Genomic DNA, 144,179 nt, shown 5'->3' with positions numbered 1-144,179 from the left:
TCGTGTATCGTCCTGCCAAGCTCCACATTGTGCAGTACCTGCCACTCCTCAACAACATTTATCCAGTCTTCCTCATCCTGTTGGGATTATTTGCAGCCAGCAGTCCCATCTTGATTTCCAGGTTGATTGCACAGATTGTAACCCAGGGCAAATTTGGCAGAGGGACTACTGGCAGTATGGCAAGGAGAGGCAGATGGGGGAAAACGTCATTGACCCAATTGCCTTGTCTGAACTAGATGGAAAATTATATCCTTGTCCCATCACTCCCCACATATCAAACAAATATAGGATTCCTAGGTGAATTCTGTGGCATCACTTCCACAGCCCAGGGATGAGTGTTAGTGAGGTGAATTTGTGCAGTAATTTGAAGCCAACCTCACTGTCACCACCTTTTCTTTTCCCTCTGAATACCCTCAGCCAAGCATCTTGCATGGCTCAGACTCTTGCTGTGGGCCAGCTGCACCAAAGGCCCAGCAATGGATTCCATGCTCTGCTGCATCATCTGATGTTGAGGTACTCCTTTCTTGTAGGGCATAATTCAGGACAGCAACCGAACTGGAATCTTTTTCCAGGATAAACATCACACATACCAGTACATTCCTAAAAAGTGGGAAACAGATCTAAACCAGGCTTTTTTTAAACACCCAGTTATTGTCAATAGTAGGACCATATTCCAGGTGATTAGCATTCTGCAGGCCGCTTAGTCTTAGCCAAGAGCCATGACAGAAAGGAGATTGAAAAGACAGAGAATTTTAGGTTTCCATGGCAGTGAATCAGGGACGGCATCACCAGTTTCAGTGCAGAAAATGTGGGAAGAGGAAAAATATGGTCCAAAGGATTATGGCTAGAGAAAGGAGAGAGGGTGGGCTGGAGACCCCGTTTGCCAGAAGACATGAGATAGCGCATTTTCCTTTTAAAGCAATAGTTTTCATGAGAAATACACTTCAGTGCTCAGAGATTTGTTCTCAGAAATGTAAATGTGCATTAGGAGTGTAGAGGCAGCATGTAAATGCAGAAAGCAAAGTTCTCCAAAGCAGAGAGAGATCAGTGGTGCCTTCTTGGCCAAGACACCTCTCTCTTGATTTCCATAAGATTTAATGGGCTACTGAATTGTCAGGGTACCCATAAATCAGGGTAGCGCTTTGTGATTGATTCTTTCTTTCTTTCATTTTTAGCAAATACCATTACAATAATTCACACTCAGAAGAACATTTTCCCCATTGCATCTAATGTAATTTCATCAAGATAGCACAGTCCAGATTAAAATGTGAACACGATCTGTGTTTAATGTATCAAAAGCAAATTAAGTCTGGATTTGAAAAGGTGTTAGAGCTTTTCCTTTCATAAAATAAAATTAGTTCTAATTTGTCTCTGAAGTTTAAACTGAAATGAATTTATTGTTGTAATATAAACCGATAGCTTAATCCAAACTTAATATATTTAACACTGGGAAAACTTCTTAAGGAATATTTTTATTATTCTTACAAGCTGAGGGACAAATCAGCAGCACTGCTGAAATTACTAGAGCTACAGTGGGTAACCCCTTTGAAGTTTATGCCCATGGAAGAGGCCAGGGACAGGGAAATAAATACGCAGTTATATTTTTAGTAAACTCACACAGAAATTTGTACAGGTGTTTAAAGTGGGACATGAATATTTTGAAGACATGTGAGGTCCAGTATTGGGTATAAATATGCCATGATGTTTTACTTGAGGGTTACAAGTTCTGTCATCTCTGTTTGCATGCTTTTGCTTCTGTTCTTCATACTGTGTAATGAATGACTTTACTAACCCTAATGTGCACACAGTTGGCAAACACAATATATAAGCATTTGTCTAAATGGATGAAAACCAATTTTGAGTTTGGAAATGTGACTATTTGTTCAAGGAGTAATTCAGTTTTAATGGAAAACCACAATAGGCCACGAAAGGCCGTCAAACTAAATAACAGAATCCAAACAGAAACCATCAGATAGCTAAACAAGAAGCCTGGGTTAGAAAATACTGGGATATGGTCATCAGGTGGCTGTTGATCACCTAATTCTGAATTTAGTCCTGAATTTTAGCCATCTGGTTTTTTGAAAGGTTTGCTCTCTCAGCCTTGGTTTTCTTTCAGTAGTGTTGGAGTAGTGATACGTCCTCTGCTTACAGAGGTGGTAACAGGATTGCTTCTCTTCACACTGCTTTGCCTATGGAAAGTCCTATTAAAGTGCTACCTGAATATTTTCAGAGGGCTCTGGTGTTATCCTATTACCCACTCACAAAGTCAAGTGGTGGATAATTGGGTTCCAGCTTACCTTCATGGGATAAGAGATTCCTCTTTTAACTCTAGCAATAGAAAGATTAAAAGTCCTTGTTATTCCAGGAGAATAAAGTTGTGTAGGACAGGAGAAGTGAATAATAGTGAGTATAAAGCCATGGTTGTAAACCAGTAGATCTATTGCAATAAAGAAGTTTCAGACAATGAAATATCCTCTCTAACTTTTATGGTCTTACTTACAATTCAGTACATGGAGACGCATTACTCTGGATCACGTGAAGCAGAATAAAATAGCCCATTAATTTAATCTGAAGTTTGCAAGCTGACTTCATGTATTCACACCTGTCATGGGAAGACAGATGGTGAGACTCCTGTGAGAGCAAAGCCAGTGGAAAGGCACTTGGAGCTCATCTGCACTCCCATAACCTCCCTGGGCTGATAGGCACTGCTTATTGTACCTGTGCAGGATTTGGTTGGGTTTGTACAGCACTGCTGTGTTTGCTGGCTGTACACAAGACTTCTTCTACTTTAAACTTCTGTTCCAATAGAACAGAAGTTTACAACTGGCAAAAGCCTTTTGAAAAAGTCTGGCCAGAGAGGAAGGATAAAAATTAAGTTTCATTTTGGGGACGTGCCAAGTTCACAGTAATGTCCAGGGAGGTCAGGTGCCCTTAACTCCTTTGGTTGTTGTGGCCTGTGACACAAATAAAGGGCTTTTCCCACTGGGAACCTAGGGATGTTGCTGGCAGCAGCTCCTACACCTAACTAATAATGTTTCCTGGGGTTCCAGAGACGGTTTGTGCTCTGTCTCTATCAGGCAGAATTTTGTTACAGGAGATCAGTTAGTTCTGCAACTCTCATTGCTTTCTTTGTCAGCTTTTATCTGGGAAGCACATGGAAAAGCACTTAGCCAGCTTCCACGCAAGGCTGGTGTCTTTTCAACTGTGCCATCTCTGTAGGAATCTGTGGCTGGTGGAGTGTAAGAATGTTTTTCCCACAGCTGCACAACATTTCTAAGCTTTTCTCTGTATTTATCTGCAGTGACCTTACAAAAAATTTCCCCCCCCCTTATGGCTACAAAGCTTAATGTTTGACTTTGACAGGGGTCTCTGTGCTCTAGAGTAGCATTTATCAGCACATTTGTTCCTTGGAATAAATGGATGTGTATGGGATACCATAGGGTGCTGTCTACTACAGATTGTCTGGCAGGCTGTAACTTGCACTGTTAATTTTTAAAACCTGTAAGAGAGAGGCAGTATTACATTGCAAGGCCACCTTTCTGCAGCACCTCCCTAAAAGCTCTTTTTGTTTTGATACTTCCCATATTTCTCAGGTTTCCACTGTCCTTTCTGTAGCAACCAGCTCCCTGTTGCTGCAGGGATGTTGAAAAAGTGAAATTTTTCTGGATGGTTCTGTCTGTTTTGAAATCACTGGAGGGAAAAATTTCGGGGCATCTCCCCATAGTACCAGCTGGACCTCCCTAAAGACCTGATTTTTATCTCCTCCTTTCTGGGTCTTTACTTTGCAGCTACTCTACTGCATTGTTTACCAATTTAAAAATAATCCATGTCAGTCTCTGAAGTGCAACCAAAATATGTTTTTTCATGGCATTGTAGCAAACCCTTAAATAACTGTGACATTGCATTGGTGATGAGAAAAGAAAGCATTTACATAAGGAGCAGCTTGCCAAACCTTAGCAATTTCTTCTACAGTCAAGAGGAAAATAAAGCCTCTCGATTCTCCTAGCATAGATTTAAGTGATTATTCTGTGCTATTGTTCAGTATGAATGTTTTCAGGAGGACTGTAGGAAAAACATTGCTTGTAATCATCTCCTAATGGAAAAACGTAGGTATGGGTCAGGCACTGTCAAGAGTGGGAATGTATCAGTGGGCTGCACAGGTCAGCTGTCCATGATTAGGGACAAGCAGTCAAATTTAGGTTTTACATTGTCATTGACGTGGGTGTCTGAGCCTTGCTAGGGAAAATTGAACTTATTTTATCCACCAGGTACAAGTGTGCACCACTTCCGGTTTTCCAGACTTCACAGTATTGAATTATAGTGCTATTTTTCAGTTGTAAACTTTTCAAATTTATGAACCAGACAAGTTTAAATGACTCTGTAAAGGAAATAAATGAGATATTTCTCCAATTAAACAAAACGACTTCTTTAAGTCATTGTTTTAAGAGATCTTGTTATTCTGTAGGCAAGGATGGGTAGGGAAAGATGCTTTATCATAAATACTAAAAAAAGCTGTATTTTGGAGAAGGGGAAAAAGAACATTAATAAAATTTGTAGGTGGTGCTGAGGTGACAGGTACTATAAACACTGCAGGAACAGAGACATAAAAGAGCAAAATAGTGCCTAGTGAGAAAAGTATATTGCACTGGAAATGCAAAATGAGAATCAACCTGAAAAAAAATGCAGAGAGATCTCCCCTGGGGAAATTATTCCTGAGCACACAGGCTCAATGAGCAGGAGAAAATTGGAAATGGTAGTGATTAAAGAGGCCCTGAGGTGAGGCTAGTCAAAGAATTAGACAGCGGCAAGAGTATGATATGGATATAGAGAGAGGGAATTTTAGGATACATTTTAGGATACATACAGGGTGTTCCAAATACAGTCATTCCCTGGCCAGGGAGCTGGTGCAGGGTTGAGATGTTGCAGCTCACTGATGGCAGCAGCAGGCTGATGTTGGCTTTCTCTGGTGCCTGGAAATCCATACTCTGGCTTTCTGCAGCCCTGAGTTTCCTCACTCCTGCTGGGTGAGGAAAATAGAGATTAATTGCTCATGATGTGAAACACAACAGCAACTTTCCTAATTACTATTTTCAATCAAATCATTGTGATTTTCCTATGAGAAGGGGAATAATTAGAAAAAGCAGAGGTCTGAACTACATTGCTTTAAATGTATCCAGTTAGTACTTCAATCTGTGAGGAAAGCAATCATTTCTCTTTGTCTTCTGATGGAAAACTTCCTCCTTCCTCCCCACTTCACATTTTGTAGTAAAAAACTTCTGTTATAAAGTAGAAGTAATCTCAATAGTAAAGAATTGCAATCACCAGCATTCTCCTGTAAGACTGAGGCAGACATGAACTCACCCAGTAGAAAGGGCTGAGTGTGCAAATCCCAGATCCCACCTTTCATAAACTCCCTCGTCCCTGGTGGAAAAAATATCAGGTCACAAATTGAGTTCAAGAACCACTCAAATATCATCCCAGCTCCTTATTTGCAACCTCTGTTGTTACTGGGAAGTGTGTCCTGAGCCAAAGGCTGTTGAAATACACCAGTTCAGGGGGCCCTTAGGCACGTGCTTAATGTTGGACTCTGGGGTGGTGCATTGAGTGCTCATTCATGGAATGGTCACCTGTGGTTTCACTGGGAAGTACCTTCACATCCAGGTAAAAACAGACATCAGCAACCTGCCCAAATAACTGCCACCCCCAAACACCAAATTGTGTTTCTTCTCTTCAAAGTAAAGGTTTGCTTACAAATCAGCAGTCTCTTTCAGATGAAGGAAGCATTTAAATTTCATCCATGACTTGTGGTTTCTTAAGTGTACAAAGTGCAGAATAAATTAATGTGTAAACACTTAATTTTTTTTTGTTTGTTTGTTTCTGTACCTGGGGCTGCCACAGCCCAAATTATTCCAGCAAGTGTGTTATGCTAAGCTTGGCAGAGATGTTCGTCCTCAGGAAGTTCAAGGTCAGTGCTCAGGCTTTGAAGGGCTGTGTGTCCTTATCTCTAACTTGTGCTCAGTTCTTATCCTGCAGTGAAAAAAGTCCTGTCTGCATCTCCAGTTTATGCTTTTTTTTGTTTGTTTGGGTTTTGTTTTTTTTTTTCACTGGGGAAAAAAAATGAAACCAAACCAAATATTGGTCCCAAGGACTTCAGTCTAAATCTCAGCCAAAATAAATGGAATCACACTGGAAGAATATTTTTCCACTGCATTGTGCTGTTAGAGATTTGTTCTTCCCAGCCACTCATATCCCTCAGCCCATCACATTTCTTGTGATGTCTGTCACTCACGTAAGAGAACAGCAGCTCCCTGTATATCCTGACTGAGCAACATGACAGTCAGTGGATTTTTAATGAGATAATACAGCTCATGGAAGAGCTGAGCCACAGCTGATAAGTGAATGTAAAATACAGCCCTTGCTCTTTTAATCCCTCCTGCTTACTTTACATGAGAACAGAGTCTTTGTAAGCACCATACTGGAAGCTCATTATACCAGAGGAATAAAATTCAGCTCCTTGTTTTTATGTTATTTTTGTTGGAGACATATCCCATGTAGGGATCTCAACTATAAAGAAGCCTTAATGTAAAATAAAGAAACAATGGGATCAGTGGCAAGCCTAATTGGCTTTTTCAAATGTTTAAAACATGAGGCCAGCACATTTATGTATGTGATGTACATGACATGAGTTTCTGGTAAGGAATTAAGAATCTTATAATGGCGGACTGAGTATTGTGGATTTCCAGGCTTTGGTTTGGGCTAAGACATTAAGCGAGGGTAAATAGTCCCCAGTAGTTATTATTTCCATTGGAACAAGGAGCATGATGTATCTGTAGTAGCAGTGCTAAATTTTGCTCAAGAAATCTGGCAGAAGTCTCCTTAGGTGAAGAGGAAAACCATTTGTTACCTGGGATTCTGGGAGCCTTTCAGGGAAAGGTACCCTTGTTCTGCAAAGCACAGGGCATGCATTTGTTTCTGTGGGATGCAGGAGGGGAGGAGCCCTGTCCCCTCAGGGGCAGTAACACACAGTCAGACCCTGCTCCTGTGCTGGTGTCAGTCAGCAGGGATGGTTCTCAGCCTGTCTGTCCCATGTCCTGCAGGGTGTTCATCAGCACCCCCAGGAGACACAGGAGAGGTGGGTGACAGTCCAGTGTTGTCCCTAATGGAATAATTCGTCTGGTATCCACTTGGTCTCCCAGCAGCTTCCACTATATCTCCATGTCACCAGAGAATCACAGTTGCATCACAACATTTCTCTTTTCTTGCTGTTAGTTTGTCTCCTGAGCACATTTCTGGAGCTTTGTTGTTCCCTGATGGCTTTGTGTGTGCTGCTTACCTTGAAGAAGGTTTGTGTACAGTTGCAGAGTAGCCTCTGAATTTAAGCCACCACAGCCCTGGCAAACTTTAATTTCACTTTCCAGTGTTTACTTTTAATTTTTCTTGCTTTTCTGTATCAGGTTCCCTTAGTATAACAGGATCAGAGCAGTGGGGAGTTTGACATTTGCTCACTGACATGCAAAAACTCCAATGAACTTGGGTGGATTTTAGATTACAGTTTCCATAGGGAAAAATTGGAAATTCAACAAAGGTGATTCAAATTGTAAGCAAAGTCAGTTATTCAAAAAGATCCCATTATTTATTCTCAAATGCAGCTTTTTTCACTGCAGTTTGGGTGCAGGAGCATAACATTTGTGAAAATACAACCATGTGCTGTTTGAAATCTTTTATTTTGAAGCAGGCACATAGTCTCATTCTTTTCTTCATCAGAACAGTTTAATTAGATTCAGGTGTCCTTTTTAAGGTTACTTGCTGCATAATTGGTTAACTCACTGCACCTGTGAGTTTGTTTGATTGATGGGGACAAAAACCTGGCTACTTAACCCAAGCTGTGTCCTGAGCAGTGCCCCAAGAGCTGAGTTGAAGCCAGCAGTACTGGGAAAGGTCAAAAGCCCATTTCCAGAGCCCTGGTCTGAAGACTGTTAGAAATTCTGCTGTGATCTGCTTTTATTGCACATTAGTTTTAACAGGATATTATTGGTTTGTGAATACCCTTTTCCCAGATGCTGCTACAATGTAGTTTTTATTGCATAGCAGTTTTAATGTGATTTTACTGCTTTATAAATACACTTTTCACCATTCTTGCCTTGCTACTGTGGCTGTACCAATATGTTTGCACATTATTGTTACTGCTGTCTTAAAATCAAGGTTAAAGCAATCACAGTAGGGCTGTGCAGAATGAATGATAATTGAAAATGCACCTAGCAGGATGCTCTTGATATTCTATAAACAAACAAAGCAGAATCTTTATTCATTATTTATCGCTTGTTCTTTGTGACATTTCTTTACAGGATGTATCTTTTTCCTTTCACAGAGCTGAGCCAAAACATATGTCAGGCCAGATGCATACATTTACCTCTCTCCTTTCTCCCACACTGAATCACAATCACTTTGATTTTTCCCAAATTGTGCTTTTTTTATGGGTTTACTCCATTTGCAGAAAGTACCATACAGAAAGTTTTAAATATTAGCACAAGATTTTGGTACCTAAGTGTTCTATCAGTGCCCTGGTATTCCAAGATATATAAAAAAATTTAAATCAGTAAAAATTGCTGACCCAAAATTTTAGGCTTCTGGGTAGAAATAATCTAGACTGCCTGACTAAAAAGCATGCATCCCCCATGGCTGTAGTTTAGCATCCTCTTTACAGCTGATAGGCTGGAGAGAACCTGTTTTCACAGGATACAGGTGCACTGTCCTGTTTTTTTCAGTTTCATGAATATTTATGAAGTAGTTCCAACTCTTCTCTATCTCTGTTAACAGCTGTAGGTATTTGCCTCTGGTCGTCATGGATTTGAGTCTTTATGTCTTTAGCAAGCCATATGAACTTCCTGTACTCTAACCTGTCATTTCTGCTGGTGTCTATCTCATTTATTCCATCCCTAGATTTAAAAGTAGGCTTTGTTTTTATTGTTGCCTTTATTTCTTTACCAAACCAAAAGTTGCCTGGAGTTCTCTTCCTTTTTCACAGGATGGCTTTGATTTTGAGCAAGTTTTAACCATGTTTTTCTGCATGAATTTTCTTCCCATTCTTTCTCTCTCATGTTTTCTTCAGCTTTGGAAAGTGCAACCCTCAGAACTACATATGGATGTGTGTTTTGGTTGGAATGTTTTTCTCTTCTCTCAGGCTGGACCTGTCAGGGTCAAGATCCCTGTTCCTCAGCCAACAGCCTGTGCCTAGTCCAGTGATTTATCCAACCTTCTGCATCACCCTCAAAGCACAGCTGACTTACTCTAGGTGGGCTCTGGTACCTTCTAGGTTTGAAAGGCCCTTGCTGAAGTCAGTGGAAAGATGCCAGCTTCCTTGAATGACCTCTGTATTGAAAACTGCCTTCTGGAACTTCAAGCTGTTTTATTTCTACCTTCCTTAAAATACCTTTAAAAAAAAAGATCCTTCAGAACACAATTGTTTTCATACTCTTTTTTGTCTTGCTTTGATTGCTTTTGATTTGGATATAGCTTTGCAATTCTGTGAGGAGTAATGTCTCCCTGTCCTTTGCTCTTTCTCACATGCTGGTATAAATCAATGAGGTTCTGCTATGCACATATCTTCTGATCTGTGAAGAAACTAATTTAATTCCAAATTAACTGCTCTCAAAAGTACTTTTTCCCTTCTTCATTTCAACACATTGCAAAGCTACAAGTAACTGTAGACCAATTTTAATCAGAACAGTGGAAGGAGATAAATGTCAGTATATGTCAGAGCATCTTAATTTCTGACTGGTTTAGTGAGCAAGGAGGGCATTACTGAGATCCCTTCCATATTCATAAATTCTGTCCAGCTTCTCACTGCTCTTCAGAAGCCCCCTGATCTTCACCTTAACTTCCTTAACCCAGAGTACTCCAGCTTCTCTGATCCTCCTATTTCATCCCCTTCAGTTATTTAGTTCTTAATTTTGCCTGCAGTGCCTGGGAACATTAGAATGACTTCAGACAGGTTTCTTTGCCTGCCCTTGCTGTGTCTGTATTTATGTCTTCCCTGATATTTGCATTCTTCAGCAGACACAGTCAGTTTTGTTCTCTGTCAAGCAGTTAAAGTGAAGAGGTTCAACGTCAAGGGCTTACAAGCAATAATTTTTACAAGCAATAAATATTAGGATAAAATGTTCAAACACTTCTACACCAAGATATTTTGTTAACTCCAACCTTGTTTTGAGTTTAAACACGAGCTGATTACTTGTAGAAGGTTTGCTGTCATATTCAGTAGGGGTAAGACAAAACAATTAAGGCATCCGCGCACAGCTTCATTTCAGTGGTCACATGTTCTGTTCTTCTGTTTCCTGCTAAGTGCCTGTGCCTTGTTCTTGCAGCCTGCAGGAGGTACATCCTACCTTAGAGGCAACCTTGACTATTTGCATAAATCACCAGCCTTCCACATCCATCATCGTAATAAAGTTTGGAGATGTTATTCCTCTCTCCTTTTCCCTCTGTACACATTCAGAGCAATTTAGACACCATCCCCACTTGCTCTTAGAGGGAAACCATCCCAACATGCTGCCAAGCTGGAAAAGTAGAATTTTGTGCAATAAAGGAAATATCACCATGCACATATGTACTATATGAATATAAGAAATTATTTAAATTCTACGCATGACATGAAAGTACATGAACATACAAAGATGGTATTTCCTAAAGCTTTCTATACTGACCTTAACTCTGAGTTGTCTGTCCCAGAGTTAAACCTGTCCTCTGGTTCATACCTTAATCAAGTGCACATCCCTCTTGCTATATTAAAAATAAACCCAATAGAAATAGCTATTTCTCCACCTAATTATCTCAAACTGGCTTAGAAAAAGCAGGAGTTGTTTCACAGCTGTATCCCTGTGTGTAGTGTTTCCACAGATACTCCCCAAAAACCATGACATGAAATAAATTATTTTTTAAGGAGATACATAGTTCATGAATATGAACAAAGACTCTCTTAAGTATTCATGGAAAAAAACACCATTTCCTTTTCTGTAGTGGACTCTTCTTGTGACTCCTCTTCTTGAGCATAAGTCAAATATCAAGCAGAAGAAAAGAGTGATCAGCTTTAAGTTAAATATTATTTTTATATTTATTTTTATGTATTTTAGAGATCAAGAGACAGTAAAAATGCTCTTCATTTTTTACTCTTTCCTTAAATTCCTCAAAGATAGGAGAAAATAGGATTTGGGGCTGGTTTTGGTTTTTTGGGTGTGGGTTATTTTTATGAGTGTGATTTAGTCTGATTGCTTCTGCATAGAGTGGATTGAAACTAAGGCAAAGCTCCACTAGCATCACGACATGTACTTTTGCTTATGTTTCATAATTCTTCCAGGTCTGACAATAGAAAATACATGCTTTTTGGTCACAGGGAGAGAAAACTAATTAAGTTTTCATTGAAAATGACATCAGGTATCTCTGAGAAGAGATTTATTTTTCCAGCTTTTGAATTATCTCCAGTTCTGGTATAGTTCAAAAGTTTCAGACCAAGAAGACTGAACTAAGCAGAGCAGAACATTCTTGTAAGAACATCTCCTATACCTCAGAGATTTGTTTGTATATCTGATGGTAACACATTTTGTACTTATTCTGGTCCCAGCATCACAGCCCGCTTTTAAAGCAAAGCAGCCTGTAAAACTCAGAGGCTGCCAAGGTTGGCTAGAGCTGTCAAGCTGGCACAGCAGAGGCCCCTCCAGTCGTACCTGAGAGCAGAGAGACTGGATGGCTGCTCACAAGGCACCGGGCTAAATTCAAGAATGAGTTTGGAACATCAGGGCTTGGGTTTCAATCATATCAGCTATCAGAAGGGTGAAGGGTTTGCAGCCAAAGAGCTGCAAGTTGTGTATTCCTGCACTCTGAAGCATAAATAAACTGCAGGAAGCACCACAGGTAATTTGCCTCTAAAATGGAAATTACAAAAAAAGAAGAGAAAAGTTTGATGGTTTTCTAGGGCACAGTCCTACAGTAACTATGGCAATATTGTCATTAAAATCACAGGGTTTTTGCCTCATTGAACAAGGTCTACCGGAGCAAGATAATAATGTAAGGAAAGGTAAAGCATATATGAGGAGAATCTAATTTGTCCTCAAGGAAGTCAAGCAAGTCAAACAATTATCTCACCAGTGACTTTTGAGAATATACAGAAGTTGAGTTTAAGGCATTTGTGACACAACACCCACACAGCACAGCAAGTGTAGAGTGGAATCCTTTGGTGTTGCAGAATCACTGAATGGCTGAGGCTGGAAGGGCCCTCTCAGGGTCATCTCATCCAGCCCCCCTGCTCCAGCTGTGTCACCCACAGCAGCAGCCCAGCAACAGCTCCAGGGATGGAGACTCCACAGCCTTACCTGTGCCTGTGCTCGGTCATTGCCACAGTGAAAAATGGGGGAACCTCTTCCCTTTCTTTCAGTGTGTGCCCATTGCCTCTGCTCCCTTGGACTCTGTTTATGTACAGGGGTGTCTCAGTTGAGGTCATTTGTGTGTCAGAGAATTGGAGGAGGCAGCAAAGATTCAGGTGTCCAACTGGTGTGACAGACTACGAGAGAACCATAGCAACAATTTCCTTCCGTCCAGCACGTTTTTTATCAATCTTCTTACAGCTCACAAGGCTCATTATGGATTCTTCTACTTTAGGTTGATCCATTTCAATCCCTTCACCCAGTCTGCTCCAGCAGTACCACCCAGTTTCACAGAACAGATCCAGTGTCACTGGATCCCTGCTATTCTGGACTGTGCTTACTCTTGTCAGTTTATGTCCCTTTCCATCTGTGTCCAAGCTTCATATCTTCAGTCTTAGTGCCTTCATTCTAAATAGGAATAGAAAAATAGAAAACTAATATATTCTACTATTTGCAGTTCCCAGAAAGGAAGACAGTTATTTCTCATAGAGGTAAATGAAATTCAGCAGCCACATGGACATAGGCTGTGCTTACTCTCAAAAGAAATCTCTTCCTGGATTTCTACTACGTGAGGAGATATTGAAAATGAGCCTTTAAGACTGGAACTTCAGTCTCATGGACTGACAGGAGAGGTTTCATTATGTAGGAATATTTGGATAAGGCTTAGAAGATGTTTTTCAGCCACTTGACAGACCACGTTGTCTTTTTTTGTGTGCCGTACTTTGTATGAAAAAAAAAAAGTCCTGGGAATATGAGGTAGGGGAGCTCATTACTTGTCAGGAAGTGTGGGTGACTGCAAAGTGCAAACTTTGTGAAAAACATGATACTGATGTTTTTATTCACTTTGATTAAGAGAGATGCCAGTAACTCTGATGAATGTAGGAGAAGTGCACATTATGAACATTTTTGAACAAAGACACTTTATCCCAGTAATGCTGCTGTCTTGTAATAGGATCAAAGAAAGGGTCATGTGGTTTTTTGACAAACAAAGTGTAGAAGTCCTTCATCTCATTCCTTAGAGGCTAATTGATGAGCCACAGAGACAGAATAGTTGAGGAAGGATCCAAGGATCCAAGGTTTTCCAGAAAATAGGACCAGTTCCTGAACAGCAGATTACATAACAGAAGGTTAGAAATGAACACATGCATTCAGTTTGCCATAGGGTTGGTTGTATATATAATTTGTTCTTAGCTCAACAAGAGTTTTTAAGGCTCTTGCCAATACTTGCAGTTTGGAAAGGACAAAATAGTATCAGATGCTGTGACTTCAAAAGCTTGTCATTGTAAGCACAGAGGCCTTTGTGATCTGTGTTCTTTTTTTGTGCTTTACATTTTCCATCTTGTCTGCACCTGTGAGACTATGCATACCAGCAGAGCTGGAAAAGGGAAGAGAATAAATCTGGGTTCCAGTACTGCCACTGAGCACTGGATGATCTCTGGACACCCACTGGAGATCCCACAAAAGGTTTGAGTATACCCAGACCTCCAGCTGATAGAGCTCTTCTCCCTCTTGTGCACAATAAAGTACAAATGGCTGTTCAGAAAATGTATAATTACAAGTAGCACAAGAGGAGAGGTAACTCCTGAAATCCTAGTGCTCCTGGTCAGCAGTGGAAGAAATCAGTTTACCTGAACAGGCACTATAATTTAAATACCTATTTGCCCACAGCCATCTGAGCATGAGACAATAGAAGGGTTCATGTCATTTAGCTTCTCCCAGTTCTCCTGTAACAATACTGCACAAGCTGGCATTCGGGGCAGGAATAACAGTGTTCAACATGGTGACAATTTCCCAGCTCCCCAGTAAGTCTCACATTTTTCCTTTCTTGGCTTCATAAAATAGTTTTAAACACAAAGCTCTTGGTAACAAACTGATTTCAAAACATAAACCTAATGTACTCTGTTAATGACCAGGGATATAAAAACATTTCATATTCTATCTACCCTATGAAAATTAACATTGCATTATACTGACTCTTGGCTTGATTTAACAATTTGAATTGCCAGTTATTATGTAAAGTTGGATTTCTGTTCTATTCTTTGACCTGGTAGAAGACGAATTGTAAATGGTACCTCTAATTAAAAAAAGAGAGAGAAAGAGAGAGAAATGAAAAGCTTATGTGGATAACAACAACATGTACAAGCAAATGCTACAAAATTCAATTAAGGCTGAAAGAGAAAACATTGCACTAGGGAATGTCTACTGCAGAACAGGGGGACATTTTCTGTGCAATAGTTCTTCAAAGCATACAGGAGTTGGCATCACTCTTGTTAGATCATGTTGGGAGTGCAGACTTACAATTATATGGAAAAGTATTATTCTTTTTATTTGAAGTCTGGGAAAAGGGATGTGATTCATTGTTTTTAAAGGAAAAACCTATACAGCTGTGTGTCTTAAGGGCATCATTACCCTCACAGAGCTTTTTGCTTCTAGAGCTGATGTTTGAAGCTGGCTCATGTCCGCACCAGTTAAAAATCACCACCATCTGAGGCCTGGTCCTATAAAGCAAAAAATTCTCTAAGGTCAGTTGTAGCTTTGTATGCAGGGGATATTCATAATGAACCTTTCCTGATTGCTGTTCTGTGGCTTTTGTGAAGTGAGAGTTCTCAGCTGAGAACCCAGTGGATGCCTGCAGCAAGGAAAGCACCTGGCTGCACCACAGCGGGTTTTGTCTGGTATCTTAGCTGGGATACAGGAGCTGAGCTGGAACCTGATAGCTGTGGCCCTGAAATCACAGGGTGTTGCCTCTTGCACGTGAAGCTGTACTGAGTAAAATAAGAACACAGACTGTAATGAAAACACTTCACAGAGAAATTAAACTGTTGAAAAGTATTTTAATATTCTGGTCTGAGACTAAGATGTAGGGACATTCTTCATTACACTGCTAGTTCTAGAAGAGGAGTTCTAGAAATGCTTTTGTAAAGACTGATTTATTAAAAACTGCAATGCAGCTTGTCTCACAAGAGTGCTGTCACTGTGTTACTTTCAGAAAAAGGAGCTTGAAAATGAATTTTATTCAGTGTTTGCATGGGTAGAGAGTCAGATACTGTAGGAGGAGACAAATTAAATTTGAGTGTGATCAGTTCATACTAAAAGCTAAAGAAAATGGAAGGAGAATGGGAAAAATTAGCTTATTTGTTGTTAATTTGCTGCTTTCTTGGTTTGAGCAATGGCTAACGTACCTGTCCAGTTAGGTAAGGACAAACTGTATTAGGCTTTTCCTGATAGCAGCTGAACATGTATCAACAATTCCTGGGTAATTAAAACAGATTTTTTCCCTAGAAGGAAGCATCAGTTCCATACCATAGCCATGCATAAAACTTCTCACAAGATGCAGACGCTCGGCTTTCTGTCCAGTATCAACAAAGTTAAATTCTTGCTCTGTACATAAATAGACAGGCTTGTCTCAGAAGTGGCTGTGAAGGCAGAGAGTGCAGTGTGTGCAATGGTATGATGGAAGGAAAGAGGGAGAGGATTCAGTCTTTTGCTTAAATAACGTTATCAGCATATGGCACAAGTTGGGAAATGACACCTGTCCTAGAACACGAGAGCTGAGTCATTTGGAAGTGATAGGCTGGAGCGGTAACTTGCAGCTATGGCAGTCTGCTAGCAAGGGAACCTCCCTCAGTGCTCTGCCAGGGCCACTCTGCTGTGTGTGGCATCAGCAAGTGGAAAATGGCAATAGCATGCTAAAATATATTTGCACAAAGTATGAGATTGAGCACCAGAATCTACAAAGATGGATTTTTCAGGAGAATGTGTCCCTGTCCAGCACAGTAATTCATCTTCATCTAATAAGATATAGAGTGCAGTCAAGCATGCATAAATCATTCCTTGTTTGCTCTGTTTGTACTGGGCATGGATGGGATTAGAGTGCTTTGGACACTGTTTATGTCAAAGAGGAGAAACATTGCAGTGTTAAGATAAAGAAGGAGAATGCTGCTGTGCTACAGGCAAAACATGCACTTCCATCAGTCTGCAGTCTGCTTCAAACAGCAAATAGTGTTTGAAAGAGCAAAATACTAATTCTAGAAAAGAATTAACTAACAATGTTCTGTGCAAATTGAGAAGTTCTGATAGTGCCTCTCAGTGAAAAACACCAGTCTCAAAAGTGGACTGAGGGAGGAGCTCCTCAGCAGAAATCCCAACTCCTTAGTTCTTTGCTGGCTGTGATGCTCACTTGTGGTGAACTTGGGCCTCCTCTCTGAACTCAGTGTGGCTTAGCCTTCCCAGAGCCTCCTGGGTCCAGCCCTCTGATCTCCTGTGTGTACAGTGGCACTTGAGTCGTTTGCAGAATCAACACTTCAAACACTACCGAGATAGTTACAAATCGTGTTGGAAGGCACAGTGAGTTGTTACAGCATCACAGTCGTGGTGGTGTGCCAGAGATATCGGCTGTGCTCCCCCTGCTGCACTGAAGGATGGCAGGAGCATCCCTTCCTGTTCACACATCCATATAATCACAGATGCCAGAGACACTTCAGAAGCAGGTAGTGGGCAGGGAGCTGCATCCAGATTTCAGATGAGTCCTCTGAGTTGTCCAGCTGCCTCTGTGCCGTGTCCTGTGGAATTCGTGGCACAGGAGTGGGCACGATGTGCAAGGGGGTGTGGCATGCAATGGGTAAATGAAATTAAGTGGTAAGGCTGACATGCCAAAGCAGCATTTTGTAGGCACAGCTCCTAGGAAACTTCACAGGCAATTACATACAAAATTTCTGGCATTATACATCATTATAATTCACCTCTATTATATGACCACCAGCTGCTAGCTTAAGCCTACTATAATTTCTGCTCTAGAACAACCAAGCTGAAAGGTAGAGTTATGATGGGAGTCACCTTTTTCATATATTTGCACAATATCTGGTGCAGTGGGGCACTAATAACAATAGGAAATTTTAGCTTTTAATTTTACTCTTTAGTCCATCTGGGTTAGCATTTGCCTTTAAGTTGACTTAACATTTTGCATGTAATTACAGTCTCTGGATCTTTGAAAATAACTGTTTCTCTTGAGTTTTCTGAGTGGAATAAAATACACTTATTAGCCTGTAACCTTTTTTAAATCCCTCTCCCATATGGTATTCATGTGGCATCACATATAACAATATAGGATAATACCCTGGATAATATGGGCTATCATGAATATTGATGAACAGGGTAATTAAGATCTCTGCACATAGTGCATGATTACATATGGGCAACCTATTGACGTAATTTCTTGTGATTAAATCAAAATAATATATGACAAATATAAGAGTTCTACCAGCTTATCTGATATTTCAATCCATTTCATGTTTGGGGAGAACTGAAATATTAATAAGCAGAAAGATCTGGTAGTCAAATTAATTCTAGCAGGAAAGAAAACAATTTTGCCTTTTTTTTCTTTACCTGTTGACTTGTGGGACAGATGACAAGCTGATGTGTTTCCCTGGAGGCTAACATCTTATGTTCCAGTATACAGGCTTTCATTAAAAAATGATGACTTGTGAGGAGATGTTCATATTCATGTGAACAGAATGCAGGTGCTCATCTTCTCTAGTGCCTACAGACAGCCTGAAACAACCAGTGTGACAAACAAACCACCACAGCTGAAACAGCTGATAGCAACTTCAACATCAGTGATGAGGATTTATTCGTGTTCTTGTTGGGTTTTATCTCCCAGCACTATAAAAACTCTGTGGTCACTGATTGATGGATGCTCTTAAGCCATCAAGGCCAGTCCAGCACTGTGATGAACAATGTCTGATTGTCACTCAAGCTCCATATCAAAGTTAACCACTCTTCTTGTCCTTACTACTCAGAACAGGTCTGCTTCACTCTGGTGATTTAAGAGCTTCTTCTAATTTCCATCCTCACTTTCTGCACCAGTTTTACCCAGTCATTATTATGCCAAAAATCTCTTTTCCGTAAATACTTGTGAGCAACCACTGCATATTGATGTCTCCCCATCAAGTGCTGCAGCTGTATCACCTCAACCTTCACCTCGACTATCATGGGACAGGCTGTGTATTCACCTGATCATGGGAACAGCTCTTCTCTCCACTTGGAATCGCTTTCTCCCAACTTTAACCAGCCTTCCAAGGGAGGGTGTACCTCAGCCATATGAAATAGCATCAACACTTCCATATATCCACCTCTTCTTTTCCTCTCTGAGCACTGCTTGCAGTATTTTCCAGACACATCACTTTGGCAGCTGACAGACACTCCCTAACTTTGACTGGTCCCCATGTCCTTTCTCACCTCAGTGATTCCCAGCTGATGAGCTCTCAGTCTGCAGCAGACAGTCATGTCATTGATCCTGCAGCGTTACCTTGCATGCTGAGTAACTTCCCACTCTTGTGCAAACTCCTCTGGTTATTGCTCTTTGTTTGTTGCCACAGGGAAGCAGAGGTGTGCTTTGGGTGTTCAGGAGCACAGAAGGCAGGAGGGACTTTTTTTATATAGAAGAAAGGGAAGGGTGTGAGGAAGTTGAAGGCAGTGCTAAAGGTTGCTGCTTTTCTCAAAAAAAAATCAGATAAATTACCTATTTTCCCCAGAGTTACTTCTGCTAAGGGAAAGGAAAGATGAAACTATGATGATTTTTCCAGCTGACTGTGAATGACATTCTGCTTTGGGAAGTGTTTGGATTATTACTCAACTGAAGTGCTGGGTATAGCAGTTTCATGTTTTGCCTCTCTGCAGATTACAAGACTATTTTAGAACTTTTCCTTTATTATTGGTGTGGAAAATGATTTGATTTTAGGGCAATAATACAAATTCTTCTTAGCCCTATTTTATTATATATTCTAAAATCAATTTTTAACCTAAGTTTGAATTGCATATTACTTTCTTTAAAAGGGCAAAGATGCTTCAGACTGTTGACTGTGCTTATAGAGACTTGGTTTCTTTTTAATTTTCTTCCATCCCCATTATCCTTTTCCTGTAACCAATTTCAATATTGCTAAGGAGCTTTCACTCAAATTGACATACATTCAAAACAACTCACTAAAATTAATACATTCTAAATCAGTGCTGCTATTTTTTTCGGTATATTTATTAACTTGGAACCTCTGAACCTGATATAATGGGAAGGAAGAGTCTTTTCTCTCTTTTCATAAGCAAATTTCCTGGTAAATTGCAACAGAAAATGCTCAGTGCTCCTCATTAATGGATCTGTCTTACACTTCACATGGCATGACTTGAGCGGTAAAGGGTGGGTTTGCAGCTTACCACAGACACACTTAATGAATTCCTGAGCTGCCCATTTGATCATTGTACAAAGATGACAATTGTCTCGATACCCTGATTAACATGGAACAGAACATATTTATAACAATAGTTTATTCTGAGCCTGGAGATAACACTGCCTTGCTGCTGCCAAGCAGTCAGCGCCCACGGCATGTAATTAGCAACTTCCTTCCACTGGTTTGAAAGGTATTACTGCAATGTATGCAGATAGTGGGATTTTTTAGGCTAAGGTATTGAAAATTAAATAGAAAGTTGTGAAAAGAAACAATAAGTGGGTTTTCCATCTAAAAGATAGTGGCTTTATAGGGAAAATCCTTAAGTGCGGCTGGCTTCCTGTATTGTTTGCTACAGAATAGTCATTACACACTTCACAAGTGAGGGGTATTGTAATAACAATACTGGAAAAATGTAGTTCAGTTATAAACTTGAACAGTGTTGGGGTTTTTTTTTCTTCTCTGAGATAGCCTCTTAGCTGATTACATTTTGGACCACACACATTTCTTAACTCTTATGCCACATTTTTCTCCTCATATTGATGAAACATGTAAGGAAAACCTTTCCCAGTTTAACAAGTTTCTGATTAATCCAAAGAGCATTTTAAATCTACAGTAAGTTTGCCTTTTGACTAGTAGCATTTGTAATAGCTTTAAAAAAGTAATCACGAAATTACTAATAATAGGCAATTGTCTTGATGCTCCTTGTTTTCAAATACCTATCTCAATTTAATGGCTTCCTGAAAGAAAATTCCAACAAAAATAATACAAATAAAAATGAGTGTTTGGTTAAAAGATATCTCTAAACTTGGAAATGGCAAGACTGGATATAATATTTCTGTATTAATGGAAAAGTGTTGCTGTTACAAGTTGCTGTTACAAGTGTTGCTGTTACAATGCTCCAAACAATTACCTTTGTGATGTGCAGTATAATCAATCTGTCCATTGTATGAGCAATTTGTGCTGGGAGTTGTAGTAATGATCACCATACCAACAATAACCAAATTTTGCACAGGTTTGAGTGAGACCAAGAGTTCATTTGCAGATACAGAACCATGCAATGGTTAGAGCTGTTTCTTGCAGTAATTGCCTGAAATTGGTGAGACCCTGAGACAAGGTGGGATTCAGTTCATTTGAGGAAGAGAGGTTGCTGATGATGCAGAAGGATATAGTTCAGGTGAAGACTTGAGTTGGAAGAAAAACATGACTGGTGAAGGGAGCATTCATGTGTAGAGGTCAGCAGTAAGAAAGGCAGAAAGCTGAGTCCTTACTTCATGGTGGAGAGTAGCAGTTGTCTAGATGTGTCTCTGTTTGCCTGCAGTTCAGTAGGTTTTCCTCTTCCCTAATTTCTTGTCTGGATTTACTACTCATTTTCCTGTTTTTTTTGTGAAGTACTGTGTGCCAGGCAGAAATTTTGGCCAGAAGCACAGTCAGCGGTGCCTTAAGATGTATTGCTCAAAGAATGGCTAAGACATGATTCCCAGTTCAGGCTGCACTGACAGCTCAAGAGCAAAAACCTGAAAAGTAGCACCAAGAAAGATGAAAGCTGTTAATATTCCTGCCAGAAGCACTCTGTGCTGCAGCAGCTGACGTGCAGTGCTGCAGCCCTCAGCTGTGCGGTGTCTAGCACATCTCTGTGAGCAACCAAGTGCTTCTGAGGACAGGGACTCTCCTTCACGTTTCTGACCAGGCTGGCCAGTGATAACCTAAAAACAGCTGCTCAGAGAGAAGGGTAGGAGAGAAACCATGAGTTTGAACTCACAGCTGAGAATTTTGGTCACTTGTGGCTGACTTCCAGCCCATGCTTCCTAGCCTGTTGTAGGAAAACTCTGTCATAATAGAGAGTCCCCAAAACAAGACTATTCAACAAGGATATTCACCAGTCAAGAAGCTTCATCTGGGAGAAAATCCCTTTCTGTAGACTACTGAGAGGGCAACAGGATTTCAGATGGACACTCTATTCCAGGGATTAATAATCTCACACATAGTAAACCTTTGTGACAAATTCTCTTTTCTACTCTAAATCTTGCTCATGGACCTTGCACTGTTTTGTAGCCCAGAAGGCAGTAAAATTTGGGGTATTTAGTGTGTAATGAGAATAAAAGGGAGAAAAAGAGGAGAAGGTAAATAACAGTATTCCTGAATTAAGAGCCGTGAATTTATGTTTGGAAAAGCAACATTCAGGTGACTGTAGCTTTTCTCCTTTAAGTTTTTGCCTTGAGTTAGTCACAGAAAGGAAGGTTTGGACAGACAAGCGCCAGTGATGGAGTTAATCCGATGTATTGAACTGTCAGCCATTAGGTGAGCTAACAATCATTGGGCAATTGCGAGGTAAATTAGCTAGATCAAGAGGGCACTTGTAAAATTTATTCATTTTATTTCCCATTTGTGAAAACTAATGCAGTTCACACAGGGAATCGTAACTCCCTCACCTGCAGTAATGGAGCAGCTCCATCTCCAGAGCAAGGGATGCAGGGTATCAGTGAAAAATACAGTGGGACTAACTGTGTTTAACATAGGGTTAGAAAATTCAATAAAGAAAAGCAGCAAGGCTGCAAACACATTAACTGTCATTCTCTCGAGATTTTAACCCTACGTTGTTTTGACAAAATGTAATTGACCTCACGGAATTTCCTTGTGTGCTACCTTTAGACCTTTAGACCGGCTCAGAAATCGGCCATACCTAAAGCTGCACCGACGGCGAGGGATTTGGCGGGAGGGTGCGAGTTAAACATCCCCTCAGCGCGTCTGCACCAGGGGCTTCCTAAATTGGTTTCGGAGGAGCGGGGGGGAAAAATCATACTTTATTTAAGACAGGGACTAAGAATCCCACAACCGAGGCAGCCGCAGGTGCCGTGAAGAGCGGACCCCGCGGGCCGCTGAGGGTGGGCGCAGCCTGAGGGCGGGCACAGCCTGAGGGCCTGGTGCCGGAGCCACCCCCGGCCCGGCCGAGCCTCCGAGGAGGGCGGGCGATGTGGGAGGTGGCGCAGCGGAGCCCCCGCCCGCCCCTCGCCGGCGAGAGCGGCTCCTCCTCCGGGAGGGCGCGGCGAGGCTGCCGGGCGGTGCTGCACCCCCGGCGGCAGCCCCGCCGCACCTCCGCGCCCCGGGCGGCTCCGCGCCCGCCGCGCCCCGGCTCCTCTCCCGGAGCAGCTCTGCGGAGGGCACAGACGGCGGCGGGATCTGAGGCACCTCGCGGGGACATGTCGGCGGAGCGCGCCTGGAGGTAACGAGCGGCGCGGGCGGTGCCCGCGGGCCCGGCGGGGCGAAGCCGCAGAGCTCCGCGCTCGCCGGCTCCGTGCCCCCGGCAAAGTTGTGCCTGAGGCTCCGGCAGGCTCCCGCTCCGCTGCGGCCACCGCCCGGGCCCGGAGCGCGGCGGGACGGGGCGGCTCCCACTGCGGAGGGAGCGTTTACGGGCTTGTTCTATGGGGTTTCTTGGGGTTTGGGTTTGTTTTTCCTGTTTCCCGGCGCACTGAGCATCTGCCTGGCGCGGTCCCCGCACCAGCCTTTCAGTGGCTGGGCTTCTCCCTTTCGCTCTGCTCGCGGAGTTATTCAGCGCGACGCTGTTGCCCTCTAGTGTTTGCTGGAATTGGTTATGGCTCTGTTAGGGGACAAAATTAGTCAGCCTAGTGCAGTAATTATTCATAACTTCAGGTGGTTGTAGCTGCTTGGATTCCCCAAGTCCTGTCAAAAATTGATGTGTGCTGCTGCTCGGTTCAGCTGTCATGTGCAACCCCCGGGAAATGGCAGAAAACTTGTATATTATTCAATTCGATGCCTGATATGCTGGATAATTGCTTCAGGTTTTGGTGTGGTGGGGTTGTCTCTTCCTAATAGAATGGGAAGTGAAAGAAATAGGATTTCTCTCACTGTCAGCATCCCCGGTCAGGTGTCTCGGAAGAAATGGTGCTGAACTCTGCTTTATTAACTCTTTTCACTTGGCAGCTGTGGGAGGAAAGAGAGGGGAAGTAGTGGTATGGGCATGGACCAGACAGTGTGCTGGACATTTATCTTAGAGACCTTGAGCAAATCATTTACTCTTTAGATAGTGATGCTTTTGCAATTGCTGAAAAATAACAGGGTTTATCTCAGAAAAATTGTGTGATGCCAAGAGCTTAAAGACCTTTCTGTAGAAGGTGTTGTATGAGAGTAAAGAGTAATTTGAAGACTAAACCAAACTTCTATGTTCTGTTGAAGTCTTTAAAACCTTCTTTTAAAGTGTTTTTAAACATTGTATATTTAATCTTTATAAATATTTTTTCTTGACAAACTGTAATGCTTGAATCCCTATCCTGTAAGGATCTCTAGTAGTGACTTAGGCAATGCAGCATGGAACTTAGGATATCACAGGTGCAGTAGAGACTAGGAACTGCTTGCTTCAAGGACTTGAAAAAAAATTTCTATCCACCAGAATTGCTGTGCTGTCTAAACCATTCCCTTTTTTCTAACAGCTATGAGGGAATGTAAGCCTTTCAATAATCACACATTCCAGGGTTTGTTATGTGATACTAAAGGGTCTCAAAGACTTCCCTTGACAGCTCATGTCTCATATCACCTTTTTACAAGTTGAAAATGTCTTTTTAATATGCAGTTGTAAGGTCTCTTTCTCAGCCTGGATTTACTCATATGGGCTGTTAATGCTTAAATATTTTAGTCAGTAAAATAATGTTGTAAGTAGGGCTACTCAGAGGTTACTTTGGTATTTTCATAACTGATTTAAAAATCTGAGCCCTGCTGTTCAACCCAGCTTTGCTTGTGTTCAGTTGTACTTTGCTGCTTCCTACCATGTCATTTGTGTATCCAAAGATTTCCATTTTAGTAACACTAAAATGACTTGAGAATACTTCTTTTCAAGTTGTATTTCATAGTGACTGGCCAGAGCAGACCTTGATGCTCAAAGCAGTTAAGCAGCATTCTAATCAGTGGAGATTTAAATGTCTATAGTAGTATGCTAAACAATATGTCTCCTTTTATTCTGCTCTTCATTTAAAACTCATCCTTCATGTAACACATCCCCAGCATGTCACCAGCACTGGGGTAGTGTCTGGGTTGGTAAAGAACAGAAAGAGAATATAGTGATGGGGATTATTAGAAGAAAGTTATTAAAAATATGTCCCCAGATAAATGTAGTATACCTCAATAATATTGCTGACTACTCAATCTAGAACTAGCACTTTTTAAGTAGTTCTTGATGAAAAGGATTTTTGTTACTCTTTAAGAGTAAGTTTTTTACCTGTATGTATGACCCAACCTTTCCAATCAAGGGTCACAGTAAACTGTTGCCCTAGCACAGGACTGGGGTAAGACTAAACCAGTTTTCCTACTGGGCTTTGATAAATTTGATTTGGGAACAATTTCTCACTTATTTATGGATATTTTAGTTGAACACATTGCTTTTGTCTTGATAGTAGGACAGCAGAAGAAAGTTTCTTGTCATTTAAAAAATTGTGTTGATACTCATGATTCAACTTGGATAGACATTTTTCTAAATTCTGTGCAATTTTATGTGCCTGTGCAGTGTCTTACTTGAGCATTTGTTTTTACTGGACTGAGAACCCCTGTGAAGAATTCAGTAGGCTGCTTTCCCAGCCTGTGTTGTCTCCTGGAAGAGTTTCCATTAGGGTTATCATGGGGAAATTATTTACAGAAGTCAAGAATTTGGTCATTTGTGCTTAGCAATGAAACAACAAACTAAAGAAAGCTGCAAGTGGTAGGACCTCCCTTGTGGTGTGCTTCGGGTCTTTGGGGTTCCTCACAGTATTTGTTCTGTCATCAGTGCTGCTTTGTTAGTGAATTTAAAACACCTGAAACAGAGCAAGCAGAACAAATTATAAACCCACCAAACCAATCCAAATTGAAGATCTCTATTCAAATGCATCTATTTCATGCAGGTTGCCTGCAGAGGCCTGTAATTGTGAGTGCCCAGCAGTGTGTTCAGAATGGTAAATCTTCTGCTTAATAGGGTGATGTTTCTTTCCTGTACCAGCAAGATTCTCACAAGAGCTGGTTCTGGGCTGCAGAAACCACTTCTGCAGTAGATGACAAGAACACTGAGCCTTGCTGTCTGTGTTCATAACAAAATGTAAAACTCGCTTCTGTGACTCAGCTTTCTCTCAGCAAGATCTTCTCCACAGTGAGTCTGTGAGTTAAAAATCAAATTCTGAATATTCAAAGATGCTAATTTTCACCTTAAGGGGAGCATTTTGATACCTCCTGCTTTGAGCAGCAGAGGTAAAAGGTTCTGGTCTGAATTTTAACACGGTAGCATGAAAATGCAAAATAGGAGATCAAATGCAGGTTCTTCTAAAGCAATAAAGTTCTAGATAAAAAAAACGACAGGTAAATTTTATTGCTTCAAACCACGAAAAAATACCATAGAAATTATTTTATAGGTAAAACTTATTGCAACATCAGCATTACAGAACTTTGGATTCGTATAATATCTGACTCCTGTTTTCAAGTACTTTGAGGTACAGGTGGAACCATATTCCTCTGTCACGGAATTCCACGTGACTGTAGAAATCAAGAAGAGCTGAAACTGCTGATGTTATCTATGGGTCTTTTTCATGTTTTTTCACCAAAACAATACCAACAAGCTTGAACTCTTGCAAAGGCTTTCTAGACTCTTTCTGGTTTTTTTTTCCTTTAAGCCTTTTTCTTATACTTGGATATTTTTTATTGTAACAAGCTTGAACTCTTGCAAAGACTTTCTAGACTCTTTCTGGGTTTTTTTCCTTTAAGCCTTTTTCTTATACTTGAATATTTTTTATTGATGTTGAAGCTATTATGACTTCTTTTTTTGGTAAAGTATTGTATTCTTTGGTCATGAAAGTAAGACTCCAAGTGTTGTCCTCTTCTGTAATGCTGCTTCTCACAGCTTACTCCCTGTAGGTACATTGAGAATTAGACTTTTTGTCTGGTTTTACTGTAGGAAATGACAGCAAGCAGGGACCATCTTCCCTGAAGCCATGTCTAGAGATGTGATGAAGGTCACTGTCACGATCTCCGTAGGTCCCACAGTGTGTGGTGTGGTGCATCCCAAGGATGTCACTGTCAAGGGGGTGCGTTGTGAGTTCTTTTAGCATGCTGCTCTAATACAGCACTAGAGTATCCAGCAAGTACTATTGCTCAGGGGAAATGCTGCTGTCCCTCGAGGAAAGCAACTGTACCTTGTCAAGGCTTTGAGACCGTTGATATTGTAAAACACATGTTCTCTTTGAAATTTTTGTTTTCTTCTTTCTGTGTTCTTTGGAACTCCTGCCATGCAAATCGGTCCTTAAGCAAGTGAAAATTTCCTAAGCCTCAAGCTGGTACAGGAGAGCGTGCATTTAAACCTTGTGCCTTGCTCTGTTCCATCCCACTTCCTGACTGTCTTCAGCAGGGAGTGTGCCAAGTCTGGCTGTGTCCTGCTGCCTCAGAGAATTCCTCATTCCTCACAGTCAAACCTCACATCTGTCTTGGCAGTTCCAGCCACTCCTCCTTACAGCTGCACTCTGTAGCCCCAGGGGGTACCTGCAATTAGGAGCCGAGGATACAATGACAGGGCTTTTCTTGAAGCACACACGGTTTTCTGGGCTGGCTCCAGATTTTTCTCTCTATGGAATGGCATTAGGAACCGTGTCCTTGCTGCAAATGTTTCTTGGGTTGCAACCCTTTTGTAATACCCAGTTCAAACAGCTCTGTCTCATCAGCCCTTCCTTACTATGAGCTTAGGTCAGTGTCAATTCTCATTTTTTTTCCATGTATAGACCAACCAGATCTGTGGTTATCAAAGAAAAATAGGTGTATGTACAGCTTTTCTACAGAATGTAGTCAGTGTTAATTTTAGGCACTAAAATTATGTGTTTCTTGGCATTCAGGCAGCTGAATTGGAAACGCAAAATGAAGAGAACCCTTCGTGTGTGTAATGAAAAATCATCTGTCTGGAAACCTCTCTGGTGTTAACTCATTCAGGATGGAACTTCTCTTTGTTACGTGACTTGTTGCCATGTTAAATATCTCTGTTAAGCTATCCAGACTGATATTCTTGAAGCTAGTGTGGCAAGGATTGGACATTTCGGTTATTAACCATGTTGAGTTCTTCTAAAGGTACTTCCATATCACTGTTTGGTCTTTATGCATTCTTTGGGGGTTTTTTCAGATAGAAACCAGGAAGCTGGGGTTATGTTATTTCAGTCTAACACTACATAGTGAGCCTGGGTGAAAGGCAGGTCTGCTACCCAAAAGCTTTGAGCAGGACTTTGTGCAGCTGCAGGTGAGGTTCAAGGCTGGGTTTAAGTCTTCCCAGAAGAGAAGGGGCTGATAAACAATTATCTGTGAGTAGTAGGTGAGGAGAGTAAAATCTATCCAGAGTAGAATCTACCCAGACAGGAGGAATCTTGCTATGAATCTTTACTATGAATGAGACAGCTCACATACATTTGCTCTTAATGCTGAATTTTGCAGTTTTGATGAATAGAATGACTTGGAGTTTCTTTTTCCCTTCATCTGATTTTTCTCATTTATTTTTACTTTATGTTCATCATGGCACTAGGAAGATCTGTCTTCAGGATATAATTAAATCTGTGAACATTACATAGGTACTGTTAAGTACATATTTTTTAGCTTTTTTGAAAATCTGGAGTGAAACATGAGTTTGCTTACAATGTAGGATTAAAAAAACCCCAACTAGGAATGGAATGATTAAGCTCTCACTTGGGAAATGAGCATGTTAATGCCACACCTTATCCTAATCTCGTTTCCAGATGGACCTGGGCGCACACTACACTGAAGTTACAGTGGCATGTTCTAGCTCTTGACACACTTAATATTCTTCAAAATCTGCTTTGAACCTTTGTTTATGACTTACGATCATTATTTTATGCTTGTCACACCATCCAGTTGTTTTACTAGGGAGTTTTGACAGCAGTTGTACTGCTGGCTTGAAAAATTACTCTTTCCTTAAGTACAAGATAGAACATAAGTATATCCTTAGGTGATCTGCCTGTTATGTTTAACTTTTGATTTATTACTTTCTCTTCTCAAATTTAAGAGCTTGATTATTCTGTGGGGTTTTTTGATGCAAAGAAATCCTTCTAACAAAAAAAAAAACAAAAAAAAAATGCTTCTAACAGTTTGCAAAACTCCACAGTCCAGAAAAATGCTTTGTTTTCCTCTAATGTTGCAGGAAGTTTTGCTTTAAAAAAAGTCCTATAATAGATATAATATAGAGTGTATCAGTATATGTTTGTACAACAGTTAAGATGTGCATGTTCTTGGTTCTTTGAAAAACTAATACGAGATAGAATTTGTTTAATCATGTTGCCCTAGCTTTTTAGGAGTAGAAGGTTATAAATTTTCTTCAATATTTTGGTTGTTAGCAATTGTCTACTTGGAGTAAACTTTTATCTTTAGGTAAAAAGAATTTCTAAAACACTGTAAATTCTTTGCTTTTATGTCTTGCTTTTCAGTGCCTCTGCCTGCTTTATTTGATCCTCTGAGCTGAGGAACTTGTGAGATTTAGAGACCTTAAAATGCACATGGCAAGCAGTGGGAGCAAGAAAAAATATATTTTGCAAAATTTTGAGCTGTTGGTCTCCAAACCTCTGGCTGGCAGTGATTTCTTTGCTCCCCGTTAGTTTAAGCAGATGATACCTCACAAGGTGATGCCTCAATTAAATCTCTGATTTTCTTTTCTTCTAGACTATACCTTCGGTAAAGCTCTGTGGAAGATAGATGTGTGTGCTGCAATGGTGACATAAATATTTCAGAGGACTGGAACAAGTTGTTGAGAATCTGTGTTTGTTTTTCGTGCTGCTGTTGAGAGCTATCTAAGGCAAGTAAACACCATGAGTTTTATCCTGAAACTTCACAGACATTTTCAAAGAACAGTAATTTTGCTGGCCACTTTTTGTATGGTGAGCATAGTTATTTCTGCCTACTACTTGTATAATGGCTACAAACAGGAAAATGAACTTCCTGAAACCTCTTCAGAAGTGGAATGTGGAGATCCTCAACTGTTGCCGTACAAGCTGATGGAGATGAAGACCACGAAGACTGTTGATCTCCTGAGGACAGACCTTGTAGTGCTGGTGTTTGTGGAAAGCCAGTACTCAACGTTAGGCCAAGATATAATAACCATTCTGGAATCTAGCAGGTTTCAGTTCCACATTGAGATTGCATCTGGGAAAGGTGACCTCCCAGTGCTTATAGACAAAAACAAAGGCAAATACGCTCTCATAGTGTATGAAAATATTCTTAAGTACGTGAATATGGACTCTTGGAACAGAGGCCTTCTAGATAAGTACTGTGTAGAATATGGTGTAGGTGTGATCGGATTTCACAAAGGCAATGAGAACAGCTTGCAGAGCTTTCAGTTGAAGGGTTTTCCTTTCCATGTCCACAGCAATCTGGGTATTAAGGACTGTTGCATTAACCCTCATTCCCCACTGCTCCATGTGACTAAACCTTCTAAGCTTGAGAAAGGGCCCTTGCTTGGAAATGACTGGGCCGTTTTCCAGATTAATCACACAACTTATCAACCAGTGGTATTTGCAAAAGTAAAGACACCAGAAAACCTTTCTCCACCTGCTGCTATAAGTGCTCTCTATGCCACGGTAATTCATGACTTGGGGCTCCACGATGGGATTCAACGAGTCCTTTTTGGCAATAACTTGAATTTTTGGCTGCACAAGCTTATTTTCATAGATGCCATCTCTTTCCTGTCTGGAAAGAAGCTCACACTATCCTTGGATAGGTACATTCTGGTTGACATAGATGATATCTTCGTTGGCAAGGATGGAACAAGGATGAACACCAACGATGTACAGGTAAAGTATGTGCACAAACCAATGGTCATTACAGCAAAGTGATTTCTTAATCTGGAAGTGAATAGTTGTTATAGTTGGAATGTCAGGGCTCCACCCTGGAGCTGTTCATATTTAATGCACATGTTGAGTCTTAGAAGCAGGAAGTAAATGTGGTGAGCAACAGTGAATGTCAGCATAAACTTTGAAGAGTGGACTGGGTTATTGGCTGTTTGAAATAGGTTTGGATGTCAGGAGTTGCTTGCTGCATTTCACCTCTCTCATCTCTGTTTTATGAAACTTGTTTGCAAGGAGGGTTTGTGATACTGTTGGTCTTAAAAGCTCATTCTGTCACTAAATGACTTGACAATTTCCATTTTTATGTTTAGAGTTGTACGTTCCTGCAGGTTCTTTTCCACTCTGTTGTGCTGTTCAAGTGAGATGATAGTTGTTGGTCAGTAGCACTAACATCTTAACATTATTTCTTCCTGTAAGTATTTCTTCTGTGCTTCTTGTGAGGAGTGTTGTCCCAAAGCAGGTAGTAGGAGGTCCCTTTTCTGAACTTGGTCTAGAAGCTAAAAATCTGTAACATACTGATTGTTGCCCTGTTTGTGCTAAAAATAAGTGAGAATGTTTTCTTAGAACTTGGTTAATGGGATGAGGAACTGCAAGAAGGAAAGACAAGGACAGCATCGCATGCAGTGGGTTATTTTTGTTTCATTTTTGACCATGTTTTTGGTTTTTTTCAGTGTTAATATACTTGTTAAGCTACAGCAGCAATTCCTTAAACAAAAGGCTTGACCCTGCAGTTAAACTTAAAATGTGCGTTAAAATTGCAGCATACATTCTTTTCTGGAACATCCTCTGTACATGCAATTACAAATGAGATTTGCCTCCTTGTTAAGTAGGTGTTTTCCTTAGGCAAACAAATCATGTGGGAGAGAGCAGAAATAAAGGTGAAGCTTCCTAAGTGGTTTTCCTGTGGAGAGCACGATGGCAGTGTTTGAGTTAGATAAGTGAGCATGCTTGGAGAATCTCCTAAATGCTAACTCAGATGGCAGGAAAAGAGTGAGATCTGATGAACATCACTGGCAGAACGTGTGCTGTTCTGCAGAAGCAACACTTTCTGGTAACAAAGTGGGTGAAATAAAGCCTGGATAAACCAATCCATCACTGTGTTGTGCAACAGCAGTCGGAGACAGCATGTTTTGTATTGTTTCTCTTTGCAAGTGACACCTTAGGATTGTCATTTTAAAATAAGTTAGGATGTTTAATTGCTAGAGTTATATACCAGAAACAGGAGACTATTGAGACAAATTTGATTACAGCAGATACAGAAGGATAAACCATATTGTTTGGGGAAAATAATTTGCAGTATGTCAGAAAGTAATCTTCCCAAAATAAAACTGTCAAATTAAATAGAAGTAATATCAAAGTGGAAATAACTTTTAACTAGGGTAATTTCATTTATACAGGACTGTGTTCTGAAACAATGGAATCTGAAAAAAATGTTCCCTTCTGATTCTTCATCTACTTGTAGTTAAAATGTTGTATTAAGCATGTTGTTATGGCTGTCAGATGCAATGCATCTTCATTACTATTAATACCAAAAGAGTTATCCTCAGTGGCACAATGACATGTGGAAGGAATGAAACAAAATCAATTTGCAGTAGTTGGAAATATGTTATTGTAAAGTGTATTTGCAGATGAATGGCATCTCATTAAACAGGAGTTTTACTGAGTTCTGCTGCAGTGACTGTGACGGAGAATTGGGTGCTGCAAGTGTGAGAAGAGGTTCCAAATGTAGACTTCATATAATTCCAGTACTCAAGATTAGCTCATTTTCACTAAGCTTACATTTTAACTACTGGCAATATAGAATTAAGGAGGATGCTCTTTTGTGATTTAATTTTGTTTGCTATATCTCCTTTTTCATATTTTCTGGATATACTCACAGCTGCTAGGGCTGTGAGCTGGAGGAGAGTAAGGTGAATGTTTCTACCAGTATTCTACTAATGCTAATCAATCTGAAACTAAAGGAATCTCCCAAGAGCCAGAGGACCTCTGTGGTTGGTTCTGGCTGCTCTGTGGATAGGATGGAGTTCAGAAACTGGAGGGTTAATGCAGAACCAGTAGCAAAACTCCGGTGGTCATCTGCTCTAAACCCCCTGCTCAACCTGGGCCATGGCCAGGTGCCTTTTGACTGTCTCCAAGGAGACAGTCTCTCTGAGGAGAGAGATCCTGACTGCATGTAAGATCGTGGTTTCAAAGGAATTTCTTCTTTCTTTGGAAACCTAAAATAGGTTTCCAAAGTGGCCAGAATAGTTAATATTTGGGGGCTTAACCCATTAAATCTTAACTTCCCTCTCCTTTAAAGTGTGTGAATTGGAGTTAAGCACATAGAAAAATTACTATTATAAGGTGTAGTGGTAATTTTTTATCAGTGTTATATAGTGACCTCAGAAGAGGTCAGATTAAAAGCAGGGCTTCCCAAATGAGTGTCTTCTGTACCTCTAAAGAGGAGTCAAAGTGGTGCCACTTCAGCTTGAGTACCTATAGTGTCGGGAACACAAGTGTAAAGAGCCCTTCTGAAAATGTTTTACATAGCTTATCAACCTAAATCCTGTTGTAAATGCTTTGTTTTGTTAAACAGCAGATTAAGTTGATTCTAGTTTCACCACATCATCTTCAATTGCAAAAAAAAAAGGTCCCCAACAACTTGAAGCAATGGTTCAGATTTTTAGAACAAGTACCTGTTAGAGATTTGCCTGTCTCTGTGTAACTTCTGTGCTGATGGAACAAGTTCTTCAATGTAAGAAACTGAGTAGCTGTCACTGTGCATCAACAATAACCATCCATCCTTATATTTATGTACTTTATCTTCCTCTGATAAAATAGAAATAATGGAAGAGAATGTTTCCGAGGTCTAATTGCCTCCCACTTTGAAAATAAGCTTGGTAATAATCAACTCAACATTCATCTTTCAGTCAGTTTTTTCCTTTCCTATTGTCTGTCAGGAAGGAGAGACCATTAGGCTGTGACAATGTTATATTTTATTTTCTTTGTTTCTTTTAGAAAAACTTAAGTGCCTGTGCAGTGCAAATAATTCATTTAAATGGACATAAAGAGAATAATCTATCTAGACATCCACAGAATAAGTTTATCTTAATAGACCATGATTGTCCTGGCTGACAGTCTACTAATTTAATATCTTCATTTGTTAGAGTTACTCTTTGTGAAATTTTTATTACTATAAAGCATTGAGATTTTTTCAAGGGAGAAGTAGATGATAAAAGAGGGGAAATTAAATGTGGGTTTTTTTCCTGATGACAGTTTGTTCCATGCTGGTGGTCTGGCCATCTACCTTTCCCTTCATTTCCCCAATATATGCACTTGCTGGGGTTCCTTGAGAGTTAATCACATTTTTCAAATGAAAAATTAGAACACTGCCAAATTATGTTTTCCTAATAATTAGCTGTGTGAGCTCCTCTTGACTGTCTGGTCCTTTGTGTGCCTTTCAAAAGAGACTGAATTGAAGTCAGGATGGAGATCTCTTCAGGTAAGCCTGACCTTTTTCTATACCTGCAGTTATTCTTTATAATTGCCAAGGAAAAATCTTCATATTAACCATACCCATTATTGAAAGGGGATGATAGATCCTTACCTGTCATTCTGGTTTGGGAGTGCTTGGGCAGTGCATCTGTTAGTGTATCTCTGCATTGCAGTGGGCAATACAAGATTCAGGCTGCAGTCTTCCAGCATTAATCACTGGAGAATTGGAGGAAAGAGCTGTGCCAAACATTGTTGTGATAATGGAGAGGGTTCAGCCAGAAGGAATCAATTCTTAGCCCTTCAGTCTCCTTACAGTCTCTCATCTTGCCAGGATGATGAGGTTTATAAGGCAGACACCTCTAATGGAGCTACTCCTCTAAATTCCCACAGTAGACATAAACACAGAAAAACAGCTCATCTTCAGGGAGGCCCTGGTTAAGTGAACTGCACCTTAAAAGTGACTTTGTTCATAAATTGTTTCCAGAGTGACTAACATCAAATATAAACATTTGTATTTGATCAGATCAGTCCTCTTCCATTTTCCATAGCCAGTGCTGTCGCTTCTTTGTTGCTTTCTTAGTAACATTGGTGGCCTAACCTTTTGTTTAATATAGTTCTGTTTAATAACAGATTTCCCCACTAAGAGCTAATTGCATATTCCCTGCATTAAATTCATCCACATTACTCAGCACTGCTTAAATTATTGCAGTTATTTAAAACCCATTAAGTATCTTTTCACCCTCTGCAGCATGCATGGAAAGAAACCACAACTTCCCAAGGCAAAGCAGACCACTTGGCTATAAATTTTAAAAATCCAGTCATGAGGCCGTTCAGTTTTTTGTGCACAGAAATGACCTAAATATTTGTCTTGGAAGAGAATTTTCCATATATATTGTGTTAAGGCAGAGGGGCTCAAAGGTTCAGGCAGAAAGCCTGAACTGTCAAGACAAAGGATGGTCCCTGTCACAGGAGGAAGTCTAATTCTCTAAGTTAATTGCTTCTTTATCTGTAGGATCACATAGAAGGTTATCAGAAGAGAAATGACAGATGTGTCATCAGATGTGTCAGCTGCAGAACCACAGAGCCATAATTCTTTCCTTCAGAGAGGTTCAAAGAATCTTTTTAATCACATCTTTAAATTACATAAGAAATTAATGATTATGAACTTCTGTTCTGCTAAATCATTCTGCATTCCCAGTTGATTAGCTGTAATACCTGTGTACCATTGTGGAATGTGTCTGCTCTGTGTGTACACACATTCTTACTTAATTTGACCTGAAGCTCCTAAGCTATTTCTTACTCACTTGTTGGAAATAGCAGGTAAAAAGTGCATTCAGTTCTTCAGAAGTGTCAAGAAGGGAAATTACTAATTGGGATGTTGCTGTAGCTGTCTGATGCCCTAGCAAGACTGCTTTGCTCGAGCATATTGTGTCAGCTGCAGTAGTGTGGAATATTGCACACTGTGAGACAGTAGAGTTAGAATTAGATTTCAGAACTAAAATACAACTTTAAAAAAAAGTTATAAAAATAGTCTTACATATTTTATGGGCTGCTACCAACATATAGTGCACTCTACCAGTCAGTCACTGTAACATCTAACTTCTAAATGCAGTTTGGATTATGTGCCAGCCTCTGTGAATTTTAATCTAGTAAGAAAGATACAACTGCTGCTCAGTAGAGCCTAGCTCTTTTTGTTAAAGTCATGCTGATGTTTGAAGTTGAAACCAGGATAAAAATCCTCTCCCAGAGCAAGGGGATGATAGAGGGGCCACGGGGATGCAGACAAGCTGGTTCTGCTTTGAGTATGACACTTCTGGGGCTGCCAGAGCAATTCTGATAATTCCTCGTGGGCCTCTTCCTCCTGTTCTGCACCTGTGTGAGCTGGACACAGCCAAAGCCATGGAATAAGCTTGGTGCTGAGTTTAATTTAGCAGTTTATCCATAGTGGATGATGACAAAAACTGTGCATGCAGTTTTGATATTGCAGTCTTCATTCCTGTAAATTCAGTGGTTTGCATTAGTTCTGCTTTTGATGAAATTCTTGTTTGTTTTATCAGTTATTTTGTATTTGGTTTTCTTTGAAAAATGCATTTCTGGGGTTTTTTTCCCCTCTGTTTAGTTTTGCAATACTGAAATAACTGAATCTTTTGTTTGGTTTGGTTTTGAATTGTAATGTTCTGATACTGTACATGAAAACCTAAAAATTTTTCATGCAGACCTGAGTCTTGAGACAGTGATACATCAAGGATTGCCCCATCTACTACCTTTACAAATTCAGTGGCAGGTAGCTAAGAGAGGAATAATGCATTTGAGTTGCAATTTTTTGTTGTCAGAGAGACTGCAGAAACTGTTTCTTAGCATGGTAAATCCCATGAGGTCTTTGAGGGCGAAGAGGCTGATTTGCTTCAAGCTCTTGTGCCCCAGCACCTGATCTGACTGTTGGTTGTACACTCCTTGATTTCTTCAGGATAGAACCAAACTAAGGAAATCATGGCTTCTGTGGATCTGCTGGTGCTTTCCCAAGTAAGATCATGTGCACTGTGAGTTCAGTCATTTGCATCTTACCAGAAAATCAGAGTGATTTGTTTTCATGTCTAAATTCCCCATATTTCCCTGTGGTGGTGAATACTTTGCTATCCTTAGGCTTAATGTGACAATGGTGTCTTCCTGTTCTCAATGGAGTTTTCTGATTCAAGAGCTGTTTTAAATTAAACTTAAGGAATGACACTCACCTGAGATCAAGTGATCTAACTCTGATTGCTTTCTGGCTTTTCCCTTGACTTAATATATTATGCAGAGATATCTTTACTCTTAAGCATAAGGCTTCCCATCCAAAGGGATCCATAAGAAATGCTTATGTCCAGCCAGTGTGCCAGCCTGCACTGAGATAATTCTTGGTTAACAGCCACATGGTTTGCAAGCTCTGTCTTCCTCTGTGTAATTGAAAGTACACACTTTAGGGAGGTAGGTGAGTATTTTCATGGGCATGATAAAAAGTGCATGTGATTCTGCACACTTTGAGTGTTGTCAGCGTGACCTAAACTCTGCAGTGGTTGGGACCCATCTGCCCATGGAAACACAAGCTGCTGTCCTGTCTTTCAGTGGATTTCAGTCAGTCCCTCTCTTTCCATGGATTGCAAGCTCTGTTGGTCAGAGGCTCTTTTTCTTCAGCAAGCACCTCAATAATACAAACAATAACAATGCATTACAGCTTCCCGCAGAGCTGCACAGATTCATCAGCAGCATACGAGTGGCTGCTGCAAGATTTATTCTGGGCTCTTTCAGTGACAAGTTAGCCATCCACTTCCTGCTGCTAACAGAAGGGAATAAAACTTTCACAGCCAACAAATAAAACCCAAACTGCAGACAGATCTAGAAATCAAAGCCATTACTGGAAAACATGATACCAAAAGTGAGCCTTCCTCCATCCTGCTCTTCAGTCACATCATGGGGCACAATCTGGTGAGAAGAGAAAAACGAGAGTGGAAGTGGGACTCCTAATTCATTAGTTTCCTTTACAGTACAGCAGCATGGGAAGTGGCCTTGCTTGTCCTGTTCAGCCTGGAAGGTCAGTGCAATGACATGACTGATTCTAGGTGGCCATGCTTACAAAACCATGTGAAGGAAAAGCATTTGGTTGCCAGTTTATGTGTAGCCCCTCATGGAATAACAATTCCCTGTCTATTTCCTATTCCAGTTGATTTTCTGTGCACAGACCATAAAAACCTTATGACCAATTTTTAGAAGTAGTTACTTTTTAGGAGATTCCTTCTTTCACTTCGCAGTCCTGGAGATGAATTACTGTTGCTCCTTAAAATGTAGCTTCATATCTGAGATAAGTAATAAATTAAATTTAAAACCGCTTTATATTGCAGAAATTATACTGCAATCCATTTGAAAATAGAAACAGTGGTGAGAACAAATAAAAAAGCCTGTGACTGTGGAAAAGAATGCTCCTCAAATCCATTCCAGCCCAGGTCAGTAAATCCACATGACAAAGTCTCTCCAGAGGAGACAGGTTTGATTTGGTTTGGGAACACTGGTTGCATTTTTGTGGAACAAATAAGCCACAGCCCTTCCTCAAGCTCCCATTTACTCACCTTTTAGTGTTAGCAATGCTAGAAATAAGCCGATAAGCCAAGTGTCTGTTCTCCATTTTAAAATGGTCTTGGACTAAAGATACCTCAGAGTTGTCTTTGATAGAATGCTAATGGCACTCAAAAGGAGGCTGAAAATAAATTTTGCATTTCTGTAAAAAATGTTATTTTATGCTGCAACATGTTCCTCTTATCCCTTGTCCTTTCCCACTGCCATTGTTAAAGGTAATAGAAATGTTGAAAATGGTAATCCTGAGACTCTCCTCAAAACAAGATGAATACTAACATGTATCTAAGTTTGTAATGTAAGCTGAATTTAAATTCAGACAGACCATGAAAAATATTTTACATCAGTGAAGTACTTCATCTTACTGACTGAGGAGATTTCTTGGTTGTGCTCAGTTCTTCACAACTGGATTAGAAATATTTGGAGAGTGCTTAGAGACACCAGAATAGTCAGGAAACATCTGAGCAAAAAAATGAAAAAATAAAGGCTAAAGAATGCAGTAAGTAACGACGACCAAAGCAGAAAGCAATAGGCTGCAGATGTCTGCAGGGTATAAACAGTGAGGATGGATAAAAATATTTAATGTAAGGCATAGTGATATTAAAGTGTAGACTGAGTAAAAGCAGCAGAATAGAGGCTAATATCCAAAAGGAAGTTGAAGGATTGTGTAAGTCTTTAAAAATTAGATTTGGCAAAAGAGTATGAAATATGCTATTGCAAGGAATATAATATTGGCAGGGATTTGTATTAAGATATGTTCTCAGTCTCGTGCAGTAAATCAAATGCAGAGCTCAGATGGATTCCTGTGTGTTGGTTTGAGGCTGCAAGTGTAGTCTTTGCCAGCTGGGACGTTTATCTAGGCACACCTAGCTTTTGTAATCTTGTCTTTTAGGAATGCAAGCACTCCTGAAAATAGGTAAGATGTGCATTAACACTTGTAACAAAACCATCCCCCTCCCCCGCCCCTTTTTCACAGAAGTCTTGGGATTTTCCACATTTACATCCTTTAGACTTGGTACTATGTGGGAGTCAATGAAATTGTCAGAGTTCTTATTAACTTGAAATAAGTTTTTATGTTATTTCTGTGTTGGCTGCATATAATCATGAAAGTATGACTTGAGAAAAGAGGTGTATTTGTTATTTTGTGGAAACTTCCTCTTGGGGTTTTTTTTGTAATTTCTTTGATACCAATGCTGATGTAGCTGGGGAATTTCATTCAACAGCTTTAGAACTACTCATAAAGAGAAGGACAAAACCATAAATTGTGACCCTTGGCTGGTGAGCAAGCTGAACATTGAATTCCCATCTGTATCTTACCTGGAGCTTTCAGACAGAGTGAGAAAATGAAAATTTTTTTGTTAAAGATTGTTTTTTCTGTCAGTAAAGATGAAACAGAAAAGGAGCTTTTGGTTTTTCTTAGCTCACCTGAAACATAGGGACAGAGGTAGAGAGCTATTTTTATTCAGAAAGAGTATTAGAAGCAGAGGAATCTTTTGGGCTCTATTAGGAATAAAAAGAACATCTAAGAAGCATTTGTGAATGAGCTATGACATCGATGCATTGCCCAGCACGTGCAGTAATCTTTATTTAATATGCCAGTAATGTAATTTTGTTGTGCTTTGCTAAGCAGGGAGAGCAACCAGATTATTTTTGTTTTTATCTAGATTACAGGGTTTGAGTCTTCATTCATTTGCACTCTTTGTTCTCCAGTATGTAGAACTCAGCATTAACACAAATATTGTGCTTTAGTCTTACCTGGGGGGAAAAGTATCAGCTGAGAGGCGAACAAACCCCAAGGTGTTTCTCTTTGCTTGGTGTCAGCATTTTAGACGTAGCTTGTCGTCTCCAATACTTCCAAGGTACCTAAACAGCAGCTTGTTATACCTTGGTCTGTGGAGTTGAGTTCTTCTGTAATCATGTAACAGGTTTGTATTGTAAGTGTGGCCATTTGTTACTCTGTGGGAAAACAGTGTCAAAATTTAAATACTTTGAATTTTGTGTGAATTGGAAAAATAGATTAATTTCACTCACTCGTGAGCTCTGATTGTTTAGATAATTATATAGACCAGACTTGAAATCTTATTTATTTAATATTGTGCTGAGCAGGAAGCACAGCCTGTAGGCCTTTTGGGGATAAGTGTGTCTTAGTTTGTCCAGGCTCAGGCTTTTATGTCCAGAGAATATTGGCACTGAAGATAAAAGTAAGGCTGAGGTTTTTCCAGAAGGCCATATTCACACTCTCTTGGATTTGATATATGTAACACTGGTACTACATTTTTACTTTCATTACCTAAATAAATGGGTCTTTATTTTTTTATTTCACAGTCTGCCTCTGTCAGTCCAGGAATTAAATTGAAAGACGGTGGATTTTTATTGGACATCAGGAAGGAGGGATTTTTGCAGTGAGGGTGGTGAGGCCCTGGCACAGGCTGTCCAGAGAGGCTGTGATGTCCCCTTGAAGTGTCCAAGGCCAGGTTGGATGGGGCTTGGAGCAACCTGATCTAGGGGAAGGTGTCCCTGCCCTTGGCAGGGGGTTGGAGTGAGGTTACCATTCCTTTCTTATCTGGGTAGGATGTGTGGGGCAGAGTGGGAAGGGAAGGAGGTGCTTTGGAGATCTGACATGGACAGCAGGTCATACACAGCAGCAAGAAAGGAGCTGCAGGCTATGGCACCTTGGGAATAGCAGTTTTGGAATCAAATTTGTGGTAAACTGTGTTTTACAGAATGTCACCTTTTGTACAGGAGCCATGGTGTATAGGTAGGCTTGAAACTGCACCTCTAAGGTTCGGTGCTTTGGGCAGAGGAACGTGGCCACAGACCAACTTGCCAGAGCAGAGCTGGTGCAGTGCCCCAGCTGCAGCTGCCTGCACATCTGCTGAGCCCCGAGCTCTCTGCTGCTCAGAGACTGGGCCTTGATCTTCTTCCAGAGCTGAGCCTCGCACGTGTTCCCAGCCACTCGCTGCCAGTGGCAGGGTGAGAGGGGCCAGTCAGGAATTGGGATGTGCTGCAGCCCCGGAGCTCGTGGGCAGCCCTCCTTGTCCTGCAGCCAGATCTGCCTGCTGGGCCTGCTGCCTGCAGTGGGAGCTGCAGCTGGAGCTGGCCTGTGAGGAAGCATTAAATAAGGAGCAAATGTGCTGTTGATAATGAATGTGGAGCTGGGAGCTCGGATCACAACCTCTGTCCTTTCTGAGCTGGGTGACTATAAAATACGTGTCCAGTTAGACGGAACAGCCATGGCACTGTTTGATCTGTGACAGAGCACTGTGCACCCTTGCAGACAGGATGTGAAGCTGCAGAAGTGTGGGTTGGCTAATGAGGGGTGCAGAGGTGTAATGCCTAACATTTCCTGGGAGCCAGACAAATGTCAACACGAATCAATGAACAACCCTTAGAATTTATCTGCTGCTGGTGGGATGCAATGGAGACAAGCCAGACTAAGCAGGCAGAGCAGAGTGGCCCAGAAGTGACCTGGAACAGCATCTGAGGGATGGCCTGTCATGCTCAGGGCTGAGGCAGCTCTGGGGCTGGGTGTGACTGCAGCTCAGGAGTGCTTCCACTGGGGGTAACAAACCTCACATTGCCTCTGTACCGACCATCACCAGATGACAAGAACTTAAAAATACCAGGATATTCTAAATGCACGTTAGAGCCACTGTGGTTTTACTCTGAGTTCTGTAATACTCTCAGAATTCACCTCTTAATACTTGGTGTTACATAAGCAGGTCAAGTATTAGGTAGAAATGCAACCAGCAAGATTTCTATTGAAAACTGACCAAAATCCAGGAGAAAATAGGTAGCAGTAGGGTGTTTTATTAGTTCTGTTTCAACCAACTTGGGATTTTTTTGACCTTTAATTAAAAGAAATGCAGGATTTTATTTCTGCTAACTGCAAAATAATGAGATCGTTTAGCTGTTTAGTAACAGTAACCTCTTTCATCTAAGTACAGTTTAATTAAGAGCTAATAAAGCTGAGGTTCAGACAGAACCCTGAAAACAGCATGCTAATTACTTTGCTTTATTAAATACTATTGGCACCAAGTATTTATAACCTTCAAGTTACCTTGCCGTAATTAGCTCAGTTCTCATTAGCTGGTACCTCAGACTCCAAGAAGTGAGAAGTTGGTGAAGGAAGTTAGAAATATTTCTTAAATCTCTTGGTTGTCCAAATGATTTACCTAGTTGAAAGAGCCTAATTACTTCAAAATATGTAATTGCAGTATCATCAAGATCATTATTGTATGGGATAAAAAAACAACTCTAAAGGAAGACCTGGTGGCATTTAAAACAGTGCATCCTGATGAAAAAACTTTTTATTGAAATCATTTGAGCAACATTTTCAGAAGTGGCTCTTTATATTTTAAGGATCCTTCACTAGACACATAAGTTTGAACCCTAAGGTGAAGTTGTGGCTCCTAAATTTTTTTCTTCTATTGGACACTAAAAAACTTAGGGTGTACATAATTGGGCACCAGCTGATACTTTATTGACACTTAGAGGGAAAATTGGGTTACCTGTTCTCTGCCAGCAAAACACTTTGCAGAAAAAGCCAAAAGTTTTCTTTGTTTTTTCTCTTGCCCTCTCTGTAGTGTCAGCTCTGCTAAGAGAGTGCACAAAGACAAGTGAAGCTTTCTTGTCCTTTTGTCTGAAGGCTAGATAAAATGTTTTTTCCAGGTACATCTCTATACCCAAAGCAATTATTCTTTCTCGCGCATAGATTAAATGTGTATGGTAATGGGTGTCAAACTGCTAATCTTGGAAATCCAGAAAGAGTAGTTAATTGCATTTTAATGATGTTCCAAAATACATAATTTATCATGAAGGAATCATTTTTCCTCAGAAGCAAAACAGTCAAATAAAATCCTGATTCCCAGACACTTGGGCTGGGCCTTCACTGAGGCTGTCTTCTGTTGCTGCTTATCGTGCTGCTTCCCAACACCCCAGGATCTGCAGGAGGAGGAGGTTGAGGGAGGCAGGTGGTGTGCCAGCACCTGAGCAGCAGCTTCTGCTGCAGCACTCTCAGAGCAGGAAAAGGCAAAGTGATGTCCCAAAAAGTGCAGAGTAAAAGGACATTGCATCTGTTACAGCTCATTGAACCTCTCTACACCAAGAGCTCCACTCAGATAATGGTTTTACTTCTGGTTCTTCCCTCTCTTGCAGGGGTTACAGAAGAAATACAATATGGAAAAATTAAAGTTGCTTCTGAAAAAGAGCTCCCCTAGAGGGGCTTGCTCTGCTTAACTCAGGTGCTTTCACATTGCACTTTCTATTAATTTGTCCTTCCTTTTCAGAAGGTCCTTGCCTTTATTGAAGAGCCAACAAAACATCAAAAATTTTACTCAAAAGCAAAATAACTCCTAATTTAATGGCCCCTTTGATAGTGTTTTCAGACAGTAAAACAAGCAAGCAAGTGTTGAGAGATAACATGAGATCTGTTCCCCAAAAAAAGGAGGAGAAAGACTCTGGAAAATGATGAAGCTGCCCTTGCATTTGTTGCTGACATGAAAACATGTACTGATGTGAAGTGTAAGATGTTAATGCTGCAGCACTGTGAGGCTCTGTCTGCTTGCCAATTTAGTTGAAATGTACGTGATTACAAATAGAATTACCAGCTTATTGAACTATTTCTCTTTTCAAGTGCCTGAGTTCTTTAGCAGCTTTTCAGCAAGAAAATAGTCATAAATATGTTGGTGTGACTGCACAAAGAAGGCGTCATTCCTCTTTGGTGAACCAGAGTTCAACAAGGCAATCTTGATTTATTCCTTTGATCAGTCAAGGCTTTTGAGTCTGAATATTTGTGTTGTTGTTGAAGAAATTACAACTGTCTCTTTGCTGAAGACAGGCTGACACTTGCAGCTTTTCTGTGGCAGGCTCTGAAGTGAAATCACATTGAGGTATTTGAGGGCAGGAGTCAAGATGGCTTCCTGGCTATGGAAGTGGGAAGCAGGTTTGAAGATGGGAATTTTATTCTTGGCTTTTCAGCTGATTTACTTCAAGAAAAGCTTTAGACAGTCCATGTCATCTGGCCATGCCTCTGTTCTCTGTTTGAGAGATGAGAAAGTCTGTTTTGCTGTCAGGATAACTTGTGTCTATCCCTTGATTTGTAACAGGGCCTTTTTCTGAGATTTTGATTTTTACTATTAGTAAGAAGATTTTTACTATTAGAAGAAAGGGGTCTTTCATCACATATTGAACACTTATATTTGATTTCTGGCACTAGGAATTTCCTAAACCTAGTCTGTGAGCTTAGGAAAACTTCAAAAGAAAGTACTCCATTGAAGCTGTGTACATGAAAGGGATTATACAGCCAAGGTGTTTTATTTTCCTTATAGTACCAGCAGAAATATAACATGTACTAAATAATTATTTATAAACATATGAAGACTTGACTAGATGATTCTAAAATATAATCTTCAGTACTGGTGTATTTATGTAACATCTCATGCAGATACCCAGAGGTGCTGTTCATAAACAGTTATAAAATATCCAGAAAATACCAGCAGTTTACCTTCAGCTTATAAACAGCATGTAAAAATGAAATTTCAGGCTTTTAGTCTCCCTACATTTCTCTCTTTCTGTCTTTCTGATGGAAACTCACAGTAATACACCCTGCCATCTGCTACTGTATATTTTTCATGAGTTTTAACATTTTGTTTTTAGAACCTGAAAGATGAGTAAAATGTCAAGTCGCCCAGAAAATAACCAATAGGCACGACAACTCAAATGTTAGCTCAGTTTGTCTACCCAGAGTGGTTCACAGCAGATCTGTGGCCTCCCTCTTTGCAGGCAGAGCAGGTACACCCTTGGAATTAGCTGATATGCTCCCAACACAAGACAAGAAGGTAGGAACCACACCGGCAAAATTAATTCCTAGGGAAGAAGTGAGCACTGTGTTGCATTGTTGCAGAAGTGTCTTGGGCCTTTTGCCACCTTTCTCCCTCCTCCCCTTTAAAAGCCTGTTTGTCATTCTAGTTTTCCATCCTGCTGGGTGGAGACCAGATTGGGGGTGACAAGCTGGGAAGGTGTTAGGTGTTAGAAAGGTACAGCATAAAACCTTCAGCTCAAAAAATGCTCCCAGCTCTTAATGTGGAGGGACAGAAGTGAGCAGCCCTTCATGCCACCTGGCTGTCAGCCTGTGTTCAGGGTCCCTTCCCCTCAACAATGTGTCCCCTTAGCACAGGAAGGGAATAGCTGGATTTTTTGCCTCCTACCTTTTTAACCACACAGAGATAAAGTTGTATCATTGAAGAGGTTCCAAGCAGCCCGGGGTTGGTTTTCATTTAATTCCTGTGCACATTTGCTGCCTTTCATTAGAATAAGAAGCCTCCTTGGAGATCTTTGCACTCTCAGCCTGTGCAAAAGCTCTCGTTACAGCATTGCAATATTTTTCTCTTAATATTCATCTTCGTAAGTCTGGAGCTTGGTTTCAATTATCTCCATTCTGTGCTTCATTGTGCTCATTCCTTTAGAATGTCTCTTGTTCACAGGACAGTTTGCAGGCTTTGCCATGAAAGATGATGATCTTTACCAGGTGAGCCCTGGGAAAGACCTGAAAAAGAGCTTGTATGCTCTAATAAGGTGGATATTGCCTCAATCTGTAAAATGGGTCATATTTTAAGGAATTGTAAGTTGAGTGTACTGTGCTTAATACCTCAACTGGTCTGGACTTTCTAGTATTTTGTTTTCATTGGCATATAATTGTAGGCAAATCACTTATGTAATGAAAATGTCCAGGGAATGTAATTAAAATTACTGGATCATATTTTTCAAGGCACTAAGTTGTCTTTGCCCTTCAAGAGGGCATTTTCTTCTTTGCCTGCTAGACCTTTCAACCTTTGAAAATCTCCAGTCATTTTAATCTTTTTTGTGCAGTTAAATGCATTTCCCATTCATAACACAGTTATGTTTCTCTGACAATAATAATGTTTTCAACCACTTTATTAAAATCATTGTGCTATACTATATGTTGACTTGGAAAACTTTTCTATGACCTTTGTTCATCTGTTTTGTTTTTGCTTTGCAAAGTTTGGAAGGCTGGATTTCTGTGTTCCACCTGGAAGACTGAACAAGAGAACAGCAGGGTGTAAGAGTCTGGGAGAGAACTCCTGAATGTGATATGTAAATTTTAGGAGTAACAAATCAAGAATAGCATATTGAAACCAATGAGTGAAGCTGTACCTGATGAATAATGCTTCCCCCTTCTTCCTACGTGCTGTTATTTTGTTTGTACTGCTTTAGTGCAAGTACACAGATGCTGACAGTCAGTATGCTCACTGTCTGAGAAATGAGTCAGAATTTGGGGGAATCTGCGATCCAGTTCTTTCATGTGGAGTAGGGTTGATTTAGCTTCTTGCTGTCTCTTTAGATTTTTCTTTTTGCCTTGCCCATGATTTTGAAACATGACTGAAATGCTGTGGATGTACTTGAGCTGATGCAGAGAAATGTAGCTCTGACAGTTGCTCTTCACCCTTGTGAATGGAGCAGTGCTGGGAGGCACAAGAGATCTGAAATGAATTCCTGGCTGTGGCCCAGGTTTGCTGAGTGACTGGTGGAAGGTTTTTTCTCTCTATGTGCCTTTGTTTTCCTATCTCATGATTCAGGGAGTAACCCGGCATTTAGTAGCTGGTTATCTTCATGAGGAAAATGATGGAGTTTTCATGCGGTCTTTAATCTTTATGTGCTAGTAAAAATATCTGTACTTCTCTGTCATACATAAAGAGCTGTTTTTAAACAGCAAAACCAATTGAAAAGGCACTGTAAAAATATTTGTATTGTTATATTAAGTTTGTGTGCCAGGTTGGGTTCTCTACAGATATGTTTATATGCTGGTTTGCTTCTTTTTCAGGCCCTGCTTGATACTCAGAATCTTTTGAGAGCCCAGATTACAAATTTTACTTTCAACCTGGGATTTTCAGGAAAATTTTATCACACAGGTAAGAATCAAACACTAAAATTACTTTGATTTTGATAGTGTTCTGCCTGGCATGAGGACAAGTAGGAATGCTGGAGTCTTAAGGGCTTTAGTGTGCTGTGTTCCTGCATTAGTTGCTGGTGTGGAACAGATTAAATGTCTCTCCCCTTTTATTAAAATTCAGCTCCTTTCAGTCTACTTTTGAGTGGTGAATTCCACCAATCACATAAAATTTTGTATTGATTTCACTGAGGGATCTGTTGAGCCTACCACAGTTCATCCTTGTGATTGTTTCATCTCTACTTTAGAAATACAGTAATATAGATATTATCCCTTAAAATAATTTTGGTTTAAAACCATATAGAAATAGGCGAGATAAAAGAAAGAATATTAAATAGGATGTGGGCCAGCCAAGTGGTCCTGACTGTCCCATTTTCTCACCAGTGCCTCAGCAGGAAGTATTTTAACTGGTCACAGTTTATTATGTTAATATCATTCTTACTGTTTCCAGTGTCTGTAAAAATATAATAAAAGTAGAAACTTTACTTCAGAAATGTATGAAGGGGTTTTTTTTGTTCTTTTTTTTTTTTTAATTTCCTCTGCAGGGACTGAGGAGGAGGATGAGGGCGATGACCTGCTGCTGAGATCTGTGGATGAGTTCTGGTGGTTTCCCCACATGTGGAGTCACATGCAGCCACACCTCTTCCACAATGAGTCCTCACTGGTGGAGCAGATGATCCTCAACAAAAAATTTGCCTTAGTGAGTTATATTTTTGCATTTTTAATTTAGGTACTCAGAAGCCATTATTCTATTTAGACTGGAGAAAAAAAACCCCACGTTTCTGAAAGAATAAATACTCCATTGAGAGGTAGCAAATGACTTTGTGAAACCCACTGGATGTTAGGGTTAGGTAAGTGTACCACATTTTCAAAGATGCAGTTCTGCAGTGATACCTAATAACATCTTATATATTCCCTTTGGATCATCTTTATGTACACTTGTTTTGAAAAGCATTGCCTTTACTAATTATTTATTCACAGCAAAGCTCTGAATCAAAATGTTTCAGCGAGAATATAAGAAAAAATCAAAACAGATTTTAGGTCTGAGGATATTGGAGAAACAGATCACAGATAAATTCATACAATAAACCAAAATTGCCATACATAAAACGTGTTATTTGTCTGAAGAGGGGGTCTGGTGTTAAGACCTAATTGTATCAAAATATCTCAGCAGACATAACTTTTTTGCTGAACTGCTTTTGCTCTTACAACAGCCTAATTTTACTTCTTCCTTTTCAAAATCCACTGGTTGCTCTTTAGCTGGCATGTGATGGCTTTGTTCCTGAAAGGAGCAGGGGGATTTGAAATACCAGAAGAACAAAGAATGCGCTTAATGGTCATGTGTCAGTGAGTGTAGGAGAACAGGATAGACCTGACTATCAGCCAATTAAAGTTAGTATTGGACATCTTGGCTTTTAAGTGAGACACATGCTTTCTTTCAAACAAAGACTTCACATAGCTTGCTGTAAATTGTAGTTGTACTGAGTACAGGACAGCTCTACTTTAATGTTTCCTTTCAAGAAAGCATTGCAGTAGGTGTTAGATTCCTGAAAATTTAAAAATCTTGTGTCCAAAATTGCACTTTTAATATGGTTCTGTGTACTGGTGCAAGCTCCACTGGAAATAAAATGAGTCCTTGTAGTTCAGTGTGACCTAAGACATCCTCTGGGATTAGCGTGCAGGATGTAATCGTTAGAGTGTTATAAGGACAATGCAGTTTCAACCCCGGTTTACGTAACTTCAGCAATTGCAATTTTCTTCACTACATTCAATGCTCTTAATGCTTACAGATACTTGCTATTAATTTTTTTCATGTTTAGGCAGACAGACATGAAGCTATTCACTGTGTTTCATCTGCTCAGAGGATTTAAATTAAAACAGAGAGAAGCAGCCACTTTTTTGAAAGAGGCCGAAATTGCCGAGGCCTCGTGCATTTTTCATTCAATGTGTGTGTTGTGTGGGAGATGCTCAACTGGGGAATAACAGTCAGTGAGGAATAATGGAGACATTAATTCATTGAAGATGATAGGCCCCTTATTAGAGTGAAAGATTTAGATTACATTCTTATTACTGTCTATTGTGAAACTTGAGGGGAGAAGCCTTAAAAATCAGGCTTTTGTTTATAGATAAATGAAGGAGATGCAGTGGGATGTTAGAGAATGCAATTTCGTACATGATCTGTGAATATTTTCCTTTCTGATGTTTATGCATGCTTAAGGGCAGTAAGAAAGATAAAAGGAAGAAGAATTGGATTATCTGTGATGGAATTAAATCGTGTAAAGCGGTGTAACTGACGGAGTATCTACTCTTTATCTGCTCGTGCAGTACTATCAGGAGGGCAGATGTTACTCATTCCTGGTTGGCATGGTGCCTTTTTTATGTGCCATAAATTCCTAAAGGGAAACAAGAATGTCACCATTCTTTAAACATAGAGAACTCAGGGTTCTCTACTGTGATTGAACCAGGCGTGTCTGTTACACACAATGAATGGTTTTACTAACATCACACACCCATTTTTCTGGAGATTTTCATGTTCCTTAGTACCTAGTTTATTCAAAGGAAGAGGTCCAGGTATCAGCCAATGCTTTGCACACACAGTATGATTAGGAGATATGGTGAAGGTGACTGTATCAATTGAAGCCGTATTAAAAACTCTAAGAATTCAAAGGCAGTGCAAGGGCAGTCCTCCTAAATCATGGCAAAATGCTATCTTATGGACTGTGCATTCCTCTGACCAGACTATGAAGGAATATCTGCTATATACTGTTCCTTTGAAAAGTAACCTGAAGGAAAATGCATTGGGTGTGAAGAGAATGTAATGGCACCAAGGTATGTGCACACCATAAATGCCAACAGTCTTCAAAAATAGGCAATGTACTACAGAAGGGTTTACTGTACAGCATCTGCCTGTACACTGTTACAAGGGGTTATCTTTCTTCCATTTTTAACATGACACTGAAATAGTTAAGCTGGATTTTGAAAATGGATTTGTCTTTTGCATGGACTAGAGGGAAAATGCAGTGACTCTGAAATTCAGCTCCTCGTCCAAGTAATTGGGAAGGGATATGTAGTGGAAATTGTGGTTTTGTGGTTGTAGCTGGCAAATGCTACGTGTTGTGTTCAGTATGTGCCAGACATTATCTCTCTGAAATCAAAGTTTGTGAACAAATTCCTTGCAAGAACTTGAGTGTGTGCAGCTTTCTGTTTCATGTAGATCGAATTAACCAATGTAAAATGCATTTATATCCTTCTTCCCTGCCTACTCACAAAAATATTTTCTAAAAAGGGTTTTGTCTTAAAATCCTTTCTTCTTCACCACGCTGCCCTCCATCTCCTTCCAGATCATCATATTTTGATGTTACTGTTATTTGCATTTCAGACCTGTTTCAGACAAACAAAGCATTTAAGAAATGCCAAAACAACAAGTTTCTTAAATTTTTGAGTGTAGCCATTGTTCTGTCATGTTTTAGGAACATGGTATTCCAACTGACTTGGGCTATGCAGTGGCTCCACACCACTCAGGAGTCTATCCAGTACACGTTCAACTTTATGACGCCTGGAAAAAGGTCTGGAACATCAGAGTAACCAGCACAGAAGAATACCCACATCTGAAGCCTGCAAGGTATAGACGAGGCTTCATCCACAAAAACATCATGGTGAGTTGTATTGCTGATGTTCATTTTGTTCATCTGCCATTTCATGAACCATTTCCTTTTAAGTGGAAAAGCAGGGTATCCTGAGAGTTCACACTGTGAGAAGCACGTATTGCTGTGCATAAGTAGCAAGGTGTATTTCACAGTGTCTTGTTAATTAGAATCAGTCTGTTGCTGGTGATGTTTCTGCTGATGAAGGTGGCATCCAGGCACCCTGCTGACAGCAGTTAACAGGCTGTTAACTGTTCTAGTCCTGTGGTTAACGCTGGTTCAGAGAGCTCAAGGAAAAAGTCAATTTTGCATCATTTAACACAATATGCTGGGTTAGATTTCTATCAGGTTTTTAATTTGCATGGTAGCATTAACTGCAGAAGAGTATTGCCGGGTTATGCCGGCAGAATCTGGATCCGGGTGGGTACGTATTTTTGTCTACCCTAGGAACTGTGCATGGTTGCCCTTGTTTGGCTTCCTGCCTTGCACAAATGCGGACTAGGCTTTGCAGCCTGGTTTAACCCAGAGCCTCAGGAGCTGCAGGGAAGGAAGACACCCCCCACACCACCTCCAGGCTACCAAAGTGCTCTCAAGCCCCACTGTTTTCCTGAATTACATAACTCCCGGCACTGTCCCTGACAGCCACGTGTGCCAAAGGAAGGGCTGGTACCCAAGTGACACGGAAGGCGTTGTGCTGTTGCCATCAGGGCACTGGGGTGGAGGCTATTTCAGGTTCACATCTCATCAGTATTACCTCAGAAGTATTTCAAAACAGCTTTCCAAAATACTTGGTGGCATGTTCCCAAGTAACTTTCTTTTGGAGCGTGTGGGAGAGCAGTGAATGGAGGCCCTGTTGTACCTCTGGCTGCAACAGGCACTTTTGGGAGGTCGAGAGCCTTGGCACAACACTTAGAACAGAATTCTGGTATTGTTCTTGGGTTGCCATGGATACCACTTTCCTGAGCTAAGTAGTAGTATTTTAACGTTTTGATCTATTTTTGGGTGAAGCAAATGAAAATGATCTCCAGAAATCTAGGAACAAAACTGACACCAATATAGGGCTGAGCTACAATTTGTTCTCCTCAAAGCAATCACTGCCTGTGAGAAAATGGGTTTGTGGATGTGCTTAGGGAGCACAAAGCATTTGGGGAAGACAGATTGACTCAGAATCTACAAAAATCCCTTCCATAAATATTTGTAAAAACACGTCATTTGAAGACACATAATGAGATTTAACACAGGGACACTGCAGCCAAAAATCTATTTCCAAAACCAGTCATATAAAACCACCTGTTCAGGGACTCTCAGGCTTTCAGTTCTCCAGGGCAAATGCATCAATATTTGACATCTGCAGGCTAATAGTAATGAGCACACTCAGTAGGAACATTGTTGTGTAAGATTTGTCAGAGCACCTCCCATCCAGTACAGCTTCATTCCCTGCCTCTGTGAAAAATTGTTCTCATATTTCCTCTATGAAATCCAAATGTTTTTTAAAAATTTAGGCAAGTCTATAGCAGATGTACAAATTCCATACATTTTCTGACAACACAATTTACAATCCGTGATCACAGTATTCTCTACGTCACAAGAAAAAAAATGTTGAGAAATTAAACTGCAAGAAATAAAGAGTATCTGCAAAACCACAGCCAGTGTTAAATAAGGCATTTGTATGCTTAAAAAGTTAATCTATCATAACAATCCCAGTGAAGCACTATACATGAACTTCCATACTCAGCTGTTGATTTTCCATAAGGAATAGACATAATTGAAATACTCTCCAGTAAATAATTTTCGGAATGCAGGAGAAAATATTTCGAGTTTCTGATGAAAAATATAACTGCATTTAGTAGTGCTTCATATTCAAAAGATTTGTTCTTGGAATGTTTTTAAAAATAATTTTGCTTGTACTACATATTTCAACCAGTCTTAAAAAAATAGCACAGTTGAATAAGAAGTTCATAAGAATTAATATTTCTTATAAGGTGAGCATTACTGGTAAATTTCCCCATGTGTCAGAGTAGAATTATTGGTGGTGATGCCTAAGCCAAAGAAAACCCAATTTGCCTTTCCAATTACGGTTTAAATTTACAACAAAGCCATCATTCAGATAAAAGTGGAACTGATTGATACGATATAGACTGATAATATTTTAGATTATCTTTCACATTATTTAAAAACTTTAGACTTCAAATACTTGGATTTAGGATGAGGTGTTAGGGACAGAATGAGTTGGAGGAGGCTCTGGAATGGTAATTTGGTGATAGAGATCAGTCTCCAATTTCAAACGAAATATAATGAATTTTTGAATGTTACAGTTTTAGTGATAATAATTAATCTAGATCAATATTGATTTCCAGTAAAGTTGAGAGGCCAAATATACCCGGCAATTATCTGTTATATGTTATTTCTCTGACTTTTATCATCTCATTAAAAGTATAAGCTCTTGAATTTTTTATGTATTTTTCATAAATTCAGGTGCTTCCTAGGCAAACCTGTGGCTTGTTCACCCACACCATTTTCTATAAAGAGTATCCTGGAGGTCCAAAGGAATTAGACAAAAGTATTCAAGGAGGAGAGTTGTTCTTCACAGTGGTTCTCAATCCAGTAAGTACAGTGGAATTTTTAAATGTTTTTTAAAAATTAATTGAAGAAAAAGTAACTGAATGTTCCAGAGCTGATCAGCTGGGTCTCCCAAACAGTAATGGTTACTGACAGTGAGTTCTTTTGCTTTTTCAATTATTTAAATTGAGATCTAATATTATATATGTTCTGTTAGTTGTACAAAGCAGTCTGCACCTTTTTCTGACATCTGTTTTGTTAGTAATGCAGCAGTGCCAGCCTCTCTTGTTCTTTACTTATTGCATGAAATAAGACCCCTGAGATTTAACATTTCAAAGAATTCCAATGTGAAGAACTGCTATGAGTATCTCAGGTCAAGTTCGTTTCTCTGCTGTGCCAAAGTCGTGATGCCAAATGTTGGGAGCACTTGTGGAGGTGAGAAGGCTGCAAGAAAGGAATGCTTGGGCTCCAGTCAGTTTGGAGAAATTTCAGTTGCTCTCTCATAGCAGCTTCAAAGAGATACAAGTAAAAGAACCACACAGTTGAAAGAAAAAGATCTGAGTAAATGAACCATATCTGCTTAACCTTTCATTTGTCTTTAATGGAAGATAAACAAGAAGTGAGGCGCTGAAACTACAGAACACTGACAGAAGAGAGCAGTGTAGTACTTCAAAATGGGTGGGATTAGGTCAGCTGCCTCAAAACTGACCTTTTAGACAAGGTTTTCATTTGGGATCCAAATAAAACATATAAATAAAATTCTGCTGTTTTATAGAAATGTAGGCACGGGCAGCACCAAAGGGAACAAAATATATTTCTACTCAAATCTTTTGGAATAACCTAAATATTTTTTGGAATAAGCCTGAATATTTTGTGCCCTTTTTTAATCTTTGCAATGTAATGAAAAAAAAAATTTATGAAAGCTATTTCAGCAATTTATATGCAGGTGTATTTTTCAAGCCCCAGATTCTTTCAGGTTATAGTTCTGGCTCTTTGAGAGCAGTTACTGTATTTTGTTCCCCTTTTTCATGTTCATATAGCAGAATTGGGAAATAATAACTTTACTTCCTCAGCACACGTGTGGTTTCCCTTCTAGAGGGTGGCAGTGGTTGCAGTCTTACCTTTGATGATGTGTATCATTTCAGGCACAGCATAGAATCACTCATAGAATGGCTTAGGGTGGAAGGGACCTTCAAAACCATCTGCTTCCAACCCCAGGTTAATAGAGCTGAGACCTGGAAAATTCAAATTAGAGGAAGGCACAGAACAATATATTCCACATTTAAATACAGCCACAACAACCAAAAACTATTTTACAATGTAGGGAAACATCAGCACTTCATACGAGTGCTTGAGGCATAAGACTTTTAAATAAAAAGAATGAAGAGAATGGAAGGGAAGACAAGCAGTGAAACATCCCTGATTTTTGATATTCATCATGGAGGTTTGATCATGTCTGCCTGACATCCTGGAATGTGAGTGCAGTAATGTCTTTTTACACATTACAATTAGGTCTTTGATTCATGCATTGCTGTCTAGACTGTGTGATCACCTACTTCTGAAAACTATGATATCCCAAATACAATACAGGCTAAAAGAACAGAAGCTAAATGCAGTGTTTTCTAAATATAACTGTAAATTAATATTATGCTGAAATCTGCCCAAGACTCCTTCTAAGGAATGCCTTTGAAAAGACAATGCATCTGGTTTCTAAATATCTGCCTATAAACAGTTTCTGAGGTTCTAAACATTAGCCTGGCACATAGTTAGTTTAAAGACTGAGGTTTTTATATTTGTGGGGTTTAGGTTTTGCATGTATTTATGTCATAGTTTGCAAGTCAAAGTGGGGCAAAAATTTAGGCATTAAAATGAAGACTAAGTAGCTTTAGGAGTCTGTCTAATTATGGAGCAGCATTTTGGATTTCATAAGCTTTCTTGTGTTTTCATTAAAATTGCTGGGATTTCTTTATGTGAAACACACAGCTGTTGAGAAGATGCAAAAATTCCATTATGAGGCATTTTCAAAATGTTATTTTTCACTGATACAAAGCTAAGAACAGAAAACATCACCCATGAATCATTACAATGTCAGCTAAACAATGTTCTCAGCAAGGAGTACATAAATAGTTAGTTTCCAAACCTGGGAAATGTGAGTGTGGATTAAATGTTAATCTTACCAAATTTATTCATTATATTTAATTTGGACGTGAATATAATTTTTGAAGTGTAAGGTACCAGGCTGAAATTTCAGAAACTGAGTACCCTACTCTGAAATAAGTGCCCCTAAGAATGAAGCCCAGAATTTCTCAGTGCTTTGGCTGTGCAGTGGTGTAAGTCTCTGCCTCCTTACGGTGTGCTCCATCAACCACCGTGTGCAGGATAAGCCACAGGAAACCACAGGACCATGTGTGCAGCTGTGAGTTTTTGTCATGAGAACCAGTGGGATGGCCCTGTTCCCAGAGCATTGCACAAGCAGACGTTCTGCAGGTATGGAAGGCCTCAGGAAATCCTGCTCTGCAGATGCTGCTTGTGGAACTGGGAACCAGCAGTTGGCTTGGTGGAGTAGCAAATCTCACGGCTGGCAGGGTGTGTTCTTGTGGTTTGCATTGGTACCCCTGTACTGGTGGCTGGGACTTGAGCCTGACCACTGTTCCTGTAAGCCATCCCAAATTCTGAAGTGCCACCAAGCTGAAAAAGAGCCCAAGCACTAAGAGAACACTGTTACCCACTCTTGAAGTAATATTTTGTGTGTCTATCTCCTGTTCAAGATCTTGCTGGCTGCAGCAGCCCTCGGGCGAGATCGTGCTATATCAGGATCTTGCACAAAATGTTTCACAGGAGAAGAAAAAGCAAGCTTCAGCAGCCTGTGTTATTGGCATACTGGCATTATTTCTCCCACATTATAAGCTGAATAATTGACTTACAGGGAGGTTGAGGGACTTGCACTGATTTAGCCAGGGATTTCTGGGGCAAAGCCACAAGGAAAACATGCCTTGTAGAAATGTGTAGTGATGAGTGTGTTATCCAGTCAGACACGTCTATGGTTTATTGTCTCACATTGTTGCTGGTTTTCATGCCACTGCTCTGTCATTAAAACATGTTAGCAAGTATTTTTCCTGATAAACTAGTTAGAATGTTCAGTGATTTCAGATTCATCTCTCTCTGCAATATGTGGCTAAGTTCTTGGATTAGTAAAACAAATTTCTGCTCAATGTTTCTTAGAATAAAATTGTAACAGATTCCTAAATCTGTCCCTTGTAGGAAGTGAGCCATTAGGTTTTGAGCTATGTGTAATGAAGGGGTCGGTGTAGACACTGCTGTCAACTGTACCATTGCTTCTCAGATCCTTTGAACTGCAGAAGATACAGATCTGGAGCTTTTCTATCCTATGAGATGAATGTTGAAGGGTAACCAACAGTTCATGAAATTTTTCTATACCTTTTCTACCCCTAAGAAGAAGAAAGAGAATGCAGTAATTGCATTAGGTGCACTTACATGCACTTCCTTGCAAAGTACTGTGTGTCTGCAGATGGAAAGAAAAGGGAAAATGCCCTGTGGAGAAGAATTTGGTGAAAGCCTTCAAATGGTTGACAGCCCAACAATGAAACTAATGTGTAGCCAGCTGTGTGCTCTTGACATCATTACAGCAGTGCTGATGAAGAGGAAAGGCTGTTAATGCTTTAGGCACTTCGACTGATCTTAAAATAATGGTAATCTTTATGTGCGTTCAGTTCTAAGTATTATTTTCTTCTAATTTTTACCTCTCCCCAGTTGCAGTGAGTAGAGCTGTTATTAAGCTAATTGACTTGCAGCAAGGGAGAAATTATCTCCTTTAGCACTGAAAATGAGAGGATTTGTATGAGCATCAGCAGAACTTGCTGTATCTTAATGTGACCCTGAACTGGCACTACAGAAGAAAATCCAAATCAAAGACATTCAGACTCAGATCTTCCCTTTCTGTCCATCTTGCTTGGCACAGCCTCATATCTAACTGTACTGAGTGTGAGAAGCAGGAAAGATGGTTCAGTTTGACAGGCTTCCTCCATTTCATAGGTGTCAAAGGCATCAATTTAATTTCTTTAATTTCATCCCTCTCCTCTCATGCCTGTAACTCCAGCAATAGTTGCCATCAGTCGGGGCAGGGGAGAAATCAGTTTAGCCAATCAATTTGGCTGACTGCAGAGCACAAGTATTCTTTGCCTTCCTGTTCTTTAAAATCCACTCATAAAAGCCAGACAGTGTCTGATATTTTGTGGGTGGAATAAGAAAAAAAAAATCCAAATTCCAAGTGAACAGGCAGCGTGGAGAAGCTGTAGAACAGACAGGAATAGCTGTCTCTTTACAGTTGATTCCTTCTAACAGTGGGCAGGAAATGCATTGAAACTGTGGCAATCAGAAATCTTTACTTTTCTGTGATCCTTAAAATTCTTGAATGGAAAGCTTTGTGCCAGTGGTTTAGAGTGAAGCAAGTCTTTTGAACAGTACTACCATTACTGAGTCAGAAGGGAAATGAGCAGCAGCAGAAAATAAGCTTGAGGTTCCTGACTGTCAGATCAACAATTCAGAACTACATCAAATACATGATTTTGTTTGAGCTCATAACTCTTCCCTGGCTCCATCATATTTATGGTGAAGAGACCACTATGTAAATGAAATTCCGCTCGCTGGCAGTCTGTGAGTGGACAGGTCCATGGCAGCTGTGAAAGCAGCAGGACAACCTCAGGGCTAAAAAAGGAAGTTGTAAGCTGGAATCTCTGTGGTGGAATTGAACACAGCTTTTCTGCAAGCATCCAGGTCTGAAAGGACTGTCTTTCAGCTATTAAAAATACTCATTCAATGTAGACCCGGCTCTGTTATTCCATCCCTTTGGCAGTCTGATGGAGCAAAACCTGCTGTTACTGAGTCTCTGAATACCCGAAACAAAACTGTTCGGAATAACTTGGAAACAATAGCAGAACTGCAAACAGTGTGCACAATGCCAAATTAATTTGAATATAGGTGTTCTGAGAGTTAGATGTGCTCTCATGGCCTGTAAACATGTGCTCAGTAGCTAAAATACCAGCAATATTCCGAACTGGTAATGCGTCTGCTGCGAGTGCCTAGCTGAGACCGCAGAATTAATTGTCAATCATAATTTAACTTCAATTTGAAGAGTTGTGCATAACTACATTGAGTTGGGAGGCCTCAATGCTACCTTGTAATGTTGTTGCACAGATGGGAGGGTGACATAGTACCTGTGACTAAAGTACCTTGATGACTGGATTATTAGCAAGAATTTATTCAAGCTGGAATTGCCTGCAACAGATCTATATATGGTAAAAAAATCAAGTGCCCAGTATGTAATAAGTATTCATTACCTGTTTTTTCTTATACCAACTCTGTTAGTTCTAGATTTGAAATGCCAAATAATTAAACTCTTCATCGGTGTCCTGCAAGTCTCAGACTTCACTTCCCTTGCTGCTGCAGTTGATGTCTGAAAAAAGAGCCTTCTCTCTGCTCTGGTGTCTGATCCTGGCAGCTTAAGAGAGACCCCTTGACTCCAGGGGAAGAAGCCAGGAGCCCTAGGAAGGGCTAGTCACTCTTGGGAGTGGTAATATCATTCCTTTGGGAGACAGGCACCTCTGTTGTGTCAGGAAACAGCAGTTGTTACCAGGACTCCAGAAGCTTGGTTTGAGTAGTGTACTTGTATAATTTCAATAGGTGCAGCACCCTAATAATCATGATTTTGTTGTGATCAGTGTTTTCTAAAATACCCAGCCAGTTAACATCCAGCACTAGAAGCTGGGTAAGTTGTTGCATTGTTTCATTCTGTGTAAGTTGTTTGTCAAACATCTCTCTGCTCTTGATACATAAATTAGATAATGCTGGTTCATCTTTTCCTGAGACATGATTTAATAGCAGCAGCTTCTTCTCGATCTCAGCTCTGGTTTGTTGACCTAAAAGCTATTGCCTCTAACTGGGAAATGTTGTAGTAAGGAAATACACTGTATAGAATGAGCAGTCAAAAAGATAAAAGCTCTTTATCCTGACTGCTTGCTCTCATTTCCCTACATTTCTGCAGTACCAGTCAGGATCCCAAATAAGATCAGGACTGGGGAAGGAGAGCAAATGTAACTTAGACCCTCTCACTCTGGGGAACAGAGGAAAATCCTGAGGAGAAGCTGGAAGGAGAAGGCAGAGCACAGGAAAGCACCTTTGCAGCTCTGATGTGAAAATGTGTGAGAGCAGCAAAGAAGCTGCTGCCCAGAGGCCAGATTTAGTCCCAAACCTTCATTTTAAAAGCTGTCTGCATTCCATTTCAGTTCCCTTGTGAAGGATATTAAATCCCGTGGAGAGTGTGCATTGAAGTGCAACCAAGATGATGGTTTGTTTATGAGGAACAGCTAAAAAAGGGTCATCCTTCTGCACTGAAATAAAGAAAATGCTGATGCCTGAAAGAAATTATTTGAGAAGAGTACTGGAAATAATAAAATCAAATCGCTTTTTTTTTCTGGAAGGGAGGTTAAAATGCTTGTTAGAGTAAATATAAATCTATTCACAGCTGCTTCCCTATTGAAGAAAGAATAAAGAAATATATGAAGTTCTATTTGTATTTTACAGCATTTCCCAGAGGTGGAAGATTATTAAACAAATAGTGTTATTTACTAGGTCTAGCCTTGGGATATGGTCACAAAGGATTCCTTTTAGAGCTCCTCAAGGAATCCTAAAAGGATGGTGGTTCCAAGAGAGTAAATCTTTAGAAACATAGCATGCTATTAGTTGCAGAAAAAGAATAATGATTCTTGTTAATTACAACTGGTTTGAAGGACTCAGGACGTGGTATGATAGAGCAAAGTATAGCATCATAAACCCAGTATGGAAGGGAAAAAACAATCATGATGTTTTGTCCTGGTGGGAAATGGCAGGTGGAAGGGGTTTGCTGTGTGTTCCCATCCTTCTGCACAGGGAAGTGGGGAGTGATCCACCATCCCTCTCAGCTGATCTGTGATATTTATGATGCCATCTAGAAGAGTCTTTTTCTACAATGTCAAGTCATGTATTAGGTCATGTATCAGCCTGGCTAAGTATGCATTTCTTCACAAGATTTGGCCATTTAAGTTTTCAACCAGCATTTGATCATCTTTGTGCTGTAAATAATTAACCGTAAAGTATTTGACTTAAAAAATATAACTAAAATGGGAGCTTAGGTCTCTGGTAATTTTTCCCATTCACTGACACAGTTTTATATGCTGGAAATTATTTATGATCATATGTCCAGTCAATTTCTCAGCCTGTACTGACATTCTTGAAATTACAGTGATATTCTCTTCAGGGAAAGAATAATTACATTTTCCCTGAACTAGCAATCTTTTCAACTTCTCTTGCTTTTTCTTTCACAGCAGTGCAGTAGCTGTTGGCAGGTAAGGAGCTGCCAGGAGGTGAATTGACATTAAAATGTCAGAGGTCAGCCCACATGGAGGAAAGAAAGAGGCTGTCAGGAAAGCAGGTTAACCTTTTTTATGGAAACCTGCTGATTGTGACTTTACTGAGAACAACGTAGTCCTGTGGCTGCTCTGTTCCTGCTTTGAGAACTGAAATGAAAAAGGAAACTTGAAAAGGTTACACATCTGGTGCCTAAAGGGAAGGGGTTTTCAATCTCAGTCCTACCCACAAAGAAAGATCATCTCCTAGGGATTTGGCAGAGTGTATCTTCTGATTTTACTGTAAATACCAGCTTTTCATTATTTTCTTTTTCTTTCAGCTGAGGACTGGAATTCCTTTGCCAAAGATTAACTTCAGTTCCTGAACTAATTTCAGCATTATGACCATGATAAGCTTTTCTATTGTTGAAGTGGCTTACTTCAAGTTTTACTTTAAATAGAAATTGCTCATTCATGGCATTAGCAGATTTATTTATAAAAAGAGTCATGTTTCTAATTTTTTAATGGGAATTAGTCTGGAGAATTTATCTTGGGTGAGTTCTACTTTAAAAAGAACTTCAAGAAAGAAATCATCAGTGGAGAGGCGAGGGTTTGCAGATTTCAGTGCAAGAGCAGACTGTTGCATCAGTAAAAAATTTCCTTGGAAAGGGATCCCTGTAGAAAACAGGGGGTTCTGTCTGCAGCCCTTCCTCAGTCCCTGAGAGCCCATCCTTGCAGTCTGTGCATTCCTGCTCTGTTCACCAGCTCGGTTTAGGTGTATCCAAAAATGCCCCTCCTGTGAGAAACCTTCATGGAAGCATTGCTTCCATTGGGAGTGCAGAAGTGCAGTTGGAGCAAGGGCTGGAATGGGCGGGTGTATCTGGGTGTCACCTTCATAGTAAGATACTGGGAGAGTAACATACCAGCAGCCTTAAAACTTTTGGTATTTTTTGTTTGGGAATATTCCATGCTGTTATTTGAAAGTACTCAGGTTTCAGATTTTTTTGGTCTGTTTTGCATATCACAGTAATAGAGCTCATCTCCTTCCCTGGTCTGTGGCTTCTTTACTCTTCCATGAAAACAGAAATTAACATGAAAACAGAATTTAACATTGCATTTGTATTCCTCTTGAAGTAAAGCAGTGGGCACTGTTTTTGCTGTATCCTATGAAGTAAGTGCACATAAAGGTGCTGTCAGTGTTGCCCAGCCCCAGGGTAGCATTGCACATCCTGCAGCTCACAGAGCTCATGGGACCTGTTCCAGCCTTTTCCTCATTGCTTGCATTGAGTTGACTGGAGCAGAAGGATGCAATTCAATGAGGGGCCAGGGTAGTAAGGGATGTGTGAATGTGATCCAAGGCTTGCTGCTCAAAGAGCAAAATGCAAATGACATTTACATCACCTGGGGCTGCACTGCCATCTAGTGATGAAGTACTCGAGGTGTGCTCTTCATTTTGTCTCCCACAGATCAGCATCTTCATGACACACTTGTCTAATTACGGGAACGACCGCCTGGGCTTGTACACCTTTGTGAATCTGGCCAACTTCGTGCACACCTGGACAAACCTGAAACTGCAAACCCTTCCCCCGGTCCAGCTGGCTCACAAGTATTTTGAGCTATTCCCTGAGCAGAAGGACCCTCTCTGGCAGGTGAAGGCTGAGCAAGGGATCAGAGAAAAATTGTCTTGGTGTTTTTTTTGTTTGTTTTTTTTTTTTAATCCATTGTTTCAGTTTCTTATAGAGAAAAGCAGTATATTTTTAAGTTGGTTCCATGAAACAGGCAACTGAAGCTTCAGGATGTGACTGTGGTCCCTGTCACTTGTAAAAGGCCATGAAATTAATATGCATTAGGATGTGTAATTAAAATTATCTTTAATTTGTTTTATTTGTGACACTACTTGCCTTTAAAATTGTGGGGAAAGGCAGGCAAGTGCGTGTTGTGTTATTTCTCTTCTCCTTTTGGAACTAACAGGAGTAAAGCATTTGACAGGCAGATTTACGTGCATCTTCTAGCAGTTAAAGAAATTTTTCTCCAAGTGTGTAAGGAGAAGAGGGCATCCAAAAAGAGAAAAGAGCATTAAGACCATGAATACCCTAATTAGGCAAGTGGAAGTAGATGAGATACATCAGAAGTTATTCACAATAGGCTGGGAGCTGCCCAAAGAAGAAGTTTGGCAAGAAGCTGTAAATACCGGCATCCTGACAGTGATAATATTGCTCCAAATAGCATCTTATTAAGGTGGCTTGGTGGAAATACTCTAAGGAGAAAAGTTTACTAAATCAAACATAAAAAGGTATTTAAGCTTGCTTACTAAAATGTTTTCCAGAGTTGAATATTGAATTGCCAGCTTAAGGTCTGAGATTGCAAATTTGTACTTAAATAATGCATCTTGAAATTCATTCTGGTTTTGAATAAAACATTGAACTAGAGGGGAAAATGTCAAGGATTTTGCATAATACTAGGACAGAATCATTTTAAAAATGGAAATTAGCCTGTAGCCAAATTACTTGAAAAATTATAATTACTTAGAAAAGACATTTTTAAGTTACAGCGACTAAGACATACTGTATGTGGTGTATTTAGTCCATAATTGATGTGATTTTGAATACAGGTATATATTCTTAAACCTCAGAGGGGTATGTGAAGATAATTCTCCTCATATCTCAGTGCAGTATTGCCAAACAACAGTGTCAAAAATGGTTTGTGAGTAGCATTTCCAGAACAAATTAAAACCAATTCATTGTGAAGCAGTAAAGATTAAAGATTAATATTAGGTAATGATTTGAAATGGAAGATCAGAATATGTATTGTGAATAGAAAGCCTTAAATCATAATCAGCTTACTCTTTTAGTTTTAGAATGCAGCATGTATAGTGTGGTAGCTGTTACAGGAATGGGCAAACTATGTATGTGTAGGATATATTTTTTCAACATGCTTCTCCTTAAAAAAAATTCCGACTCTTAAGCGAATCAGGTTCTGACCTGGTGACATTGGAAATACCATTGTGAATCACTGGAATAGTTCTGGAATGCTTTGGTTTTCAGTCTTAAGGCAAAATAATAATTTCTGGTAAGAATATTTATACATGGGCGAAAAATAGGTAATTTATATATGAACCATTTTAAATGTGATTACCAGTGAAATTCTGAATTTTCTTCTCTGTTTTAGAACCCCTGTGATGACAAACGGCACAAAGATATCTGGTCTAAGGAAAAAACCTGTGATCGCTTACCAAAATTCTTGGTTGTAGGACCCCAGAAAACTGGTGAGATTTTCTTTTATTCCAACAAGATAGGCTGTGTGTAAGTTCAAATGAGTAAAACAATTAATCACTGCTGACTCAGGCTGATCATCCAACAGCATTCTTTTATTTTTGGATTCCAAGCAAATATTGCTTAATCGTGTAAGTTACAACAGTACATAGTGAAATGCAGGGTTCAGGTGTGTGTCAGGTTTTTGGGCTTTATGTCAAAATGAGTAAACTTTGATAAAGAGGTGAACAAGACAGACAAGCTCTTGTCAAAGTGGAAGGAAAAGGACAGGACAGAGACATTTTTCAAAAAGGTTGGATTCTGAATCGCAAATTCTTGCATGTGTTTTGTTTATAGAATATTGTTATTTCTTGGCATTTTTTTTCAAGTCAAGAAGTTCCTAATGGGCAGTTTTAATTACAAGATTGCACTAGCTTATAAATTTACTCAATGGTTATTGTTCTTCTCTGTAATCAGAAAATTGCAAAATTCCTTTCATCATCACCAATCCCCAAAAGTTACTGAATGCAACATTTTAAAATCATTTTTGTGACAGTCTTATATACATAAATCATTATTTTTTAAAACACAACTATTTTAAGTTGGAAAAACAGATTTCAACACTGATACTCCAGTTGTCTGTGTTAACAGTTCTTTAAATGTCCTAATTCTAGAAGTTCAGAAAGTGCAGGATCTTGGGTTACATAAATCAACATCCCCTCAGTGAACTGAAATGGAAAAAACCTGATTTACTCCCAGCTGCAGCAATGATTCCCCCCAAAAATACGTGTGTATGTGTATTTTTATTTTAAATCTTGGACTTTTATCCTATTTGCAGGTACTACAGCCTTGTATTTGTTCCTGATCATGCATCCTTCCATCATTAGTAACTCCCCCAGCCCAAAAACCTTTGAGGAGGTACAGTTCTTTAATAGAAATAACTACCACAGGGGGATTGATTGGTAAGATGGGTTATTAGTATAAATATAAAAGTTTATATATTGTGAACAATAGAAAAATGACATTACTGTTGGTAATGGTAACTTTGCATATATAAAGTGAAATAAGAAATAATCTTCAGTGTCTTTCTAAAATGAGAAATAAATGCAAGTGAATAATGATCTTACTACAGAATATCTTAAATGCACTAACTTTTGTGAGGCTTTCTTGTAAATATCCACATATGAACATGTGCAGAGCAGTAACAAAATAATGTATTTCTGTTACACATGCCTTTGAAAGTGGGACAGTAATGGTTGGTAGGTGGATGTATGGACACAAAAGTTACGTTCCTGCTGGAAATCTTATTTCTTAAGAGAAAAAGAAAGGAAGAGGCATTTCTTCATTTAAATAGGATATAGCATTAGCAATCATGTAAATAATAAAAAATGGGGGCAGGGAAAGCCTCTCAAAGTGTTCTTTAAAGATCAGGTAATTAGGAGAATGTGTCTGTGTGGCTCAGTAAGTGTGCTGAGACAGAGCCTGTGTCCCTGCTGCCACATTCACTGTGGCTCCCTGGGAGTCACCAGGCACAGCTGCACCTGAAGGTCACTCCTGATTCCTCTGTTCTCCCAAAGTGCTGCACTGTAAAGCACTGCAGCATGACAGCTGGTGACATGCTGCAGCAGCTGGGGAGCAAAAGTGAAGGATTATTGATTTCTTGCCTTCTTTCTTTATTTTGCCCTCAGTTTAAGGGAGAATACTTTCATTGCCTTTGACTTTGTATTCATCCATAAAATGAACAGAGTGAATGCTGCTCTGTGGTCTCAGTGCAGACACATCAGATCCAATTTGTTTGCACGCCACTCGTTTTCCCAGAGTTGTAATTGCTGCAGCACATTGTCACTGGGAAGGGTGGTGAGTCAGCTGCTTGTGCCAGTGGAGAGGTGCTGGATGAATGGCTGGCACTGGGAAATTGCTGCTGAGGAGGACATGCAGGCGAGGCAGAGCAGCTCCATGTTGATGGAGCAGCCGGAGTACAGCAAGCCCATTCTTCCACAAAATCAATGTTTTCATGTTGCTGGAAAACTACTGTGCTGCTTCTCTCTTTCCTCCTGCCTTATCTGCTTCCTGAAGGTGCAATTGGCTGCCACACACATGTTAGATTACCTTCATCTTAACGTGGCACTGGTGTGTAAAGCTCACAGTGGTCAGCTTGTCTAAACCAGGCACATCCCTTTGACAGGTTCTCACCACAGCACTCACTCTGTGCCCCACTGTGGTCTCTGTGAGGGTCTCCAGGACCCAGGGAAGAGATGAATCTGACTCCATGTTCTCAGAAGGCTGATTTATTATATTATGATATTATATTAAAAGAATGCTATACTAAACTATAGAGAAAGGATATGAAGAATTAATAATAAAAACTCGTGACTGACTCAGAGTCTGACACAGCTGACTTTGATTGGTCATTAAGTAAAAACAGTTCACATGGAACCAATCAAACATGCACCTGTTGGTAAATGATCTCCAGACCACATTCCAAAGCAATCAGATAATGGTTGTTTTCATTCTTTTCTGAGCTTTCTCAGCTTCCCAGGAGAAGAAATCTTGGTGAAGAGATTTTTCAGAAAATATGACAGTGACACCTTACCACCCCTGCCAGGTTCCCTCATTTAAATCTCAGATCCTCATAACTCCCGGTTGGTGCAGTTGCCTAATTCTTAGATTTGCATTCTGTCAGAATCTCTCAGACCACCTAGTCTGACAGGATGTTTTAATGCTGGCGTGTAATGAGCTTGTCACTTTGTAATTAGATACAAGGGCTCTCCTCATTAGTCCATTAATTGGCTGGGATTCCTGCAAGAATCGCAAATAGCAATCAGTTCAATTTTGTTTACGGTTGTGGAGATAGGGCTTTATCCCTGAGCTGACTCTTAGTCTTTGTCCAAGGTTGGATTTAGAGCAGAGCCAACTACAGAAGCAGAAGAGGGTTCTTATAGTCCTCAGTATTGCTGTTTTGATTTGAAAGCAGTGTAGGTGTAAATTGTAGAACTTCAGTATTGCTGTTTTGATTTGAAAGCAGTGTAGGTGTAAATTGTAGGCTTCCAACAGACATGGCAGAACAGTAAGATAAGAACTGATCTTGCTGTTGTTAAAATGCAGAAGTCTAAACAGACCAGTCCTGCATTTCTTTATGTCAGCTTTGTTACAGGTTTCTTGGACAAGTCTCTCTAGAGCCTGCTCAGCTTCTGGGAAATAAAAGTCCATTGACTTCAGTGGTTACAATTTCAGAGCCAACAAGAGCACATCATTAGTATTGGAAGTAGCTCATTTGTATGAACAGAGCAAGTCTAAGCACTGGAGGAAATCTCGGTCCTTAAGCATGGTCTTCAGAAGAGGCTGTTTAAATAACATTTATTTTCTCCATACAGGTTAACTGAAAAGTCAAGAGGGCCAAAAATTTCCTATTTATTGTTTTCCCCAGCAATAACAGGTGATCTGAGGGCCAAGGATAGAGAAGTCCTTAGATAACAAAGCAATTGCAGGAATTTACCTACAGCTTCATAACGGATGAGGAAAGCTCACAAAAACCCCTAAAACAACTACAAACCAATTTTACCCTAAAATGTGACTCACAGAAAAAAAAGTGAATTCTGTCACTGCTCAGGAACCTTTTACCTGGTGGAGCTGTGGGGAATTGTTTCAGTGCATCTTCCCATATAAACAGCCTCTTCTCAGTGAAAGCAATTCTGATTGATACTAAGTAGCTTTTTCCTACAGTATTGCACTTCAGTTGGTGTCAGCAAAAGGCTAGATTTGGAAAACTCAATTTCTACTTCAGACTTGAGCAGTTTGTTCTTACTGAAAAGTGAGAACTCACTAATTTTAAAATACATAAATACTGTAACATCTTTATCCAGTTTAAAAAAAATAGCTGCAGTGTCTAGTTACATGTAGTGAGAAGCAAGCTAGTACCAAGTAAAATAGGATCAAAGATACAATGTAAGGTTTGGTTTGATTTCTTTTTTTTGCACTTAGACTTTTATTTTAATTGAGTGCTCCAGAATAAAGTATGCTTAACAGATGTATGAACCTTTGTGTGATTTCTAAGTAGTTCTGAGGATGATGTTGCTTTCCCAGGTACATGGATTTCTTTCCAACTCCTTCTAATGTCACCACTGACTTCCTCTTTGAGAAAAGTGCCAACTATTTTCATTCTGAGGAAGCTCCCAAGAGAGCTGCTTCCCTCATCCCCAAGGCCAAGATCATCACCATCCTCATCGACCCATCCGACCGTGCGTACTCCTGGTACCAGGTATGCACTTGGGAGAGCATGGACAGGCACCAGGCCAGGCTTCCACCCTGAATCCTCTCTGTATGTCCTCTCAGGATATATCCCTGTAGTCAGTGACCATCTGTGATCACCCATGGGCTGAGATATCTGTCATATTTTAAGGGTTAAAATACCAGTAACCACTTTTTCAAGTTATCTATGATGCAAGCATGTAAAAATGATTACTTGATTAATTAATGTAATCAGCACATACAGAAATTGATATGCAGACACAATTATGTAGTTAATGCTCAAAAAACAGGATAGGCTAAGAAATTTTTGTCAGTAAGAGCAGCCAGTTTTGCCTTGTTTCCCCAGCTTTTGTAGTCTGTCAAGTTCCAGCAATGTCACTTCTTTTACAGCATCAGCGATCCCACGAAGACCCCGCAGCTCTGAAATTCAGCTTCTATCAGGTGATCACAGCTGGCCCTCGAGCCCCCTCTGAGCTCAGAGCTCTCCAGAAAAGATGCCTGGCACCTGGATGGTATGCTACCCACATTGAAAGATGGCTCACTTACTTCCCACCTTACCAGGTGAACAAGAGACTCTTGACATCCTCATCCTATAGATATAGATATATATGTATATATATACTGTACTTAAAGTTTACCTTTGTAAAAGTCTTGCCTGCTGACTGCTGATCTTGGGGATAATCCTACAAATCATTACCCTCCTGCTGGCCCCGTGTAAGGTCAAGCTTCAAAAGATGCACATCCTAAGCCCTGAATGTCATGTGGTAACAGCAGACCAGGCAGACACTATCACATGATTGGTATCTCCTTGGGGATTTATTTCTGGAATGGAATTTTGTGACATTGGCAGCATGTCTGGCACTGCTCCCCACCCAACAGTTAGAGGGAGGTTGGCTGCAATCCCAACCTTCTGTTTATCCAGGGCTCTTGTAGCAGAGACAAGTTGGCTGGAGTCTGTACCTTCTGTTTCCCTGGAGTGTGCCAAGGAAGCTCCAATGCATCTAGCTGCTGTTATTCCCCACATACTCTCCTTTCAGCCAGCCTTGTATATCTCTTCATGAGATGCACAACGCTGTAATATCCTGACTCTTGAATGAAATTCTCCTCATTATGTTTTCATTAGCTTTTCTCCACAAGTAACCTGTGAATATTGAATAATATGCATTGTCATGCAGATTTTTGCCAGATTTTATGTCCCACAGTGATAGTGAAGAATCAGCCCTAATGGCCTTATGTTTTATCTGGAAAAGTAGTAGCCATTAATATAATTTTTTCTTGGCTGGGCCAGTCTCTCTCAATTTCCTGACAGTGTTTCTTATCTTTCTAGATCCTTCACTGCTATTTCTCTGTTGTCACAACAGCTTCCAATGCAGTATAATTTCAGATTTAATTAAGATGTTATTTACCCTGCTCCCAGGTCATTAATGATGATGACAATTAAGACTGGGCCCATAATTGCTTCGTGGGGCAGTACTCTCCATATGATGACAGAGTTTTACGGAGGTGGAAGTTCCAGTTGCAGGCCTGAAATAATGAATTTCAAATCAAACATCCATTTATGTTCTCTGTTGTAGTTGCTGATTATTGATGGACAGCAGCTGAGAACTGACCCATCTACCGTCATGGATGAAGTACAGAAGTTTTTGGGAGTCTCTCCTCATTATAATTACTCTGAAGCCCTAACGTGAGTTAATCAGTTTTTTAATTAGTTTTAAAATTAATCAGTTCATTTTCACATGTTCCTGCATTCCTAAAATACCAGCTAGCCTGTAAGTCAGCTCACTGCAGAATAAAGGCCTTTATGGTTCTTTGAGCTGTCGGTAGGGTGAATTGTTCAGAACACAATTCAGGGTTAAATTTTCCGTGCATCATTCACTGAGCCACTTGGCTGTTACAGAAGTAGAGCTCTCACAGCCACAGTGCTGCTTTGTGAGAATTGCATATGAATTTTAAATGGATCAAAATTAATTTTACTTTCATAAGTGGAACATGGAATGCTGATATGCAGAAGCAGAAAGCAAATATAATAATTTCTCTTTATTTTTGGCATTAGCTGAAAAGCAGATTCAGTTATATCAGTCAGGAATGTAACATCCACTCCTTTGGAATCTGACTCCTAGATTTGGTTACACACAAATTTTACACCACACAATGTTTGTTTCAGGTTCGATTCTCATAAAGGATTCTGGTGTCAGCTCTTGGAAGAAGGCAAAACCAAGTGTCTTGGAAAGAGCAAAGGCAGGAAATACCCTCCAATGGATTCTGAGGTAAAGCATGCTGTTCATTGGCCTTGTACAGGAATTCAGTTGACACATACAGGACATGACACAAGCAAAATCATGAGAAGGGAGAAAGACAAAATTAAGTAGGAGTTACTTATTTGGCTACCTTTCCCTACAAAGGAAATGTTTAAGATGGCTGTGGGCTGCATGGAGGTTCAGTTCTTTATTTCAATTGTGAAGATTAAGTAATTAAAAAACAACAGCAATGAAAACCCCCACAAATTCTAAAACTTGGCACCCCTTAGAAACTACATGTGCTGCTCCTGAAGTCCTGTCCCCTTTACCTTATGGACTTAAGCAGCAGAAGTTCCACAGTGCAGGTTTCTTCTCAGTCATCATCAGATAGGTGCAGTTGTATGGTTCCTTGTCTATGAGACTAGTTAGGCTGTGACAGGTAATGCAGGCACTCCTATAACCCAGTTTTAAGAGAGTTTCTGTTTCTATGAATTTTAAAAACACCTTCCCCAAACAATGCTCAAATGGGGAAATTTCAGTCGGATCAAATGCTGCAGCCTGTACCCAAGGGCAGTTCAGTCTCCTGTTCTAGCTGTAACTTCCATGTTGATTCTGTCTTGCATTGCCATTTCATTTAGCCTGGCTAAAATGCAAATAACATTGAACAGCAGTAAGAATTAATGTACCAGGGATTTTCTCCTCACAGTACTTAAATTATAAATAACTTCACATCAGTAGAGTCATACCGATACAAAACCATTGGGTGAGAAGGATTTTGTTCAGAGATAAGACTGTGTTTGTGCAAACTTTTGTCTTTTTCAATTCTAAATGAGTCTGAAAATGGAGGTTGCTAACTGATACAAGTCTACATACAAAGATATTTTAGAAGCTGTTACTTCAATCACACTGCAGTAAAAAGTATCTCCATACCTTCAGTATGATTCTAAATGTACAAGACTAAATGTAGAATTAAATTCTGCTTTGTCTTTGGTGTTCATTTTGGACTTTTGTTTCCCTTTGAAACCTTTGATTCCCTTGAAATCAACCTTTCAGAGTACAGTTCCTTGCATGCAGTAGATAGCATAAAACAATATAAATTGCTTAAAGGAAGTAAAGTTTTCAAACAGGTCAAACCAGCTTTGAAACCTCTTTGAAATTCACAGCACCTGCAGTACAGCATTTTATTAAATAAAAACCTCTCCTTTTGTATCCCTCAGTGTAGGGCCTTTCTGTCGAGCTACTACAGAGATCACAATGTGGAACTGTCAAAACTCCTCCACAAACTGGGACAACCCCTGCCATCGTGGCTGAGACAGGAGCTACAGAAAGTGAGATAGCATTGGAAAAGAGCTTTTTGAAATCTCCTTCCACACTTCAGTTGTCATACCTGAACTTTCCTGCAGCTACCAGAAGGTCTTGTAAAATATACCTCTTCAAAAAAGTGTAAAGGATAGAAATTATTTCCATGTGCTGGCATGTGGATTGTAAAAATACGTGTGTTCCTTAGAGCTCTGGTGGGCCAAATCTTTCTCATAAACATTTCTGGGCCTGTGGACTTGTGGACTACTGTGCACATATGTGGAAGTTATTTACAACTGGTATAAGCGTCAGAGATACATGACCTGTCCAATTCCACGGTAAATATTCCCATTTTTATATATCAGTTTTAAAGTATGGTGTCTCATGTAGGTTTTGTAGCCCTTCGTTGGACCACTGGCAGTTTTTCTTAGGATTTGATTATTGTGTTGCGTAGGATAAGATAATGAAATGTACCATAAAATGCCCAGAGTACTTCTGCCTCTGGAATCAGCTTGCTAATTGTGTGCAGACACTGGGGAGCAGTACAGTTAGCACATATCCTTTAGCTCTGCATGGCAACAAATGCACCCAGCAACATCTGCAATCCACAGGTGTATAAAGAAAACCACACAAAAGCCAAAACAGAACCTGTGATTATACCTGGTAACAACAAACCCTCACAGTGCAGGAAGGGCCTTTGCCTGTATTAATGTGTCTGATTCTGTACTGACTGAGATGTGAGTTATCTGAGCAGAAGTTTGGTTGGATATGTGAAACACACAAGTTGCAGTATTAGACTTAAACAGTTGTGACCCAAACTGGAGCAGTGCAAGGAAGAGGCTTTCACCCCTGGCTCTGTGAGCGGCCAGGTCCGAACACTGCACTCCAGGCTTACATTGCTCTGAGTCAGGAGTGACTCCACTGAAATGGACTAAAAACTCCTAAAAAGCAGCAACAGATCCTTACTTTTATTGCTTTATTTTGCACCACTATTTTTTCCTTAATTTATTTGCCTTTAACCTATGCTTTTTCCCCCTCAACCTCATAAAAATTGTAGCATCTTTCTGCAACCTTCAGATGACATCAGCTGCAAAAATTACCACATTTCCAGATGAAAATACCACTTCTGTTTCCAGACACATTAAACATGTTTGGTATTAAATATTAGGACTAAGCTTTAGAGGGGACAAAAATAAACACGGTGTGTAGTCATGGTAGAAAAATACACTCAAATCATGGGAAAACACAATACTGCCCTTGCAGGCAGATATTTATGATAGTTGTCACCAATGCCTCTCTCAATGCATCAGTTTAGATGTGAGATCAAGTCTAATCAATAGTGCTTAGCAGTTGAGGAAGATCATTGGAAACTTCAGCTAAGTGTGGCCTTAATGCTTCTCACAGAACTTTGGCTCTGAGTGTTTCTAAAGGCATGAAGGGTTAGTGAAAACAAAAAAGAACTACAGTACTAAATGCAAGGCTTTATACAGGAGCTCTGTAATGTTTTCATCGTTTCTTTCAGGGTGAATATTTAAAAACATGCATCAGATGGTGGAAAAACTTCCTATGTCTCAGTGCTGTTTTGCAACATTTATGTAATCATGCAATTTAACTTTCAAGGTAATGGAATGGAAACCAGTCTGTTATTCCCTAAATAGAAAACAGATGTTGAGATCCTTACTGTACCTCTAACTGGTAATCTTTATTATTTATTGATTTTGTCTATGTAATATGTGGTTTTGATAGGCCTGTAAAGAAAAAAATCTAGACGGATTTGCTGTATATAACAATATTCTTTACGCAGCACATTTTTGCTAAGGGAATATGCATGATTAAGGATGAGGACCTACTAGAGTAGACATTTTTTAAGATGAACATTTCTATTATTTATTAGAATGAGAATTTCATTTCACTTTAAATACTCAGTCATATGGATTTGTCTCAAAAGCTGACTTGTCTTAACGTACTTATTTGATAAAAGAAACACTCTGGATTCTGAACATCTGTAAAAGCAAATACTCTGCATGCTACAGACTGCTCATGCTTCCTGCAAGCATCCATATAGATTTGTTACAGTTAAATTGAATAACTGGAGAAAATACCTGGGGTTTTCATCCCGTCATGATTGATTTTACTCTTGATACAACCTCGTGTAACATCATTCAGTGTTTTAAAAATGCAGGGATTGCACAAAGCCCCTGTTGTGCAGTGCTGCCTCAGTTCTCCATGTTCTTCAGTGAAACAGCGTTATAAAATAGAGGAAAATGGGAAAAACCTTGGGCACTGTCAAGTGCCTGATGTTTTCAGGGTGAGAACACAGACTGAGTGCCTCCTACATGCAGGAGGAATGGCCTTCAGCATCATTCCTAGTTCATTCTTTGTTTTAAAGAATTCCCTCTCTGTCTTCTTGCCCTGGGAAAGCAAGGCCCTGACAGATTGAGAATGAGTGGGCAGTCAAGGACAGACTGGTGACATTGGTCACATTGTCCCCTGGGGAATTTTACAGCCCATCTGGGGTCACCATGAGGCACTGGGACAATAAATCCTCCACATGCACGGCCTCGGCCTTGGGTGGATTATTACTTTTTTGTAAAGGGATGGTATGAAGCCATGGGGGGTTTTATTCCAGAACTATTCTATTGAAATGTGTTCTTACATTGAACAGGAGCCTTTAAAAAGCACTTTTAACATGCAGCCAGCTTGGTGAAGGAGGAGGAGGCTGAGCACAGCATGCAGACAGCAGCTGGGTGTGTGTCAGGGGATGCACTGAGTACAGCTGAGTAACCAAGTCACACCCCACGAGTTACCTGACAAAGTGTGACCTCTTCTGTTCACAGCTCACCTGCAATCCGTGTTTGATTTCCAGAAGTACACTGTCAGTATTAATACTCTTTAAAAAACAGGTTTGTTACAACAAATCTGTTTGCTAGTCCAAGTCAGATGTTTTGTTGTGGCTGCTAACACAGCCTGTGGTTCCTGTTCCCCTGGTAGGTAACTGCACAAGCGATATCTCTAACAACTGCTCGATTTTGTGAGTTTCATCTTCATTTTCATAAACATGATTCTGAAATCTGCTTTACGTGGACATCAGTGCCATTAAAAAACAATGTGTGGTTCTGAGCAGATAATGACCATTTGGGGGTGTAAACACAGAGCCTGATCAGAAACCACCTAATTATTTGAGCTAACATTCCTGAGAATACTGTGACATTTTCCCAGTTCTACTTGTGCAGAAAGAATGAGTTTGGATGATTTGCAGACTATCTTGTACAGAATATCCTTTTTCATTGCTTAAAAATGTGAAACTTCCTCAGGAAGAAATTAAATAGATATTTCAATGTTTATAGATGTAATACTCTTGTCATTCACATTGAATGAAAATTGCTGGAAACATTTTTCTCAGAGTTTTTTTTAAATAAAAAAATAGATATTATTCTGATAGTGGCATGGTATTTGAAGTGCAACAATAAACTCTGATAAGAAAATGTAGTGCTGTGTGGAAGTGACTTTGATGTTCACAAAGTTGTCCTTTTCCAGGTTGGTTAGCAGCCATTGCAGCTTGATGCTGAGCTCTAACACAGTCCAGCAGCACAGGAGCAGCATGAAATGTTTTCAGAAATGAAAAATACTGCTTACTCTTGCTGTGAGTGAATATTGCTGCTTTATGCAGCTGCTTGTTTTACTGCTTTTGCTTCCTGCTTACTTTTTATTTCTTGTGCCAGCACTTGCTAATGCGCTGGAGAAACATCTCCAGAGTTTGCTATTTTTAAGATAACAAGGAAAATTTATTCAAATCATTTGCCTTGGGGATTCAATAGTTGTGCCAATGCATCAGCCTACACAGACATGAGAAAAGCTTTCTTTGGAGGAACCTCTGAAGATGGTGTGAATGTCCAAAGGAAAATTCACTGTTATCAACAAATTCAGAACAGAATACAAAATTGTACTTATCTGGCTAGGTAAAAGCTGCTTAGGAGTGTGGGAGATAGGAAACCTACGTTAACAAAATGTTGCATTCATTAAAGAGAAATGATGCAACTTAAGAAATCTAAGCTTCCTGTATAATACTCATCTCTATAAGCTTTTAAAAAACTGTAAAGTACTAACAGGTAATAAGAAAAGGGGAAAGATCTGTGCTATAAATAATAATAGCTTTTTGGCCTCTGCCTTTGATTTATCTACTTTAATATTTCTTTCCAGTTCTTCCAGTCCACCAATTCCTAGAGCTCAAAGGCAAAAGACACTTTTTTTTTTTTTTTTTGTCTCTCCTGATGACATGGATGGAGAAAGCACAACAGTCAGCAGAGGGCAAATCCCAGGAGCAGGAAAGTGATCAGCAGCTGAAAGCAAGGGCCAGGGAAACCTGAGTGGAGGAGGAATTCAGACCAAGTAAGGGTGATCATCTGAAAAACATACATTGAGCTTCTTGAGTCTTCCCTGGACTGAGGATGACTAATAATAGTTGAATAAGCTTCTGTGGTGTGAAAGTTACAGCAATTAGGGGAGATTTAGACTTGACATTAGGAAGCATTTCTTAATGAGAAGGTGTTCAGACACTGGAACAGGCTCCCTGGAGAGGTAGTTGATGCTGCAGGCCTGTCAGTGTTTAGAAATCATTTGGAAAATGCCTTTACAACTGGCTTTAACTTCTGGTCGGCCCTGAAGTGGTTGGCATTTGGACTGATGATCCTTGTAGGTGCCACCCAACTGGAATATTCTCTTCTGTTCGATCCTGTTCTAACTCCAAAGTGAGGTGTGGACATTTGGCCAGAGTGCAGTTGCTTACATGGACTGGAAAAGGAAAATAATCTGTGTTCACCTAGAGGGATGACTTCATTTTTCTAACACATCTTTCACGACCTCTGATTTTTATTTTACTCCACGGTGTTCAAGCAGCGAGCAGTAATATTGTAGCATTTAAGGCCATCTTAGGACTGGACCGAGCATACACACACGCGTATCTACACAGACAAAGCAGCATCGCTGCCTCAACCAGCTGAAGGTCTCTGCTTTGTTTTGGAGAATGCCTTAACCCGTTTCCCCCCGGGGATGCTGCTCGGTATCGTCGGGAAGGAGCGGGAATCAAAAGGCCAGAGGGCTCCACCCCATTTACCGTCCGCGCCTTCCCCGTGTGGCCGAGCTCAGTGCGCGTGCGCTCCGTGGCCTCGCCCAGCGTGGGAAGCCCCGCCCCCCGCCGGGGTCCCGGCAGCGCCCAGTTCCCGCCGCCGGCGCGTGAGGCTGGGTCGCGTGCTCGTGGGGCTCCGCGTGGGCGGGCGCGCTGCGCGGCCGTTGCTGCTGAGGGGGGCGCGCGGCGCGGCCGTTACTGCTGAGGGGCGGCTCTCGGCGCGGCCGTTGCTGCTGAGGGGGGCGCGCGGCGCGGCCGTTGCTGCTGAGGGGGGCGCGCGGCGCGGCCGTTGCTGCTGAGGGGGGCGCGCGGCGCGGCCGTTGGCGCTGAGGGGAGCGGCCGCGGGAAGCGGAGGGGAAGGGTGAGGGAGAAGGTGAAGTGGCGGCGGCGGTGCTCGCGGGTCGGGCGCCTTCTCTACAGCGGCAAAGGAGCGGAGCGTAACAGATAGAAGGTAGGCTCCATGAAGGCGTGGGCTGCGTAACAGGGAGGACGGGTGGGAGCTGGCCGCGCGGGGCCGGGGCCCACATGAGGGAGGGAGGGAGGAAAGGAAAATGGCGGCCGCCACGTGGTGGCGAGGGGGGTGGTGGGGGAAGCAGAGATCCATGACTCCATGGGAGCTGCCGTCTGTGGCTCACTCCCTTCCTAGACATGGAAGAGCAGGGCCTTGCTAATTGGCAAAACTTTTACCCTCTTGTGGGTATGAGTCGTTGACTGTGGCAAGTAACAAACCGATTCTGCTATGGGGTTAGCCGTATCCCCCTTTTTTGAGTGTTTTTTTGTTGTTTGTTTTTTTAGGTTTTTTTTTCCCTCCACTAAACTGTTACAGCCCAGTTTTTAACATGTATCCCCCTTTTTTGAGTGTTTTTTTGTTGTTTGTTTTTTTAGTTTTTTTTCCCTCCACTAAACTATTACAGCCCAGTTTTTAACAATTTTAATTCTTTTGTATTTCCGCAGGAGCGCAGAAGCTGAAAGCATGGAGACATAGTTGTTCAGGATCCTCTTCCCAAAAAGTATGTGTCTGGCTGTGCCTAATAAGCTCTTCAGAGGTGAGATTTGGGGCAGGAATAATACCGATTTGATAATTTATGTGTAATGTATACCCTACTGTGAGTTGTACTTTGAAATCAAGGTATCATGGTGTTTTATTTTGAGGCATGCTTCATTTTTATGTGTTTTCGGGACAGAAAAGTATAATCAAGTACATTAATGTGACCAGAAGGAATTGGGTTTGGATGTAGAGACATTAGAAAATATAATTCCACTATTCCTAGCATAAAAAACACACTGCCAGTACTTTGCCTGCCAGACTAGAAGGATCTAAGTGGAGATTGCTCAGGGATATCCTGGGCAAGAGGAGTGTGTTTTTATAAGCATGTGAGTACTAAGAGAAATCCGCAGCTGTAGGAACAAGGGAGATTGGAAGTTAATACCAACAGCTTTGTTTCAGAGCAGCTTTACAACTTCTGGGAGAGCGTCCTGCTGTTTGGTGATGATTGCTGTTTGTGTTTCCAGTAGCAATATTAAACTGCCTCAAACTTGTTTTTACAGGGGAAAAACCCTCTTGAAAGAAGATGGGGCTAAATTCTACATGTGAATTCTAGGAGTATCTGTGTCTAAACCTGTTAATTTTTGGTTAGGGTAGGGTGGATGTGTTTAATCATCTGGAATTGATGCCTTTTGGGAGCAGTAATATTTCTGGATGTCAAGCAGAGCTAATAAAAGCTAATTTTAGGCTAGGTCTTTACTTCGATTTTTAAACAAAGTTAAAATTTGAAGCTTTAATGAGAGCTTCTCTAGTCTATGTAATCTTGATGGAGAGGGGCTGGAACCCAGCTTTCTGTGCCTAAAATTAGCCTGGACTGCTTCTATAGAGGCAAATCCAGTTAGGATCTCATTATGTGCTGCTCCTCTCCTTGGGCTGTCAGTAAGCCTTGAGCTATTACGGCACTGGTTTTGGTAGTTGAGTGGCTGTGCTGCCCCGTCAGGGATGGCTCCTCTGCTCTCCAGGCGTTAGCAAGGTTTTTGCAATGAGTGTCCCTGTGCTGCAGAAGCTGTGGGTAAGTTTTTGAAGTCTGGAAAATGGAAGTGGAAACTCCAGCTGTAATTTTGGTGTCCGTGTGAATGTAAAGCATTTGAATGTATGAATAAGTCAATAAAGAGACATGACTGGCTGCAAGTGTGGTTCCTTTCTTGAAAAACTGCTGGTAACTAAGACCAGACCTAGACACGTTTGTCAGGATTACTTACACATGCCAAATCTACCTGTTCTGGGGACACGCCTTTTGGGCAGAATCTGTGGTTTCAGGAGGCTGATGCATTGTCTGGGAACCACTCCAGAAGTGCTGTGGCTTGAATCAGAGGTAAGTGCTGCAGGGCAGAAACAACTTTAAAGAGTTGATTTTTGCAGTTGCTGAGGGATCCATATGTAAGAAGATTGATAGCGATCCAGTAGATGGTGAATCATTGCATATTCAGACAAGATATTTTACTTAAATGTACTGTCTTAGTGAATACCAGTTATGTTGGCACAATCTCTTATAGAATATCTTTCGAATAATAATAGTGTATTTTTTGCAAATAGTTGGAAACTGAAAAGTTAGAGGGAAAGGAGGGAGGGTTTGAAAGGACTGGGAAACAAAATCTGTCGAGCCAGAACTGAGATGATCAGCATGCAGTCTGATTGCTGCTGAGTGTTCAGCAGCTGAGGTCAGGATTCCTGCTTGAAGTGAATGGAGAACTGTGGTCTCTAATTACAGCATGGACTGGATCTGAGGAAATGACTTCTGGTGCTTGTGTTTGGTGGGCAAATTAGGGAGCTGTCATAGGAAGAGTTCCAATTTTTTTAAGCATATACTCTTTCTGACCAAGCGGAAGTACAGTTGAATGTATTTTCTTGTCTGCTGTTGTAACAAGTGATAGCACACCTGTTTAACTGGTGGTGCATGATTACTCTCTTCTTTTAACAGCCCTATCGTATGGCTTACTGCTCTGCATTCCAAGGTGGTGGCTGCCAAGCCTGGTAGCCAACAGTGTGTATTGTGAGTTCCCTTTTCTCCTAAACCATTGGACCTCTGTAGTAGCCTCAGCACTTGTAGAAATTACTACGTCTGTTCTGCAAGGGCAGTTACTTGTTTATCTTCAATAGGTAAACGCCAGTTAGGCAGACTGGCCCTTTTCTTTTGGGAAGTTGCTTAGGTTTGAGATAAGACACATTAAGGAGGCTTTGTGTGTCAGTTGCAGTGATATTTCTGTATTGTGTATTCTCTGGCAAATAAAAACTTGGGAAGTTCGGGAGGGCTGTATAACTATAAATCTTCATGGTGCTGGGGAACCTGGAGAGTTGACAATTCTTGAGGATGGTAATCTCATCTGGTAACCAGTGCCGAGTGTTTTCTTGGTTTGTGCCACCATTAACACAGTTACTAAACAGCTTTAAAAGTGTAGCTTGAACTTAGGACAACGTAACTGGTCTGAGTTAAAGCGCTGGGAATGAGACAAACTTTCTTCTTGGAGAAAATAGCCCTACATTTATGTGCTTTGAGGAAGATGATTCCAAGAGTCCCCTTTCTCAGGTACAGCCCATGTGAGGTTTACCCCGCTGATGTTCTGCAGCAGCTGCTTGTACATCGGCAGTATTAGCATACAGAAATTGTAGTCAGTGTGGCAGTTTTTATTGTATACATGTACACCATCAGGCTCACTGAACAAAAATGAGAATGGCATAAGATGGAGGCAATTTCATTTTGTTAGAAACTGAGAAGGCATGCTCAGCATGGAAGCAGTAGTGCAACGTTTAAAAATCTAACAAAGCATTCTATTAAAAGAGCAAAAATAACAAAGTACTGTACTAAATCTAAATGTTTACTACACTTAGTATGCAGGCTTAGTTCCCCCTCCCCCTATTTCTGTGGTGCAGCTATTAAAGGACGGTTATTTCCCCTGTATATAACACATATATTGCACTATGTAGCCTACTTCACCACAAGTCGCAGTGGGTCTTGTACAGCAAAACTCGGATGTTACATGCACATAATTTTTGACAGACTGACTTCCCTTATAATTAAGGGCTATATAGAAGTAAAAATGCAATGGTTTTGAAGTTGACTAGCACAGTGTTTTGCATTGGTCTAACAGTAGGTGGTCACAGTACAGTGATATATGATGTTTTAAAATATTTTACACTATTTCAAATAGTGTGGAATTACAGAGAACTAAAATGTTTTAAAGCACCTCATGTACTAGTTTAGCACCAGTTACAATAATTAGTCCTGACCCTTGAAAACTTAAATTTGAGGTTGGAGATACTAAGGGCTACATGTTCAATCATATGGGCTTCGGCAATGTCATTGCCACTTCACATGCAAGTGAGTCATCTTGGATATTTGTTATAACACCAGACACACAACAACACAAAAATGAGTAATTGTCCACTTACAGCATGAATGCAAGCACCCCACTTTTTCACAAAACACCACACAACACAGTTGTAGCCAGTTTGGGGAATAGGAAACTGGGAAACAGTCACTGGTGGTCGCAGTTTGCACAATCACTATGTGGTGACGCTCATCTGCCACACTTGTCACACTGGAGTGTTTCATGACCCACAGCTTTCAGTTGTGTTTTCCTGAGCACGGTGGTTACTGTGATTTGTACAGCACACTTGGACTCGGCATGGTCTTGGACCATGGGGGTTGTAGTGCTGAGCTGTTGTGGCTCCCTCCCCAGTGAGTCAGTTCACAGGTGATTTCCAGACTGATGCCTTCAGTGTTACACAAAGGCAGTGATTATCTGCTGTGTTCTAGGTTCAGTGTGGTGGCCCTTTCTCAAAGGACAGCAAGTTGGTTATCAGTGCATTTTTTAGTAAGTTGTTAGGGATTTCATAGCATGGGAAACAGTATTTGGAAATGTAATTAAATGAAATCAAGATGTGTGAGTGCTTTGGAAGTCACTGAAAACTAAGCTTTCCTGTGAGATCAGCCTGAACCAGTGTTGCAACTAAGCAGGAGAGAGTTGTTTAAATGTTACTTTATAGAAAACATACTTTAAGACTTTATAGACCTTTTCAGACAAGTTTCAGCTCAACTACTCCATTGTACGTATAACTTTGTCTGGTAGGGTTGACTGAGGTTCTTTGCACTGCTTGAGCAAAGCCCAGCAATGAAAGGATAGGGATGTTCGTTAGTCTGACGCTGTACTGACAGCTAGTGGTAAATAGAAAAAGCGAATCCTCTCCAAAATGCCGTATGTACTCAAAAATGCGAATTTCAGAAATAGGACAAATGCTGCTTAGGTGAAGTACTTGCATCTGTTCCGGATGTTTGTGGGGAAACTGTCCCTGTACTGCCTCTTTTACTTGGGAATGTACTTTAGGCACACTAACCTGTGAGGACATTTAGCCAGTTAGCTGGGAATGTGATTATTGACCATTATTTTCCTTCCTGCATTTAATACATACTCAGAATTACTTATCAAGAATCAGGCTACGAGTGGTCTCAGAAGCTACTGGAACATGAGTCAGATTTAGGGGACTGAGTGTAAAATCATGGAAATAATAGACTAAATAAACTAGACTGAAGATTAATTGAGATCGGTAATTAGGTGTAGATAAGCTTGGAGCATAAATAGCTTGGAGCTACAGTCTTGGGGGCAAAGTCTCCAGCTGTCCTGCTCCAGGATTACTCTAGCTGGCTATCACTTTTCCCCTTAGATACATGGTAACTTGTTCATGCAATATTTAAACTTCTGGAACAGGAAGGACAGTAATCCCTAACTGGAAGGCTTGAGTGTATACAGCTTGGGTTTAATGAAAACAAAAACACATGAATCAGGAGAATGTCTATTTCCATCACAGCTGTGCACTGCATGTGCTGTTCAAGTTGTCCTGCCTCAAAGTTTGGTTTTCATTATGGGTATTTACAGTTTGGTCACACTTTTAATCCAGGGTACGAAAGATGATACTTTTGTGTAGACACCTGGGGAATCTTTGACCCCACAGCCGTAGCCCCAGGAGGTCACACCGTACACAACCCAGCTTTCCCCTGGGCGTTCACACATCAGTGGTCCACCACTGTCTCCTTGACAGCTGTCAACTCGTTTCTGTTCCTGCACGTTTCCAGCACAGAGCATTCTTCCTGTGAATCTCCTTTTGTAGCGCTCTTCACACACTCTCTTGGGAAGTAAGGGGATCGCAGCCTGTTGCAGTGTTCTTGAATAAGCCCGTCCTAAAAAGGAGATCCAAATTATTGTCTCATTACAATGGTCAGTCTTGGAAACATAGATGTGATTTAATCCAATTTTTGCTCTCAGGTCTTCACACTGCTTTGTCATTACATAAAATTTTTGGAAGCAAGACTACTGAAAAAAATCTCTGCATTAAATATAATACTAAAATACGGTAGGTATTGTAAATGTAAAATGTAGATGCTTTTTTAAAAAAGTAGCTTTTCTGCATGTGTTCTCTGGATCTTTCCAAGACTGGAGTTTGGTTTATTCCAAGCACTTTGTGTCTTCTACGGAAGAGCATACGCTTTAATACGTCTATGTGGAAGCAATTTTGGGGAGTCTTGAGCAGCTGAGAGTAAAGCAGTAGAAATCCTTTATTTCTGTGTCAGCAGTTCAAATCTAGTGTAGCTCAGCCTGAACAGGTGCTGCATCTTCTGGTGGCTTCCAAGTACAGCATTCAAATGGATCTTTCTACTTTTTTTCCATAGCTTGCACCTCTTTCAGTTGAAAGCATGGGAAATGAAAGCCAGTGTTGGCTTTACCTTTTTTTAAGTAAAATCTTATAACTTGTGAAGCAATTATGATTCATATAGTAAGCGTGAAATGTCAGCTGAGATACTGCAATGATGTAATTTCTTACCATAAATTGAAGCCAATTACTGCAGTGGTTAACGTTTCCTGAAATAGATGTCCTAAGTTAGCAGTATTGCAGGACTTTCAGTGAATTATGTAAAAGGGCTTGACAGAGCTAGCAATGAATTAACAATTGTTTTTAGCAAAATACCCACCCTACACGTCTCTCTCATTTATTGTAGTGCAGTGACCCTGACATCTGCGCACACAGATTAGTTAGTGCGTGTAAAGAGGAGGGGCAGATACTTGGCCGTGCCTTGTCTCCTTGGCAGTTTGAGTCACTGGAACAAAGGCTCAAGTGTGGTTGCTGTCTTGCACCGTATTCAGCACCACAAAAACATAAAACATAAAACATGGTTATTAATTTGTGAAACATTTCAAGGACAAAGGCCTTTGAAGAGGAAGAATCTTGTACTGACCAAAAAAAGCAAGTAGAAGCCTGGAGTGCAGATTGCGTTGAGGCTCTTGCAAATTTTGGCAAGATGTTCTATTACTTAAATCAAAGCTGGTTGAAAATGTCAGTGGTAACAGGGAACACCAAAATGTTATTTGAAATTCTATTATGTGTATAGTTTCCATCCATTTTTCTATTGAAGTATTGTAATTTCAATAACCTTTTTAAAATTAAAATATTCATGGTCCTTACCTTTGAAACCTTAAATGTGTTAGAGCTGTTAGTTATGTACTGAGGCAGGGGGTGATAAGCTGCTGTGCAGGGTGTGCCTGGCAACAAATAAGCTTTTTATTCCTGCTTGTCATTGTTAATGAGGCCGCTTTACTGACAGGGTCTGTGATTTAGTGTGGCATGGTTAATCACTGCTTGGATAGAAATACAAACGATAATCAGTGAGCAAAATACTGTCATTCCTGGTTAAGGATCAGGAGAAAAAATATTTGCCTGTATTAAACAAGAGTAAAATACTTTAATTTTGAGCATTTTCTTATTTTAATTATTTGAGTTGGTTTTTTTAAAACAGCCTCAGATAACCAGATTGGTGCATGGAAATGATTTTACCTGTGTCACCCCATCCAGTGATGAAACAGTTGGGAGCAGTTTTCTGTGGTCGCTCCCTCCTCAGTGGCAAGCAGGCAGGTAGAACGTGGGTGCTGAACCTTGCACACTGTTCCTCGGGCCCCTGCAGCCTCAGCAAGGCAATGTCGTAGTCGCTGCTGTCAGGCCTGTAGTCCTTGTGCACCACAATCTCCTGGACTCCGATTTCCTCCTCGTACTCCTCCAGCACCAGCGTGTGATAGTCTCCAACCCGCACTACGTAGTTGCGAGTGTTGTTGCCGTACCTGAGATGGAGGTGAAAACAAACAGGGCTGGCTCAGTCACATCCTGAGTGTGCTAACAGAGTTCATCACTTTCTTTATAGTCCACATTACTAATGTTAGCAAAAGATTTTTTTAAAGAGCAAAAATGCTTTCTCAAATGTTTACACAGACATTTCAGTGTGTCCTAAAGAATATAAAAACCTTCTTCTGAGGTTTCAGGTTGTGCCATGTTCTTTTTTAGTATTTTTACAGGCAATTTTCTTATGGCCATGACTCGCACTTCAAATGTACAAGGTATGCATTATAAATTTATTTAGGAAGAGTAGCACAAACTGCCAGTAATTGCAATGACAGCCTGAGTACTGACATCATTGTGATGCTCCAGATAACTACTGGAATGACAACAGTGTTCAGGCCTGCTTCTTGGGTTGGTTGAAGAACTTTAGAGGCTTAGGTAACTTGATAAAAACCTCTTACATCAACTGAAGTTATAGTAAGGATGACAAAGCATTTGTGCATCGTAAGGACAAACTATTGTCAAACTGACAGGAGGCCTGTAAATCTTAGGCTTATTTGGTATGTGATATAATCCCAGTTTCTTTCACATTGTGGACTAAATGGTAAATACATTAGAGATTACTACTGTGGCTGAAATAACAATTATCTGTGCATGCCTTTGAAGATTTTTTTATTACACACAGCCCTTCCCAGGCAAAATGCAAACAAGGGAGTACTGTTGGGTACATGTATTTATTTTAAAATATGGCTAAGCTAGCAAAAATATTTTTTCCTTTTATTTCTCCCTTTCCTTAATAGCCTTCAACAGGAAATTTCTAATGTGCTTGGAGAAAATAGTACCCACAGAGGCCCATCACCTTTCAACCTATGCCTGTTCTTTTTATACCATCCAGCAATGGTCTGATCTCCATAGCTTGTTAAAGCCTGCCGTAGGAGCAGCAGACAAAGCAGAAACATTACAGTTTTCTGCACAATATAAAGCTGTACCACTGAATATTTCTTCTAGTTGTGAGTTGCATTCCTGGTTGCCTGTAAAGCTTTCTTGGTCTAATCCTTCAGGTCTTCCATGAGCAAAATTTCACTTCTAGACTTCATGGAGAGAGAACTGCAGGCTGTGAACAAACATCCCTTCATCCAAAGATTAACTTCTATATAGGATACATTAAGGGGTTTTTCTATGCCTCATATTTCTAATTATCCAGTTATTTTTTTTCAAATGTATAGACCTTCCAATTTCCCTATACCTGTTGGAATAACTCAAGACTGGGATGGGTTATAAAACAAAAAATAGCTTCAAATATTTTATCTTAAATAATGTATCTGCCAAAGTATAGAAACCAATAATTCCACTGTAGTACTGATTTACAATTTAATAATCATGCATAAAATTATGCTTAATTTTTATTCCTAGTATAGATGAGCTCTCATTGGTTACTTAAGCAGTGTTCCAATTTCCAGGATATGAGAAATGGTATGCTGGCCTTTGTGTTGTCCATCTGCGGAAAATATGTGAAGAAGGCACTTGATCTATAGATAGCTCTTGGAAACCTATCCCTGAAAATCACTCTGAGATCATTTGGAAGTTCAGCCCAGCCTGTCCAAAGCCAGCTTAGAGCTAAAGGCTTCCCTCATTTACAGTGAACAGTAGTGCATCCACTGGGTATTGGAGCTGCATGCTTAGGTCTAATTGCAGTTTAAACGTAACTTCTGGGACAAAACAATACTTTGGTCCCTGAGACCATGGGTAACAGCCCCTTGAGTGGCTGCACCAATCTGGAAGTACCACAGTGTACTTTGCTCCAGCCATGCAGCTGTCCCATCCTGTGGGTGCTCAGCAGAGTATCCAAAATCGGCACTCCTTGGTGCCACATTCAGTTTTCAAGCCTGAAATCAAAGGCTTTCTCAAGACCTTTCTTAGGCAGCATCCTTGGCAATCACTACAGAGAAAATGAACAGGGAAATAGGAAGTCATTGTCTATGAATTTTGATAAAAGCAACTAAAGAGCTTCCATAGTTCTGCAGAAGCACCTAGGACATCAGTTGAAATAGCAGGAAATTTTACTAACTTGGACTATTTCAGCTTGAAATATTACCAAGGAAAGTCCTTCATGATTTCAGGACACAGGAAAAGATGTGCTTCTGGTGCACAGCAAAGGTAATGCACACTGTATTTGAGTAAAAGTGTATCTGACTCTTCATTTTAGTTACTAGTGTGCAAAAGGAAAGGCTCAAAACCAAAATTTGAAACATTTGCAGCTCACTTGAGCAAACTCTAGCAAATACCCACAAAATTGTAGTGTTCCTCTATGTTTTTTCCCAGCTCATTCCAATGAAATAATCACTAATCACAAGATTAGCTTCCTTATTGTACAAGTTGATGCTTTTATACTTCAGTAACTTCATCAGTAGTGAAGTCCTGCATTTAGTTACTGCTGTGATACAGTAAAAATGTCTATCACTGTCAAGATCTGTTGTTACCAAATTTAATCTAAAATATTCCAGTCCCTATGTTTGGTGTCTGCTCAGTTGTCTTCACTATAATCTAAAAGCCATAAGCTGCATTTTTTCTGAACAGAAAGTTAAAATGTCTGAAGTGTTGTCTATATTTTTTCATTAAAATGTTGAAGTGGTGAATATAAATCACATGAATGATAACACCCAAATAATTTCAATGCATTAGGGTGTTTTGTTTGTTTGAGGGAAAGGAAGTTGACTGGTAGGGTTTTTTAAGACCAAGGGCCAGCTCTTGGAACAGTTTTCCATGGGCTTGAGCTGCAATGGTTTTGTATATGCCCAGAACAACAAAACAGTTTAAACCATGGTGCACTATTGGAGAGAGACCCACCTTTTAAAGCAGTGTGCAGCAGTGAGGACCCAGCAGCTGCTGATGAGAGTAGCACCACACAGGAGTCTCCCGTCACCATGAGAGGATTTCAGCCGCAGTGCCACCTGCCACGGCCAGCCGCCCCTGCAGGAGTGACACACGGTGTTCAGTGTACAGCAGTGGGGAACTCAGGTTACCTGCAATGTGCATCCTGTTGGCTTTCTTTGACGCAGCTTACTTACAAAATGTGCTGTTTATTAAGGGTGGTGAATATTTTATATCCTGGCAACATTCAGAATTCCTTTTAACAATGGTCCACATTACTTCACAGAGAATTTGGGCATCCAGCACTCTGAAGTGCTTCCTCCCACAGTCAACTATTTGAATTTTCTCTTCTCAGATTGCATTCATTGAGCCAAAAATACATTCTGTGGGTTGCTTGCCAAATACCGTCCAAGTCAACAAACCAGAAATTTCCTGTCAACTGGAGAGGAGAAAGGGGAATTTCTTGAAAAGCTGAACCCAGCATCCATCCCTGTCTTCATGAGAAAGGAAGGTGGCAAAACAAGAGGTATAAAGCAACTGTAGAAATCTGAAGTATAGAAGAACACCTTTTTTCAGCCTGTGATTATCTGTTTTTTATAGTAGATCTGGCCATATTTGTGTACCTATGAATACAGGATGGATTCTTTTTTGCTGGTTTAATACATTAGGAGTCAGAGAAGGGAAAGGGAGAGAGATGCACCTGTAGGCAACGGCAGCATCTAAGAGTAAGCAACAGGTAGTCTGAGTGTTTTCTGAGTACTGTCAACTTGAATGGCGGTGCTGGACAACAAGAGCTGCCAGGGGCCATCTAGTCCAGCATCTCAGAGTTACCCATGCCAAATGTGTGAAAGTAAGGTGGAGGAATTTACTTCCCATAAAGAATAACACAATTTAGACACTTCTCCCTTTTGAAAGATAGGATTTAATACGATTTTCTAAAATGAGGTGATTCAGACATCTTTGGCTTTGCCGGTACATATATAAGTATGCAGTTCTTTTCAAACTTCCTCAAGTTCCTTCTCTTAATGACTTCTTGTGACATTGAGTCCTTTTCTGATACATACATATGCTCCCTTTCTTGAATTTGAGGCATTTCTGCATGCACTGTTGGATTTCTATCACCTTTTTGCTTCATCTAACATGCCTGTACTGATTAATGATGAGACCAGCTTCTTTGCTCGGACTGATTTGTGCAATACATTGTTTGTCACCGTTGCATTTCAGCAAGTTAGAACTCATATTCTGAGGCAAGAATTCTCAGTCTCTTCCTGTGCTATGCATTATCTCTTAACTCATTATCTCATTTGTCTCTTTCTAAGATAAGTAATCCTACTTTACTTTATCTGGCTGTGTTAAAATATTTCTCGGGGCTCCCTCTTGTTACTGTTCTTTGAAGCTCTCTCACTTGGTAGTGTCTTCTTAGAAATGGATTGATCAGTGCTGTGCATGTACTTTAAACAGGTTGCACGGTGCCATGTAATGATGGTGTTAGTGTATTTTTTACAATGCCTTTTGTAAGATTGTGTAAATATATATATTTTTTGTGTTTAGTCACAACTGTTAAAAAAGTAAAGTCAGTGCTTCCCAGTTTTTTAGTTGTGTCATCATCAAGGCTTATTTTATGAAAGAAAATAAGGTCTTAGGCAGTGAATCATACCCAGGCCTCTTTTTTTGGTGTAGATGGCATTAAAAACTTTGTACTACATTCATAGCTCTGTTTTTATAGCTCATATCCTGATATGACGATATCCTCTGATAAAAGTAAAATAGCTATTTTGTATGTTAAAAATTTAACCCTTCAAGGACTTTACCCACAAGCATCTAGAAATTTTCAACTAATGCTGCAAGTACTTATCAATTAATACTTTTTAATTTCCTGCCAAATTTGCTTTGGGTATATTTCTACTCCTACAACATGACAAGTCAAAAGAAAAACAAACAACAAGCCTACAACAAAATTGTAAATTTGGCAAACCACTTGTGGTAAATACATGTCTTAGAAGCTTTATATTCAAAATTATTTGTCTTTACCAATTATTTACCGTAAAGAATTTTTCCCACCAATTATTCGCTTTTGTCGACGATGGAGTAGCCTCAGCCCACAAACAGAAGCAAGAGAATCTAAACCAGAAAGGGAGATGTAGAGAGCGTTAAACTTAACATGAAAAGTGGCCAATATTAAATGAGAGGTAACTTTAAAAAAAATCTAAAGGTTGAAGTTATTCTGTGTTTCATGGTAGTTTTTAAAAGGCAAATTTTGATTGGGGAAAATAGACTTAGAAATTCTTTATAGCTGAGATCTTTTGACTGGGGAAAATACACTGAATTCATTCAAGACTTAGAAATGCTTTTTAGCTGAGTTCTTTTGACTGTGATCAGAGTCCTTTACACATTTGGTTCTCACATGTAGGATTTTATAGGGCTCTTCCTTACTTTCTGTAAGTGGAAGCAGACCATGGCCAACCACACAGGTCTTCGTCCTTATCTGAGGATAACCTACACCTTGAAAAGCTGAAAGGAGCTATTTAGGTTTTTGCATCATGTCCCTCAAGCAGCTTAATGAACATGGCTGCTCTAAACCATGGCAACAAATACCCTGTATCGATTGAGTAGTCTTGGTGCTTCCTTTGTGCAGCTGCAAAGAATAAGCTCACACAGTGTCAGCAGAGAGGATTCCCACCCCTTTTGTTCTAGAACTGTTTTTGATAAAACTGTTTCCTCTGTGAGGTGGATTGTTAAGTCTGTCTCTTCCTACCATGACACTTGCTCACCTGGACCTGTTGTTCTGCCCCTCATGCCAGGCCCTCACCTTTATTGCTGTTCCCAGGGATTTTCCTGCTTAGGTGGTCGCAGATGACCCCTGCGTCCTCGCTGTGCCGGCAGTTGTGCGTCCCAATGTCCTGCTTAATGCAGTCTGCCAAGGATCTCTCATTTCCTGTACACTTGACATTATCCACATGGATTGGGCCTTTGCCCTCACCGAAATAGGCCATTGTCCTTGCTCTAGCTGGACCTCTGCAAACAGAGCATATTTCTTTATTATTATTAAACATTTTGAGGCATTATTCTACATTTTACTCAAATTTCCAAGTGAGTAGTCAAAGACATTGAGGTTTCATTCTAAACCCTGTCACTGTTTCACTTGATAACAAGCACCTTCCGCCACCTCTCTTATTCTGGTATGTAGAAAAAATAAAACTGTGACAAAATTGCTACATTTCATTAATGTTTAAAAACTGCTTTTTGTGTATCTCTTAGAAGAAGACAGTGTGCAAAGTATTTTACATTGTATCAGCATTACATTTTGCCATAAAACAAAATATGTGAAAGCTGCTTTTTCATAATCTCTTTAATCCTCGTATAAAGTCGGCATCTGTGAAAGCTAAAAATAATTTGTGCAGGTCTGATTCCCTCAGATGGGCCAGTTAAATACTGTATAGTTGTGGTGCAGTAGGAGCAATGATGTACAGACCTGTCAGTTGTTAGTAGTTATTAAAATATTTTTTATCATGTTATTTTTTACAGGGCACCCCATATTTGAGGTCTAAAAATATCATGTGATTGGAGACCAGTTCAGGGTCTGCACCCCCCTGTTCTTGGGAGGAACCCTGTACTTGGTGCTTGTGTAGCATTTAAGCATCTCGTTTGGGAACTCCTGTGATAGAGTATTACTGTTAATTAGTTAAACTAATCTTCTTAATTTATAAATAGATGTTTTGTTGTATATGGTTTAAGAGGCAGAAGGAATTATGAGTGAGAGACCACCCAACTGGCTATACAGAGAAATGGGGCGGGAAGACACAGACACCTCTAAGTGTGCCGGAACTACAAGTTTACCTATTGGTTAAGAGCAATTTACTGACATTTTACTGGGATAAGGATATATGGAATTCCAGATTCCATTTTAAAGGATATTTTATAATTGTATAATGTAAAGTACTGCTTCTGTGCATACTGTAACTGTGCAGAACTGTAACTGCAGATGTGATGAAATGCTGGAGCAGAGAAAGAGAATTTGACTATGAAAATGTATTGGGCAAGAAAGTATTTCTCTCCCTTTACAGCTCTTTTTGTACCTCTTTAATACCTGCAGTGTTGGGGAAGGTAGGTGAGAATGGCATGAAGAGTTTACATCCCTTCTTGATCTGGGCTTGGTCTGTTGGTGAAGCATCCTGATTTGTCAAACCATTTTCAAAGCTTCGTCGCAGTAGAAGTGTGGCTGGCTCAAACTGAACCAGCTTTCAATTGCCACATCCATATAACTGAAACATGAAAGTAACACAGGAGCTTCCTCTCTTTTGAAACTTTTGCATGTGGATAGCTTTGCCTGTGTGGATTTTTTTACTATGTCCTGAAGAGTAGGTGGGCAGGATTTCCAAGTAGGGAACATTGTTTAGAATGCAAAAATTGTAAAAAGCCAGGAAAGAGAAGCTCATTAAACACTACGTGAGAGACGATACCACAAGTCATTACAAATTTTCAGTTTCTGGTTAGGAGGTATTTGCCAGATAATCCAAAGCCTTAACTGCCTTTGGAACCAGTATAGGACAATCTCTGCCTAATGAGTTTACTATGATTTGACTTGTCAGTCCCAAATAGTGTGACTCTTGCTCCAATTGTTTTTCTTTTGTCAGGGATACTCTGATTACAGATAACCACAAAAAAATAAGTCTGACTCTCTGATACCTGTGGGCAGCTCATGTGTTCATGTTTGCTGTTACAACACAGTGGCACAGTACAGGCACTCATTGTAAATTCTTACCTGGTTTTGGTATCTCTGTCAAATAACAGTTTCTGCTTTAGGGCATTGTTCTAAAGTTCCTCCGGTTATTGAATACTACTTTGTTATCAATCACCAACCATAGTATTCTTATCCTTCCCCAGAGAAGTATTTATTGCAGTTTAGTACAGAATTCTCTCTCCAGATCTTATCAGTTGCTTAATAAGGGCAGTACCTGTTTCTTCCTACCTTTGTACGAAGGCAATCTATCTCTTACTGTGTGTCAGTAATCTCTCAGTTTGCTGATAATGGGAATAAAAGCTTTTCAGACCCAACCAATCAACCAACCAACAGCACCACAGAACACCCAAACCAACCCCCACTGAAGAACATCTCAGGAAACAACTGTAAAAATTTGTGGTGTTCTTGAGCAAGGAGTGCAGCTTAAGAGAGGAAATTATTTAATACTGGGAAATCTCTGAAGGTACAAATGTTATGTCTGTGTATTTGTAACATGCTGAAATGTGCCCTTACAACTGGCTTTAGTGCACCCCCAACAAACACGTGTGGTGTCCCTTAATTGCTGCTTTCCAAGCAGCTATTTATGCACTGATGACCCTCAGAGAAACAACCTTTTTGTCAGTTCACATCTGTCCCTGGAGAGAAGTGGTGTCAGGTCTTTTCCTCTCAGTTCTCCCACACCAAGGGCCATGCACAATAACAATGCTGAGCTTTTCAGATGCAGTAGTATTATTATTATTCATTATATTGTTAATGAGGAAATCAAGTGGATTAGGATAGATGGACACCTATCCTGGAATTAACAAGATAGGTAACTTGTAAGAGTGATATATTGAGTTGTAAGTCAAGTTTTGCCATTTTGAAGCCATAGTGTAGTAGTAGGGCTTTTAAATAAGCTTTTACTTAAATGAATACCAGGGAGATTTACAAGCCATATATTGTGTGTTCAGACATAATGTGAGACATAATGTGATGATATTTGGTTGGACTAACTTCACATTGTTAGATACAACAAACAGTTAATAGGATTTGTATTTCTTCAGCTCAAATTTCTTTATAGATACACTTGGAGAAGACATTTCACTAATTTCCTGTTGTATTGCACTACTATTCTGGGTATTTTTCAAGTCTTATTAGTACTGCTATTTATATATCTGCCCTATAGTTATCTTTTTGTTGCTCTTGGGTATCCAGAAGAAAAATGCTGATGAGTGGTGTAAGCCTGATTAAGTGATGTCTTTCAAAAGTGACACATATATTGCAGTGGTTTTAGTTAGAGGGTAGGTTTGTTCTGTCAGGTCTATTCCTGTATTAAATGAAGCTTATTGAAATTACTGTCGTTCAGACTGGAGCCATTGTGTAACTGTTTCATCAGATCTTCGCGCTACAGCAAATTAGCCAGATCAGTAGATGAAGGAAAAACTCCATTAAATTAGGAATTCAGTAGCTGGTGTGCTTGCATCTGAATCTGCAGTCAATATATCCATGCCTTGTGACAGTGGACACTGACCTGTTTTTGAAATTAATATGACAACTAAAATTTTGTATTTAATTAATAGACTAATAATTCGGAATGTTTAACTTCTAATGAAAAATATTTAATAACTCACACTAACTTGCATTTCTGTTTCCAGTCAGACTGGCGCACTTTTGAATACTAACATTCCCATTCCCAGTTATGCTACTTAATGAATATTCTTTTTGAAGACATAGTCTTATTACTTTTCATACAAATAGTAGAAATACATTTTTCTAAAAGTATGCCAAACTGACAAGTTTTAAAAGACATCCATTATCTTATTAGACCTGTTTGTGCTATTTGGTTGCGGAAACTTAAGATCTTTGGATACAGAAAACACAACTTGATAAACAGCTTAATGAGTTTTCTTACTTGTAGCCAAGCTGTCGGCAGACTACAGCTGCATCCTTATCAGACCATCCATCATCACAAATTGTGCCCCACTGGCCATTGATAAAAATCTCCACACGTCCTTCCTTCTTATTCTCACCATCCATCAGCCTGATGGGAGGACCTGGGAATAAATTACTGCTGTCAGCTCACAGCAACAGAAGCAAGAACTGGTACTTTTTGTTATTTTCATTATATTTAGTACAACTGATATTTACATTCAACAAGCCTAATATCAGCAGTTAAAGTAGTCATATTCATCCTGGTTGGCAAAATGAAGCAGTCTGTACAAATTACAAGACAAATACTAAATACTACTGTACTTTACTCTTCAGCTGATTCCTTAATTCCAAGCCAGTATGTGATGTAGTTCAGAAATTGACCACAGTTCTATACAAATGGTAGAAAACACCTGAGATACCTTTGATACAACATCCGTACAAGCTGGACAGATTTTCCTTACATACACTTTATAGGTGAATGTAACTGTATCTCAGTCCATAAATCCATTCTCAAACTGGTTGCTGCTGCTCCTTCTAACCACTGTCTTAGCAAAAATAGTGCAGCATTGTGTTGAACTTCAAGTATTCCTTATCACTATGCACATTGTTCTGCAGTGTGTTACTTTACATTATTTTTCTAGCGATTTAAATTGTTTATTCAGATGCATTCATAATATGAAATTTCACTTATGTGGATTAGTCAGACTTAGTTGATAATGGTTTCCGCAGTGCTTGGTCTCTAGTTAAGTTTTGACTCATTAGGCAAAGTACATGCTTAATTCTTACTTACTCTAAAATGCCTCTATAGCCTGCAAGCAATGCAAACACCCTTAAAACAGTTATGAATTCCTCTGTGGCCTCTTTGTCATGTTCAAGGGAGGATCACCTTCTCAATCTTTTTGTATAGCATACTTTATAATCTCTAATATACTCATGACAGTTGCTTTTTAGAATAATGAAAAAGACTCTTCCTCATTCTTCTAACCTGTTCCCAATCTTTTCTAAATATGTGAGGATGAGAAACTACTTAATTTCACTCTTAAAGCAGTATTTTGAGGTAGTTGCATTTGATATTTAATTCAGATTAGTTTTAGGTATACATAACTTCTGTATACCAAACATGAATCTGGCCAGCACTAGTTAAATCTGGCCTAAGTCATTAAATGAATGGGGAAATACTTAAAGATAAAATCCAAGTATGTTTGCCTCCAATGTCATTTAAAGCATGTTGTGTTGGAGTTCATACTGTCTGGACAGTTACATGGATTAGCTTCACCAACATTCTGTTTACTTACGCTGTCATGATCTTACTGAACAAATGTCATTATTGTAGTATATCTCCTTTTTAGTGCTCCATAATATCTGTGTTTTCTTAAGTCCTATCATCTACTAATTTCTCTTTTTTTTTTTTTTTTTTCCCCACTGAATTTATCCTTACAGGAAAAAAATGCTTTTTCAAATGCTAGGAAGTAAATGGTAACAACACTTTGTCTGCTTTCCAATCAGAAATCTCCTCAGAAATGTCAGATAAACTCTTATTTTCTTGTTGAACTGAAATGTTCTGGAAGAATACAACTCAGGTGAGAATTATACTTCTATTAACCAAATAGAGGCATGGAATACTACTAATATTTTATTGTTATTTATTTATTGTTTGGGTAATATTTTATTGTTATCTCATCTTCTTGTGGTTTAGAAAACATATATATTTATGAGCACAAAATTAATACAGCATTCTGGTAGTGGGGATGTGAGAATGTTACCATATGGATGTATTTAACTGAACCAGACTCCTTCAGCAGAGATATTTTATAGGAATTTGAGCAAAGTGGCACAGATGGTTTGCATCTGTAAAGACAGCAGTCATGGATTGAATTCCTGTTATTTTTGGTTTGAGAAAATTCTTTCTAACAAATAGGATTTGATATATGTACTGCAACACAAAACATTCACTGGATGGTGAAAGGGCTATATAAAATAAGCCTGTAAAGAGGGAGACACTCAAAAATACATGTGGAAGTGCTGGATGTTGTTATAACAAGTAGCAGCATTGTGCAGTAAAACCATGTTGTAGTGTGTGGGATAAACCTTCAGTCTGTGATTTCAAGGAAACAGGCATATAATGCCAATGTCAAATTCAAGTGAAATAATCTTTGGTAAGCTAAACGGCATTGGCAGCAATTTTCTAAAAGGCTACATACTGACAAGCTACACATGTAGCAAATTGTAAAAATGAAACTTTTTCAGAATTGCTGTGCAACTCATTGTTCCCCTGTAGTTTCTACTGCACATATCTCATAGCAAGAATTATTGTTTAATTATCTGCATGTGGATTTAGAAATCTTTGAAATTTATTTGTTTCTATTTTATTGTGTTTATATTTTTACCACTGTGTAATTGGTATTTTTCTATCATTTCTTATCAGTCTTTTTATTCTCTTTATTTTCATACAAGTTTGTAGGCCTTTGACATTGGAACTAACTCCTTTATCTGGTTGTGTAGTGTCATTCTCTCCTGGTCAGCGAGTGGGGCCCATTCACCCAGACACAATATAAATGATAGGCAATAGTAACACAGAAATAATTTCATGCTTCTCATCCTACCTCCTTGCTATCTCTGAACTTCCCATCTTCTCTATATCCCTTGTTTTGGATTGTCTGAATGCAAAGCCATAGGAGGATGTACTATTGATTTGTATTCCTCAGTACTCAGGTATGTCTCCAGCATTTGACACCAGGCATTACTTGGAGGTTGAGAAGCGCCAAGTGAAATTAGGTAAACCATCAGAAAGTGCTGAATAGGTTCAAAATCTAGTGGAGACTGAGACAACAGCATCTCTGCAATGTGACTTTGTTACCTTGCAAATCTGGGTTGAGGTTTTATGTTCTGGATGCTTACATTCTAAACAAAACCTGACTACTTCCTGTGATCTTCAGGAGAAAAGTTAGGGTTTTTTCCCTTCCTGTTCTTTCTTTGCACCTATCTGACAAATACTAGGATTTTGAGAATCCTTAATTATCCTGTACTTTGGTTGGATCTGTATCCACAGCAATACTCATACTGTGACTTTAGCAAAGAGCTTCCTCACCAAGTGAGCGCTTGTGGCTGTCGTTTTCTGGGTGGCAGATGAGTCTGACATCCTCCTGATGGTTGCAGTCATGCTTCCCCCACTCCCGCCGGGAGCACTGCAGAAGGTTTGTCTCCTTCCCAGAGCAGATCACATCATCCAACCAGATGGGCCCAGAGATTCCTTCTGTGTAGCTCTGTTTTTCCATACCTGCACTTTTTCCATACCTGCACAACACAGAGGTATGTTTTGGTCCACAGTGATCAGAGGACACATGATACTTAAGCATGGGAAAAGAAAGTGATATTCCTGAGGAAATAAAGATTTTTTAAGTATTCTCTGTAAGCAGGTTCAGTTAGCATTAAATTCAATGAGAGCACCATATGCTGCCTCTTCAGTAATGGGTTTTTTTTTTTTTTAAAGAATTACTGTTACATTAGTACAAACTTAAGAATGTAATGCCTTTTATTAAGGCTGCTCTTCAACCAAGCATATGGCTGGCTCAATGACTCTGAGGCTTTAAGCATGTTCTTAGTATTCTGTATACATTTAAATGTCACAGTCTGAGACAAAATACTTTTTTGAATGTCAGCTGTTACAGTTTGAAGGCAAGAAAACAGTCACCTACTGAGAGTGTATCTTTGTAGCCAGAGATCAGTAGGAAAAGTAGGGAAGACTGAACCATAAAACAAATGGGATTTTTCTAAAAAATGTTTCAATATATAACTGTTCCAGGGCCAGGCTGTGGGATCTTCTGAGGTAGTGCAGAAGTACTTACACCTTGAAAATTTCTCTCATTAATGACTGTACAACAAGCAAAGATTTAGAAGAAACAACCTTTTATAGGGAAAATAGAATCAAAATCAGTTCTCTATAGCACATGCATTGATCTCAGTAAAAAAGAGAATTGGAAGAACTCAGTGAATAAAGGCTGCTAAATCACGCTTGTTGAAGGTTTTTCTACCCAAACTAAGGCCTACATACCTCTGCGAAACGGAGGAAATCAGGCTTTAATGGATTTTAACTTGTTTCTTTGAAGCACTAAACTAATACTAAAAAGCAGACTCTTAAAATAGGGTCCAGGTAGGGTTCATGTAACTGTTTGTCATCATGCTGAAGTCACAGTGTCAGATATCCAATATCAAGTAATCTTACTTAAATCCCAGCTGCCAGCAAACCACCTGCGTGTTCAGCTCCGTCCAGCCGTCATCACAGACCGTGCCCCACTGCCCTGTGTGATAGACCTCCAGGCGGCCCTCGTGACTGCCCTTCCCACCTGTGAGCCGCAGTGCACCATCTGTGCCCGTAACAAGGGAAAACAAAAACAAAACAGTGTTTCTTACATCTCGTAATTCTAAAGCAAAATCAGTAATATTGCCTCTACTGCACCCGGTTTGGCTTTGTGCCTCTGCAAGTCTGCAAACTTTCGAAGTTGTTTCCAGAGCTGTGAACTCTGTCTCATTTTTTCCTGTCATGATTGATGACTGGAATACCTGTGAGAGGTGTGCAGGAAACACCAGCATCTTCTTTGTGGCCACAGTTGTGTTCTCGCCAGGAACTTTTTGGGCACTGTTCTATCGAGAGTTCATTTCCCGTGCACTGTACTTCATCCAGCAGCACGGGGCCAGAGCCTTCTCCAAAGTAAGCCTGGCTCCATGCCTTGGCAACACCCCTGTAGAAATGCAAGGAACACCCAGTCAGAAGGAAGCAAGCTGAAGATTTTCCTTTCCTGTGTCTTTGACTTTCAACTTTCCTAGGAGAGATTACAGATTAACAGCTTGGGTATGAGGATTCTAATTTCAATACTCATTTAATATCTATATATAGTAAAAATAATCCAATATATATTTCTAAGGTGACTTTCACCTGTTCTCCTCAAATACCCTGATAAATGTGATTGTTCCCTATTCAGTCCCATGGAAACCACAGCAAAGAGATCTTAAGTGGCTTGACAAGTGTCATATCACCCATCAGCAATAGAAATAAGAACAGGAAGCAGACCAATGACTCGCCTTGTAATGGGGTATTTTCTCTGTCAGCAGAATGGATTTTGAGCACAAAAAATACGTTGATTGAAAACACTCCATTGTTTTAGAATTACAGAAATTATGCAGTGTTTAACCCTTTATCATCTATCAGGATTTTTCCAATTCTATTTAAAATATCATGTCTTTCATATATAAATGTTTGCCATGGTTTGGTTTCTTTCCACTCAACGTTTTCTCTGTTCCTATATTCAGTCTAGTTTGAAATGGCAAGATTGAAATGTCTAAAGTTTGGACTGTAATGATTTACCTATCTAAAGCATTAGTTTAAATTAACTAAAAAAAAATCTTGTTTTTCCAGTGTATCTGATAAAAATGCCAGCAGAAATGTATAGAAAATATTAAGGAAAAAATCCTTATTCACTCTTATTCAGCTGGCTGAAATCAGAGATAATGATGGACTGCTCTGAATGTTTTTACAATTTATACCATATTCCAGTAAGAGTCTCTGGAGTTAGGCAGAGACAATACATCCCATCATTATAACCAGGGGAATTTCTGTCAAGCAAAAATTCTTTACAAAACGAAATACCATTATTTTCCATCTATTAATGGTAGCTTCATATTCTGGAGTTTTGCAGGAGTGCTACAGAAAAGTTGAAGGGGTGTGGGAAGCTACTTACTGAGAAGCTTTACTTTTACAATTTCTGGCATGTTTCCAGATGGATTAACAGTATGCAAATTTGGATTATTTTTAGTACTTCAGAACTGGTCTACTGCCACTGTTGGTAAGTTGATTTCACTTCATATTAATTAGCATGTTTGTTGTAACATCTTGCTTACTTGAGAAATTCTGTAAATCTCTAAAGATATTTCAAAAAGACTTAGCAGGTTTAGCACCATCTTAATACAATTGATTTACTCAGAAAAACAAATCAAATTAGAAGCATCAGTTTGTGCAGGTTGTGATGATTAAATATAAGTAATAAAAAGTTTGAGTGTCGTCAGGAAGGAGGCAGGCTAAGAGCATTACACTTGTCATTAGTATACAGAAATGCAAATCAGGGCTTTGTAACTCCCCAAACCTCTTAATAGCAGCCCAATTCAAAAGCAAGAAAAGCCTGCAAGAAGATAGACTTTCCATTAGGTATTCCCAATTGAAAATGTACAGGAATATAGAAATACAACATAAAATAAGCTGGGGAAAAAAAAATCTGATGTCAGAGAAGCATATTCGTTCCTATGTTGGCTCAGCAGGAGATCTACAATATTTTTAACTAGTCCACAGTTCTCATCCTTCTGAGCTAATCTGGGTGGCATGGGCAGCCCAAGGCCTGTGACTTGTGTCACAACACAAGTACACTCTGGGAATCACCCATTAATGCCACAGAACTTTGTACCTTCAATTCACTTCATTGTAGTCCCAGCAGGCTTGAACAGGCAATCTCTGTTCCAGTCTCCTCTGCAGTCACCTGCTTAGTTCTCATCCAGTCTGTCTCAGACATAATCCCCTTCTCCTGCATGGGATACAACCCAGCATCTTCTCTGCTTCTTGCTCCTAGTGCTTTCCCTCTTCAACCCTCCTGGCCTTCCATCCCAATTGTCCTCATCTCCTTCCTCTCTGGTCCAGCAGTTTTCCTCTTAGTCTCCCACCTCTGCATCATTTTCTGCAAATACCAGTACTTATCTTCTGTGGGGTATCAAAATCCCCCCTGGCTTTTAAGAAAGTGAATCAAGAAAATCCCTTTCTGCTGCTGTAGCTGTATTTCGGACCATGCTTAGTTCAGACAGAATCACTGACAAGGTTAACTGTCAAAACTTCAAACAGGTCTCTGGCTCAGTATATGCAAACTGACAATCTTCAGAGATGCGTGTTTTAAACAAATCTCACAAGCATGCCAAGAAACATATCCTTCCTGACTAAGCAGAGTTCTTGTGCCAAAGCCAGGAGGCTGTCAAAATGCAGTAAAATGGATTGTAAGGATTTGAACAGTCAAAAATTTCTTTGCCTACAGGTGGTTTGGATTGAAACTTTACAGGAATTATAGTGAGTTTTCACTATAAAGTTAACATTTATTCTGAGACATTCTTCATCTGTCTGGCCAGACAAAATTCGCCCTATCATATGACACTGAAAACTGGTTCCAGGGAACTGAAATTGATGTCACTGTACCTGAATCTTCTATAAATAAACTTGGTTACTGCTCCAAAGTATATTAGTATGATTTTAAAGGAGCTTTTTTTTTTTTACAATTACGCTTCTCCTAGCTTCAGCTGAGGGTCTGATAACTCTCCTGCTTTGCTGCTGGAATAGCAAACTTGTAGAAAAACAAACCCAAGGCCGAGCTGCCGACAGACAACTTCAGCGTCTGCATCGTCCCATTGGTCATCACAGACTGTGCCCCACTGGCCACCATGGTAGACTTCCACTCTTCCTTCATGGGCATTGCTCCCACCAGCCAGCCGGATCGGAGTGAAGACAGGGCCTGGGAGAAAAAACAGGATATAGAACAGGTCATTATGTCCTAAAATATCATTCTGATAGTAAAGAGGGAGGAAGATGGCTTTCTCTGATAGTTTCTCTGACATCACTCAAGAGCCTCATTTTCTTTTTTCTACTAGATGGAAAACCTGACAGTAAAGTGAGTTCCTTTATGCTCCACTTTCAGTAGCTGAAAAAGCTTACACATACAAGTAACCCTACTGATCTTGAATTACCTAAGTATCACAGCATTCACAGACACTTAGTGTTCTAAGGCCAAATACTGAATCAGTCAGTAGAGCTACTTTTCCACAAGAGCAAAATCGGGTAAAATCTGAAGTAAGAGGGAAAAATTAAGTGATGGACACAGAAATGAATCCTTGGGTTTTCTCGTTCCATTAGAAAATGCAGTCAGAACAGTGAAATCTCTTTGAAATCTCTTTGAGCAGTGGAGTCTCAGTTGAATTGTGCAAGTATTGTTCCCTGCTTGCTTCCAGTCTTTTAAAATCAGTAGCTCTCTTCTGGTGAACCAAGAAACTTTCTTGAAAGCATCACTGCTAAATAACTTTATAACAATGGAAACAGTTTAAAGCCATATAAAACCCCATAATTGCTGTAATATGAACAAGGTTATTTTAAAGTTCCACCATATCTAACATCCCAGTTATTTAAGTTTGAGTAGTATTTATGTAACTCTCCAACCAATTAATGCTACTATGGAATCTTTGGTTATTAAAAAAAAACCCCAAAACAACAATACTGAGGTCATTTCTCCAATTTCATATTGGAGTGTCACTAATATGGGGGGGTGGGGGCAGTATAAATATTTTTAAAGGCTATTTGAAATAGAACCTGAAAAATGTGAAAGCATTTATAATTTTCAGTTTCTTTAGGCAAAAACTCTCTTGTTTTCATTATTTAATTTGTCTCCTAGCTCGAAAAGATCCTTCCTTCCCTCTATTCAAGAGTTTTCTAAGACCAAAATTTTCTTTGAAAAGCCACTTAAAAACATTAGTAGGAGAAGAAAGGCAGCACAGAACTGGCTGCAGCCACGTTTTCATTTCAGCTGAAGAGACTGGCATTGCCAGCTCCCCAGCACTGCCAGCCCAGCTCCACTCGAGGCAGCACTATCTCAAATCTGATGGCATGCCTACCCATTTGGTTAGCATATTGATTAAAATAATATCAGATATCTTAAAAACATTAATGATACTTGTTTTCCTAAGTGACATTTTTAAAAAAGGAGGGAAAAATCCTCATTTTACAGACAGAGATTCTTGCTACTTTACTCTTTCTCACAACCTACATCTGAAAGAAGCAATTTGTTTTTAATTATGGAAAGGTAAAAAGTTGTTAAGTAAGCTAGGTGCTGCTTGAGGTATTTGGAGCCAATAATGATGCAATTATTAAATCTGTATAATCTGTTCCAAGAAATCTTAACACTTTTTCTAATTTTATTATTGGAGTTATTACAACTTCTACTTAAATAAAACAAGGACTTGATAAAAACATATGTATTTTTTTTACCCAGGGAGGAGCTACATGTGACAGCAGCTGCCATTTTTTGAGGACATGTCCCATCTTGCCAGGTGTCTTTTTCACATAACAGTATATTTTCTTCATCACCACGACAACGCACTTCACTCCAGAAAACAGGAATAAGGCCTAATCCAGAAAAGGGTATGTGTTTTGCTGTACCTTTTTCCCTGTAAAAATAATCAGGATAGGGTGTCAGAGTGGGAGGAAGGGAAGAGGGAACATTTTCTCAAATATAAATCTTGGAGTAGAAAAGAAAGGGCTTTTTTCAGTAGTGTAAATTCATCACATTTTCATACAGTTTCGCCATTGTCTTCTGCACAAAGAAAAGTAACAGATGTGACCCAGTTCTCACCATTTTGTTGTGGGATATTTTAGTACAATGACTGTGTTGCTGCAGAGCGGCTACATTCCTGCTCTCCCAGTTCTTAACTACAGAAATCAACACAGACTCCACAGTCCATAGGTGAATCTACAGTACCAGCCCACTGCAGTTACAGTCCCAGGAGGGGTAATGCCACCAGGTCTTTCTTCCTTATTCTGTCCTTTACTCCATGAAGACATACCATGCTTGGCCCATAAATGCCATGTATTGTGGCTGTGATGATGGGGCACTGCAACCACCCCACATCCCATCAGATCAGGCCCCCATCCATTTTTCTCAATTCAGCCATTCCCATCCACCCAGAACATTTTATAAACAGCTCTCTTTCCTTCTCATGCTGAATCTACAGCAACACTTATAGAGCCATCTTCTCTTCCTTGCAAAGCACAATGAAGTTAAAACAAAGCCCAGATATGGTGATATCGAAGGAACAGATAGATGGAGCACCTGAAAAGCACCAGTAGTACCTTGTGGGTTGGTATAGAGATCCAAATTTCTGTGAAACATTCAAGACAGCTCAAAGTTTTAGCTACTATTTGCTTGAGGCTTTTTTGGCCTGGGTTCAGCTTTGAGCCATTTCTGTTGAAAAGACAAAACCATTCACCCGTATTGCTGAACTACTTTTGCTAGCAGTGGCCTCGTTCAGCTGAAATGTTCAGGGTATAGAAAGCAGATAGGACTCACATGAAAATGAGGGAAGGAGCCACTGCACGTAGACAGCTGAAGTCATAAGCAAAATCACAGCCTCCAGATGGCTGAACTTTTATCTCATCTAATCCTTATATTTCTATAAGTTGGCATGGTGTGTCCAGATTAGTATTGAACATTATAAATCAGCTTAGATTTAGTTCTGGCTAGCAGTCTTAAAAAGTGGATTAATCATTAGGAATGTCACAGTGCAAGTCTGCTATAAAAGCCCCTTACTGCTTGTAGCAAGCAAAACCCGTGCTTCGGTATGTGAGTGAAAGAAATGTTAGAAAGGCAATGAAGGCAGCCAAATTATGCTAAAGGGTGCTGTTGATTAACTCCATTCTGGCAGCAGTGGGAAGCAGTGGTCAGCAAGGACAGTGCAGGGATTTTCAGCCTATCCAGTATGGCTGTAGCTCTGAAGTGTTGCCATTTGCCAAAAATGTAGGATGAGTTCCAGGTGTCATTTGCCATACTACAATGGGTGATTACTAGGATAACCCCTTGCCCCTGAGAATTAGGAATTTTCCTGTGATTAGGAGCCCATGTAGAGTCTAATCCTGGCCACATTTACATTGTTATAGATTCAATAACCTCACTGGAGCTGTTAATTGACACTTAGATGTGTGCGATCAGGATTGGACCACGTAATTCTGTCCCTGTGGGCATCTCCCACATGTCCAGTAGAGCAGTTTGTTGAAGCTTGCTGCCCCATTCACACATTTCACTTTGAAAGCAAAGCATTTGCCACAGTCTGCTCCTGTGCAGGTTCTATCTTTAGCTTTCTGAGGAAATACTGATTTCCTCTTTGAAGTGTAATGCAGCTGAAGCCAGCAAAGTATTCTGGGAAGATCAACTTCAGCATTCAAACACTTTCAAACAGAAAAAGCAATCATCAAACACAAAAAGCCCTCAGGATTTACAAAGCAGATTGTCCTTTATACTGAAACATCATGAAAATGAGTTGATTGATTTTTACTCGAACTGAAACTTACCCAAGTGCAAGCTGTCGACATACAACTGTTGCATCATTATTGTCCCAATGGCTCCCACAGATTGTTCCCCAGATTCCATTGAAATAAACCTCCACTGTACCTTCAAACTCATTCTTGCCTCCCCGGAGTCTCACTGACCCTAGTTACCAAAAATTAAAAATAAAACAATTACACCTCCAAGATACTCTTGCTCAGTTAATTGCATCCCACACAAAAGACTCTGAACCTCATTTTCCCTGAGTTCTTGTTTCATGGATACTGAGCTGTTTCCAAGAAACATTCTGGCACACCTAACATTCTCATACAATGATACACAAATTCACAGAACCCTTTTTGCACATGAGGAAAGCATTATTCTTCCCATACTGAAACTACATCATATTTCTGATCCTTCTGATGCTATAACTTGAAGATCTAACAAAGTATTTATACACACATAATTATTGAAATGTGATTTCCTCTACCCAAAGGAGCAAAACATATATATGAATGTATATATATATAAATATATATACATATATATATATGTGTATATATATATATATGTATATATATTTGTATAAAATATGCTATACTTTTATCTTTCATAAAATTCCATTGACCTTAAGGGAATCAGAAAATAACCACATGGACTGCATAGCTTTTGCTCTGACCCATGTTACATTATGTGTGTCATAGATGACAGCAGTTATTTTAGCCAAAGAATGCATTTGTTCATACTTTTCTCAGACAGAAAAACACTGCATGTAGTTCTATTAATTCATGAGAGGTCTTTACCAAACTCTCAGACAAAGCAAGCTAAAAACCATAAGGAATTGTCTGAAAGAAGTGGAGAGGGAAAAGAGTGCTTCTTGAGAGCTACAGAGCACAGAAATCTAATAAAATTAGCAGATTTTGAATTTTTGTATTGCAGTAGTTTTACTTGAGATGTCTGATGCATCTACTGTTGAAGATAGCCAAGTACCCTTGGCAAAGGTGGGAAAAAGCTGGTCATAGGGATAACTACACAGAAACAGAAAAAATCATGACAGAGCAGTAATTCAACAAGAAACATATCTGTTAAATTATCAAACACAGCCCAGATATATGAATTTGTATTGCCTGAAATCCCAGTTAATCCATCTGCTTCTGTTCTGTGATCTACTTAGAAGCTACACCATCATCCAGTTTGCAGTTTAGCAATGGGATGAAGACAGTCAGTGTTTGTGCCTGCATTTCACTGTCTCTGTGTTCATCTTTGTGTAAATAATAATAATAATAATAATATGTAGATCCACTTTTTCTTCTCAGCTTCAGTCCTGGGTTTAGTTCTGTGTATTTTATAAAACCACAAAGCCAAACAACTGCCAAATAACTCAAGGAATTAATTAACCTCATGTTTGGCTTGGCGTGTTCCTTTTGCCTCCTATTTACCTTCTCAGCAGTAACTTACTGTGCAAGTAAATTACAAACAACATTTATTTGACTCATGTTACAGAGTGAGCTATCATTCCTGAGAGAGGATTATTACTGAGTCAAATATAACTATACTGTAGACATGTTGCACATCATTTATCTGTCTTTAAAATTTTTCTCTTTATGTTTTTCTATATGTGTCACAGACAGACAGAGTTTGGAATTCTGTTTATTTCTGCTCTTCACCAGACTTTTCTATAGACTATTATTTTCACTTGAAACATCAACTGCACTCATAGCAAAGTGATTCCTGACATACCAGAAAGCGAGTTTGAAGATGTCATCTCCAAAAATAAGTTTATTTTAGTGCATGATTGCTTACAGTGCTGCATGACACCTACTGAAATCAATACAGTGCTTCCTGAGTACACATTACACAATGTTTCTATTCAAATATTTGAATAAGGGAGTACTTGAAGAATAAAATTTTCTTCTAAAGTCTCCATGGCAGAATTTGGCTCACTCCTCTTTCTGTATTTACAGATTTCCCAATGACAGTGGTGGAAGAACTTAGTCATGTACACACAGCAAAACACACGAGAGGATTGCTAAAGGTAATTTTTTAACCAATTTTAAATATTCTTGATTTTCACCTGATAAGTTATTCTAGAAAGAAATAAAAAGAAAGCCTATTTTAACATGTAGCTAATATTAAACCTGCCATATAATGTATATGTACTTTGAAGTATGTATCAACCTCTGTCATATGACCAAGTCATAATTATGTAGCAAACATGTCAAAGGTACTAATGAGGAAATTATTTCTCTGTTGTTTACTCAAAATGTTGTGGCATTCAGACACCTGGTAGTTATATTACCAGATCAAGAGATACATTAGTTACAATAGTGATACCTCATAAAACAGAACCTCAACATCAAGACTTTCATTACAGTAGCTTAGTTTTTCTTTCCAGTATATAAAACTCTTTCTTCATGATGAAACACAGCTCTGTGTTTCCCGTGTACATTGATCCTAGGGAACTGCAGGATAACAACATGATCTGCCATCGTGTGTGTTTATGCTGTATTACCAACTATCTCTTTATGTGTTAATATTTTAATTGCAAGCTAGTCAGTGTTTGCATTGTAAAATTGCCAGGAAACACTTTTTCACTTCATAGGAAGCAAAAAACCTAATATTTACCATGATTGAAAGGATACAGGTTAATTCTTATTTTCACTGGTTAAGTGTACTGCTGTTCCAATGTAACATCCCAGGCACCCGAACGCGCGCCTCAGGGGCTTCCTCTGTGCTGCCCCTGGAGCACAACAACTTTGCAGAGGAGCGTCTGCATTCCCTCTTACAAAACATGTCTGGCTTAAGTGTATGCACTGGAAGCTCTAGGTTTCTGGAGTCAGAGGTATAGTAGCATCTTAGATTTTTAAGCTATAATTTTTCAGCTCTTTTAGTTGCTGAAGAAAACTAAACCTATTGGGAGTAGAGCTAATGCAGTAGTATCTACTCTTTCTGCTCTCCACCAGTTCAATATGGTGTCAGACCTCTGCTTGTCAAACCTACCCTGCCTCAACACAAAGCTCAACAACAGGGAACAGCAGGACCAGGATCCTGCCCATGGATCTGGCCTCCTCAGCACTGGTTAGGAAGAGGGAGGATGAGGAGAGGTGACATGACCCCACAGTAGTTAGAAACAAGAGCACAGGACACAAAGCAGGCCTATGAGACAGCTCTAGACACTGTGGTCTTAGGACAGACTTAATTCAACCTGTTATTAAAAAATACAATCTGCTGTCTTGACAGAAACTCCTTCATTTGTAAAAATGAGTGTAAATACTCAGAAAGTATCAATGCATTTACTGTAATTTTGTTTTAGCTGAGGTTACTGACAGTCAATTCCTGTTGTTTACATACAGTCTGGTAATTTTACTTGCCCTGGTATCTGCCCAAGTCAGAGTCTTTCCTATCTGCTATCACTGTTGAAAGGAGATTAAGTTATACTTGCAAATGCAAGGAAGTAAGGGTATCCAGTGGGTGCTGCTGAGACTTGCTCCAGAACACCTGCCATATAGGCTGAAGATGAGACACTCAGGAAAACAGGGAGAGGAAAACCACCCAGCCAACTTTTAATTAACTCAGAAAAGCAGAAGAGATTCAAAGGAATTGCACTGTTGTGCTTGGCCTCTTTTCCTATACGTTCTCATGTGTGGAGTTGCTGGGTAACTTCAAACCCTGTTTTATATTTTATGTTTCACTGGGAATGAGCATCATTACTATGTAGCCAAATTGCAAATAGGATAGGAATCACTTCCATTTCTGCTGTATGTGTTAGTGCTGCAGCAGTAGTGTTTATGATGTTGGCTAAAGGTGTGCCATAATTTCTTGGTAAACAACTGACCAAAGGTTTGCAATTTCACTGTAAATGTAGGATGGGAAAATAGGAATCATAAGTAAAAATTGCCTGTGCCTTCCACCCTGGTGCAGTGTGCTCTGAAATGGCAGATTTAAAGCAAAACAAAAGAAGTCATTTCAATTTTGGAAATCTGTAAAAAAACATACTTTTATTTCTGCCCTAATGGTCAATGTATTCCAATGTGGAATAGTGCTACAGAAAGGCCCTGCACTAACAATTCATCTCTGTTGTCTTGGAGTCAATTAGGTTAGTCCAAATTGACATCAAGTGTGAGGGTTTCCCAGTGATGCATGCTCTATCCCATGGGATCACGCTGTTACTTGTAGTATTTAGAATACATGGGGATGATCCATAATACATATAAAAGAGTCTATCCCAGTTTCACAATAAAACTAATTCACTGGTTTGTATGAGGTACTTGTAAAAAGCTGCATGTAGCACAGGTAAAACTTAACATCGGTTCAAATCAATGGAAACTTCCCTTCCAGGATCAGGCCTGACTAAAATTAAACAAATTAATGCTGTTAACTTCAGCAAAATTATGCATGGTGCTCACTGTTATCAATAAATGCTGTTGTCTATCACTTTCCTGACCACTGCTGTTAGTCTAAAATTACAATTATTTTCTCCAGGTATTTTAACCTTGAAAAAGGGCACCTCCAGCAGAACTACTTTTTAAGAACTGTCTTGAGGATCAGTAGCAGTATTGCATACTCAAGGATTCTTATATTAGAACTTTCATAAATATTGTATACACTGAGTATGTAATGTGCTGCGTTGGTTCCTCTGCAGCACTGAGATCCATCATGTCAGCAATCAATGGTTTAAGGCTCTGAGAATCTAAACTGAAACTGAGCAATGTAACTGGCTCTGAAGGACTGCAGTTGTCTTATGTGGGCAGAGCTGGAGAAAATGAGGGGTCTCACCCAGTGCAGCTCTGGCAAGAATGGTTCCAGAGGAGCTGCTTCTTAAAAGGAAAGTATGGACATTCATGTTTCAGTTCTAATCATAAGCTATTAAAAAAAAAACCACAAAGTCCCAAAAGTCATTCCATCAACTGCTTGGACTATAGTATAACAGGTAGGGATAAAAATCTAGTCTTTAAATTATGAGCCTGAGGCTTGATTCTTCTCTCACAAAAGTTTAGTGAACCTTTATTTGATTGACGTTAGTGGAATCACCTTTTGATAAAAGCAATTTTAATGAAAAGGTTCTAAAGTCAGGCCTTCCTGGAGATGTGTACTTTATTTCCAGTTCTGCCACTGACCTCTGACAAAGGCACTTGCCCTCTTTTGTATTGGTCCCTCTTCATAATAGAAAAGCAAATAATTAACCCACTTGATTCAAAGTGCTTTAAATTAGATGTGTAACAGCATAGCATGGACAACATATGCACAAAACTGTAGCTATGTGCCACACAAACATTGTGTGGCAGCAGCTGCTCCCAGGTGCTGAGACAGGCCTCGTTCTTGGAACCTGAGTACACCACAGGTAAGTTGTTATTAGCAGCAACTAAAATACTAAATTCTGGTGGATTTATACAGGCTCTGTGTAGAGAGCATGCTCATATTCATTTATTGCCCTCTCTGGCATCCTTGGTTAATCATGATAATTTATATATATTTGTAATTTTTTACTTGCTTTCAAGGCATGAATAAGTAATGTTACCCAGATATTTTTAGAAAGAAGGAAATGAAACACCAAAACCTATTATTTTAAACAGTAAAACTGATTTTAGTCTAGTACTGTACAGTATAATTGCAAAGGCACTTAAAAAAATGCATTGTTACTGTTTAAACATAAAACAGTTAATATATGCACATGCACAAAGTTTAGCCAATTAACTTTGCAGATAAGTCATAATATTTAAGCTAGAAAAACCCAGAGATTTACAGGTAAGCCTAAGCCTTTGAATATGGTATTGTATTCAGTTATGGCAGGTGCCTAACAATGAGTATAGGCTTCCTTAGGTACTAAAGCAAGAGGTGCAGTGAGTTTCTCTCTGAGCAGTCTGTCCCTCTCTAGCTACAACCACATCATGACATTGCCTCACTGGCATCTTTTTGCCTCTTGTAAGAAAGGAACATACTTCAGGGGGAATGTTACTGTAATCTTTTATTTCTGGACAAATGGTTTGATTTGTGTCCATGTTCCACCTTAAGCCATCTCACAAATTCTCTCATTCTTTCATCTTGCCCCCATGGAGGCTTTTGGACAGACATTGGCCCTGGTGATGCCACTGGAGTTTACCACCAAGTCCAACAGGAGCAGATGATCTGTCCACTACAAAGTATTGGCTATTGTTCAGTAGCTGTGTCTTCCCTCTTAGCAGGGGCCAACCTGGATTTCCTTTTTCTGGGGGAACAAAACAGCATTCTGAAAAGACTGGAGACACACAGCTAAACCCAAATCATGTAGTATTTTTAGTGGTTTTTTTTTTTTGCTTAAATCCCCTTCATGCTGAACTTATAGGGGTTTCTGATACTTACTTTACTAAGTGCAAGATTGGGTTCTTAGCAATAAACTGCTGTGTTCTTCACTATTATATTAGACTAAGTTCTCATAAAGTATTTTGGGAACCAGACTGAAGAATTCTAAAAAAAACTATTAATATGCTGGGCTAAATTAGAGAAGCAACTGTGGTATACCCTCTCTGAAAGTGAGATCAGTTAAAGGGCATGAAGTCTTCTAGGGTTTTTTTTCATCTGTGAAAAAAAGGTATCTGTTCTCTCCTTCATGCCAACAGCTGCCTGGTATTCTTCCCAGGGAAACATCTGTACTGCATAACATGATTCTGTCATCCTGAAGGAGTGCATTTGACTTGGAACACAGCTTTGGAAGCTGCATTTTTTTGATGTGTAAATGATCAATAGGGACCGTGGTGCCTCCATATCCTCTTCAATGGGGTATTTTGTACCAATGCGTGTAATTGCTCAAACTAGCTTTTTTTTCACACACCTTCTATGGGTACTGTTGGAAGAGAAGGATAAGAATCCTTTTCAGTCATCTGAAAGTAAATTAATTTTAAAAAACCCTCACAACCCAAAGTCAGCTTTCACAACAAACAAAAAAGTAATATTAATGATCAACCTCCTTGCTGATTTTGTGTGATTAGAAAAGATGTAAAAGGAAGGACAATGAAGCAGGGAATTTTCATTTTAATTTCAAAAATTACTTTTGATCATGTTTAGTATAGCTATAGATAGGACACAATTCTTATTTAGGTAGAAGATAATACCAGAGCACTGTGGGAGAAAATGTGAAGTCATTCAAAACCAGACTGTACATCAATTTATTTAATGCCAACACTGATGAAATGTAAAGCTGATCAAGAGCTGGATGCTGAAATTGCTGTTCAGTCCTTACACACTGAAAACTTCCACTGAAGTCAGTGGGAGTTCAGCTGGGAGTGTGTGAGGGGAGCACAAGCCTCTTGGCTCAACTCACGGATGTTGTTGAGCACCAATACTAACTTGTGAACCCCATTATCCTAAGATGGGGGGGGGGGCAAGGAAAGTCATACTGTGTAAACAGTTCATCTTTGGAGCCAGTATCCTTCTATTTCTCTTTCTGCCACTTCACTTCTGTAAACCAAATACCTTCCCGGTAAGTGAACCCAGTTACAAAAAAGGAATGCCAGCCAGCCTTGGCAAACTGAGCCCACTGAATGCTTATGGCACAGCTACGAAACGCTGTTCACCTACCCAGTATTAGAATACCGGCGGAATAAACCCAGGCGGGACCTTCGTCTTTCCGCTGCATCCTCTGATGCACGAGTTTAACTCTCCTCTGCGAACAGCTTTGGCTGTCACTTTGGCAGACGGTGTCCATCCCCTCGTTCCCCGTTCCCTCCCGCGGCAGGGAACCGGGTACGGTATGGGAGAACGCCGCCGCCCGGCCAAGGTTCTCTCAGTGTCTGTCTCCCCCCGCGTCCCGCAGCCCCTCGCACTCTCCCGCTCCGCTCCGCCGCCATCCCCTGCCTCGAACTCGCCCCTTCCCCTCTTACCTCTCTCGCAGTCAGCGCGGCCGCGCTCCGCCGCGCCCCGGCCGGCCCCGGGGACGCAGCCGGGTCGCCCCTCGCCGCGGCAGAGCGGGCGCCGCCGGTGCCCAGGGGCGTTGGGCCGCAGGGAAGCCCCCGGCGGGGCAGCCGGCGGGGGGCTGTGGGGCGCGGGCGGCCGGGAGGCTGGCGGAGACCTGCCCCGGCCCGCGGACTCCTGGGATCGCCCCTATCACCAGCGCCACCACGAAGCCGGCGAATGTCATGGTGCCAGTCCCGCCGGCTTGGGTCCATCTCCCCCTCTCATCGCGCCCGGGATGCGAGGAGGGAAGGCGGGGCCGCGGCGTCCCGCTAATCCCCCTCGCCGCACACCCCTGTCGCCCGCCCCCGGCTGCCCGGCCCGCGGGGGCAGGGCGAGCGGGGCGCGGAGAGGCGCAGCCCCGGCACCGCCGGCTCTCTACCTGCCGCAGCCTGCCCAGCGCGGCGGGGAGCGGAGCGGAGCGCCCGGCCACGGGCACGGCCCCTCGGGCAGCCCCGGCGGGCTTTACAGGGGGATGCGTCCCCCGAGCCCGGCCCCGGGGCTCCCTCCCGCTCCCCCGCCAGCCTTGGAGCTACCACCCCTGTACCATGCCTCGCCCTCGCCGGCTTCCCTCCGAGTTCTGCTCTGCCCGCGGTCTCACCACAGGCTCACCCCACCCCTCGCTTTGGGGCTTCCCTAGCAGGGCACCTTCTCTGCCCTGTCCCGTGCCTGTCTCTCCCCGAACCTCCGATAACCTCACAAAGAGCAGGAGCCGGGACAGAACCTGGCCTGGGGTCCGCAGCTTCGGGGCGAGAGGCCCTCAGGGCCGTCTAGGGCGGCACAGGGGATGGAGAAATCCCCAGACGTGTTAGCAGGGAACAAAGGGACTGCAAACAAATACCGTGAAATGTCTTCGAGGGTTTAGCATTATCCCGGTCCCATGTGCTCTGAATAGTAATCTGCTTATTTCTGAGCACTGCAGAGGTCTGCATGACCTGAACATCTCTGATTTCCTTGTCCCACCGGGATGGCTGTCAGTCAGATGGCTTCTTTGTCTCATATTGTTCAGTTGTTAGTTTGGGTTAGTTACTATGTTTTACTTTACTGCTGGTTTTAATCTATGCCGTTCATTCTTGAGGTCCAATTCTGCTTTGTGGAGCACGTATGCTTTATTTGGCAATTTGTAATGTGAGTCTATTGATTCACCTCTCCATAAGGTCCCTTTTCCTCTCTAATTTTTTTTGTCTGGGAAGTGTTAATCTGGTTCTTGACTGAGCACATGAGTATTTCCACTATCTTTTGTTGAGACAAAAGTCTAAAAGAAAGAGGGTGATTTCTGGTTTCCATGCAGAATGCCTCACATATCCAGTGAACTGTGCCCCTCATTTAGCAACCTCCAAACTGTGCAAAAGGTGCAAAATGCAACTTTATCAGTTTACTTTTGTTTATAAGAACAAAACAGCTTCAGTGCTAAGGAAAGCAGGTAACGTGGTGTTTGGGATTGTCTGTGTTCATCTTAGTTCTGCTTATCTGTGGTTAATTCTTTATTGCAGCATTACAGTTTGTATTTTAATCACTCACAAAGTTAAAGCACACTCTGCTGGGGTTTCTACAGCAACGTGAAAAGTATGCTATCATAGTGTCTGTTGCACTTTGTGGACAGTAGCGCACAGATTGTTCTTTCTTGCTGAGACTTCTGGGGATATGGATATGCCTTATTTAAAAAACCATCAGGACTGGCAAGAATTTAATTTGTTTTCAAAGTATTTGACTATATTTGCCTATATACAAGATACTAGCCTGAAAGCAACTCATTATGACTGTTTTTAAATTGTCTGAAATTCTGTTTCTGTCATGACAAGTTGCTTGCTTTTATCCTTTGGGAAGGACCAGTTAAAAGCATGCTCAGCCTAGCTGGTTAAGGTTTCCTGCTTTGCCTAGTAAACACGTTTTGGCATCAAATAACAATATTTCGTTTTCCCTGACCTAAGCTCTTTTCCCAACCCTCTGTAGCCTGGAAGAAAAAGGGTTCTGATCAGCACAGGGGGAAGAGAACAAATGAGTAGGATGAGTCTTGCAAACTGCTTCAGGCAAAGCTCTGAGCCTGGCACTTAATTCGTGTATTCAGATTGCATTCACCTCCCCAAGGTGTGTGGCCTGTGCAATGAACCTTCTTTACCTATTTGGGCAGAGGTATTTGTGCTTGAGCTTGCAAAATGGTACTCAGCAGGAGGTGGGGGAAAAGAGGGCAGGCTACTCAGGGAAAAAGGTTTGGAAGTAACTACAATTCCAAAAAAGCATAAAGAAGAAAAAAAGTAGTGTCATAGTGATTCACTCCCTAGACAGGGTTCATGTTTAATGGAAGGATGCACATGTACAGACTGACTCTTGAAGAATTTAATTGTTATCATGATTGTTCTTTTTGATGTGGCCTTATAAGGAGAAAGAACCTTAATTTGTTTTAGAAACTATAAATGAGCTTTCCCTATGATATGAGGTCTGTTAATGTTACAGGAAATAAAGCTTTTCTAACAGTTTACAAATTAGGGACTCAGTCTGGCGTCCATTCAAGACATTGATAGTAAACTCACTGTAAGAGGCGGGGCACTCTCCTAAGGAATCCTGGAGCTGATAGAGGGGGTTTTTTTGCAGGCTGTATGCTTTGCACTTTGCTTGCAGCTTCTGTCTTGGCTTGAGCATTTCTGAGTGTCTCCCCCATAAGGTTTCTCTGGTGTCTGAACAGTGTGAGCACATGCACAGTTTGTCCTACGGCTCTGGCACTTACAGGTGCCATGCAGAGAATCGCTCTGATCTGCTTGACTGCTTTTATCACACTCGTAGGAAGCTCATTATCTCTGTGACTTCTGCCTCTGTCACATGTAGTCACAATCACTCCAAAGTTATTGGAAAGAGCAAAGACAAAACAAGAGTTACTTTTATAGACTGTGGTTTTGAGAACTTTGATTCTTTTGGGCTTAAAATGGACTCTTACACTTAAAATAACAGTAAAAAACTGTATTATGCTTTAAGGGTGGACTTTACCTTCACATATTTGGAAACAAGAAACAGAGGATTATTACTCTGATATAGCTTTAGAAAGATGCCAGATATGAAATGCTCTTACTGCATTTAGCCACCTTAAAAAGTGTTCTCTCTGTTGTACAAAACTGTTGAAAACTCATTCACAAGTTCATCTGCTTTTGAAAAAGGAAATGCAAATGAATAAGGAATTGCAAATGAAAAGGAAAGCAAAAATATGTTTTCTTAGTTAGGAAAATAGGCAAGTAGTTCTTTGGAAACCTCAAAATCAATCTGGGTGTTACATATAACTTGGGTTATGAAATTACAGCATCCAGCTTTTCAGGAAAAAAAGGCAAAAAATGCTGAAAAATCACAAATCTTTGAAAACTGCAAGTTAAACTCCTGCTGCAGTACTGGGGGATTTATAGTCAGTAATCTGCGTTTAACAAGGCCTGTATTTTTATAGGAAAGCAAAGGCTTGTTATGATCTTTTGGGACTGGTAGGGAAAATAATCCATTAAGATGACATTACAGTGGGTGAACTGGCTCCAGGTGAAGCCCATTCCCGATTTTGCGAAATGGTTCCAATACTTAGTCTCGGTATTTAGCTTGTTTTGACAGCAGTCCCGAAGACCAACACTCATGACCAAAGCTGGGGAATCTGTGCTGTGCACTGGCAACTTCCATAACAGCAGTTGGAAATTGTCTGCTGGAATGGGTTTTAGTTTCTGTACAATTCCATGGGGTTGGCTGTTTTTTTCTCTATTGATTTTTGATAGTCCCAACACCAAACTGTTAATAAAACAAATATAAGAAATAATTCATAGTTATGAATGGATCTGACCACTTCAAAACCACTTCATATTTCCGTGCATAGATTACTTAGGTTACCCAAGAAATGGAAATAATTGAAATATTCACATAATACAGAGCAGTGTGGGTTATTCATAATTATGCAAGGCTTTAAAGGAAACTTACTGGAGAGCTTCCTTCATCCTAATAGCTTTCTAAAAGCACTTGATAGTTCTTCCCTGTGGCTGGCTCTGATTTTGCATCGTGTGAGGATACAGGTTATTAGAGGACTAATTTTCAATGAGTGGTTCATGTGAATAGGTGAAAATATCTGATGTGTGGGTTAACTGTGCAAAAATAGTAGTCCTGCATTTCAAAAATTTAATACCCAGCTTTTAAAATTCCGCTGGAGAATCAGTCTAATTCTGCTGCCATTTGAATCAATAAGAAAATTCACTGATTAGCCTCTTCCTGTGTTCAGTAAAGCTGCTTACCTTTATTTTTGAGTCACTCATGCAGTGTGCTGTCAGCAGAGATTTTATAAAAGCTGAGCACTTCCAGCTGTTGATGGAATTCAGTTAAAATACTGGTGACAAGTAAAGGCCTGACTCAGTCCTGTCTCGCTGCCACTGATAGCCCTATCCAAGGTATTCTCTCCTGCATTCCCTCCTGCCCACGTTAGTGTCAAGCAGCAGCACAGATGGGATAGCTCAGACCAAGGGCTGACTTCAGGCAATAGGCTATGTGAAAAATTCCCCCAGGAAAGAAGTACAAAACAGAGAAAATGTAGTCAAACAGCCAGACACAACAATGAAATTATTTCCTTACTGTCTAGCTAATAATTTTGTACTTTTTTTTAATATAATTAACTAGGCTGGGGCAAATAGATCAAGTGCTGGAATAAATGGAAAAACTTGTACACATGACCTAGTGGGCACTGGGTGAGATCAAACACCAGGCTGAAGTCAGGACTAGGAGAGGAAGCAAGGCTTCACACAAAGGAGACTTCCATGTGCAAAATGAGCCATGGAACGGGTGCTGAAATGAGTCAACATTTTTCGGATGTAAGTCAGCGCTCTTATAAAATAATTTTATTCATTAGTGTCATTCTTTTTAACTACATGGGCAGCAGAAATTTGAAATGCTGCCAAGTCTGACTCAACATTAATTTGGGTTTGTGCTTATGTGGAAGAGAATAGGCCTTTTGTCCGTAATTCCATATAAGCTCCATAGGGTGACCCTGCATTGCACAGGATGTAGCTGAACAGCCGGTAATTGATGAGGTTTCCATTAACGCATAACACAGTGTGCACAGTAATGAGATCACAGGAAAAGCTTTTTTAAAGTGTTAAGTACTTTCTTGTGCAAGGAGCCGAGTTCGTATTATAACAGAATAAGGAACCTGTTTTCCTGGAACAAGGCAATAAGAAACCTGATTTCCTGGAGAAGTTCAATACATATGTGTATATGTGCTCAACACTGGGTTCCACAGACACGATGAAGTAACTGCAGTTAAAATGACAAGGTTTAAAACTGGGGACCACTTTCTGTTGCATGTGTAAAGCAGGTGACAGGAGTACTGGGAGTAACAGTTTGGAACACTGGAGAAAGGATGTGTCCATGGAACGTGCAACTGGCCCAGCATATGGGCCCGTTCATGCACTCCCAGTGCTGTGGGGTTTGAGCCTGGTTTGATATTGCTTCCCTGAGCAACCTCCAAGCACTCCTTATGCTCCTGTCACAGAAGGAGCATTCAGCAGATCCCACGTGTGCAGTGCCATGTGGCAGAGTGGGGAGTGAGACTGGAGTGTGAGAGCAGGAGAGCCCCAGCCTGCCTGTGGAAATACAGCAGAGGTGCTGCTTTATCTCCAGATGCTCGCGATGGGATGTAAAGGCAGCATCCCATATGTTGCAGTCTGTTAACTGGGTGAAAGGGGAGGCTGTGTAGCCAGCCTACAAATAAGTATATTTAAAGAGGCAAGAATATGCCAAGGAGGATATTTTGAAGAAATGGTATAGAAAATCACATTTGTTAACAAACAAGCTTAGTGGAGTTTTGCTAAGAAATGGAACTTCAGTTCCAAACCTGACTATCCTGAGTGTATGTGGGATCTGGTAAGTGAGTCAGTCCTTTAAGGGACACAAAATGTGAAAAAAAAATTGATAAATTCATCATAAAACATACATTTTGGACTCTTTCATATAGAAGGTGGCCTTGCAAATGAGTCAACATTAGGTAAGCCTGCCACAGAGCAGGATTAAGCCTTATTTATACAAAACATCCCCTGTCATTGAGGACAACTGGTTCACAGAGCTGAGATATATGACCTTCTACAATTTCCTCTGACATTCATGTGTAGAAGGTTCCCTGAGGTAAACAATGCTTTAGAAATGTACTTGTTTAAATAAGTTCTTCTCTCACAAACAATCCAGGTAGTTCCCTCCAATGATTTATGTCTGGAATGGTAGCATTTATCTTCTCTTTGCTCAGAGATAAATATTCCAAAACATTTCTTAATAATACCTGTTTCAGAATTCTGCATTTCATTGTTGTGAAGTGTAAGTGCAGTGAAAATCCCAAACCACAGAAAGTGAGGCAGGCAGGGTTGGTTTGTGTTTTTGTCTTCCACCTCACCCAAGTCCCACCTTCCCATTAGAAGCAGTGGAAAGAGTAATTTCTGCTATTTGCTATGCTACCTCCAACAGCAACACACACAGAGTCTGTAAAGACTTTTTTTCTGCGGAGTTTCAGAGGGATGCAGGAATTAATTTAGTGTTGAACTTACATATATGCAATGACCCTTGGTCAACATTACCCAAATTTAATCCTATCTATTTTATATAAATTTGTTTTCTGAGAAAGATGGAGGCTTCATTCTCTCTTCATTCTCTTCTCTCATAATAGTTTTGGATAAGAATATTGTTATTATTTTTTCAAAGGAACACATATGCTTACTGAAGGGAAAGCCAAAAAAACAGTTTATACTTACTTGACTCAGGGAGACTGGGATTTATTGGTTTGTATTGAAAGCATGAGGACTAATTTCAAATTGCCTTTTGTTTTACTTGAATTATTTGAGAAGTGTAACTGTTAAGGAGGGGAATATATTGATGAGTGTTTATAATCCATGGTCTCTTGGCTGTATATGTTAATAATTTCATTGAAACCAGTGAATCTTCTCATGTTAGTGGGAAGATATTGTGCATTATGAATACATGCCTTAGTTTGCCCATATTGGTACCATTTAAAAAAATACAGATCCCAGTAGTTCCTAGCTTCCTTTCACAAATATATGCAGAGCTGCAGCAATCATTTCACATTGATTGCTATAAAGTGATGCACAAAGATATACTTGATATTTGTGCCTCCTTTCAACAATGTAGTTGAAATTTTACAATGCAGACACATCTGCTTTAAAGTAAATAAGGTGGGGATCCTGTGTACAGTTTTGAGGAGTTTCTGTGCCAGGTGGGATCAGTTACCTTTGCACTATTGATTTAAGTCTCCTGTAGTTAGATCAGTGCTGGCATTGCACAGACCTGTGACAGACATTGGCACTTAGATTGCCTTCGCTCCCACAGGATGCAGGTGGGAAGGGTGACAGATGACAAGGGTGCAAAGCAGGAAAGTTCCACTGCTGGAACTACTGGCAAAACAAAGAGTTTTCTTGTAATCGTCATTGTTGTTTAAATCCTCCCTTATTTGTCTTTACTTCTGACTTTCTTATCTCCTCAGATCCCTCTTGTCCTATTATTGTGATTTCCCATTGCTATTGCTTGATAATCTGATGGCTCTGTGGAATTACATGTTCCAACTTACTGTTTTCATACTTAGCCATCTTGGCTGACATAATGATATGTCAAGTAAAAGGAAAAATTAAAATTAAGCCCATTGGATTATGAAGAATCCTATTTTTTCTATAGGTACAGCTATATAAAACATAGATAGTGACTTCTGTTTTCATATTGATCTGCTTAGCACTCCATTTATTTTTTGAATAAGCGCTGTATTACACTACACTCTACTTTTTTTACTTTAGACTTTTAAACATTGTTCTTTTACACAGATACCTCCTCAAGGTAAGTCATTAAATTCTACCAGACCAAATGTCCAGTTGTCCGAAGTAGAAGTACTGCTAACTTTATCAATTGTAAAATTTCAAACCTCTCCTTGCTTTATTATGATTATTACTCTGTTTTGGAACAAGCTCTCAGAATGTTGCCATTAGTTTCAGCAGAGCCCTTACAAATCAAGTATGTAACATGTGCTGGGAGCTATAGGAGGTGGACTTGCTATTTGAATCACAGGATCATAGAACACCACGTTGGAAAGGACCTCAAGGACCATCTGATCCAAACTTTCTTGGCAAAAGCACAACCTAGACAGGATGGTTCAGCACTCTTAAAAGTGTCCAGTGTTGGAAAATCCACCACTCCCCTGGGGAAATTACTTCAATGATGTGTAGTCCATGTGCCCACTTATTTTTTTTTTTTTTTTTTTTTTTTCTCTATATGTGGGGTTTTTTTCCTGAATTTATCTCTAAATTTCCTAGGATCCAGGAAAAGTGAAAAACTCCTTTTTCTAAGATTTCCCTGCAAGCTATATTCTGGAGTAACAAGAAGATAAACAATAAATTCAGGGCTATATTTAAAAACATTTAAAATATTTTGTACAAATAACATGCTGATGCTATAACATACCTCCCATTTAGTTAGCTGTGTAGGTATCCAGGAGACAATAAATAATACTGAAAACTAAAGTACAGAGTATGACAGGTAATACATAAAGATGAGCTTTCTGGAATGCAGAGACATCAGACACAGGAGGTTTTCAGTGTACAAAGCTGCCATATCCTGTCACATTCTGTACAGTATCATTCAGTCTTCTTTACTGCCAGTCAGCACAAACAAACCAGCTCTGAGACACAGCATGTGTACAAGTAGCACAAGTAAACATAAAAATGAATGGGCTTGTTTTGCAAGCATGATGGAACACAGATTATGGCTGTAAGAGAAAACTGGCAATATTATTTTAATGCATTGTGTGAAAAACACAGGGAAAGCAGGAAAGTGATACATAATATTTTCTGATCTCGGTGCTTGTCGAGTTACGTCTGTAAGTCAGTGAACACTGAGATGTATAGAAATATGGCTCTCTGTTATTCAAAGCATTACCAATTCACACTTGGATGCTTTGGTTTGTAACAGTAAAGCCAAGAGATGTCATGTCAATAGATCTGTACTGCGCTTGAGTGGATCAAATTCAGCTCAGTGGTAGAACAGATAATAACACTGAATTGTATAATTACTAGGGATTTACTCCTGCCTCACTAAGGGGGCAGTGTCTAAGTGAAAAGGAGTCAATACAGGGCTAGATGCTATGCAACATAAAGCTGCACACCACCCTCTCTTTACATGCTGTATTTTAAGGCATATACACAGACATTTCTGTTGAAAAGCATTCTCTGAATGTGGTGAGAAGCCTCTTGCCTGGTCTCCAAATGAAGTGGGACTTGAGGGAAGAAATGTAAAAAGGCCAAGTCTTATCTTTTGCAATACAAATTAACACACTGAATTTGTAGAGCAGAATAAACTAGACCAGACTGTTATGTGGTCCAAATGTCTGAGTACCTCAGGGCAGACCAAAAGTTAAAGGCTGTTGTTAAGGACATTGTCCAAACACCTCTAAAACACTGACGGGTTGCCTGGGGCATTGATGCCCTCTCCAGGGAGGCTGCTCAGTGTTCGATCACCGTCTCCTAAAGAAGTGCTTCCTAATGTCAAGTGTGTATAGCTGTAAACAGGATATCTTGAATTAAGAATATGGACTATAAGTTTGGTAGTTTGTGACATTTCTGGAACAAAACATATTGATCAGAGGAATTTTTAAAAGCAGAAATTATTTTTATTCCCAGCAGTTAAACAAATCCAGTGCAAGGTCTTAAAACCCTCTCTTGACCCATTCACATTATTCAGCAAAACAAAGTTCTGTTCAAAAAGCTTCTCTAATTCTGCTACAGTCCTGCTGGTTTTCTTCCAGCAATGTTGGATACTGCCTGTGAGGAAGCCAGAAAAAATGTTTAGTTCAGGCCATTAAATAAGTTTTTTCCATGTAGGGGAATTAGAAATATTTTATAATTTTTTTAAACTTTTGTGTGTAAGTCACTTATTCTTGCTGAAAAAGTAGAATGAAATACGATGCCATTCAAAAGCAAAGGAGTTAGAGAGTCTCTGAAAATTGCTGTCAATGGTCACAACCAGGTATAAAGTTGGTGCAGGGGCAGCAGCTCCAACACCAAGGCTCTGTGTCCATCACAAAGGACATGTCCCAGGCTGGATCAAGTGGCAGTGCAACTTGATCTAGATGAAGTGTGAAATCACAGCACATGCCGGGCAAATTATCCACAGCCAGTGGCAGGGTGTTTATGAAGGCTCTGTTTTGGCTGGATGCCTGTGGGCTTACTAAGGACAGGCAGTGCTTGCCTGATAGACGCTCTGCTACTACTTAGTTCCTTCCAATAGATTTTTAAACTCAATTGGAGCTGCTACAGTGAGCTTGTACAGATTGATGGGTGTGGTGTTTTTGCAGTAGGCTCATTAAGTCAGATTTGCTTTCTGGTGGGGACACAGCCTAAGGCAGGGGTACAAAATCAAGGCCAGCTGCGGTCACTGGGTGTGTTGGGTTACTGTCTCTTGTTCAAAATAGGCTCCAGTATTGAGGTACCAGTTTATAAAGACATTGCTAAAGAGGTAGATCTAGGTACTTCATTGAAAGAGTGGAGAAAAGAGACATTAAATAAGAGTATGATGTTAGTCCATGCTAACATCTGTTTTTCTGTTATAAAAGGTTCTTATATTTTATGTTTTTCTAATCATCCTTTTTGAGTTAAGAGACAAACTTTCTCATTTCATCTATTTGATCCGTTTGGAGTTTTAGTACATTAATTTATTTAGCATCTAATAGGGCATAATATATTTTGAGTTTTGTGATGTGAAGAACAATTAAAATGAGAGAACAGTGCTAAATTAAGCCGTTTGTGTCTAATTCTCTGTAACCTTTACAATAATTTCTACTGACACAAAATAAGGAGCAGTTTTTTGCTAAATGGAGTAGTCTAGACTTGAATATATGTCAGTGTAACACAATTCCCAAATGGGTGCGAATTTGTGTCATTATTTGTTAGTGTTTTATAAATACTTTATAATGCTGTAAATGGTTAAACAAAGTGGCAGAGAATATCTGCTTATTGCACAACCACCTGACACTGGAAGTAGATACAAGTAGTCTGGAGGACAGTATTTGAATTCAAAATTATTGCAACAATAGAAATAACTAAAAAGATTGAATGCGTGTCAGAAAAGAGAAGTGCAAGGTAATGTCCTCAGGGATAATCAGCTAAAGAAAAATAGGATGTGGAAACTATTGGCTTCATAAATACAAAGGGGAAATGGATAATGGATCAGAGTTGATGGCAATTCCACAAACTCCTTAGTCCAAGCATTAGACCGAGCGAGAATTCTGTCTGATACTTAACTGACCACAGCATGCACAGAGAAGCAGAAAGGCATGGAGCATTTTGCAAAAATACAACTTGTTTGTTTTGAAAGAGTGCATGTATACAGCACAACATCTTCATAGCCATTAATGTTTGTAGAGATCAGCTCATCTTAGCAACCAGTTCTAAAAATGGAGTGCAGGCTCCCACAAACCTCATCAGATCACATCCAGGAGGAAGTGATTTTGTTACTGCACAGAGACTTTTACTGTATTCATTACAGCCAACAATATCAGAGCAGTGTACAGTAGCACGAGACAGCTACTTTCCCCATAACATTTCCATGGATTGGACAGTATAACTAGTAATGTATTCCCTAAGGAAATAAAAAAAACAACTTTTGGTGTTGTAGGGTTTTAACATTTCAAAAGCTCCCTCATATTTCTAGGATATTTTATCACTGAGAAATGTGAGTACCTGCAAATGGGTTTTTTTGTATTAGTCTGTACTTCTTTAATTTCCTTCTCTTCATGCATCTTTCTCAGTTTCAGTGTGACCATGTGACATTCATAATGTCATTGTCATGTACACAATATAGAAAAAGGAGAATATTCACACATTCAAGAAAGGATAATAACATCTTGTGTCACTAAAGTGTGTCATTATCTGGCACTCAGAAACCAGCAGAGGAGCAGCGTGCTGTGTGTAGCAGGGACCTGAGTGTCACTTCTCAGCTCTTGCTGCCCGCATCGCTGGGTCTGGCAATTATGGCAATTGGTCCGTGTCAGGAGAGCAAACATCAGCATTAATTATAACTGTGGGATAATTTGTAATGTTTCTTTATTCTTTTGTTAAGTTTCCTTTTGTGAGACGGTAGGGACTGGTATTTATTGCACGCCTTTATTTCCGTCTTTATTCTTCACTGCATTCTGAATCATTTTCAGAAAGTCAGCATGAAATATGGAATAGATACATTCCCAGACAGGTAGTACAGAGGAGAGGGGAGACAGCAGGAAGCGGGAAAGATACCAAAAGTCAGATGAAAAGAGCCTCAAAGATTCTCTTCCCTCACAGCGGAAGTTTCTAAAACATCAGAAGATTAAGTAAAACACGAAGGTTAACCTAGGAATAACCACGTTGGATATTGGAATTGGATACAAAGGATGTGCTTTAGAAAAACCGACCAGGTGCTTAAGTGGTCCCAGCTGCGGCACGGCCTGAGCCGGGTGTCGCCTCAGGGGTGGGCCGTGCACTGCAGCGGCTGAGTGAAGGCGAACTTGACAGCTACACCCGAACATCGCCAGCATCCCACGGAAACGGGCGGTGTGCTGCCACCGGGATTTCCCTGCGGGAATTGCTCGGCAAGGAAGTGACGCGCGGGCGGGAAGTGACGGCGGCGGCGGGAGCGCGGCAGCGCGGGGCCGGTGCGGGCCATGAACAGCCGCCTGCAGGAGATCCGCGAGCGGCAGAAGCTCCGCCGGCAGCTCCTGGCGCAGCAGGTACGGCCGGGAGCAGCCGAGGCACCGGGGCACCGCGGGGGCGAGGGCCTGGGGCGGCCCGCGGGCCGGGGCTGGGCTGGCCGCGGCGTGACTTTGTGTTTCCCGCTGTGCAGCTGGGGGCCGAGAACGCGGACAGCATCGGCGCCGTGCTCAACAGCAAGGATGAGCAGCGGGAGATCGCGGAAACCAGGGAGACCTGCAGGTCGGTATCGGAGGGCGGTGGCTGTGCAAAACTGGGGGCTCGATAGGAGAACAGGCCCGGCAAGTGCCATGGGATTGCACTCGGTGAAAGGAAATTCAGTAATTAGTCAAGTCAGAGCCGTGACTAAGACGAGTAGGGTGTAGTTATTCCCTTCTAAGAGCAGATTGGAAATACAGGCTGATTTTTGTTTCTGCTGTGAAAAAAAGCTACTGTGTAAGAAACTGAGATCTGAATTTAGAATGGGCCATCTACTTGGGTCCCAGAGCGTTCATGCTTTTCCTAAGCACAGTCCAGGGCAGTTCAGTTTGAAAGTTCTCATGAAACTACGGGTGTATCTTAGGACAGAGCATCTACTGCTGATCAATTCTGTGTGTGTGAACAGGCTATATTTTGTTGACAAACTGTTTTGGGGTAAAACAAGATGTACCTTTTAGAACAGAGAAATGGGAAATGGAAGGGAATGAGATTAATTCTGTAGATATACTGCATTGGTTAAAATAAGCTGTACTTTTGAGAGCAGAAAAATTAGAAAGACAAGGGAATTAGTCTTTTCAAGAGTTTTATTCTTAATAAGTTGTGCTGAACTCAAATATACTGAGAAAGGAATAGCTTTTCATGTATGATGTTTTGAAATAGTTTCAAATTTGTAACATGCAGACAAGGCATCTTGTCAAAGATTCCTGAACACTTTTCTTTGGAGACAGAAACTTTCTTATGAGGATTTTTGGCTCTTCATAGGGCTGCTTATGATACTTCTGCACCAAATGCAAAACGTAAATATCCAGATGAGGGAGAAGCTGATGAGGAAGAGATTGAAGAATATAAGGTAAGAAAAAGAGGAAAAAGTTACTTTTCTCTGATGTTGTGTCCCTGAGGTACTTAGAAAATTTGTGTGCATATTAAAATAAATGTGATGTGTACATATCCTTTAATATGTATGTTCCACAGTGGCATCTCCCTTTGATGCCTTCCACGGCAGAAGTGTAAGAGAGAGGACATAGATGCCGGGTGGTTCACCCCGGGTGTGACACGGGTGCATTGAACTGTACACTCACCAAACCTCAGTGTGTGGAGGCTTAATGAGGGCTGCTCCTAGGAGGAGGCAGGCCTAGGAGTAAGTGCCCACAGGGAACAGCGCTGAGCCATGGCTGGCTGTGGGAGGAAGCAGTAAAATGTGTGTGTGCTTGGGGAAACAGAAAGAATCTTGACCAGAATTTCAAAAGAAAAGTTGTGCAGTTAGCAGCAGGCACAGGCCATGGGATGAGACAAGGGAGGCTGAGAGTGTCTTCTGGCCCATCTGTGCAGTGCTAAGGGATGCAGTTCTGGATGAGTGGAAGAAACAAGGGATCCTAAGGGAATTGGAAGTAAGAGTTTTGGTTCAGGATGTTCTTTTAAGTGTCCAAAATGTCCAGGAGAAGTTTGGTTAAAAAAAACAAACCAAAATTCCTCCATGCCTCCATGGTCATTGAAGTGTCAAACTCTCATGCCCTTCACTTTTCAAATGCCCATCCCAGAGCTATGTGACAGCTTTCTCCTCGTGTGATGTTTTGGCCAAGATAAGGGATAGAAAGAGCTTAAACAAAGGCATGATTATGATACAGCTGTCTTTATGATTTGGTTTGGGATCTGGTTGCAGTGTATGTCCTCCTCCCTTTTTTCCATGTCCTAATAACCTTGTTTCTGTGGTTAAATCAAGTCAATGTAAGTGTATTTATGAAATAGTTCAGTGTCTGCTATTCTCTTGGATGAAATAGCAGTTTTTTAAAATACAAAGCCTTCATCATGTTGCATTTGTGTTCAGGTTTCTAAATCTTCCTGTAATAATGTCTACCTTTTATCTTACTAAACCAAAAAGTTAATGTATGACAGGATGTTTTTGATGGTTGAGTTTGAAAGTCTCTCTGTGAAGGGACAGACATTATTTTTAACACGATAAATGTTAGTCTATATATCCTGTTTAGTAAAGAAATGGTCACCATGAGTTAGAAGGCTGTTTGTGAAGCAGTGTTTTTATTCTTGCATTAGTAATCAGTTAATATCAATTCATTTTACTTCTTCACCAAGTACATGGTTAAAGAACTAAATTTTAATTACCTATAAAATATATGTGGGTAAGTTATTTGGGTTGGCAAAGCACATGAATCTTATCATTAAGATTTTCTTAATCATTGTGGAGAAGACTTACCCTGAGGTGGGCTGTAAGTGGCCAGACTTCTTCTATATTGTTGAAATGGAAGAATATTTTAATAAGAGTACTCAGACAAAAATTCAGTCGAGGAGATGAACAGACTTCAGAAACTTGAAACCCCAGAGTAGAACATCTATTGTGGAGTCATCAGCTGTTTCATGCAAGCATTGCTAATTCCCTATTGGCAAGGAGATAAGAACAGTAAAATTCCATCTCCATTTCCCTGAGCTCTCTGAGCCTGCTTAAATTTAGTCTTCTAATACGAACTTGTACAAAAATCTGGATCCTTAGGTGTCAAGCCCTATTGTATTGTGTTTAATGCAACTTAGACAAAAGCAATAATAGACTTAACTAGAAGTCTTGTGGACAAGTTTTGCAAGTTTGCCAGTTTTGTTCGGAAAATCAGCGGTATTTCTGATGTGAAGGGACTTGTGTCTATACCCCTGACTTGCAGTGTTGGGTTCTATGTGATGGGATCAGGTAAGTCTTCTGAAATGATTTAAAATGTTTGTGCCCTGGCTTCAGATTTGGTGGAAATGAATGTACCCTCAAACCTGTGTGAGAGCAGTTTCTAAGATAAAAGGTGAAGTATTTTACTTTTCTCAGCCATGTAGGAACATCTGATGCAAGAAAAGGAAAAAAAGCAATGTGTTTTAATTTTGGTGTATTTTTTAAAATTTCTGTGTGTCTATTTTTGGTTTTTCTGTAGACTAAGTTGTAGTATTGCATTTTATTGAAATGGTATGCTCTGTCTCACCCCTCCAAAATGTATGGTATATTCTAAGCCTGTGGTCCTGCCCTGAACCATCTGTCATCCCATTGGCCCAGTGTGATTCCGCGCCCACTTCAATCTCCCTCTTACTCTGTGCTAGTGAGACCCGTTGCCTTTTTAGCCTTTTTCCCTCTCTTAGCCTTCACCCCCTCTTGCTCCTTCCCTCCCCTAGGCTCCCCCTCCTTCCCCCTTCCCCCTCAGTAACCGTGCTGTTCCCGGGGATGGGACCCCTAATAAGCTGTCATCTAATCAGCACCCTCAGAAGCCGTGTGGAGTCTCCTTGCCTGCCTGCTGCTGCCAGCGAGCTCACAGCCTAGAGGGCCCCCCGGGGACACCCCAGGGTGCCCCCCCGCCCACCAAACGAACTACAACACTAAGTGTGAATTTATAGTGCTGATTCTTCATAAGGCTCAGGCTGATGTGAGAACAAAGGGCAGCACTGACTCTAGTCTGGCAGCTTGTCTCTGGTGTTGGAGCCTGGCTCTGCCTTGCCAGCCTTGGGAGGTGGGTGCACTATAGGGAAGAGATGCACTATTGGAAAAATGAATAATGGATATTTTAGAGTCAGAAAGTTCAGTTGTGGTTTTGGAGAGCTCCTAAAAGACTCCTTTCTTGTGGAATTGTAACAGTTGTCCCAAGGTTAGTTGAGCTCCCTGGTCTGTATTTGGAAGTGAGATATAATGGGATTAGAGTCTTTTCACCATCCTCTGGGACCTGTGAGTGCAGTTCCACCTGTCGCCTTCCCCAGGTGATTTCACTCCATTGTTTGAACCTGTATGAGTGTCTGGTGTGTGGAGTGCAAAACCAATTGTGGTTCTGTTTTGCTGTCTCCAGCCTAATTTGAGACTGCCCTGATCTACTCTGTGCAAGCAGAGGCCTGTGGGCTTGGGATGCTTCCATGCCATTGTTGTGGAGACGGAAGAAATCTTACTTGGTTGAATCATGGTATCTCCAGTCATTGGAAACAAGCGATGTCTGGATATTGTGGCGCGTTTCTGTTCCCCTAACTCAGCAATGCTATAGCAGATGCTTTGGAAAGCACAGCTAATTAATGTACAAGAACCTAGTATCTTGTGTTACTGCTGGTGTCATTCTGTCTCTGCTGTGACTGTGTCCTTTCCCTTTGAAAGTTGGTGGTGCGGGCTTTTGTTTGTGGCCACAAGACTCTTTTAAAACTACTTACAAAGGCGTAAAGAGACCTGGGATCACTCTGGTATCTAACTTGTCAGCAAAAGGACAAGATTTAGAGAAAGATGAAAGAGGGCAACAGGTGTAATTTATGATGGCATAAGCAGTTTTTAGTAAAACTCAAGCTTTTCAGCTTTTTTTTTTGGCCTGAATAACACTTGCAGCTGCTTGTCTGTGCATTTCTTTTCCTTGCAAACACTCCTGCTGTTTCTGATTGTAATCTTTTCTTTGATCTGGTTAAACAGACAAGCAAAAAGACTGTATATCTCTTAAGTTCATCACCTGAATAGAAAAGGGGATGCTGTGACCTGTTTATCACATCAGGCATTTCAGAAGTCAGTTGAAAGCTCCACTTTGGAAATAACAGAAGCGTACTTGAAGATTTCAGCATTTAGAGGGATCAAAATTGGGAGGGACAGCACTTAATTTTTTATTCTGCATTCAGACAGCTTATGGAGTAAATACAGCTGTAATAATATAGCAGATGTTATCAATTTATTAGTTCTTCAGTTCTACTTCTGTGTTCTGTAAATCTGTAATACTGGGTTGATCCAGGATCCTTGGGAAGGCAGAAAGTGATGTGAAGTGAGTCTCTCTTGATTTTCTGTTCTCTCTGAGTTCTGTGTTGGATGTTCAAAGTACGTCAGTCTAACAGATCTCTGAATCCCAGAAATCTGTTGAATGAACAGCTGGTGGCTCTCTAGATAGTTTTAATGTAAATTAGCGGGCTAGAGAAGAGAAATGTTAAAGTTAAATTTAAGGACAGTCCAGAGGAAATACTGTCTTGTACCATGAGCTGTTTCTTCAAAGTGTGGACTTTGCTAAGGCTGGGAAATAAGAGATGACTGTGTGGATGTAAATACTCAGAAGTTCTGCTACAGAAGAACGTCAACGAAACATACACTTTCAGTCCAAGGAATAAAAGTTTTGTGGGACAAAAATGTAAAGTTCTACACCTTGTAAAGCACTGTCAGGGGCTGCAAGTGAAGGAGCTCTTACTTTTTCCTTCTTTCAGAGGCCTTTCCCAGTAACGCTCTCCTTGTTAGTGAGAGAGGTGCAGACATTTTGGGGAACAGGTAATTTCTTTTTCCCACTTGAACAGTGGAGCTGGATCTGCTGTTTGTAGACAGTCCACTTCTCCTTATAATCTGCTTCTTAAGGAAAGGACAGAAACAGCTTGATCTTGTGTGCACACTTGTAATACCTGCTTTATTTCCAAGGATGAAGTAGAGCTGCAGCAAGATGAAGAAAACCTGCCCTATGAAGAAGAGATTTACAAAGATTCCAGTACCTTTCTTAAGGTGAGCTGCTTTTGCAGTTACAAGTGTAGTCAAAGCTGGCCCAGTTGTCTTAAACTGTTTCTGCAACTGATGGGATCTGAAATACAGCTTTAAAGGCTGAAGTAGTTGGTTGGAACTCACAACAGGTACAGAAGTTGCCTGTGACAGATCTGACTGTAACTGGTGTTTGCATTATTCCGAGGCACCTCACAATGGGCTGCAGGAATGGTGGGCCTGGTTTGGAACTAAAATGATGGTCTTGACCAGTGGAAATTATAAAGGCATGTTGAAAAGATAATCTGCTCCTTTCTCATTTGTCAGACTAACACGTACAATGTGTCTGTGTATGTCCAGTTATCTCCTGTTGCTCTCACTGAACTTCTTCCTATTCTCCAGGGCACTCAGAGCTTAAATCCACACAACGATTACTGCCAGCACTTTGTGGATACAGGACACAGACCCCAGAACTTCATCAGAGATGTTGGTATGTCATAGCCAGGAACTGTTTGAAGATGAGTCATTTGATTCAATAGCACTTCTTTCTTCCCCTTTTGTTACTCTTCCTAGTTTTTCTGTCTCAGTGTGCATACATATCAGTGTAGGCATCTACATGAATGGTTTATTTTCAGTTACTTTAGGAGGCCATTATTACCAAGGCTGTTCTTACCCTTGGTTTTTTTCCAAGCTCAGCTATTTTGATTCCAGAAAGTAGATGAGTTTAATGAAGAGATCTTGAAACCTCTGGAAGTTACAGTTCAGCTGTGTACTGGGCTGTATTGCCTCTTAAGCATGTAAAGTATGGGAAATAATGACATTTAAGTCAGGAAGCAATATGGATAATGTTTCTCACCTAATTAGGTAACTGCTGACAGCTCGACAGTTCAGCTGTGTACTGGGCTGTATTGCCTCTTAAGCATGTAAAGTATGGGAAATAATGACATTTAAGTCAGGAAGCAATGTGGATAATGTTTCTCAGCTAAATTAGGTAACTGCTGACAGCTCATTAGAATGCCCAGGTGTAGAGGACGTTGCCCCCCCCCCAATTTATTAGTACCATTCCAAGCTGTACTTTTAAATGAACATGAAGCTGAAGCCTTTTAAATAACTCCTACTTAAGCTGAAGTGATACTGCTTGGGAAGCAGGAATGGCACCCTGTTGGTTTATGCTGAACCTGCTGCTGGCAGTAGCAAACCCATTGTCTATAAGGGAGAACGAAATATACTTCGAAGTATATTTTCCTTTTTGCAACATTTGCTGCAAAAGATCTAATGAGGATGAGGGTTCTCTCCATTCCATTCTGTGCACATGAAAGGTTGGAAAATTGGCGCCATAAAGCTAAATGTAGGAGTGTGTCTTCAGGTCTTCATGACTGCCACCACAGCACCAAATGTCAGTGTGAGGGTTGCCTCAGGGAACCAGCCACAGCCCAGGTGCCATTTGGAAACAGTTGTCAAAGATTACACAGACTATGCTGTGAATTAATGTTAATTAGATCTTAATAGAAATTTATGGAAGGGGGAAAACCAAAATAACTTCTTTCATCATCCTGGCACTTTCAGTTTAAATGAAAGGTTGTTTCCTTCTGGTAACGGGAATTGTGAATTCCTGATCCACTGTTGTGTTCTAGAGAGGATCAGAGCATCAGCACTGCATCAGTAACAGCACTGATTAGCTGGGTGAGGGCAGGAGGCTTTTGTCAAGTACTGAACGAAAAAGTGCTTTAAAGGGTTTGCTTTGTTCTAACAAAAATTAAAATGAGGCTAAGTATTAACATTTGCACCTATTCAGAATACTGGACAATGCTTAATTGATAGAGATTTACTCTGTTAAGTAGTTGTTAACTTCATGTTTTCTTCTTCTTAGGCTTAGCAGATAGGTTTGAAGAATATCCAAAACTTAGAGAGCTCATCAGATTGAAGGATGAGCTGATATCTAAATCTAACACTCCTCCCATGTAAGTGTTCTTGTGGAAAATGCCTTTCTTCTCCAGACCTGTTTGAAGTTAGCTGTCTGCTTTGCAAATCTCTATCTTCAGCACCTGCTTAGAATTTAGATTTTCTCTTTCTGTTTGTGTATACAAATTAATCAACTGAAGCATAGAAGAATAAGATCACTCTGGTGTTTGTTTTTAGTTTAATCTAGATGTTTAATACGGTGTATAAACCAGATTTTCTTTCCAGTGTGTGATTATTTATCGTGTCTAAAGCTTTGATTTTTTAAGACCAAATTGTCAACTGATTTGGCTGCAGGCTTTAATTTGGGAACTAAGAGAATATCATGTGGTGGTGAATCTCATGTTATCATGTGGTTTATGATAACAAGAAGAGCTTTAAAAAAATTGCCTCTTAATATAACCTTAGCTTTTCTTGTAGCAGCTGGTTTTTGTACAGTGTTCAGCTATTATCTCAGTGTCCATCAATCACATGTTATTTTGGAGTTGAAGACAAAAATGTTTAGGCTGACTGAAAGTCATTTGTCCTTGTTTTTGCTGAATGTCAGACACAGCCTCAGAGTGCAGTGTGTTACTCCAGGGATTCAGACCTCTCTGAACTTAACCTTATGCTTGTCATGTGCAGTAGTCTTGATCTGTACCACAAAAATCCACCTTATTTAATGGTAGTCACAGAAAACCCTATGAAATAGTTGTCTGAGCAACTGAGTGCAAACTGCAAACTCAACCTGCTCTTTCAAGCTAGGCATGTGTTTTGGTCATAAAGTACAAAAGGGGGAAAACCAGTAATCAAATGCTGCCTTCAACACCAAGTACACATGGAATCTTTTCCACACACTTTTTGGGAAGGGGAAAGTGGTGGTCTATTGATCAGCTTTACTAAAGTTAAAGGAATTTAGAGGAGGGCAGTGTCATTTTTTGGTAGTGATAGAGCAGTGAGTGGTGTGCAGGCATGAAGGAGAGTCATAAGAGTGTGTGTGAGTATGTACTTAATAGAATCAGTGGTGGGGGTGGGGGGGAATTTTGCTTGGTACAGGAGTAGAGAAATACATCTATGCTATAAAAGGTAACAATGTTTCCAGTATTTAGAATCTTTGGAATAATTCTAAAAATATGCCACTTTTCCAGTTAGCCAGGCAGTGAGTGTTTGTTTCTTAAATGTTTATGTTTCTTCCTATTGTAGTCCATGGGTATACAGAAAGTGCAGTGAGTCTGCACCTAGGTATTGTTGTACAGTCTCTGCGGGCATGTGTTTCCTGCTTGCTAAGGTAGAAGCCTAAAAACTGTTTATTAAGACTACTTAAAAACCACAATACAATAGCATCCAGCCTCGATTAAGTGAGGATGTGTAATGGATCTCCTCTGGATTTAGAGCATTTGAGATGTACAACCCACCCAGGAGACCCTGCTCTTAACTGGCTGCACAGAAGTGCTGTGTGGAGAGTAGTCCTCAGGCCACTGTTGCACCTTGTCTGATGCAGTCTGGCATCTTCTGTTTAAACAGGTATTTGCAAGCAGACTTGGAAGCCTTTGATATTAGGGAACTGAAGTCCAAATTTGATGTGATTCTCCTGGAGCCACCATTGGAAGAATATTACCGAGAGACTGGCATTACTGCCAATGAAAAATGCTGGACCTGGGATGACGTAAGTACCTGTTTTGCTGTGAAGAACGTTTCATACATTTGTTTAAGCAAATAGTTTCAGGGTTTAATTTAGTAAATACAACTTTTTGTTCTCTCTGAGCCTGGCTGAAAATGTAAACCTAGTAATAGTGGGTTTTCTCTCTGCCCTTACCTTCACTGGGCTTTCTCTTTGATTTTTGACTGTTGAAATACTGAATGTCCATTGAAAAGATTCCCTTGTTTCTTGAAATTCCTGAGATTATTCAGGCATGCTTTTTAATATGCTGGTCTTCTGGTAAAAAAGTGCAGGTTAGTTTGCTTTACTGACATTCCTCCATTCTCCAACTATTGGTTGGGTAGGAAATTTTGATGGTCAAGCCAGTAATAATCCCTAGAAACTTAACAAAATAGATAAACCTCACTTGTGGAAGTCTTTCTCTTGTATTTATTCAAAAATGGTGCCTAGCAGTGCTGCCCAGGGAAAAAACATTCCATCCTAACAGAAAAACTGGAGTGTGGGAGGCAGGACTCATCTTCCTAGTGTGGAGTTACATCCTCCTAGAGTGGCCCCTACTGCATTATTTTTCCTCGGAATGGCATTGAATGAAGCTTGATTTGATGTGTTAGCAAGTTAGAGATGAATCCTTTCAACTTGTGATGACTAACAGATGCTTTGCATCCGAAGTTATTTCATCTTGAATGTTACTCATTTGCCATTGTTGAACCACTGTTCTCCTAAATTCTGGCTGCTTTTCCTGAAAGTGAAAATGGAGAGAATGTCTATTCCTATTTAGTGATAGGAATTAAGCTGAGATTTTTAGAACGTCTTCACAACCTTCATGTAAGTGCTTACAGAGAGGAAAAGAAACAGAGTACTGTTGCTTCTGTATTAAATATTTTTGCTGCCAGTGGAATGATAAAACAAAGCAGAGATTTGAGGAGGAGACCATGTGGGTTGTGTGGGTCTTTTAAATCTAGAATTTCTTATGCAGGTAGAATTTCTGTTTGTGATTGTTTCATCCCAGCCAGCAGCCCAGGCCCAGGCAGCTACTCACTCACTCCCCCACCAGTGGGATCAGGGAGAGAAATGGAAGGGTAAAAGCTGGAAAACTCAAACCTTGAGACAAAGACAGTTTAATGGGGAAAGCAAAAGCCATGCACACAAGCAAAGCAAAACAAGGAATTAGTTCCCTGCTTCCCTTGGGTGGTCCCCAGCTGTGCTTCCTGATGGTTTCTGTGACAATGCCTCAAGACTTAGTATTCTTCCTGATGCTACTGGTGATTTGTATTTAATTCAGAAATGCTTTTATTGCACTTATTATTACTAGATCATGAAATTGGAAATTGAAGAAATTGCAGCCCCAAGGTCATTTGTGTTTCTGTGGTGTGGCTCGGGCGAGGGTCTGGATCTCGGCCGAGTGGTAAGATGATGTTTTAATTCAATTTATCAGGGACAGGCTTAAGAGTTTATTTTTATCTTTGACTTTTCCCTGTATAGAATTCTCAGCCCTAACTACTGAGGGATGTTTTGTTACTGTGTTAGAGGATATGTGATTTTAAATGGCATTAACTGTTTAGATACTGTAAATGTCCAGCTGAGCCATTGACTATGTGAGGAAGCATAATTCCTTGCGGTCATGGTTTGGATGTATGTGTGTTGACAGAGGAGCAGGTTGCCAAGTTACAATTTTTTGACAGAATTCTCAGTAGTTTTCTGCCATAAAAGTTCATGCTAGGAGAAAGGTCCTACTGTTTCATAAATTGAGATACAATTGTCATCTTTCTGCATGTCAGGGAAACACTACTTGTGCTGGGGATGCTGCACAAAGAATTCCCAATTGGCTCCTGCAGTGCGGAAACATTCTTTATTTAGTTCAAGCAGTGCTTTCCATGAAAACAATTCACAGACAACTGTTTAAGGGCAGCCTGTGATTACTGATCTCTTTGCTTTGGCTGTTTTTCAGTCTCAAGTTGGCCAGATAGACTGGGTTTGGTCATAGCCAGGTTTGTAGTAGCTGGACAGTCCTTGAATAAGAAAAGTCAAGAGCCTGAGTGAGTGTTCAGTTCAGGTCACTTGATGTTTTTGTGCAGTGTGAACCGTTTTGTTTATAACATTTAGTGTCTGCGCAAATGGGGTTACAGAAGATGTGAGGACATCTGCTGGATTAAAACAAATAAGAACAACCCTGGCAAGACCAAGACTCTAGACCCCAAGGCTGTCTTCCAAAGAACCAAGGTAAAGGATTGCCTCCATCCCTCCTCTGTTTCCATTCTGTCTCTCTGTGCTGATGACACAGCCGGTGTTGGTGACAGGCTTGTGAGAAAGCCAGCAGGAGGACTTCCAAGTTCTGTTCTGCAAAGTACATTTTATGGAACTAAACATAGCAATAGAGTTTGACTAAAGTCAATGTCAAAAGAAGTCTTCTAAATCTGTAGATCTTAACTGAATCTATTAACAAAAAATAACTGTAGAAGATCGACTGTTGGTTCTAAATGCACACAAGGTGTGCGCCCACAGCTTGGACCAGAGACAAGTCTGGGGGAACCAAAGCACCTCCTGCCTTCCTGGAGGTGATTGTACAGCAAAATGATAGAATGGGTCAGCTTGCTCTAAACCAAACTTTTTTTTGAAGATGCTTTGTGGGGGATGTGTACTGAAGGAGGTGCAGAGAAAAAAAAGTGTTCTGGTTTGTGACTCAAATGTCTATTGACCAGAAATTTAGAGAAATGTAAATGGGACTCATAAATAATTAGTTTGGGTATATGTGAGTGTAACTGGAAGTTGTACTGAGTACAGAGAACCGATTGACAATTTATTCATTTCAAGTTGTCAGTGAACCTCAGGACTCCTTCCTCATTCATTCATCATCATTAGCATTAAACATCCTCAAGTCTGTCTCAAATTGGCCATTGTTAGGAGTGTAAACTTCCCTTTAGGATATCTGGAATCTTTCTTTGACTTGCATTTACATTAATCTGAAGTTTGTTTGAAAGTGTGTTGTATTAGTTATAAATATTTATAATTATAAATATTGTGTGTTTATTGCATATAGTATTGCAAATATCTTCAGTTTGCTCATGAGGGCAAGGTTAAAACTAACACAGGAGGATTTGAGGGGACTGTGTCTTTGTTTAGCACAGAAAAATAGTTTCTGGAATGGGGGAATTCCTGTGTTTATCGAGCAAGAGTTGAGCTGAGGTCATTGTTTGTGATAAACACTGAAAATGGAGTGAGTTTGCTCTGACTAAACAAGCCCTGTTGCAAGCTGTGTTTGCCAGTGCTTAGCGCAGCAGATGTGTTCTGTTCTGTTTGGCTGAGGTATCTCTCCAAGGATGCTCGGTGCTGTGCCACCTGTCAGAGAATCCCAGTATTTGTGAGTGACACGCCGTGTGGTATGGAAGTAAAAGGTTTGGGATAGTTCTCCTAAGGACTAGACTGAGGAGGCTTGGCTTGGTGGGTGGTTTGCTTTGCAGTATTCTGCCTTTCACTTGGGTACATTCTACGTCCAAACCCTTGTTGCATGAGTGCAATACCATCTGCATAGATTTGACAGGTCTGATGTTGTGCCTTTCATGTTTACCCACTAACTCTACAAACCCTTTCCAAAATTCAGGAATGATTACGTGCTCTTGTCTGTGACTGTTTCCTGAGCCATCTGGTGGCGCTTAGTGAGTCAGAGCATTTGATCCTGGGGAACATCGCTCATCCAAGATTTATATTCTCAGAAACAGAGCTCTGAAATGAGTCTGTAGGAGCCTCTTTTCATCCTGGAACAATCCTCATTCGTGGGTGCCACATATCACTCACTTAAATTGGTCTACAGGGTTGTAGAAGGAAGGAAAACAATGCATGTTACAGCTCAAGAACACTTCTAATGCTGATGAGCTGCCTGAGAGTGTGATAGTGGTTGTGGGGTTTTATGCAGAAATATCTTCTAGAAAGGAATTTGAGGGGAATTCTGAGGGTCACTTTATAAATAGAGGTACAGTATGAAAAAGTACATATTATTTCCACTGCCTGTTTCAAGACTGAAAACTTTAAAAGTTATTATATGAATAAAGTTAGGATCAGAATGCTAAGACAGGTATTAATCATAATTAATAACCATTCCTTGCTCTTGCCATCACGTTTTTCTCTTTTGCCTTGTGGAGATTTCTCAGCCTCTCCAGCCTAAAGTTCTGTAATTGAAGAAGTCCACGTAGCAGACTTCAGCCTTGATTTGAGTTTTACCACCTCATAGTGTAGTTTATCAAGCTTCAGCTTAAAGTACTGCTCTGCTTTGTTCTCAGCTGGCTCCTTTGGTGGCTCCAGCTTTTCTGCTCTAGTTCTTGTTTCAGACTTTTCTCTCCTGAGAAAAGAGTGGAATGTGCTTAGAACTGTCCTTGCTGTCCCTTGTGCTCACCTGGCACAGCAGTAGGTGTGACACGTGACAGCTCTGTGTGTCTGCAGGAGCACTGCCTCATGGGCATCAAGGGCACCGTGCGCCGCAGCACCGACGGAGACTTCATCCACGCCAACGTTGACATCGACCTCATCATCACCGAGGAGCCTGAAATTGGCAACATAGAGAAACCTGTGGAGATTTTTCACATCATTGAGCACTTCTGCCTTGGGCGACGGCGGCTTCACCTCTTTGGGAGAGACAGCACAATTCGACCAGGTAACTGCTATGTTGTTTTTGGTCAAACAGTAAAATTCATTTCAGGGTCCCAAAGAGGTTTCCAGATGTATGTCACAGGTCAGATAGCAGATCTGAAGGGAATAGTTTTTTGGTGTCTGTGAAGATCTGTCAGCCACAGAACTGACAGATTTATAAAGTTTATGAGAACTCTCATTTCTATAATTTTTCCAGAAGAGAGATTTTTGTTAACCAATATTTTCGCCTATCCATGTGTTTAATTCATCAGTGAGCATAACAAAATCCCGCTGAGATTCCTTTTCTCCCATATGTTTACGCTTCTCAGAAAAGTGATTTCTTTCTCCAACTGGTTTTCAACCCCTATGAGCTTAGTGCTGTTGCCTGTGTCTGAAGTCGCAGTATCTTACAGTGGGTGCTGCATCTGGCATGATGCAAAATGCAAGAAATACATGGATCAGGACACATTGTTCAGGTATTCCTTCAGTGCAGCTACCAGGGGGTTCTGTCTGTCAGTGTCTCACAGTCAGGTACTTGAGTATTTTTTAAAAACACTGTTGTGGTGTAAGGACAAGAAAGAAGAAGGGTTTGTGAAAGCACAGTGTGAATGTTGCCACAGCCATGTGTAATAAAAAATTTAAAAAAAAAAAAAAAAGGAAAACAAGCCCTTAGAAATACCCAACTGAAATCTCAACTGTGCAGCAACTCTAGAGGTGACTTTTCATTCTGTTCAGTGCCGCTGATGTGTAGGTGAGTGTGTCTCCCTGTCACTTGAGTGTTCATTTACTGGGAGAAGTTTCACTGTGGCCTTGAAGCCTGAAGTTTGTTGTTGCTTCTGCTGACTGTGGTTTTGTTCCCGAGGTTGGCTGACGGTGGGACCCACCCTCACAAACAGCAACTTCAACGCGGAAACGTATTCCTCCTATTTCACGGCTCCCAATTCCCACCTGACCGGCTGCACCGAGGAGATCGAGAGGCTGCGGCCCAAGTCCCCGCCGCCCAAGTCCAAGTCCGACCGGGGTGGGGGTGCTCCCAGGGGAGGAGGAAGAGGAGGGACTTCGGCAGGACGGGGAGAAAGGGGCAGGGAGAGGAACAGAACCAACTTCCGCGGTGAGCGGGGTGGATTCAGAGGGGGCCGTGGAGGGACCCATCGAGGGGGCTTCCCCACCCGCTGAAGAGGTGATGGATGCTTCCCCTGCCTACGCCTTGTGTGGGAATCTTTCCTGTAGTCTTGTTTTTCCTACAGTGAATTCCTCTGGGGACTCAAGCTAGATGACTTTTACAATTGTTTTTGGTGCACGCCGTTCCAGACAGTCGGCCTTGCAGTCTGGCACAGCCCCTCACCTGGCCATGTCCTGCACGGGCAGCACTGAGCTCAGAGCAGAGAGCACCAGCCCTTCACACCACGGGTAGGATGGAAATGACCCCTTGCTCTCCTCTTATGAACCTTGCAAGGTGGAGACTTCTTTTTCAACTTCATTTTCTCCAAAACATGGATTCCATCTCCATTGTTGGAGGTTTGGGTTTGGACTGATTTGCATTAATATGATGGAGCGGGCATGAAATGCAGCTCTGAATTGCATGGCCACAGCAGACTTGCTGTCCTCTGGAAGAAAAAGTGCTGTGTCTGTATTGACACCTATTTTAACTTCTCTGAAACCAAGGAGCAAATGAAATAAATAGAATTCTATTTTTTCTTATTTGGTTTAAACTTCCCAAATTATTCCTGGGAATAGGAAAAGGTTAATTTTTAATTTGTGGTGTATATGCACTCACCTGCCGTGTCAGTAGTGGGGAGCGTGGTAATTCTGTGCAGCTGTGTGTTGTCCTTCGTGGAAAGCACCGAGTTGTGCATTTACGTGCAGCCCAGAAGTTGTGCACAGGTGTGGGCTGCTCCTTGAGTGGGGGTTTCTCCCCAGTGTGTGTCTGTAACACCTTGTTCCTTGGGAGGGAAGAGCAGTGTCACTGCAGAGCGGTCCCAGAGACCTGGCTGGAGGGAGGATTGCACCCGGGAGGTGGTGTGAGTGTGTGATCCCTGAAACAGGGAACACTGACAGAACTGAGTGCTGCCTTTGCCTGTGGGTGTTGCACACATTTGAGAATGGCTGTTGCTGATGCAGCTCAGTGTGGAAAGAAAGTGACCCCTTCCCTATGTACAGTGTCCGTTTTTAGCAAAACCACAACTCTGAGCTTCTTGTGCAGCTCTTGGTAGGCTGAACAAACCCGGCTTTTGATGTCTCAAGGTCTTAGGTGTGGGTTTTGGAAAACTGGTGTTTAAGTCTGAATGTTTCTCCTGAAGCCCAGCTTTCAAATAACTGTCCTGTAAAGTAGTGGATTATTAAACATGTTTATCAAAGCTGATGTTTAAATATCTTCCTTAATATTTTGTGTCTTTGTTGTCCTTGAGGTTTTGGAATTGCTACGTGGTTTCCTCTGTGCTGTTGTAGATGGGAACTGTTCTTTTGATTTTGAAGATTTTGATGGGCTGGGGAACTCCCTGGCTTTGGTCATGTTCAGCATGGGATTGCCATAGTGCCAATGGGAACTGCCCGTTTACTACAGCTTGTTTCTTCCTCTGTCATATGTGCACATCTGTAGAGTGACTGGATTTGGGAAGGGGAGTTTTAAAGTTGATGTTTATCTGGTCATTGGTGAAATCTGCTACGGGCTGTATGGAACACAGCTGAGAGAAGGTAAATGCCCTAGTAGGGACACCTTTTTTTGGTGATTTTTGCCCTAATTATGTTGGTATTCGGAAAGTAAAGACACTTTACCTTAGGACCACTGCTTTTGTGGCAGGGAAAAATACTTTCTTATTTTTCAGTGAGTAGAAAACTTTAATTTCCATTTGCCCCTTTTAATTACATGCCCAGTAGTGGTAGTTCAGTGAATGAGCTGCTCTTAACATAAACTTAGGCTAAAGGGAAGAGGAGGGCCAAAAACTACTGGATCTGAAGTGCTTCTGTTTTAGTTTGCGGTGCTGCTCAAGACTTCACTGACTGAGGAAAGTAGTGGCAGGTGATGGAGGTTTCTTGGTCCTTCCCATCAAAGCAGAAATAGCTCAATAACTGTAAGAAAAAAAATGAATAGTGCTGCAGCGAGTGTTAGATTAGAGCTGTCTGGATGGGCCACCTTTGCCAGCAAAGTCTGATGTCCGTGTTGTTAATGAGCAGCTGATGGAATGTTTTAATTGAGGTTAAAGGAACTTCACCTCTGCACTTGTCCTTCATAAAGAACAACACTGCCCCTGCTCATCTGAAGGTGGAATTTCAGCAGTGACAGACTGACAAAGGCTGTACAGGTAAGGCAGTAGCGCAGGGCTGCGCACTCCCAAATCTTGGTCCGTGTCCCTCTGGGGTTGGGCATGAGACTTAGGAAGTACTGGAGTGAGACACAGTCCCACACACCCAGTTATACAGGAAGAAAATTGGGTCATTTTGGCAGTCACTGGGATTTGGACCATATAGAAATGGTGACTAGAGATGAAAAGCTTTTACTCCCATTAGCAGTTGTCAGTAATTTCTCACTTGTAACACTTCCAGAGCAAGGAGAGGATAAGGCTCAGAATCACTGAGCTGCTGATGAGCATTTCATTTGCCACAAGTAAATGAAGACTTAATTTGAGCATGCTCTCCTGGAAGATAAAAAGCCCGATGAGTTTCTTCCTTTCCACTTGCATTAAATGCATAATGTCTCCAGTCTGATTTGCGCTGCCGGTCTAGACCTTGTCATGCTTTGAGTCCTTGGATTCTTTTACACCCTGTGAATTCAGTGAAGGACTCAACACCTGCACTGACAAGGTACTCAGGATGTGTCAGCATTGGGCTTCAGAGGGAATTTAAGACCCCGGTCAGGTGTAGATCATTGTGTGTAAATCAGCCATCAGCTGGGGAATTCCATGCACTCTCTGACACTGGTGGTTGCAGGGAGCTGGCTGGAGTGCTGGTGTGCTGTGCAGGCTGGCTCTCGAGCAGTTTTGAAAACAGAAAGGTACTGTCAGGAAGAGCCACCTCTGGGCGCAGAAGGCAGATGGCACCTTCTGCAGCCTGGGCAGTGCTGCTGGCAGCTGTAGCACCAGCAT

The 144,179-nt window shown here is 40.4% G+C and overlaps 3 protein-coding genes, 1 long non-coding RNA gene and 1 other non-coding gene across 5 annotated transcripts; 4 read left to right on the top strand and 1 right to left on the bottom strand.

Moving 5' to 3' along the window:
• The first annotated feature begins 29,457 nt into the window (after positions 1 to 29,457).
• On the top strand, positions 29,458 to 71,843 carry LOC121353942 (bifunctional heparan sulfate N-deacetylase/N-sulfotransferase 3). The gene is made up of 13 exons (XM_041468166.1): positions 29,458 to 30,438; positions 46,913 to 47,000; positions 47,584 to 47,738; positions 50,509 to 50,694; positions 53,158 to 53,286; positions 62,108 to 62,290; positions 63,810 to 63,906; positions 64,731 to 64,854; positions 67,976 to 68,150; positions 68,531 to 68,701; positions 69,715 to 69,824; positions 70,305 to 70,407; positions 71,595 to 71,843. Exons 1-13 carry the CDS (start codon positions 29,458 to 29,460, stop codon positions 71,712 to 71,714), a joined length of 2,622 nt encoding a protein of 873 aa, XP_041324100.1. The 3' UTR covers positions 71,715 to 71,843.
• Positions 71,844 to 76,883: 5,040 nt separating this feature from the next.
• LOC121353941 lies at positions 76,884 to 78,972 on the top strand. The gene is made up of 2 exons (XR_005955216.1): positions 76,884 to 77,252; positions 77,756 to 78,972. It is a non-coding gene; the product is annotated as an uncharacterized LOC121353941 (long non-coding RNA).
• On the top strand, positions 77,400 to 77,530 carry LOC121353943. Its single transcript, XR_005955217.1, has one exon. It is a non-coding gene; the product is annotated as a small nucleolar RNA SNORA24 (small nucleolar RNA).
• A 3,600-nt stretch (positions 78,973 to 82,572) lies between the features above and the next one.
• LOC121353939 (neurotrypsin-like) lies at positions 82,573 to 113,794 on the bottom strand. Its single transcript, XM_041468164.1, is given in 14 exon segments — positions 82,573 to 83,022; positions 84,672 to 84,952; positions 87,795 to 87,917; positions 89,861 to 89,939; positions 90,628 to 90,833; positions 94,451 to 94,592; positions 97,559 to 97,764; positions 98,693 to 98,834; positions 99,031 to 99,209; positions 101,858 to 102,008; positions 103,532 to 103,710; positions 105,608 to 105,746; positions 113,438 to 113,514; positions 113,516 to 113,794. Coding segments are annotated over 14 exon segments (2,391 nt in total). The 5' UTR covers positions 113,695 to 113,794; the 3' UTR covers positions 82,573 to 82,714.
• Positions 103,559 to 142,454, top strand: METTL14 (methyltransferase like 14). The gene is made up of 13 exons (XM_041468165.1): positions 103,559 to 103,684; positions 107,546 to 107,616; positions 125,831 to 126,255; positions 126,369 to 126,457; positions 127,196 to 127,283; positions 131,826 to 131,906; positions 132,282 to 132,369; positions 133,750 to 133,840; positions 135,342 to 135,483; positions 136,790 to 136,882; positions 137,581 to 137,697; positions 139,912 to 140,122; positions 140,960 to 142,454. The coding sequence occupies exons 3-13, from the start codon at positions 126,190 to 126,192 to the stop codon at positions 141,271 to 141,273; spliced, it is 1,380 nt and encodes a 459-aa protein (XP_041324099.1). The 5' UTR covers positions 103,559 to 103,684; positions 107,546 to 107,616; positions 125,831 to 126,189; the 3' UTR covers positions 141,274 to 142,454.
• The last annotated feature ends 1,725 nt before the right edge of the window (positions 142,455 to 144,179 follow it).

This window comes from Pyrgilauda ruficollis, unplaced genomic scaffold, assembly GCF_017590135.1.
Source record: "Pyrgilauda ruficollis isolate IOZ18807 unplaced genomic scaffold, ASM1759013v1 scaffold212, whole genome shotgun sequence".
Lineage (NCBI taxonomy): Eukaryota > Metazoa > Chordata > Aves > Passeriformes > Passeridae > Pyrgilauda > Pyrgilauda ruficollis.
This window is presented reverse-complemented; position numbering and strand designations above follow the sequence as displayed.

What these genes read in the sequence shown, in the direction of transcription:
- LOC121353942 (XM_041468166.1), top strand. Translation starts at nt 29,458, where the DNA reads ATGAGTTTTATCCTGAAACTTCACAGACATTTTCAAAGAACAGTAATT. An exon ending in AGGAAAATTTTATCACACAG is followed by an intron (nt 47,001 to 47,583) that starts GTAAGAATCAAA and finishes TTTCCTCTGCAG; the next exon opens with GGACTGAGGAGGAGGATGAG. An exon ending in CTTACTTCCCACCTTACCAG is followed by an intron (nt 68,702 to 69,714) that starts GTGAACAAGAGA and finishes TCTCTGTTGTAG; the next exon opens with TTGCTGATTATTGATGGACA.
- METTL14 (XM_041468165.1), top strand. Translation starts at nt 126,190, where the DNA reads ATGAACAGCCGCCTGCAGGAGATCCGCGAGCGGCAGAAGCTCCGCCGG. An exon ending in GAACTTCATCAGAGATGTTG is followed by an intron (nt 132,370 to 133,749) that starts GTATGTCATAGC and finishes TCTTCTTCTTAG; the next exon opens with GCTTAGCAGATAGGTTTGAA. An exon ending in AGACAGCACAATTCGACCAG is followed by an intron (nt 140,123 to 140,959) that starts GTAACTGCTATG and finishes TTTGTTCCCGAG; the next exon opens with GTTGGCTGACGGTGGGACCC.